Raw genomic sequence first — 123,832 nt, forward strand, 5'->3', positions numbered from 1 at the left:
AGAGAGAGAAAGAGAGAGAGAGAGAAACAGGGAGAGAGAGAGGAGAGAGAGAGAGAGAGAGACAGAGAGAGAGAGAGGAGAGAGAGAGAGAGAAGAGAATGAATGTATGAATGAATGAGTGTATAAGACTGTGCTCGTGGATGTGAGTGTAATCCTGTTTAAGGCTTGTGTGCTGCTCGGCCTCAGTGTAAACTTCACCTCGTCTCTGATGAGGTCTAATTCGGGACCCTTTACACCAGCCACATTCCTCACTGTGTCCTGCACAGCTCCTGTCCTTCACTGACTCATTCACGTTTTAGTATCAAAGGAAATATCATAAACAATAATAATGCAGCGAATAACACTATGAATTACAGTTATAATATTAATTACAGTATCTTCAGCTGCTGAGGCTAATGTTCACACTGTGATAACTCTGTAATTCCCTGTTGTTTACTGCAGCACAAACTATAAACATATAACTAGATTTCAAAGACAATGTAACAACAGATAAAGAATAAACCAGATTAACCCTCTGTAGTCTGACTGTTGCACATGGACCAACGAGGAAGGTGTGTCTTAAAGAATGGACAGTGAGTGGACACTGTTAAAAAAAAACTCCAACAGCAACTGCTGTGTCTGTTCCACTTGTACCTGCACCACCAGGATCCTGCTCTGTGGTGGTCCTTTGGGGGGTCCTGATCATTAAAGAACAGGGCATCAACGCTGTCAAAGTATGCAGAGCAACAGATGTACTACAGAAGTGATCTTATTTGGGCAGTGGGGCGCATAAAAGGCACAAGGATGTTTGGGCGAATCGGTGTAAACCTGCAATCTCGAGTTTCATTGCATCATGTCATCACTGATGGATCTCGCGCTTCCTCTGCACTTCCGCGCGCGCGCACACCGAGGATGATGAAACAAGTCACAGCGTTTTCAACACAGGTCCGCCCCGCCCCCTCCCCACCACACACCGACACACACACACACCTAATACCACACACTTCCCTCCTCAAGCACGAAACTTGGTATTGCACGCGCTCTTTCGATGTGTGCAGGTGCTGCTCGCGCCATGTGCGCGGCGCGCGACCGCGACCGATTCTACATCCCAGGGGGCTGTGCGCGCACCACAACAGCGTGCACGAGCCCAGACAGAATCAGACTACTACTACTACTTAAAGGGGGGGGGGGGGGCTCTCATTAACGACAGCACGCGACATAATAAGTCAAAAGTAGACTGCACGTGCCTCATCTTCAGAAGCTCAAACACAAACACACACCAAGCGCACCTTTTAATCACACACTCATTGAATGATGAGCTTGAAATGAGTCGATTCATATGATTCACCAGAATGTCCATCACTAACATCCATTACCACCCCCAGTGTCACCCAGCACCCCTCATTAACTCATTAACTGCTGTTAACTACTTTAATTTGTGGGTCTCGGGGGTTCAGAACAGAACGAACACAAACAGTGATGTAGCCACAGCGACCGGGTGGATGTTGAGGGAGGAGAAAGTGCCATTCCATCACTCTTCACACTCCCGTGTCCCGGGGATCAAACCAGCAACCCTTTCAGTGCCGAGGACCCGGGACCCCCTCCCTTCCTCCGGACTCCAGACCATCCCTGGTTTCCACAGCCGTGTGCAAAAGTTTGGGTACACCCCAGTGTATTAATTATGTGCACTTTCTGTTGAACAGCTGAGAGCAACACTGTATTTCACTGTGTGTGTGTGTGTGTGGGGAGGGAGGGTATGAATGTGTATTAGTGTATGTATATATTCGTGTAGGCTATATAGGCTGTGTGTGTGTGTGTGTGTGTAACTCACGGATGCAGAGGCACGCCACCAGCTTGGCTCCAGTCTCGGGCACGGGGCAGTAGGGGAAGATGGGCTTGAGGAGGTAGGTGGCGAACACGTAGGCGACGATGTACTGGGACGAGGGTCTGATGATGAGGAGCTCGATCCACAGCTTGAGGAAGGCGGGCAGGGAGCCGTACACCTGGAGGATGTAGGCGTAGTCTCCTCCAGACTTCGAGATGGTGGTCCCCAGCTCGGCGTAGCACAGCGCGCCCACCGTGGAGAAGACCCCGCACACGGTCCACACCACGAGCGACAGGCCCACCGAGCCCGCCTCCCTCACCACTCCGGTGGGAGTCACGAAGATGCCCGAGCCGATGATGGTGCCCACGATGATGGCCACGCCGTTCATTAACGTGATGGTGCGCTTCAGCTCCACCGCCCCCGTCACCGGTTCCCCAGCCTCGGCCGCCTTGCCTCCAGAGCCCCGCGGACTCCCAATCGCTCCGCCACTCTCCACGCCTTGGGAGAGCATCTTCTCCGTCACCTGCCGGTCCTCGTCCCGGTCCCCGGAGCCTCGCTTCTTCACAGACGACATGGCTCTCTCCTTCTCGTTCTCCTCTCGTTCTCTATGTCTCTCTTAATCCTCCGTCTCCTCTCTCTCTTTCTCTCCTTTCCCCTTCACGGCAGGTGAGCTTCTACTTCTCGCGCTCGGAGCTCTGCTCGGTGGATGCGGCTGGTGAGTCAGTAAAACGTGGTCTGACAGTGCGAGCTCCGGCTTCAAACGATTTAAGCATCTTTTCCTCTTTCTCTCGATACGTCACAGGCAAATCCGCGTATTTTCCATGTTCGTTTCAGACCCGAATTCCGGCAAAGCTCCGCCCTCCAGCAAAACCACTACCCAGAATATGCAAATATGTCAATCAAGTGAAATTTACCAAGTGTAACGTTGACTAACCAATCAGAACAGAGAAGACACTGAAATCAGCCAATCAACTCACAGCACTGAATGCTACAAGTCAAGCCTAAGTGCAAAGACGTATAGGCTACCAGCCAATCACAGCGTAGCACACAATACTACGCCCCAATCACAACTTAGCGTAGGCGGGCCTTGTCAGAAAACGGGTGAGAAAAAAATATCAAGTACACAATGGACAACGGTCTCATTCTTCCTCTTTTTTTGTCGCCCTCTAGAGGACTGGCCGAGTACTGCGCCTGTCCAAACAAGTCAGACACGTTTTACAGGACAGAAAACTGCCCTCTTTAAGCCAATGTCCTTGGGGGGGACTCATCCAGTCAGTCACGCTTCTGAATAGTTTCACACACTCACACACTACTGGACAATTTCACACACTCACACAGTCACTCACACCCTCTGAGTTTCACGCAGTCAATCACACACTCACTCCTGTGTTTGGACTACGGTGTATGGCAACGTGAGCACACGGAGAACACACCACACTCCTCACAGACAGTCACCCGGAGGAAACCCACACAGACACAGGGAGAACACACCACACTCCTCACAGACAGTCACCCGGAGGAAACCCACACAGACACAGAGAGAACACACCACACTCCTCACAGACAGTCACCCGGAGGAAACCCACGCAGACACAGAGAGAACACACCACACTCTTCACAGACAGTCACCCGGAGGAAACCCACGCAGACACAGGGAGAACACACCACACTCTTCACAGACAGTCACCCGGAGGAAACCCACGCAGACACAGGGAGAACACACCACACTCTTCACAGACAGTCACCCGGAGGAAACCCACGCAGACACAGGGAGAACACACTACACTCCTCACAGACAGTGACCCGAGGAGAGCCGTTAGAACATTAGTGAAGTCTGGTACTGATGACAGAGGATAAGTTCTGAGTCATAAACACCAATCCAACTCATCCATGAGCCTTTCCGGCTTTAGAAAGCCCCGTCTGGACCCTGTACCTGACAAACGGCTTCCTGCTCATTTCCTCGCGTCCAGGTAAAGAGTCTGTGGACAGCGTCCCCCCAGTTCACACAGACATTGGTCCCAAATTAAATAAAATAGCTGAGCTCCACCAGCTGCGGTTCCTCCACTGTCCAGGAAACGCTTCCCGGAGACTGCGGGGGGGAATATTTTCTACTGCCTTGTGCATGTGTTTTACATTTACTTATGAACCACCTGACCCCTCACTCCTTATATACTTCATTGCAATGTGTGAGATGAATAAAACACACACAGTTCTGCTCACTCTCTTTAAGATTTTAATGCAAAACAATACAATTCTGAGAATGTTTCCTCACCTTCTGCCAGCTCTGATTTGTTTGGACAATGTGGGTAACACTGACATATTTTTGCGGTTGCCGTGGAGAAAGTAAACTGCATTAAAGTAAACTTCCAGCAGAGTGAAATGCTACAAAACGAAACAGGAACTTCAAACAGTGAATAAACACTTACAGACAATTTACACTTCAGACACCAACAAGATACAGTCGGTTCTTACTCACACACGCCGCTCCACCTTAAAAGATACAGTCGCTTCTTACTCACACATGCCGCTCCACCTTAAAAGATACAGTCGCTTCTTTCTCGCACACGCCGCTCCACCTTAAAACATACAGTCGCTTCTTTCTCGCACGCGCCGCTCCACCTTAAAAGATACAGTTGCTTCTTGCTCGCACGCGCCGCTCCACCTTAAAAGATACAGTCGCTTCTTGCTCGCACGCGCCGCTCCACCTTAAAAGATACAGTCCGTTCTTGCTCGCACGCGCCGCTCCACCTTAAAAGATACAGTCGGTTCTTGCTCGCACGCGCCGCTCCACCTTAAAAGATACAGTCGGTTCTTACTCGCACGCGCCGCTCCACCTTAAAAGATACAGTCGCTTCTTTCTCGCACGCGCCGCTCCACCTTAAAAGATACAGTCGCTTCTTTCTCGCACACGCCGCTCCACCTTAAAACATACAGTCGCTTCTTTCTCGCACGCGCCGCTCCACCTTAAAAGATACAGTCGCTTCTTGCTCGCACGCGCCGCTCCACCTTAAAAGATACAGTCGCTTCTTGCTCGCACGCGCCGCTCCACCTTAAAAGATACAGTCCGTTCTTGCTCGCACGCGCCGCTCCACCTTAAAAGATACAGTCGGTTCTTGCTCGCACGCGCCGCTCCACCTTAAAAGATACAGTCGCTTCTTTCTCGCACGCGCCGCTCCACTTTAAAAGATACAGTCGCTTCTTTCTCGCACGCGCCGCTCCACCTTAAAACATACAGTCGCTTCTTTCTCGCACGCGCCGCTCCACCTTAAAAGATACAGTCGCTTCTTGCTCGCACGTGCCGCTCCACCTTAAAAGATACAGTCGCTTCTTGCTCGCACGCGCCGCTCCACCTTAAAAGATACAGTCGCTTCTTGCTCGCACGCGCCGCTCCACCTTAAAAGATAGTCTCTTCTTTCTCGCACGCGCCGCTCCACCTTAAAAGATACAGTCGCTTCTTTCTCGCACGCGCCGCTCCACCTTAAAAGATACAGTCGCTTCTTTCTCGCACGCGCCGCTCCACCTTAAAAGATACAGTCGCTTCTTTCTCGCACGCGCCGCTCCACCTTAAAAGATACAGTCGCTTCTTTCTCGCACGCGCCGCTCCACCTTAAAAGATACAGTCGCTTCTTTCTCGCACGCGCCGCTCCACATTAAAAGATACAGTCGCTTCTTTCTCGCACGCGCCGCTCCACCTTAAAACATACAGTCGCTTCTTTCTCGCACGCGCCGCTCCACCTTAAAACATAGTCGCTTCTTACTCGCACGCGCCGCTCCACCTTAAAAGATACAGTCGCTTCTTACTCGCACGCGCCGCTCCACCTTAAAAGATACAGTCGCTTCTTACTCGCACGCGTCGCTCCACCTTAAAAGATACAGTCGCTTCTTACTCGCACGCGCTGCTCCACCTTAAAACATAGTCGCTTCTTACTCGCACGCGCCGCTCCACCTTAAAACATACAGTCGCTTCTTACTCGCACGGGCCGCTCCACCTTAAAACATACAGTCGCTTCTTACTCGCATGCACCGCTCCACATTAAAAGACACAGTCACTTCTTACTCGCACGCGCCGCTCCACCTTAAAAGATACAGTCGCTTCTTACTCACACACACCATTCCACCTTAAAAGATGTGGGGATTCTGAATGAACACAAACATAGGGTGAGTTTGTTTTTCTGTGAGAACAGTAGTTCTCCAAAATTGTCAACGTTGCATTTAATAACCTCTTTGGAGGGAGACTGCTGATCTATAGCCACTCAAATACAGTTTGCTTGGGGGTACATTTTGGACGTTATATTCATAATTGTTACACTGCATGGTGTGTGTGTGTGTGTGTGTGTGTGTGTGTGTGTGTGTGTGTGTCTGTGACACAGGCAAAGCAGGAGATTTGTGGATGTTGTATAAAGTCTCTGCCAGTTCCTCCATATGCTAAGTCCAAATTACTGCCTGTTCACTTTCTCCTTGCTGCATAGGGCCCTTGTAAGGGTGCTTCAATAAATTTGTTTGTTGTAGAAATGGCTGTGTCTCATTCTCACCTCCAGTGACTTTAAAATACACTTCCATGGAGGCAGCATGTGGTGTCACTGAGGCACAATTACTGGGTCCTGTGGTCATGTGTACCATACTCACCTCAGGTCATGGTCAGTGAGGAGGAGTCAGAGTTGTGTGTTCTCCCTGTATCTGTGTGGGTTTGCTCTGGTTTCCTCCCACAGGCCAAACACACAGGCTGGATTGGCCATTCTAAAAGTACCCTTAGGAGTGTGTGTGTGTGTGTGTGTGTGTATATGTGTGCTGCCCTGTGATGAACTGGTGCTCTACAGTACAGTCAGCTTATAAAGATGCCTCCTGGATGCCTAATGCTGGAGGTATAACACACAGAGGCAATTAAGAGCAGGCTCCACATTAGACCCAGGGCTCACTGGAGGATTATATTTCTCAGCTGGCCTGGGAATGTCCAGGAATCCCCAAGGAAAATTACAAGGACGTTACAAGGGACAGAGAGGCCTGGGATTCTTAGGGATTCCTGTTCCCACTATGGCACTGAAAAAGCAGACTAAACAGACTGGAATGAGTAAAGAGATGATATGGTGTGAGATGATATAGGATGAGATGAGATGAGCTGAGGTGATATAAGATGAAGTGAGAAGATGGGATGATATAATATGAGATGAGAGGAAGTTATGTAGGACAAAATTATGTTAGATAGGATGAGATGAGGTGAGATGATGATGAGATGATATGAGGTGAGGTAAAATGAGAAGGATGATATGAGATAAAGATGAGAAGTGGATGAGATGAGAAAGATGAGAAGAGGGTGAGATGAAATGAGATGAGATTAGAATGAGATGAGATAAGGATGTGATGAGGTAAAATGAGATGAGGATGAGATGAGATAAAGATGAGAAGAGGATGAGATGAAATAAGGATGAAATGAGGATGTGATGAGATGAGATAAGGATGAGATTAGGTGAGGTGAAGTAAAATGAGATGAGATAAAGATGAAAAGAGGATGAGATGAAATGAGATGAGATTAGAATGAGATGAGATAATGATGAAATTAGGTGAGGTGAAGTAAAATGAGATGAGGATGAGAAGAGGATAAGATGTGATAAGGATGAGATGAGATGAGATAAATATGAAATAAGGATAAGGATGAGATAAGGTGACATAACATAAGATGAGATGAAATGACATGAAATGACAGGAAATGAGACCAGGTGAGATAAGGTGAGATGAAATGACTCCATTAATAAAAGTGTGTTATCTGTTCTGTTACCAAACCCAGAGCCTCTAGTCTTGATGAAGCTGTGCACCCCTTTAAAAAAAGAAAAGCTGAACTGGGACTGAACACCCAAAGGAAGCGCATCTGGATGGGAGATCAGAGAAGAGTTGTTCCTGTTTATATAAACTGCAGCAGCTTTTATTTTGCTTTAAAAATAACCCGAAGAAACGAAGTCCCCCGAAGAACTGAAAACGTAAAAGAGTCTGCTGTGTGATGTGTGTATTATCCACACACTCAGAGCACAGAAGTGTGTTCTGTGAAGTCTAAATATAGCGTCTCAAACCTACCAGCAATGATCAGTGGACCTCTCCATCTCAGTGATGTCCAATGGAGTAATTTTAATGGAGGTTCATTAAAATTACATCAAGGTGTTCAGCCTTCAACTCATCCCAAATGTTTTCAGTAGATCTTCACAACTCTGGCTGAGGGGCAGTCACACAGCTCCAGGGACCTGTGGGTTCGAGTCCTGCTCCAGGTGACTGTCTGTGAGGAGTGTGGTGTGTTCTCTCTGTGTCTGTGTGGGTTTCCTCCGGGTGACTGTCTGTGAGGAGTGTGGTGTGTTCTCCCTGTGTCTGCGTGGGTTTCCTCCGGGTGACTGTCTGTGAGGAGTGTGGTGTGTTCTCTCTGTGTCTGCGTAGGTTTCCTCCGGGTGACTGTCTGTGAGGAGTGTGGTGTGTTCTCTCTGTGTCTGCGTGGGTTTCCTCCGGGTGACTGTCTGTGAGGAGTGTGGTGTGTTCTCCCTATGTCTGTGTGGGTTTCCTCCAGGTGACTGTCTGTGAGGAGTGTAGTGTGTTCTCTCTGTGTCTACGTGGGTTTCCTCCGGGTGACTGTCTGTGAGGAGTGTGGTGTGTTCTCCCTGTGTCTGAGTGGGTTTCCTCCGGGTGACTGTCTGTGAGGAGTGTGGTGTGTTCTCTCTGTGTCTACGCGGGTTTCCTCCGGGTGACTGTCTGTGAGGAGTGTGGTGTGTTCTCCCTGTGTCTGTGTGGGTTTCCTCCAGGTGACGTTCTGTGAGGAGTGTGGTGTGTTCTCTCTGTGTCTGCGTGGGTTTCCTCCGGGTGACTGTCTGTGAGGAGTGTGGTGTGTTCTCTCTGTGTCTGCGTGGGTTTCCTCCGGGTGACTGTCTGTGAGGAGTGTGGTGTGTTCTCCCTATGTCTGTGTGGGTTTCCTCCAGGTGACTGTCTGTGAGGAGTGTAGTGTGTTCTCTCTGTGTCTACGTGGGTTTCCTCCGGGTGACTGTCTGTGAGGAGTGTGGTGTGTTCTCTCTGTGTCTGCGTGGGTTTCCTCCGGGTGACTGTCTGTGAGGAGTGTGGTGTGTTCTCTCTGTGTCTGCGTGGGTTTCCTCCAGGTGCTCCGGTTTCCTCCCACGCTCCAAAACCACACGTTGGTTGATGGATTGGTGCCTCAAAAGTGACCATAGGTGTGAGTGAATGTGTGAGTGTGTGTGTGTGTGTCGCCCCTCCAGGGTGTATTCCCGCCTTGTGCCCAATGATTCTGGGTAGGCTTCGGACCCACCGCGACCCTGAACTGGATAAGCGCGTACAGACAATGAATGAACTCTAACTGACGGGAGTCTGGTCTTACTCACTTCAAACTCATCCCAGATACCATCAGTGGAGCTTAATCAATCCCACTCATCCCAAAGGTTTTGAGTGGGGCTTCATTGCTCTGTGAGACATCTGTCTTCGTTTTTATGAAATTCATTCCAAAGGTCTTCAACTTGAGCTTCATCTTTCCAACTTATCCCAGAGGTGTTGAGTGGAGCTTCAGCATTTAAACTCAGCCCAAAAACTCTCGACAGAGCACCATGGGTCGAGCTCATTCAAAAAAATCCCTTAGGAAAAGCTCATTACATAAAAGCTCTTTACAAATGGGGTTATTATTATTTATTATTATTAATAAAAAAATGATTAAAGAATGTGGTTCCACTGCTCAACTCTCCAGTGCTGGGGTCTACAGTCTTCTAGCCTTGCATTCTGCACTGTGACTTCTCCAGGACTCTGTCTTAAAGAGGTGAGGTGTCTGGACACTGTACAAACTCACAGTCGTATGTTTTTTAAAGGAAGGATGGGACTGAAGACTAAATTCATGGAACTACACAATGTCACTGTCTGCTCGTCTGAAAGTTACTGTAGTTTCATCACTGTTTTCCTACAGTCCTCAGTTTGCTTATTCTGTGGGGTTCAAAGAGCACATTCTCGAACTCACACACACAATGATGGGAAGCTGTGGCCATTCTAGTAGAACAGAACCCTCCCAGTATCTAGTAAAGAGAAATCCGCCCCCCTTCGCCAAGTACAACAAACATGCAACAGAATCTTTTTGAAGCAGGTTGGGACAAAACTCAAAGCAAGTTCCCGTGTCTCCCCACACACCCATGGCTCCAACACACACACACTCACACACCTTTTTCCGCCCCTCAGGTGCCGTCTGAGCCTTTTTTTGCAACTGACCCCATTTTGTGCTCCTTTTATCACTTTGCCGTAGAAGAACAATGGAGCAAAAGCATCATTGTGCACTTTTCCCTCCTGAGCACTCCCAACACACCTTTGATAAGATTTCCTGGTCAGTTGTGTCCAGACGTTTTTGCAAAATACTGGTTTAAACTTGCAGTGGCTTGGGCTATGTAAAGACCCTAACTGCCCCTGGGCAAACAGGTGGGAGATATAGGAGATAATACCCACATAGAGAGGTGGGCAGCCACCCTTATTGCCCGGGAAGCAGTTGGGGGTTAGGGGACACTTCATTTGTGGATGTTGAAGAAGGAGAAAGCACTATTTGTTCACTCCTCCCACCACCCACATTTTCCTGCTGGAATTGGGGGAGGTCAGTGAAGTAACTGACAGGTCATGGCTGTCTTGAGCACTACTCTTTCTTCCAAACACCTCACCTCCAACTGGAAAGTCCCTGGTTTTGTGCAGCTGTGGCCTAAAGGTAAAAGGCTTGGGTTCAGAAGGTCAGTTTCATTCCAAGTTCTAGCAGAAAAAATGGGAGTGGTTTGAGCGAATAAATAATAGTACTTTCTCCTCCCTCAACAGCCACGGGAGAAGCACCTTTGATCAAGACATCACAGCTCCAGTTCCTTCTCAGGTGCTGGGATTCTTGCCTGCTGCTGCTGCGCACACTGTGTGTGTGTGTGAGTGAGAGAGAGAATCTGTTCACTGCCATGGTTGCGTTAAATGCGGTGGACAGATCTTTGTTTTACTGCTGCGCAATGATTAAAGCATATTTTGCCCCATCTGTAGTGAGAGTTAATCACAATAGTAGCAGTAAAATCAGAAATAATAGTAGTAGAAAAATCTGTAGCAGTAGTAGTAGTCACAGCATAAGTAGTAGTAGCATCAGTAGATGTAGTAGCAGTAGCATCACTACTAGTAATAGTAGTAGCAGCAGGAGCAGTAGCATATAAGTATTAATAACAGTACTAGTAACAGTAGTAGTAGCAGTAATTATAGTAGTACCAGCAGCAGTATCAGTATAAGTATTAGTAACAGTAGTAGTAGCAGCAGCATCACTAGTAGTAGTAGTAGTTATAGTAGTACCAGAAGCAGTAACAGTAAAAGAATTAGTAACAATAGTAGTAGTAGTAACAGCAGCAGCATCACTAGTAGTAGTAGTAGTATCAGCAGTAGCAGCTGTATAAGTATTAATAACAGTAGTAATAGCAGTAGTAGCAGCAGCATCACTACTAGTAGTAGTAGTTATAGTAGTACCAGCAGTAGTATCAGTATACCTATTAGTAACAGTAGTAGTAGCAGCAGCAGCATCACTAGTAATAGTAGTAATTATAGTAGTACCAGCAGTAGTATCAGTATAAGTATTAGTAACAGCAGCATCACTAGTAGTAGCAGCAGACATAGTAGTAGTAGTTATAGTAGTACCAGCAGCAGTATAAGTATTAGTAACAATAGTAGCAGCAGCAGCATCATTAGTAATAGTAGTAATTATAGTAGTACCAGCAGCAGTATCAGTATTAGTAACAGTAGTAGCAGCAGCATCACTAGTAATAGTAGTAATTATAGTAGTACCAGCAGCAGTATCAGTATTAGTAACAGTAGTAATAGTAGTACCAGCAGCAGTATAAGTATTAGTAACAGTAGTAGCAGCAGCATCACTAGTAATAGTAGTAATTATAGTAGTAGCAGCAGCAATATCAGTATAAGTATTAGTAACAGTAGTAGTAGCAGCAGCAGCATCACTAGTAATAGTAGTAATTATAGTAGTACCAGCAGTAGTATCAGTATAAGTATTAGTAACAGCAGCATCACTAGTAGTAGCAGCAGACATAGTAGTAGTAGTTATAGTAGTACCAGCAGCAGTATAAGTATTAGTAACAATAGTAGCAGCAGCAGCATCATTAGTAATAGTAGTAATTATAGTAGTACCAGCAGCAGTATCAGTATTAGTAACAGTAGTAGCAGCAGCATCACTAGTAATAGTAGTAATTATAGTAGTACCAGCAGCAGTATCAGTATTAGTAACAGTAGTAATAGTAGTACCAGCAGCAATATCAGTATAAGTATTAGTAACAGTAGTAGTAGTAATTAATTATAGTAGTACCAGCAGCAGTATCAGTATAAATATTAGAAAGAGTAGTAGCAGCAGCATCACTAGTAATAGTAGTTATTAATGTAGTACCAGCAGCAGTATCAGTATAAGTATTAGTAACAGTAGTAGTAGTAATTATAGTAGTACCAGCAGCAGTATCAGTATAAGTATTAGAAAGAGTAGTAGCAGCAGCATCACTAGTAATAGTAGTTATTAATGTAGTACCAGCAGCAGTATCAGTATAAGTATTAGTAACAGTAGTAGTAGTAATTATAGTAGTACCAGCAGCAGTATCAGTATAAGTATTAGAAAGAGTAGTAGCAGCAGCATCACTAGTAATAGTAGTTATTAATGTAGTACCAGCAGCAGTATCAGTATAAGTATTAGTAACAGTAGTAGTAGTAATTATAGTAGTACCAGCAGCAGTATCAGTATAAGTATTAGAAAGAGTAGTAGCAGCAGCATCACTAGTAATAGTAGTTATTAATGTAGTACCAGCAGCAGTATCAGTATAAGTATTAGTAACAGTAGTAGTAGTAATTATAGTAGTACCAGCAGCAGTATCAGTATAAGTATTAGTAACAGTAGTAGTAGCAGAAGCATCACTAGTAGTAGTAGTAGTAATTATAGTAGTACCAGCAGCAGTAACAGTATAAGTATTAGAAACAGTAGTAGTAGTAATTATAGTAGTACCAGCAGCAGTAACAGTATAAGTATTAGAAAGAGTAGTAGCAGCAGCATCACTAGTAATAGTAGTTATTAATGTAGTACCAGCAGCAGTATCAGTATAAGTATTAGTAACAGTAGTAGTAGCAGAAGCATCACTAGTAGTAGCAGTAGTAATTATAGTAGTACCAGCAGCAGTAACAGTATAAGTATTAGAAACAGTAGTAGCAGCAGCATCACTATTAATAGTAGTAATTATAGTAGTACCAGCAGCAGTATCAGTATAAGTATTAGTAACAGTAGTAGTAGCAGAAGCATCACTAGTAGTAGCAGTAGTAGTAGTAGCAGCAGTAAAGTAGGATTACCATTGCCACAATAGTAGTTTGAACTGAGTAATGCTGTTTTTAACTGTAACAGATTTATTCAATTTTCAGACAGTGGAAACATGAGACGGACACAGCGCTTATGTCATATCTCTTTTATTTCATTTCATCTTTTACATCAAAGAAACTTTGCAATATTCCGGTCAGCGTGAACCAGCAGTGGTAATGTAGATGTCTGGCCTGTGTTTTTATACATGACATCCCCCCTACTGACACGAGCAGAAAGAAAACACACCCGACCAGCACCTGCTACAACACTGCACACTGAGAACTGGCCTCTGAAAACCTCCGGTAAGATCCAGAACCATCCGGAACCAGCAGGTCAGGTCCCCAGGGGAGCGGGCCATGGACACCCAACAACAAAAACAAACACTTTGAATGGATACATTCACTCGGTTACATTACATTACATTTATAAAGGACAGGTTCCACACCGAAGACAATAATTGAAAATCATTGTGCGTGATTAGTCTATAATACAACAGACCGTTCTGACAGATGCGTTCAGGTTTTGTGATGTGGAAAATGACCCACAGAAATGGTATTAGATAAAACTGTATAAAAAAAAAAAAAGCTGAAAAACTAGGCAGTGTGATTCATTCATTTACCTTCAATCACAAATTACTGAAAAAAACGAAAAGTGAGGCATTGTCCCAAAGGTCACTTCTGAAGCTAACGCAAAATACACTACAACATCTACATGGATTTCTCTCCCCTCAGTCTCCGCCGTACACTGACAAAGAGCAGAGTCTACACCATCAGAGAAACAGAGGCAAAACCGCTGGCACTGATTCCAGAGTTCATTCAGATTTCTTAATTTCCCTTAAACATTTCCATATTTCTGTAACTCCATTGAACACAATGGTAAATAAATGGGTATTTTAAGTTTGAGAAGTGAAACACCGATGTCCATGCGTTCACTTTTGGTGAAGACCTGTGTTTACTGCTCTTTGTCTTTGTAAAGCAGAATGGATCACTACACAACATCAAAAACCAAAAAACCAAAAAGGCAGTCAGTTCAGGTCACGTTCCTGTCGACCGATGGAGTTTGCTTCTTTAGTTCACAGGTTAACACCCATCACCAAAGTCTATATGTGGGTTTTCCAATGTTACAGAACAACAGTAAAGAAACGAACACTACAACAGAACACAGTAGCTCCGTGTCACAGTCTAGGAAACGTAAAAGTAGTGTTCTTACTAGAGCAGTTTTCTTTAGACCAAGTAGTGAAGCTCTGGTGTGAAACTTTATTTTATGGAAATGGAGGAGCTGTTTGGACAGCTATGCCCTTCACTACTTTAGCCTTGTAGCTCCTGGGCCCGGTTCTAAGGAGCGTCAGAACCCAACGTGCCCTGGCTCATGGACATCTGGAGAAAAGGCAGGGGGAAGTAGTAAAAAAGTTGCTCTGTGAACCATTCCCTTAAGGAACCCTTGTTCCTGGTCTTCTCTCTCCGTCTCACTGGAGGTGGATCATGACCAGTCGTTTGTGGCAGGTTGGGGCGGAGCCCTCTCTCTCTCGGCCCCCCGTGTTTGTAGAGCGTTAATCCAGCTTTCCAGTCTGGTTAGTATTGCTCAGTCTCAGCAGCGGATGGGCCAGGTGGCCCTTTCACACTGGAGGCCACTGTGGGGGGGTGAGTGTGTTCAGAAACGGCCGCCCTGCCACAAAGAGGACGGCGTCCAGCCCCTGCTTCTGAAAAGATGGGCGCCAAACCCCAGGGGCCTGCGTTCACAAAGAGCTCTCGGAGCATGAGCGCTGATCTTGGGCCAGAGCCTTCAGCCCAGTTTTGTGAAGCAGAAGGAAAGGAAAACTGGCCAGAGATCAGCGCCTCGACTCGGAGGGAGACCCTTTGTTACAGACTGTGGCCTCTCGAGCAGAGAAAGCCCCTAAAATACACACTGAGCTCACATTCCAACTGTCCTCTGAAACTTATTCATGTTCGAGTTAGCGTCCTGGACGACTTCCCTCCGCACACAATTCTCACATCGCTTTCTTTAAAACTCGCTCATAGAACAATAAACCCACCTGCTACACTACAGTCACATTACAACAGCACTCTATCAGCCGAGTTAGAGCTTAAAGGAAAGGTTCAACAACAACAATAACACAAATAAAACCCAGTTTTACTCTGTTCTTCCTGCTGAGTTACTACCTCGTGCTAATCAGATATCTAATGAGAACCATCTCAAAACATCAATCTCACTTCTTCACTAATAGGTCCCTGCTTCTGAGCTCCCTCAACTCAACACAGAGCAATAATGGAGCTCTACTGTACGCAGACTACTTTCTCCTGTACTTTCTAACGTTTGATTTCGTGGTCTTCCTCTGGAAAACTACAAAGCTAATGTAGCTAGCAGCTTATAGCATCATCCACACATTTCTATTACATAAGCTTCCAGGGCAAACTTGGATGAGCCTTACACATGGGACAGGGGTAAAACAGTGTGAACCACACAATATTCAATATTCAATCAGGAAAGTCTGCTCCCTAGACTCTGAAACAGATGCTGCAGTGATCCCACAGTGTTATCATGAGCTCTAGCGCCCTCTCCTGCTGGATTTGAAGCGGAGGTCCCATATGGAGTTGTGCTAGATGAAAGCTACAGTGCCTTTGTAAAAGAAAAGAAAGAAAGAAAGAAAGAAAGAAAGAAAGAAAGAAAGAAAAAAAGAACAAACTGGAAATGTGAAAGGATGTGTGTAATACCTCAGTTGATGCATAGATGAAGGAGTCAGTGAAGACAGTGAAGGCACTGTGGTATCTCGACATTCTCCAGCAGTGACTGTGCTTAACCTGCTTTATCATGTGGCCATCAGGCGACAGATACATCTAATTAAATATGTACAGTATATAGTATTTACATAATACAGACAGAGTGGACAAAATACTGGAAACGGGGTGTGTCAGTGAGGAGGCTGTGAAGCAGTAATCCTCCATGGAATGATATTTAATGTGTTCTGTGTTACTGCAGTGTATTGGGAAGCTAACAGAGCAGTTTAGACTGAACCTGAAGCTGCATCCAAAACCTTAAACCACAATACACTGCGCACTGTACAGTGTTACTCCGCCATATAATTTCACATGCTGTTTATATACTGCATATTAAACACTGGGTTAAAACACTGCTTTGGTCTGAGAGTTTAAATTTGTGCTCTACTCTCTCAAGTGTTTTAAGATGTGAAGCATGCCATGAACTGGCTTGTAACTCACTCGCACACATACTCACTCGCTATAAGGTACTGCAGCACGAAGCCTTCTATTGTCTCAGGGGCTGTTCCACAAGGGGGCGCTATTGTGCATCATTGACAGCTCGCTTCCTACTCTGATGGACACAGGGCAATCAGTTACCAACCAATGTATTAAAAATATCCAGTCACCCGGAGGAAACCCACGCAGACACAGGGAGAACACACCACACTCCTCACAGACAGTCACCCGGAGGAAACCCACGCAGACACGGGGAGAACACACCACACTCCTCACAGACAGTCACCCGGAGGAAGCCCACGCAGACACAGGGAGGACACACCACAGTCCTCACAGACAGTCACCCGGAGCGGAAATCGAAGCCACAACCTCCAGGTCCCTGGAGCTGTGTGACTGTGACACCTACCTGCCGCCTGTGCCGCCGTCTTAAAAATATCTCATTAAAATTTGGACCTTAAAAATGAGTCTGTGTTTAAAAAACATTGAACAGTTGTGTGGCTCAGTTCATCATGTGCCGTTTCCAGTAATTTGTCTCTCATCTGTATTATGTTTGATGAACCTCTATCACCAGCTCCACTGGGCCCTTCATTGTTAATGTGATAGTCTTTATAACATTCAATCTAAAAAGGACCTGACTGGTCAAAACGTTTTTGAAAATCTCGATTATTAAAAGTATCTGTGCAGTCTAAGGTTAAAATGAGCTCTTTTAGGCAGTAAACATTAGGCACGGTGTGCCATTCATCACCAGGAACAAGCAAGTTCCCATTCTGGGAACCCATCCAGGTCTGCAGCAGCACTGCAACAACACTGCAGACCGTAAGGCGAACCTACTGTGGCTTTCAGGACAAAACCTAAATATATGCATTGTCCTATACTTTCTACAGTATTTACAGCATATATAACAGACTACTGAAACCAGACGACACAAGCAATGCTTACAACAAATAAAACTGGACCCCAGAAACTACAGATCCCAAAAGAAAGTGGCGTAAAGTTTGTGGCTTCCTTTCTGTGACCTTCTTCTATCTCCGTGTTCCCTTTATTCCAAACCTGTCGTGCAGTAAAGGGTCTGAAGAGGTGGGCTGAGGGGTTCTGAAGCATTGGGCCAGGCCTTAGATGAGGCAGGGTAAGACGAATGTGAAATCAGAACCCTAGTTCAGTAGATAATGCTGAAACTGAGCCTGTGGGTGGGGATGGGGGTGCAGGACGGAGGGGGGGGTCACTGTGGCCCGTCGCCTGGTGGGTTCTCATGGAGGAAGGGGGCGAATGAGGAGCGGACTGTGCGCCCCTTTAGGGGCTGCTGGACTCTGAAGTTGTTCACCATGCTCTTCTGATCCTGCTCTTCGGCCGAGGTGAACAACAAGCTCCGGAACACAGCCAACTGGAGAAAGATAGAGGGTTGGATAAATAAGAGAATGAATGAATGAAGGGACGCTACAGTGAGTGGTTAAACTGGTTAAATTAAACCTTCATATCACACTTTATTTGAATAATTCAGTTCAGCTTTTCTGAGGGTTTAACGAGGGTTAAAGTGTAGAATCACTAGTGGAAATGAGGGTCAGAGTGGGGGTGGGGTAATTGCTGACAGTGGAATTCTGCTCTTGGCTGACAGCAGTGGAACAACACACACACACACACACACACACACACACACACACACACACACACACACACACACACACACACACACACACACACACACACACACACACACACACACACACACACACACACACACACACACACACACACACACACACACACACACACACACACACACACACACACACACACACACACACACACACACACACACACACACACACTGCTGTGAAGAATTCATGAAAGTTACTCTGTACTTCACAACTGTTTCTGAGCTTGATTAGATTCTATGATTCTTAATAAATAAATAAATAAATAAAGCTTTTTAGCAACACAATAAAAATCCATCTCTCTTTTCCTGTTTTGTGAAACCAAGCCTCTGTTCTAACCTGATCATGGCTGACTTCAATGGGCTGCTTCATGATGATCCACGTCACAGACTCGGTCAGAGGGGGCGTGGTCAGGGAGCCTGGGTATGTCCAGTAGTCATCTGTGTTCTCTGGCAGGAGGGAACCGACGTCAAACTGAGTGAACTCTACCACACTCTCCTGAGAGAGAGAGAGAGAGAGAGAGAGAGAGAGAGAGAGAGAGAGAGAGAGCACGCAAGATAGAGAGAGATAAAGACAGAGTAAGAGAGAACGACAGAAAGAGAGAAAGATAAAAAGAAAGAGAGAGAGAGAGAGAGAGAGAGAGAGAGAGAGAGAGAGAGAGAGAGAGAGAGAGAGAGAGAGAGATGAGCCCTGCATTTCTCAGGTTACCCTGCATTGCCTTTTCTACTTGTTCAGCGTAATGTCTGACCAAGGCATCCACAAGCCTGCGATTTCTAATTCCATCTCATTCAGCTCTAAAGCCAGTACTAGTCCTGTTCATTTTAATTAGAAATGTACTGCAATTTAGTGATTACAATCTCCATCGTGTGGAGTGTTTATGGTCTGAGAGTAATAACTGGGGAGTGTTTATAATCCGGTATGAACCTGCAGTGTATCGTTTTTACACTCTGACACTCTAGTCACGAGAGAGAGAGAGAGAGAGAGAGAGAGAGAGAGAGAGAGAGAGTCACTCCTCAGTAACAGCGCCCTTAGTCCTCACCTTGTGTCTGACCGTAGGCAAAGCGTCCACCAATTTCTGCAGACCCTCGTGCCACTTCCCAACCTGGCAAGGGTTAAAAAACACCATCTCAGATCAAGGCTGTATTGAATAAGAGTAGAGTATCATTTAAAAACTAAGGGTTAGGGTCAGGGTTCAGGGGGCAGTGTATTTTAGTTTATGGAACAGTGCAATATTCCTATGCAGCAGATGTAGACCTAGGGGAAGACTGTTGTAAGAGCAGGAGCACAGTGGCAGTACCTTCAAGAAGACTCCAATAACAGCCAGGCCATTTTCCTCCATGACCGCCTCCTCGAACAAACTGTACTTATCAGAGTTCCAGTGCACCAAGTGGAGCTGGGTACGGAGACAGAGGAAAGTCAAGTAAAATACACACACACACACACTTCTTCATCACGGTGAGTGAGCAGGATTCCCATTGGCTGATTGGTGTAATTCATAATGCATGCTGGGTATTGTAGTGAGCCTGATGCTGGTGGTCTTTATGGGATTACACCGTTACCCTGCTACACCATTTTAAATACGTATTAGTTACGTTAGCCTTGTTCTTCTAACGCAAAAGTACAGAAGAAACGCTCACAGTGACATGAATCTCATTAACTCCGCTTCTCTTGCCTTGCACAAACACAACTATTCAGTCTTTCCTGGGGCCTATTGTCTGACGTCAAACCTGAAAACGTACACCTCAGAGAGTCTACAGACAGCGCTACACAAGAGAACACAACTGAAAACTGAGCCTCTCTCACACACTCACACACACACGGGCAAAGCCGCAGACTAAAAGCACTGGACAGATTTAACAGACAGATAAACAGTTCCTGGTGGTGTAACAGCCCTGTAACAGCTGTTCAGGGAGGTACTCAAATAAAAGTGCTTTTAACTGACTGTAATTATACCTCAGATACGAAGAGAAGGAGACTGGTGTGACTTCATTCCTCTTTTCTAGCCCCTGCTCTTTTTTACTCTAATGTTCCAGTCCAAAAGGAAATGGAGTACAATCAACAGTTGACACCAATGACAGTCTGGAGTCCTCCAAACACACACGATGCCACCAGCCTGGGAGTGTGAGGAGAACGTGTTTCCCAGAGACATGAAAACACAGCCACTGCCTCTTTTCAAACTGCTGCTGATATAACACTATTGGACTGTTCAACAGCTGGAGGAGATCTGCCCAGATCTGCCACATCAGCTAACATGAAGCCTGCACTGTGCTAGAGTTATGAGGGAGAGGCTGTGTGTGTGTGTGTGTGTGTTTGAAAAAAGTGTGAGGAAAGCAATTCACCAGGAACATTCCAGATCATAAATGGAGGAGTTTCCTGAACGCCCAGCTTTGGAGCTTTGCGCAATATTGCCCTGGCACCACAACAAGAGTCTATCACAGAGTAGCAGCAGTCACAGGTCAGGGGTAAACAACGCTTTATGGCACAGCTTTTCAGCACAGTTAAGTTTAAGGGGTTACTGTGTCCACTGTGTCCGAGTGGGTTTCCTCCGGGTGACTGTCTGTGAGGAGTGTGGTGTGTTCTCTGTTCACTGTCTGTGAGTGTGTGAGTGAATGTGTGTGTGTGTCTATGTTACCCTGTGCGACCCACTGCGACCCTGAGCTGGATAAGCGCTTACAGACAATGAATGAATTAAACATTTATTTAAGAAACAATTAAACCAACATGTGCCCCTTGATGATGTAACAAAGCCAACTATAACACAGACTGTTGTTTGTTCTTTCTACAGGGAAAAGGTTATTTTCTGTCATATCTTTTCATGAGACAAGCAGTAAAACAAATGGCCTTGGCACAATAAAACAGGGCTTTTACAACTGCAGGGTGTGTTTGAGAACATAAAAGAACCACTATCTGTTGTATAAGGTGCATCCCTTCCACAATAACAGCGCTCATTACACTTTAGAGTCAAGTGAAATCTCACTTTACTCATCGTTAGCAGAAACCGTGAGGGTGTAATACTTGTTGTTTAAGTGATTATGTGTTAAATAAACTCAGTGCTGTATGTTTACAGAGTAGAAACTTCGCTGTTACTATAAACACTGTAGTTACCTCGGCGGGGTAGAGGCGGTGGTCCACTGTGTGTTCGGAGCCCCAGTTATTATTCTCCCCCCAGTGGAAATGGAACTGGCACAGTCTGAACTGATCCTCCAAAGGACCACCGCTCACAGCTAACACAGACAAACAAACACAGAAACACAATCAATCAGGCCTCACACACAGCTATCGCCAAGTTTCAGGGTCTCCTAGGACAGCATGCTTCACGTCTTCGGGAAAGCATCTCAGATACAAATAAGGAGCACCACAACAGAGGAGGTGGAAGGATATTAAAGGCCAATGAAGATGAGGTAAAGACAAGAAAGAGAAAGCTGAGTGGAATCTAGCTGTGGACCGATGGACAGAAATAAAGACAGAGATTATAAATATACTGTTCAATTCAGTATTTGTTTTTTATCCCTGTGATAAACCTCCCAAAGTCCTCCATTCTCATTAAACTGGGTGCCGTATGAGTGTGGTGTGGATTCAGAGTGACTGTGATGGTACAGATATGACCACAGTCACACACCGCAGTCTACAGCAGCTTAGATTTCTGGATTATGGGTTTTTCTGAATAAGCTGACCTCGTTTACAAAATTCAGTCTTAAAGGCACAGTAACAAAACCTGTGGCCTGTTTGATTCTGAGGGAAAAAAGGAGGGAAGGCTGTTGTGCAGAAATGAATCATGTCCGTTCTTGGCTCTTAAAAGTACACGTCACAGGGAGATGTAATAAAAGCCAGGCGTATAGAGAACTAACGGGGTTTAAAACCTTATCCAAAGCCATTGTGTTTGTTAAATCAGATTAAATCAGTTAAAAAAGATAAACTGGTATCTCTTACTGGATTTGTCTGTGGTGTCATCGTACTCAACGAGGAAAGAGTAGCCGTTGTTCCAGATCTGCTGACAGGTCTTGGGGTCATACTTCATTACGAGGGGCTTGAGTCGGGGGTCGAACATGCTTTTCCGCTCAGAGATATCAATGGGTGACTGGCGATCTCCTCCTGGAATGGCCAGAGGCTCCTGCCACATCGGATGCACTGAAAAGCAAATCCAGATCGTTAGAGGCACAGGGAAAAGATCCAGCAGCGCAGCCTTAACAGTTTTTAAACATGAAAAAAAAAACTAAAATCGACCTACATTTCATAATCCATTCTGCCGCTTCACAGGCGTTGTTACACATTGTTACGGCGTAATAAAACAGAGAGAGAGCTTCGTCGTCCAGCTGCCACAAAGTGAGTAATAAAACCCAGTCACGGTGTCCCTCTCCACCAATGAGATCCGAGGAAGAAGAAACGCTTCCTTCAGAGACTCAGAGGAATCCGCCACATAGCAGAAAGGCAGAGGAAACTGCCATTCGGAATGTGGAGGGGGGAAAAGCTGCGGTTTTCCCAGCAGGAACTCAATCCACAGAGCTTTAATCCCAATAATGAATCTCTCTCTCTCTCTCTCTCTCTGGAAAGAGGGAGATCCCTGAGACAAAGGCAGCTATGAGCTGAAGAAATCAATGCCTCTACATTTCAAGGAGAAACTCCTTTCTGAAATCTGTGATTAGAACATCATGTGTTATGCCTCTCAGCATGTGGGTCTCCAAAAGAAGTACATGCAAGCAGTCAGGAATGTGACCAGAAGTGATTTTAAAAAGTGGGGGGGTGGTGCTGGTCAAGAGTTAATGCTGCTGTTGCTTTAAGCCAATTCAAAGGCCTTTAGCAGAAGTCATGACCTTAATGAACTGTGTTTGTACCAAAGCTGTACGTTCAATGTTTTTATTCCCTCTGGTTTTAAAAGGAACATCAGTATTGGTCAGAGGCTAAAACAAGGATGCTGCCTCTTTGCAGGGTTGCAGTGTGCCCTGAAGGATATGAACACACTGGACAGAGAGCCAGTCCACTGCAGGGCATCCCACACGTACAGACCCATGTGCTACAAAGCCCCAAAGCCCATAAAGGCATACAGCTGAATACATGCTTTGAAATACACAATATATATTGTTCTTTTTTGTGTCTCTGTCTTTGTTTGAGTCTGACTTCACACACTCTCCCAGTCGCTAATATCTACAGACATTTACACACAGTCAATCCGTCAACATGTGCTTCAGACTGGAGAGGGTACACAGGTCTATTCTGCTTTAGCTGAATGTTACATTGCCACACACATTAGAGGCAGTTGGCCACTATCCGTTATCAATTTTTAACAAATCACACTGAAAGGCAGATATCGGGGATTGAATAATCAGATAAAGTCGGTGGAATTTGCTTTAATCTTGAGACACAATGCATTATCTGCAACTGCAATGTTGACATTACAACAGCTTGGCAGCACACTACGTCATTTTGGATGTATTAGGTAATGTAGTGTAGGGTATTAGGACAAATCGGACATCGGACTCGTGCGCACAGCAAAATCCAGAGTCTAAACTGACCACTGAAATCCAGTAGCATGCTGTACGTGTTAGATCTACGCTGTAGGGTTTTCTGTGGATACCATAAACATAATTAATAGGTCTTCCAGAACAAGGTGGGAAAAGTTTCCAAAATAGAAAAATCAGAGTAAATGCAGGCAGTTTAAAGTGAACCATAATGATTTCACAACTATTACACGAACAAATCAATGTCCATATCTGACATTTTAAAATGTTCCTTGGTCTGTAGGTTCTACGAGCGGGTCCGAGCAGAACTGTGATTTGAAACAAATATTTTTACTGGTCATTTGAGACTCTGAGACAAAATAAACCTTGTCCCTATCAGATTGATTTTGCATTTCTCCTTTTCAATGCAAATTTAGTGAGGTTTGTAATTACATCAGTGAGGCCTTTGTACTTCCACCTCAAATGGACGTATCCTTTGCCAGGAGGAGAGGTCATCAGGGGATACACAAACTTCTCAGAGTGTTTCAAGCCTTAACTACAGCACTCTCGAGTTGGCAGGTTAGCAACGGTGGCTAAATTGCTTCCCCTCTACGCCTGGCATCCAGCTACTGTCCTCCCACTTGTGCCAGAGCCAACAGGAGGCTGTTCCAGAAACTTCTACCAGCTTTTGCTCAGCTGTGAATCTATTGTTAGATTCACTGTCATTACCCTGATGTTACAAAGCGATTTCTTCCTCCAGTACTAATGTATAAAGTAAATAAAATATAATGAAAATACAACTATTTCATAAATGAATAATAAAACATTTTCTCTGAGAACAATCTGGGTATATCACAAAAGAAAGTGGAATTTTGGGAAAAAAATGAACCCTAAAATTAAAATAATACCTTAAAAAACACACTAAACTTAAAAATAACAATTCCCATTTTCTCTACTGTGTTCCAATCCTTCTCCAGTGAGCAAACAATAATCACTTATTCATCAATTTTATTTATTATATACCTATAACGACTTATTTTACCAACGGCTACCAGCGCTAGCTTAGCATAACCGCCCTGACACGGGCAACGTCTCAAACAGCGCCATGCTCCCTACATAGTCAACTACAGCTATCACATAACTACTGCTTTTCCACAAAAAAAGAGGGCTGACAATTAGACAGAGAATGGTACACTGGCTTATGCCTTTGTATAAATTGAGATAAACTATGTTAAATAAGCGTAGTAACAGTTATTTCACACTCTAAGTAGTGCCCTACAGAGGGAGTGGAGACCCAATTGGGTTCAAGCCACTCAAACTCTGTACAGTGTAAATAAATATTTGAATAAGAGACTTGGTGTACCGGTAATGTTTCAGGCTAATAATATAATTAATACATATATATATATATATATATATACACAAATTACTCAAAACAAAGTTCTAAACTCTGCCCTATGGAGGCCTGCTGGAGACATCCCTCTAAAATAACTGGAGTGTGAACAACTTAATAAAGTGTGGGAACATGATATTTAATCCATGGGAATGATTTAGTAAAGGCAGGGAAAGCTATTCTTGCATCCTTTAAGCCATTTCCCACGTTTTATAATGAATTCAGAATCCAGAAGGGATCAACTCTGTGAGGTTTAGTGGAGATTATTTTTGTATTAATAGTAAATGACCTTTTATAAATGCGGTAATAAAAAGCATTTCCTCTCAGTTACTGGTTTGACTGGTTTTAAAGATAACATTTGCACAATCTCTTATTGTTCAGTGTCTGATCCAAACATTCACGTGACCTTGTTTCTGCACATTTTGTCCATTGACTGTGTAAGTTCTCAGTGTAGTTCAATTACAGATAGTAATAAATATTTTGCTCTGCATACTTTGTATGCCCCCTTTTGCTTTTTAAACCTCAGGAACCTCTTAATACAGCCACAGAGGAGGTAGGACATTATCTGGGCTGTGGATTATTCTCAGCACAGCAGTGACACTGAGATGGTGTTGGTGTTAGTGGGCAGTGGTGTGTCCGCTTACTGCCCACTCTATTAGACACACCTACCCAGCTGGTCCATGTTGTAGACAAGTCAAGACAGAAGCTCATCTGTTGCTGCACAGGCTGGTCACAGGGCAGTAAAGGGTTTAACAACTCCAGCAGCACTGCTGTGTCTGATCCACTCTACACCACCACCACGTCAGTGTCACTGCAGCGCTGAGAATGATCCACTACCCAAACAGGAACTTACCTCTCACTCCTTGGTGGGGGTCCTGTGTGGGTCTGGGGCAGTGAAAAACATGGTGAAAGAGGGCTAACACAGTATACAGAGCAATGGATGGACTACAGTCTGTCATTTTAGAACAACAAAGTGCACCTGCATGTTAAGAGACATGTGTGTAGCGTGTAACTTACTCTGAGACAAGATAAACCTGCTGGAGCAGGCGGTGAGACCGCATTTCCTAGTTGCCTGGAGGTGTAGTTGAACCCGCAGCTGCGGACTGGCTGCTCGGATCTGTCCCGCGATGCGCCGCGGTAGCTGCCGACACAGAGGAGATATAACTGCGGAGAGGAGCACCATCGTTGCGGGGACACGGTTGAGTTCGGTAAAGGAAAGAGGGGGTTTGTAAATAACTGTCAGCTCGAGTGCTGTCTTTCTATGCTCTCTCACAACAACACGCCCAGTTGTTTAGCCAGACACAATACACGTGATAAATAACGTAGTTAGCACCCCGTCCGTTGATTGGTCGTGAGACAGAAGATAAGGCGGGCTTAAAATCATTCCAGCCAATAGACAAACACAATGCTTGGACGGGTGGCCGTTGCTACAAGGGTGCGTTCTAAATAAGATTGTGTCCTAAGTAGGAAGCCTAGCAAGTGCGCATATTTCTGAGGTTGTAACCTGAGGTCTGTGTATGGGTTGGAAAAAGAAAGGAGAGACTGAAAAACAGATTATATAGTCTTACAGACTCCAGAACTTTAAAAACACATCCCCGTTGGGTTTGAAGTCGGAATTTAGCAGTTTCACACTGATTAGAGGCGTTAGAACAGTGGCGGGGGATTGGGGGAAGGAGGCGAGCGCCGTCATCCAATCAGCTCTCTCCTATGTGGGGCGTTGCTATGGTGGTCTGCTTACGTAGTGATCCGTGTTTTCAAGCCTGCTCCTAAACACTGAGGGGGAGCTGAGGGGGCCAGAAAAGATCATTTAAAGCCACAGTTGAGGTGTTTTTAGATATTAATGGCAGCTTTTTTTCTGTTGAAAAGACTTGACTTTGGGCCTCATTTATAAACCAGAAAAATCTTTGGAATTCCCTTCTGGATTAAACTTAAACCCGGAAGTGAGGACTGTCCTCAAACTATATACATTTTCGTATATTGCAAGTCCTGTAGATATTTCCAGTATCAACATATTTCTTAGTCACCCATCCCTAAATATTACCAAATTAAAATTTATTGCTACAAAGATACTCTATATTGTTATTACTGTGCACACAAATCACAAATAAATTATAAACAGAAGCTTGTGGCTTTTAATAACAATGATGTTATAATAAAACACAAAATTACAGCTTTGAAAAAGACCCTTACCCCACCCCCAAATCATCTTCTGTCCTAAATAAGGACGTCAAAACATCCGTACGGACCAAAGGAATGACAACAACCATTGTGTCTGAGATAACGCGCTGTGGACGTGCCAACTAGGCGACAGGTATCAGCGAACAAAGCACCTGGATGAACTCGTACGCTACTGGCATGCTGACAGTATGGACTCTTGACCTCACACAATGTAAACATTAGCCCATGCTTAGAAAAAAACAGGGTGTTTTCATTCATCAAGAAGATGTTCCACACGTCTCGAGCACCTGTAATAAACACCACATGGAATCACAATATCACCCCTGTGCAAGGTCAAGGCAGAAACCGAACACGGTGTCCTTTGTTTGGACAATTCATCTGTATTAAGTGGATGTGTATCAACTGGATGTGGAGGGCTTAAAAGCAGCATAACTCCAGCTTAAGAATCCTGCTTTAGGAAAACAAAGCACAAAACATAGTGGAATAAATAACAGCCTTCGAAATATATTTAAGAAAATATAGCACATGGTTACATCTTGTATTTCATGGTATAAACTGAGCAAATGGAATAGAGATAAATGCTTTTTACTGGGAAATGACTGCCTGCCTCTCTCCGGTTTATGGAAGTTTACAAAAACACAATAAATATGAATGCTTTCAAACAATGATGACAAATCACACGGACAGCAGTTCTTTCAGTCAAAAATCCATGACGTGCACATTGTAAAAAGAATACAAAGTTCAGAAAACCTTTCCTCCACCTGGACACACCTCCAGAAGCTGCTTAATTCGGTTCAGAGGGGAAAAAAAAACGAAACAAAAAAGGACAAGGAAAAATAATGAAGATATGTCCCTCCAGCTCTCTGCAGTTTTGTTTTTGTACAGATGTATTTACATAGGGTTGATACTGGTAACTGGAACACAGAGGAGAGAAAGAGAGAGAGAAAAAGAGAGAGAGAGAGAGAGAGAGAGAGAGAAAGAGAATTTAAGTTGCTAGTCGAGGGCAATGATGTCGTCATCGTCGTCAGTCGGTTGCTGGACAAGGCGTTTGCGTTTGGAAGCAGCTTCTTCAACGTCTGTGTCTTGGAGCTTCCTCTTAAGGCTGCAGGTCTCCATGGAAACGTCTGTTGTGCTGGAGGACGGTTCTTCATCAGAGTCCACAATGAGCACGTCGTCATCTTCTGCCACAGCTGCACAGAGAGCAAGAACAACCAGTTCTTAGGACTTTCCCTGCTTTACACACCTGTCAATATTCTAATAACACAAACTGCTACCTTTCGATGAGGTAGAGGGCTGGGCCGAGTCTTTGTTGCCATTAGTGATGCTCTTCTCTTCTTCTGGGGCACTTGAAGGCGGCGCTTTTTCAGGCGCATCACCAATCACCTCAAACTCCACGTCCTTTGGCATCTCTTCACTGTCACACACAAACACGGAGGAATTATTAAAATGTAGAACGTCACTAAGTCTCTCACAACTGTAAACACATGCACATGCTTACCAGTGCAGGACATTGACCAGGAGGGTGTAATCCTGGAGGAAATCGTCAGATTGAAGACGGCTGCCGTTCCGAATCCCAAAGTCAGACAAGAGTTTACTGTTGTTTGCTACAAAAAAAAAGAAACCAAACTGTCACACTACAGCTCTACAATCGTTTTAAGAAACTTTGTTTGAGTACAAATATAATCAAACGTAATACTGAAGAGATAAAAGAGTATGCACCAATAGGAGAGAGCCCTAAAATGACAAGAATTGACTCTAGGGCTGAAACTAATTGTGTTTTCAACTGGGGGTGTGTTATGGCTTGGTTCTGTTACGAGTCCCAACACAGATCTCTCCACACACTGTTTGAGGAGGAGTACATTTCCCATAACAATACAGATTTCTGAAAACAAGCAGAGTGTCTGGAAGCTGCATTGTGGTCATGTGATTTCTCTCAGAACGATGTTTAATGTGTACAACACAAAACTGCAGCAACAATGACAGTCTGGACTTAGAGTTTTTAGACTTCCAGAGGGGAGGCAGAGCATGCCATCCCCTTAGCCCAGAGGGTCACCACTCCTTGGGCATGTCACTCCGCATCACTGTGGGGGGGGGTCTTTGGAAGTTAGACTTCCAGGGAGGTTAGGCGTACACTCCCATTTTTCAAGCCCAGAGGGTCACCACTCCTCGGGCATATCATATTTTCATTTGCTGTTCACCAAACTTATGCCTTTTTCTACCCCTCCCTAAAATCCCAACGGCACCACGCTGGAAAGGTCCATACCCTTTCATTCATCCAGACAAGGGGCTCCCCAAACCTGTGTCCGAAAATGGTGCACCGCTTCGGATTCACTACAAGGCATGAGAGGGTGGATGAAATTCTCCGGGGTCTATGGAAGTCTGGAGCCAGGTCTACCAGTGCTCCCATTTAAACTTAGAATTGTCCACTTCCAGAGGGGAGGCCGAGCATACCATCCCCTTAGCCCAGAGGGTCATCACTCCTCGGGCTTATCAGTTCGCATCACTCATTCGAACTCATTCTTTACTCCGATTCTGGGTTTTCAGGAAGAGACGGAACGCTGGATTCTCGCTGAGAATCACTTGGAAGTGGAAGGAGGGACAAAACGCCTGATCACAGGTTCGAAACCACACAGAGCCTTACAGCACTGGCCAGTGTTAACTTCATTAAAAGGAGTCCAAAGTCACAGAGAACTTCAGCCTCACCTTCCGTCTCTCCTTCCTCAGAGGAGATGAGGATCGTACCCTTGCCATCTTCTATCTGCACATCTGGAGCCACCATGCCAAACTTCTCCTTCAAGATCTGATCAGACACAAACGAGGGTTAAAGAAACCAGCTATGGATTGTAACAGAATATTGATAAAGCCCTAGAGATCGGCTGCATGGTAAAGGAGCAGCGTCTGCAGGTTTACACAAATCTACCGGTATAAAGACTTACACAGAGTCACTAACAGCTTACTTTATCTTGAAGAGCCTGTACGGTGGTCTTGTGCACGTCGAGCTTGACTGTTACTTCAGGTTTGCTTGCGCAGACATAGCAGTTGGGATTAGGCCGGTCCAGGGCACACGGAACCAGCAGCTTTTTCCTGGGGTTCGGCTGCTTGTTCAAGAAGATCTGAGAGGACCGTTTCACACAAGGACCACATTATTTATGAAACACATAAAACTCTCCAGCATTAAGACAAATATCTCTAAGCCATAAGAGTTTGGGAAGAGGGTCAGTGAGGAAGGAAACTATAGGACGTGTAGTTTCAGTGACGTTTCTCCTCACCGTACGGCACTGCTGGATGTCAGCGTTGAGAATCTTCAGTGCCTCTAGAACGATGAGGCCAGCGATGACAGCGTTAGTTGTGGCGATAGCTGGGATTATGTTTCCAGCCATGGCTGGCAGGAGAGAAAGAAACACACACACACACGATAAAACTGCAGTCAGAGAGAGAGGCTGTCGCAAAACCATTTCTAAAAGTATAGGCAAGTGGATATAAATAAATAAGACATATACACTTACGCATGTCCTAGTTATATATAACAACACTGGTGTGTTTCTACGCTACAGCATTGTGTGTATAATATATTTACAGTGTATTTTAATGTATATAAATGCAAGTTAAGCTGTGTACATTTTTTAATCTGTACTGCTTGTTTTTTCACTACTGTGAGGGACTATGAACCCAAGATGTGACAATAAACCTGATTTGATCAGATTCAGACCAGGATCTGACAGTAATTTGCTTTGATTTTTGCTTTAAATACTTTCTTAGTGTCACAACTGATCAAGGTCATTTTACTAGTGTCTTAACGTTTGGCTCGAGCTGTAAACACTGATTTTGTTAAATATTCCATTGGCCAAATGAACCATTTAAAACAAGTAAATATTAACTCACTGTTAAATATTATCAAAAGAGAGAAAGGCAACACACACACACACTCACACACACACACTTACATTTGACGTCAAAGCGGCTTTTCATGTTCATGCTGAAGATGTGCATGCGCAGGTTAGCGGCTGCAGTCACAAAGTCCATCGCTGGGGGATCGTCCTGCGGCGAAAACACACACCACATTTGTCAGGTTTCCATGTTAAAATGACGTATGATTAAATAATCACAAACATTCAGATTTACTCAGCAGTGACAAGCAACACTTCAGTTTTACACACTGTGTACGCTTTATTTCAAACGATATTTAAACTAAACAGGTTTGACTTTTGTGGTGGTTGCGCAAGACATTCAGCGCCACCCAGTGGACAGTTTATAACTCAGTCTCTAAAATGATCTAAATTATGATACTCATGTCCTTTCTTAATAAGAATGATATTAAGTGTGAGGCTGAATATTTATGTATTTTACCCCTGTTCTTTTATAAGAACCTCAGATGAGATGGCATCCTTTTTCATGGGGTACTTGTTAGTGACATACAGCCACTATACCACTGTTTACAAGTCTGTCTCACCTTGTCCCACACCAACTCTGCTCCGTCTCCTTTATTGGCCAGCTGTGCTCTGAGCGTCTCCACACTGCGCTGAAACAGCTGGGAGTATCCACCCACACTCAGCACCTGTTGATCCTTCAGTCCAGTCACGCACCCTTCATCCTGGGAGCTAACTGATCACACACACACACACACACACACCTCAAAATGACAGGTAGTTCTGGAGCTGGCAGATGAATCTGTCTGAGTCTACTATTACTGAGTAATAGTACTAAGTCCTAACCTGGAAATAAGTTTAAAATGCATTCATTAAATGAAAATAAAAGGATTAAATCCTATTTACATATGTTTTAAAGAGTTTCAAAAGGCCGAATCTTGGTGATGGAGTGTGATGCAGCTTCACAGAACGTTTCAGTGCTTCCTCACCATAAGCACAATGGTAAAATTCCAAAAGGCCTGAAAACGAGCCTCTGGATTGGTCAGATTTGTGAAGAGTTTTTGGCTCTTACACGTAGTTAGAGCAAGAATCCCTCTTTCCATTAAGGAACAAAAGGTATATAAACCTCACCAAGCTGCTGCATGTCGGACCAGTCCAGCGGCACCGGGGCTTTCCTCTTCTTCCACAGCTTGTCCATCGTCAACAGATACATGATGTCGTCTTTAAAAAGCTGCAGAAACACAAAGTCGAGAGATCATTGGCTGGCAGCAAAAAGTCTGCTTAACCCTTCGAAGCTGAACGTATCAAAAACGAGACATGATCTTTAGAGGTGGCTGTTTCATCATCGAATGAAGAGAAAATAAAGAAACAGACTTCCATCCTTTTGGGGCAGTGTTCTGAGTTCTCTACTGAACTGTGAATGAAGGGGAAGCTTTTACCAAACCATTACAAACATGTTGCTATCATCATAAATAACACAGGGGGTCTCGAGGCTACTTTTTTGTAAAACTGAAGCAACTCCAGTGTAAATGTGTCGCTCAGCTGTGGACGTAGATGTTGTGAGACAGATTCAGAGGAAGATGATGATGATGATGATGCAGGTGACTGTTGGAGGTCAGACCTCGGGCCAAGGTTCAGACAGAAATAGAAACAACTGTAGTTTCTCTAAATGTGGAAACACAGCGCTGCAGATCAACACTAAAAGAGCGTTTGTGGTTTCTGTGTTTTTATTAGCACCAGGAAATGAAACGTACACAGGTCAGAGAGAAGAACAGAGTGCTCATGGGTAAAGGACCTTTAGAGCAGTGTCTCTCATCGGCTCAATGTTACATTTTCCTGAAAAGTCTCTGTTCTTCAGAAATCATTTGATGTTGAATGTTTAATTGAAATGAATCAAAATTAAGAAAAAAATGCCAAAAAAAGTCTGAAGAACTGTTTTAACGGATGCCATGAACTAAATGAAAGACCAATTAAAGAAATAAAATATTGGTAAATGCATAAATATGATCCCAAATGTATAAATGAACAACACTTAGATTTTTAAAGGGCCACATAATGTGTGATTTCCAAAAATAAATAAGTTTTTACAGTATTATTATTTCATGTGTCAGGCTTTATAGGGTTAAAAGGTGCTCACATGCTCCTCTGTCCAGGGCTATTCTTCTCACCAGTGTTAGTGTATGTAGAGTTTCTAGAAAGGTGCTATATAAGTGTAACGTTAAATAAAAATAGCACATGTGGTACTGGATTAATCTCTGCTTTATGTAATAAACACCCTCTGGTCTGGAGCCAATCGCCCGTAAGAGCCTAAGGAGCCATGTTTAGAGTCTAACACCCATCCCACCTTGTTAAAGAGTTTGACGGCGTCGTAGCCCGTGGAGCGCGCCCACTCTTTGGTAGAAACCCGTTTGATGTCTCCGTCCTGATCCGAGGCTGTAGCTCGAGCTGCTGTTTCTTCTGGGTTCCCTACAGCACAAGAGAAAAGGTGTCATTCCATTTTAAAAATCGACTGATCTGATGCTACAAAGCTCAAGATAAGAGCTAGATAAGAACTATCTAAATTGTTATCGCAATTTAAGGGACTACAAACAGATCAGTTTTAAATCTTTATGCAGCTGCAGAGAGTAATTTTAAATCTGAAAACTCAAAACTGTAGAGTGATTGAATCCATTATGAATCCACAGTACTGAGATGATCAAGTCTGAAGTTAATGACGGTGGAGTGGATAGTTTTGTTTTGATAGAACCTGAGGCTCTCGCAGAATTAGGTGACTTCACTCTGGAAAATTAATCCAGCTCAAATACTGCTTTCAGGGGCGGCACGGTGGTGCAGCAGGGAGTGTCGCAGTCACACAGCTCCAGGGACCTGGAGGTTGTGGGCTCGATTCCCGCTCCGGGTGACTGTCTGTGAGGAGTGTGGTGTGTTCTTTCTGTGTCTGCGTGGGTTTCCTCCGGGTGACTGTCTGTGAGGAGTGTGGTGTGTTCTCTCTGTGTCTGCATGGGTTTCCTCCGGGTGCTCCGGTTTCCTCCCACAGTCCAAAAAAAAAAAAAACACGTTGGTAGGTGGATTGGCGACTCAAAAGTGTCTGTAGGTGTGTGTGTGTGTTGCCCTGTGAAGGACTGGCACTTCCCTCCAGGGTGTATTCCCGCCTTGCGCCCAATGATTCTAGGTAGGCTCTGGACCCACCGCGACCCTGAACTGGATAAGGGTTACAGATAATGAATGAAATGCTGCTTTCATTCACATACATTTTAATTAATAAAGGGCCCTTGACTGAGCACATCCTAATACCGAGGATTAAAAAAAAAAGGTGTAGGCTAACGTTTGAAAGGCAGACACATGATTGACTGCTGGTAGTAGATATAGGAATGGGTGTGTCACTCACATGCAGCCTCGGGGTCAGCTGTGTCTGGGGACACCTCCTGATCTGCATCCTCTTCTCCAAAGAGCTGACTAAAAAACAAAGCATCGCATTTACTCAGCGCCAACAGATTCATCACTCAGAGCTCAGGCCAAGTCAGAAATCAAGCTTTTGAAGCACCTAGACACACCTCGCTCTGAACACCTGTGTAAACCGAATGCCTTTGACCTGTACATCTTTTAACACTCTGCATGAAAAGCGTGCTGAATATTTAAATACAATTCTTATTCACTTACTTTATATTTTACCAGGAAACAACCGAGATGAGAGTAAATACTCATAAAAACAATCGCTATCCCACTACTCGCTTTCCACACACTAACAGTTCAAAGCCTAGAGTACATCTGAAGATGTGGGGAAGGACATGAAGAAAATATGAACAGTGTAAATACAACTAACACCGAAAAACGTACTTGAAGAGGTATTTGGCCCAGACGATGCAGTGGATGGGTTCAGAGGGGGTGTTGCGGATGGTGCATCCAGGAAACGTCTTCTGAGTTGGTTTGGGTTGGCACTCGTAGCATTCTGTTACACCCTGAGAAAAGGAAGATTATACTTCTTCAGTTCTTTATTTAGGTCAAAAACCTAACATAAACAAAACAAACTCAGATATAAAGTAGCAATCAGGTTAAGACAACATTTTTGCACATTTCTTTTTCACTCAGCATGGCATTAACCCAATAACATTTCACAAATATTACTTGTTGCTGACTGGAACATACAGTAAAACAGCTGTGGTAATTTAGAACTGGATTATAATATTTAAATATACTAAATAAATAAATAATATATAAAATAAAACCCCATAACAGCTCCAGAAAATACAGACCAGAGGAAGACAGAAAAGAGCGAAACACAGTCAATAAAATACTGACTTTCATTTTTAAGAAACGAACACAATAAAAAATGTCCATATTTGGGATTAAATCGGTTAGAGACGTGTTTGTTGTGACAGGTTTTGAACGCAAGGGTGTTCCTCACCTTCTTGATGACGGTGACCTGGCCGAGGTAGCCGGCTGTACCGCTCTCGATTAGAGGAATATCTGCAGCCAAACACATCCTGTTCACATGGTTCCTGGCCGCTGAAGAAGAAAACAAGGAGAAATCAGTTTCATCTGATGACGAGACAAGCACCTATGACATTCTCTGTGAACATGATGGTGCTGAAAGTAGTAAAGTCACAAACCTCTGTTATCCAGAGCATTCATGACCAGCTGGAACTTCCTAAAGAATTCCACATTGTAGTCTGGGCTGAGGGCAGAAGTGAGCACAAGACACATAAATCAACAACTTTTCACTCTATAATGATATATAAATACCCCACTATCAGTGCTTTTCCACTGCACGGTACCCACTCTACTTAACTAGGCTCTACTCTGCTTAATCTGGCTCTTCCATTCTGTAAATCTAGTATATACCGTGTATACTGTGAAATGCAGACATCCCGCACAAACTAGGCAATCATAAAATCGCCAAGCTACAGCAGAACACAACTTTGTTTTCAACACAACATCACAACGGCAGCTCATAGAACTGTGCTGTGTTCTTTTGAAAAGATTCCAAATGCTCCCTGGCCAATAGAACAACTCAGCAAGAGCTGGATGGTTCAACAAATAATAAAAGAGAACTGCAATGATCTGAGAACCCACCAGGTAACTAGAGCCACATAGAGTAGGTACAGTGCAGTGCATCTTTCCAAAAATAAATAAAGAAACCGCATACAGCCCAGCGGTCAAGCAGAAGCACAGGAGACTCACTTCATTATGCTGTCGTGATAAGCTGTGATGTTAGCAGAAGGACAGAAGCGCAGCACACTATCTTTGGCAACCTGAAACATAAGGATATGCAGAACTCACTGTAATAAACATATACATAAAATAAAGTACACAACAAACACTGAGGCAGGCGACTCATCAGCCCAAAGGAGACATACCTGTGCTTTGGACTTGCCGACATGTTTCTTCTGGAAGAGGAACTGTCTGTTAAGGTTGCTGACATCAATAGTGTCCAGGTCGATCTACATCGGGAGATGCAGGAGAGAGAGAGAAACACAGACAGATGTATTTGTGCTCAAGAACCTGTCTCTAAGACATAAGGGTCTAATACGGTCCAGAGGAGGAGGGTTGCCCTTTTGAGACACTAGCACCTATCGCACATCTCTGTTCAGCTGTTTGGGGACTATCTGTTGAAAAGGTGATAAGATTCATTTAAATGTAGATAATGAACTAAGATGTGGGCACTACGTCACTTCCTAGAATCTGTGCAGAATGTCATCACATCTTTTTTTCAAACACTAAAATGACCGGCAAAAAAAAGATGGATGTGTAAACACAGTGTGCGTAAACAACACCATAAATAGTATAAATCAGTACATTTAAAACACGTATAACCTTTATTTTATAGTTAATATCTAATAAACTATATCTACAGTCAGTAAGCTTGACCTGCCCCTCGTCTGTTAAAAAAACACCACTCTGAACACTTAAAAAAAAAGTCTAACTTTATATATTCTTTACCAATTAAGATTATAAAGCCACGATTTGTTTTCTTTTTTACTTTAAATGCTGTAAAAATTGTTAGTTATTTTACTAACACATACTAGTTTATATTCGTTAATTCAACACAAAGCATGGCGCCAGAAAAAAACTGAGGCTGACGGTAGCTTCCTAAGCTAACTGTTCGTTCCACCTTAAAAAACAGGAGTCGTTACACTCTGGCTTCCTATTCTAAGTGTCCATTCCACCTTATAATTGTTGCAGGAGTTACATTCCACACAAATACACATCTGCAAACACATACAAAACATAAATACATTTCCATTTAAGGTGGAACGAAAAGTTGACAAAGGAGATAAGGCGCCAGAACGTAACTGCTGCACCATTTAAGGTGAAACGCAGAAAGCGGCTCATTCAACACAATAGGACCTTAAATGAATCAGAACCACCACTTCATTTTTCAAGAATTCGTTCCACCTTAAGAAGCAGCTGTTTTTAAACATTTTAAACTATTTTTCGCTCAAGAAACCAAAAAGGCTCTTAAAATATATATTAAGATCCAAATTCATTAGGTTTCTGATCATTTCGAGGTATTAAGTCAGAGTTCTTACTTTATGAAAATAAGGCGCCAGAATGCCAGTGCTGCATCATTTAAGGTGGAATGCAAAATTCGAACGAGAAGCCTCAACTCCAGCTATGCCACAGCGGTACATCTAACACAATAGGGCCCCATTTGAAATAGTAACATCACCAGCGGAATACTCAGACTGTGTTTAAGTAGCAATAACACAGAAGGGGGCTGTAAACAGTAAAAAAATGTGCTTTAAACTTCAACTCGGATTGAATGAGTGAGTAATTGAGGCCCAAAGCACAAAGGAGAAGCTCTGCTTCTTACCACTTCAATGTTTTTGAAGCCGGTTAGGACGAGATTTTTCAGCAGCTCGCAGCCGATTCCCCCAGCTCCGACCACCAGTGTCCGGCAGGACGACACCGAGTCGGAGAGCTCTTTACGGAGAGGTCCTACGAGCTGCACCATGCTTTAGTTTGAGCGGGTTTTAGCCGGTAGATTCACACAGACACACACACACTCCACCGCTTCTGTTCGAGAGGAACGGACCCGATTCTCTGAAGGATTCATGTAAATGAATCAGTCAGAGTCGATTCAGTAACGGAAAACTATTTCCATGCATTCCTCGATAAAATACTATTTTTACATTTATAATAACATTGTATGTATGTTTATAAAGAGTAACAGCTGACGTAAAGTATATGTTAGAGGAACAAAAAAAGTCACATTCCAAATAGACTTCTTTGACTACTTATGTCTCCAGTTTATCATCTCTTCATTAAGTCATTCATTTTCTGTGAACAAATCATGTGCCAGTCCATCACAGTCACTCACACACACAGTTGTGGACAATTTCACACCCTCCCCCAGTCATTCACACACTCACACCCGTGGACAAATCCACCTACAAACATGGGAGGAAACAAGCCTCCAAAGGAAACCCACACAGATACGGAGTGAACCCGTTACCCCACGATTCAATTTATTTTTCAGTTTACGAGTGATGAGTGTCGACTCCATGAATCATTGATTTGGATTTTTTATTAATTGAAACTGACACTTCTGATGAGTCGGTTCACTGCTCTAGTTACAAACAACCGAAAGGCGGCGCTCATGCAACGTCACAGAACACCACCGAACACGTTCAGTTTTGTTAGTGTACGTTATGTACAACAACAACAAAACACTGCTGCAAATACAGTAATTTATAATAATGAAATTTATATGAACAGTTTGTTCCTATAAAAACAATTTATTGTTTTATTGTGTGTGTGTTTTTTTTATATTAGAATATTCTGGCATGAAGCCACAGCCTTGAATCAGAATGATGTCTATCTGGACTGTGTTGGCTATTACCCTGCCAAACTATTTAATTAGTGCCTCTGTAAGGACATTAATTCCTTCTTAAAAAACTTTAATTATAGATCTTTTCTATTAAAGCTACAGTTTAGTGTGAATATTCATTAATTCATATATTGTCTGTAGCCCTTATACAGTTCAGTGCTGCAGTGGGTCTGGAGCCTACCCTGAATCATTGGGTCACACCCTGGAGGGGGCGACATACACTCACATATTCACACACACATATTCTCACACACACACACACACACACACACACACACACACTTCTGAGTCCCCAATCCACCTACCAACGTGTGTTTTTGAGCACCCGGAGTAAACCCACGCAGACACAGGGAGAACACACCACACTCCTCACAGACAGTCACCCGGAGTAAACCCACGCAGACACAGGGAGAACACACCACACTCCTCACAGACAGTCACCCGGAGGAAACCCACACAGACACAGAGAGAACACACCACACTCCTCACAGACAGTCACCCGGAGGAAACCCATGCAGACACAGAGAGAACACACCACACTCCTCACAGACAGTCACCCGGAGGAAACCCACACAGACACATGGAGAACACACCACACTCCTCATAGACAGTCACCCGGAGGAAACCCACGCAGACACAGAGAGAACACACCACACTCCTCACAGACAGTCACCCGGAGGAAACCCACGCAGACACAGGGAGAACACACCACACTCCTCACAGACAGTCACCCAGAGGAAACCCACGCAGACACAGGGAGAACACACCACACTCCTCACAGACAGTCACCCCGAGGAAACCCACACAGACACAGGGAGAACACACCACACTCCTCACAGACAGTCACCTGGAGCGGGGCTTGAACCCACAGCCTCCAGGTCCTTGGACCTGTGACAGAGACACTACCTGCTGAACCACAGTGCAGCCGAAGTGTGGGTATGAACTAAAAGATGGACCACACAGGCACTGGTCAGACACTGAATAAAAAAAATATATATATGTTTTATTTTTTATTCTTATCTTGCTGCTGTCAAACAAATATTGTCTGAAGCAGACATCCTGCAAACCACTGAGACTATACACAGTTAAACACATTCATCCAGCTTCAAAATTCAAGTCTGCCGGACTGCTTCAGTGTGCCTTATTAGGCAGGATATATATTAAATTTCTCTCAGAGTTATGTTTGAATGTGGTCCATTCACACATTCATAGTCCCCTCTGTCCAAAGAAAAACATGTCTCTCCATTTTTATTGGTTTTATTTACTACATAATTTGAACTGACCAATAAAAATGCTCCAAAATGACTGGGAATAAGATCTTTTTACACTGACTTCCACTGAATTTAAGATGTTTTTTTAAGAATGTTGTCTTCTCCTATAAAGTTACTATTTTGGAAATACTTACAATTAATTTATTTATCCTAATTATTATTTATCATTCTGCTGTGTGAGTATGAGACTGTTTTTATTGTGAAGACTCATCTGCAGTAGTTCATCAAAACAACATAAAGAAAAATTTAAATGGCTTTACTTAGCAATCGGGGCTTTGCTTTTCTTGCTGTTAGCTTTGTGGCTCCTGTTGTGGTTTTTAAGACTGAAGTGACAGGTCATCAAGCTAAACGCTCCATGTCTCAGCTGTTTCTAGCAGTTTCATTCATGTGGTGTGTATCATAACCACAGTAGCCCTTCTAGAGTAGCCAACCCACAGTGCAGCAGGGTTAAAAAGTCGCTCGACTAAAACCTTCCCTGAGCTTAATTATGTATCAAACACCAAAAGTCCTTTACAGCACTTTCCCGGGCTGCTACAGCTAGCCTAAAACACCTCAGCAGGACTCAGCTACTTTTCATTCGCATGGAATCATTCTGTTATGTACAGTTTGTCTCAACAAATTCAGAAAAGAATTGAAGAGCAGAGTTCAACAGCAACTGACCTGAAACCTGTACTGTGTAAAATATATCGAAAGCCTAAGGTTGCTTTATTTACTGTGTCATTCAATGCTCTCTGTTTGAGAGACAAACACTTTTAGCAACACATTAAACAGAGTCCCGTCTTGTGTGGACTGGGCCTGCAGCAGCCAAACCACATTCGGCCTGCGCAGCAAAAAAAGGTGAAACTTGAAAGTCAGTGTCTAATTTTTTCACAGTGCTATCGCTGAACTTGGAGTACAGTTTTTTCTTTTTACAATCGCTAACATCACTTTTTCCAGTCTGTAGTCACATTTTCAAAACTCTAAACACAATCAGCACAACATCCGTCAGCTGTGAACTACACCATTTACACAGTTCATGTTGTTTTCACAAAAACGTGTTTCTCAAATGATTACATTTTCTGAACACACAAGCTTTCCCAAAACAAAACTATGAACCTTTCTTGACTCATTCATGTTCAAAACCTTAAATACAGTATAAAACATCTACTGCTGGAACATCGGCAGGTGAAAGCTCTGTTGAAACAACTGATAAGCGTTTCTGAACAAACAGATCAACCACACATTGAGAAATATCTGATCTAGACGAATCACACCTAAACTCACTCTGAAGAAAACGCTTGTGTCGATGTGCTATCAGTGACATAGACTCATCCAAAGGGGCTTTCTGGACTGAAAAGTCAGTGTGAGTCTACAACACCATACAGAAGCAAAGAGAGCGTGAGGGAGAGAAAGAAAATAATGTCTGGACAAGGGAGAGCTTGAAAAATGACTGTGTATTTATGTATTTTATATTTACACAATTAGGACCATGGGCTGTGGTTGTTGGATTTTGTTTTGTTGATCACTGGTAGAAATTTCATGGCCCTACACTCTCAGAAAAACTGTCACTGTGGTGATACCCTCAGTGGTACATACCCCATATGTTTAGTTCAGGAACATAATTGTATCACAGTCTTTTTTGTAGATTTTAAAGTTGTGTTGATGTCATTCGCCCAGTTTCAACTCTAGGACTTCTCTTATATTTTACACAGTTCTGTAATGAACTTTTACAAATATTCACCTCTGATTCTGGAGAAGAGAGTGTAATGTACTTGTAGGAAACACAACTGAACTCTAAACCTCTGTTGTACTTTTAAAGGTACATTTACACTCTTTATACCTTTAGTGATAAAGATGTCCCTGTAAAGTACCTTTCTTTCTGAGAGTGTACCGTTTACTGCACCAAGTCTGTGAAGAACTCTTTGTTGTCTATCATACATTAAATATGAGTCTTTCAGCTGTAGAAAGTTTGTTACCAAAAAGGCACACATTTGACACAAAAGCTAAGAAAATGTAGTGGTTTCCAGGGAAAAGACAGTGGAGATCTATTCTTTACTGTTAGAACTGACACACGTTTCTGTGATGCCATCAACTGTTAGACGTTTGAGAGTTGTATTATATGTTCCTCTTGGACAGAAACTATGTTTTGAAAGAAGGACTCAGTATTGAGGCATGTTTGCTGTGTTTTGATAGAGTTAGTGAATGTAAAGAATGTTTCATTAGAGTACTGCAGTGAAAATGAATTACCCTGCGCCTTGTGTGATGTAGTTGTGTTGCTGTGTTACGAGTTTAGAAAGAGTAAACGCTTGTTCAACTGTAAAAAAAACTGTAAGAGGAACTCAGAAGTGTTCCTATTAATACACGCTTGGTGCAGTCATGTTCAGTGCAAACTTTCAGAAGTCCACAAAGAAACCACTTGAGTTGTAATGTTTTTAAGTCTGAAATAAGTATATTATGTTCTACAGAGTACCATAGAATTAACACCACCTACTTGTTGCTACACTCACTGTCCATTTTATCAGCCCCTCTGTTGACACAGGAGCACTTTGTAGTTTTACAATTACAGAATGTGGCCCATCTGTTGCTATGCATACTTTATTAGCCCCACTTTTCCCCTGCACTTCAGCGCTCAGGACCCCCACAGAGCAGGTGTGATGTGGTGGTGGATCATTCTCAGCGCTGCAGTGACACTGACGTGGTGGTGGTGTGTTAGTGTGTGTTGTGCTGGTGTAGAGTGGATCAGACACAGCAGTGCTGCTGGAGTTTATAAACACCTCAGTGTCACTGCTGGACTGAGTGCACTGATGAAGGACTAGAGGACGAGCGACACACACTGTGCAGCGACAGATGAGCTACTGTCTCTGACTCTACATCTACAAGGTGGACCAACGAGGGAGGAGTGTCTCACAGAGTGGACAGAGAGTGGACACAGGGTTTAAAAACTCCAGCAGCACTGCTGTGTCTGATCCACTCTACACCAGAACAACACACACTAACACACCACCACCACATCAGTGTTACTGCAGCGCTGAGAATGGTCCACCACCACATTAGCAAAGCGCACAAAGGGGTAAACTAAGTATGCAGAGCAACAGATAAGAGAAAAACTCATTGGCATGGTCAGTGAAGCTGATAAAGGGACAGTGAATGTAGATGCGAGATGGTGTTAATGTTATAGTTCATTGGTGGAAAAAACATACATAAGAAAATATATATGAATATGAAGTAAATATACTTATCAACATACATCCTGTTTCACAGAAACCACCGCCTTTACCACACTGCTACTGAGTTATCTGATCTATTCACAGCACAAGATGTTGTTCTTCATGTTCTTGAGACATTTATAGATGACTGCAAAATAGAAATGACCAGATAATTTATTTTTCAGCTTGACTTCACTTCTTTAAATTAAGGCTTGAAGACACTGTCCATTGACCATCACTAGTAATGGACAAGAGATAAACAGTGAATCACAAGTGAGATCCCCACAAGACTCACTGTAACAGGATGATGACAATAAACCAATGACACAGCATAATCCGAAGATACCTCACTGTGCTCTAAATCATTCAAAGGGCATGTGGTTTATTTAATGGGTATTAATGATATAATATATAAAATATAAAATATAAAATATATATATAGTGTGTATTTGCATGTGTGAGTAACTGGATGAGTGTGTGAGTGACTGGGTGAGTGTGTGAGTGACTGGGTGAGTGTGTGATACTGTCCACAGGTGTAAGTGTAAGAATGAATGGGTGAGTGTATGAAATTGTCCATAGGTGTGAGTGTGAGTGAGTGAGTGAGTGAGTGAGTGTGTGATGTGTAAAAGTCACATGATAAAAGTGATAAAAACAACTCTTGCAAATAGTTATTTCAGTGTTATTTACGACACTGCACTAGAGACCACTCTGACTGTGAGAAAGAGGCGGTTTTGCCCCCTACGTCTGTTGATTTATCAGATTGTTAGATTATCCGATTATCTCTGTAAACACTAAACCTAGATGTGAACATTAGAGACTTGTTTCTTATTAAATGCATTTCTAAACATTTAAAAATATTGCAATTCATTATAATTGTAAACTGTCTGATAGAAATGTTGTATGATCCACCTATGGAAATGTTCTGAATACAGAAATAAAATATAGGACTTCTGTAAGAACCAAATAAAATACCTGTTTAATGACCCTTTGAGTGAAAATCAACTGTTTAGCTGTGTTAGGATGTGTGTGTGTGTGGTGTTTAGTCTTGTGTGTGTGTTGGGGGGGTTAGGCTTGTTAGTGTGTGTGTGTGTGTGTGTGTGTGTTGTTGGATAACCTTCTTTGTGTGTGTGCATGTGTGTATGTATTTCCATGTAGGCTCCAGACCCACTGCGACCCTGAACTGGATAAATGAATGAATGAATGAATGAATGAATGAGTAAGTGAATAAATGAATAATAGATGACCTGAGAACTTTAACCCTAAAAAGCCAAAAGTATCAAATATGATATACATGATCTATATGAGGTGTCTCTTTCATCATCTAATGAAGAGAAAAACCGAAACAAACTTCCATCCTTTTGGGGCAGTGTTCTGAGTTCTCTACTGAACTGTGAATGAAGGGGAAGCTTTTACATACATTTACCAAACCATTACAAACTTGCTGCTATCATCATAAAAAACACAGGAGAAAATCTCGAGGCTACTTTTTTGTAAAACTGAAGTAACTCCAGGTGTGATCTGAGGGATGTTATTGGAGTAAAACTAAGCATCTTTGTTCCATTTCATAGCTGCAGTGTATGGTACCTGTCAAAGGCTCATTAATTATAATAAATATCCAGAAAGCTCACTCTGTTCTTTACAGCAGCAAAACACATTCAGACAAAGTCTTTTAATGAAACAAAAATGTATTTGTAGTTTTCCAAAAGCCTTTGTGTGTAAATGTGTCGCTCAGTTTTCGACATAGATGTTGTGAGACAGAGTCAGAGGAAGTTGATGATGATAAAATGACTGTAGGAGGTCTGTTGAATGAACTCAGACATCAGGCCAAGGTTCAGACCTTTGGAGAACTGTTTCAACTGATGCAAGTGAACTAAGTTACTATCTGGGTGGTAAATGCCTACATTTGATGCTTTCAGAAATTATATGATCCACAATGTAACAACAGCATTTAGATATTTAGTTAAAGGGCCACATAATGTGTGATTATCAAAAAAAATCAGTTTTATTGTATTATTATTTCATGTGTCAGGCTTTAAAGGGTTAAAACTGCCTGGAGGCAGTTTGAACGCCTGCTTATGCAACATTTCTTTTCAAATTAAGGGTTTATTAAGAACATTTCTGCTTCTTCACTGCAGTAAAAGCTTCTACTGTTCTCTGATTCACATTAGATATCTGATCATCAATCAATCATTAATTCAATGCCTGCTCTCTTCCAAATGAATTAGAGTAGATAAGGTGATGAGATGGTTGAAAGAGATGGTTTGTGTCTTATGTCTATTGATTTCACGTGGGCACAAGACATACAGGGAACTCACCACAGTTCTTTATGTGGTTAGATTACTGGAAGTAATTTTCACACCTTTTCTTCGCACAGACTCCTCTGCACTGCTTCGTCACCGAAGGCTTTGTGCAGGAGACTTTCCAACTTGTCAAGTCATCCAGTCTTTAACTTGACTGTCAAATGAACTCGCACAAAACACATTACTGTGTATGTCCTGCGCTTGGTTCTGTGGTTAAATGGAAACTGCTTTCTCAGTGCAGCTTCCTTTCACACTAGTGTGCAGTTTATCGAAATATTGTTTATCATTAGCACCTCTGAGATCTTATCAGTCCAGCTGCATGTGGGGCATGGCCCACTGCTCGGAGACATGAGCAATGAGAAATAAACCCACTTCCCCTACTGCTCTGTGGCTTAAAGTGTTGACGCTCATATGCATGAAAAAATTAAAACATTGCATCTAGAAAAGTCCAATGTGGGTGAATGCAGAAACTTATTTACAAGATCATTTTAGTTTTGTGTTGTGGGGGTTTTTTATATGCTTGTAAATGTAAATGCATGGAAATGCAACCAGGTCCTGTGTCCAGTGAGAGAAAAGAGATGAGGGTCTGATAGAAGTGAGATAAGGGGCTGGTCATTTCTGCAACGAAGGGCAATAACTCAATAGACTGACTGTTTAAAGTGTCCTTTAACACATAATCCACTGTACATTTAACTAATCTACAATAATAAAAATAATCCTAGAGTACTGTTTAGTGTGTTTTCCAGAACCACAAAAAATCAGGCTGGTACTGAACCACAAGTTCCAGCAACTCTCACAAATAAAGTATTTATGGACTTTTTTCATAATAAAATCAATAATATTAGACAACAAAGTGAACCCACAGTATTAAAGTATTAAATCCGACCTGGCTGTAATCTGATGTGTTTGATATAAAATATATCAAATTGTAAAAGAAAGACTTGAAACTTTTTACCAATTCTCACAGTTAGAACTAGAGAATATGATCACCTTTACAAACTGTACAATGTGCACACTTCATACAATTTCCACAAAATTACTCAAAGGAGTACTACCAGCTATTATCAATCCTCTTTTAACTATAGTAAACTCATCCCTTAGCTTGGGCCATGTACCCAAAGCTCTTAAACTAGCAGTTATTAAACCTCTGATCAAGAAACCAAATCTTGATGCTAGTACACTGTCTAATTACAGGCCTATTTCTAATCTGCCATTTCTGTCCAAGATCTTTGAAAAAGCTGTGGCCCAATAATTTCATCATAGCACTAGCTCTAGTCAAGATAACAAACATATCATTGTTGGTGCTTCTTGACCTCATCATGGTCTATACGATAGACCACAATATTCTCCTAGAAAGGTTAAAAAACATGGTTGGAATTATAGGGACATCCCTATCGTGGTTCAAATTTTACTCAACGGAACGTTATCAATTTGTAAAGGTAAACAATATATCTTCCAATTATTCTAAAGTAAAATCTGGAAATCCACAAGGCTCTATTTTAGGACCATTATTATTTACATTATACATGTTACCGCTAGGCACAGTTATAAGAAACCATGACATTAACCTTCACTGTTGTGCAGACGACACGCAAATGCACATATCAGTCAAGTCCGATGACAAACACAGATTAAAGAAAATAGAGGACTGTGTAAAAGACATGAAAGGCTGGATGTTGCATAACTTCCTCCTTCTAAACAGCAACAAAACAGAGGTCCTGCTTTTGGGTCCAAAGGTGGCAAGAAATAAATTATCAGATTTATCAGATCTCGCTGACTTTCCAGTAAAACCTGGTTCAGCAGCAACAAATCTTGCCATCATAATTGACCCGGATTTATCATTCGAGCAGCACATAGGCAGTAATCACTAGGACAGCTTTTTTACATCTTCACAACATTGCCAAGATAAGAAATGCCTTATCCCTGCATGACGCAGAAACATTTCTGCATGCATTTCTTCAAGGCTTGACTATTGTAACGCACTACTGTCAGGATGCACCAGCAGAAATTTAAGTAAACTTCAATCAACTAGTTCAAAATGCTGCAGCCAGGGTCCTCACTAAAACTAGAAAATTTGAACATATCAGCCCAGTTTTATCATCACTTCATTGGCTGCCTGTTAAATTCAGTATAGATTACAAAATCTTATTAACTATAACTTATTATAGTTATTAACATATAAGCTCTACATGGGCTCGCTCCTGAATACCTTCAAGATACTATTTCCTATTATGATCCTCCATGATTCCTCAGATCACAGAATACTGGCTTTTTAATAGTTCCCAGAATTCAGAAGGCCTCAGCTGGGGGAAGAGCTTTTTCTTATAAAGCCCCCAACCCTGGAATGATCTTCCAGAAAATGTTCGGGACTCAGACACAGTCGCAATCTTCAAATTTAGGCTAAAAACCCATTAGTTTAGTTTATCTTTTGGTAGCTAATGCTCCCCCATAGATAAAGGCGGCAGATCCGGGGGGTCCATGGACACAGGGAATTATAGTAAACTGAGACGCTGGTGTCGATCACTCAGGTTTGTTGACGGTGGAGCGGAGGGATGCCAGTGTTTCAGGATGCTCCCGTGTCTGTGTGTCCTCCTGGTTCTCTCCTTTTAGTTAAAGCTGTCATAGTCAGATCTGCCGGAGTCATTAGCCACACTCTGGAAATGTTCACATTTTCTGCTTTACAAACACCCAAACAGATTAAAAGTAATTCCATCTCTTTACCTTTTTCTGAGTAAATGACTGCCCACCTGTCCGTCTGGACACTGATGGATGACTGTCAAACTCCTGCTGCCAATGCTCCAGCCAACACTACTTGCCTTGGAGCTGCCTGCTCTACACTCTCACTCCTAACTATTACTACCAGTAGATTGACCAGAGGGGGATAGGTCCCCCGTGTGAGCCTTGAACCCTCTCAAGTTTTCTTCCTCAGCTCTGAGGGAGTTTCTCTGTGCCACTGTCGCCCCTGGCTTGCTCCCCTGGGGGATTTTCATATTCTTAACATTTTTACATTTCATGTCAAAACTTTGTCTTTACTGAAATTCTGTGAAGCTGCTTTGTGACATCATCAGTTGTCAAAATAAATTTGATTTGAATTGATTGATCTAAGCTATAAAATACTGCAGGTCTGTAGCCTAAACTTTTAATACGGCTTGTAATTTGCATGCTAAAATATTGCCAGGCAACATACAGTCATTTTAAATTTACAAGCTCCTAAACTCACTTCACTAACAACATGCAACTTGAAAAACAAGGTCTTGTAATGAGTGAGATCATCTGATAAGCTACTAATCTGCTAATCAGTAGCTGCGTGAGGGGGCAAAACAGGCCTCGATCATGTCCTGAGACAGAGTGATGGCTGCTCTTCTTTCTGACTGTGCTTAAATGACTTTTACCTAAAGCTTGTGGAGAACTTGTGGCTTCACACAGTAATAAACTCAGCACGCTGTAAATGCTACATCCTCAGCCGACTTAAAAATGATATTTGCATGGATCTAATTTACAGTTAGTTTGAAGTAATGTCCTTAAACCATACTTTTTGAAACATGCAAAAGAGGTTGCTGCAAATGCATGAAGAGTGTAACAATCGGAAGTAGCAGAATAAACGTTGTTCACACACTGCAAAAGATGAGACAAAATCTGTCAACAAAAACTCTGGCTTTATTACATGATGCAAAATGCAAAACAGCTCTCCACTAATCAAAAGCATGAAAGAAACATTCTCAACAGCAGAGAATAGGGTAAGAGTCTGTTATATCCACTGACAACGAGGCAAGGCTGTTAAACCAGGACCCTAAGAAGAATGGTAAGATTAGCTGATATGTGTTTTACTGACTTTGATCACATCTTGAACACTTTAACGTGTGCCACTCTAGGATTGACCAAGAAACACAATTTATTAACTTCCTGTGTGTTTCCTTCTTGGTTTCATGAGGAAGATTGTACAGTTTTAATTCTGACCACTTCCGTCTGGTTTAAGACTGCTCTTCTGTCTGTGCTACTCTCTGTTAAACGACACGTGGAGTAACTTCACACGCAGCAATAAATTCAGCACTTCTTGTATTTGCTGTACACACTGCTCATTCAGCTGATGTTTGTTTGCATGAATCAAACACACAGTTAGCTATAGTTCTAAGAAAGACATTTTTAAAACACAGAAGACATTTTTTAAAATCACACCACAGTGTGTTCCACCTACGCTATGTGTATTAAACACATTTCAGCACTTGTGTTTTTACTGTGCAGTGTCTGTGTGGTGAGTTACATTATGACTAATGAATCTGACCGGAGCGTAATGATGTGATGATTAGTGGGAACGTCTTGCAAAGCGTAAAGGAACATTAAAGTCTTAGCCCAGTGCTTGGAAACAAAACTGTCTTCACTTCTTCTTATTCTTTTTCTCCTCTCAGCTGCTCCCGTCAGGGGTTGCCACAGCAGATCAACCACGATCCGCACTATCAATCTGTCACAGTTTTTAGGGCGGATGCCCTTCCTGACACAACATACTGTCTTCACTGAAAATTTAAATAATATAAAATCAATATTAAAAGGAGGTGATATTATTTTATCCAATCGATCATTCACAGAAGGATTTGTGACCAAGAGTCACATTTAAAAGAAATTCTACTTATATCCATCTCACATTACCATTTTGTTAATTAACATAATTAACCGGTCCTTCACAGGGCATAATACAAATAATATTATTTTTAAATAAAAAAATAAAACAAATAATTATAATAAATATAATAAAATCTGGTTTGAAATGTATATATTACCAGTTTCCAAACATATTTTGTTTGTAATTGACCCCCACAGAGCAGGAGTGATGTGGTGGAGGATCATTCTCAGCGCTGCAGTGACACTGACGTGGTGGTGGGTTGTCAGCGTGGGTTGTGCTGGTGTAGAGTGAATCAGACACAGCAGTAATGCTGGAATTTTTAAACACCTCATTGTTACTACTAGACTGTGAACAGCACCCTGTGACCACATGTGCATCAACAGATTCCTCTGATTTTTCATCTGCAAGGTGGACCAATGAGGTAGTAGTGTCTCACAGAGTGGACAGTGTGTGGACACAGCAGCACTGCTGTGTCTGATCCACTCGCACCAGCACTAACACACACTAAACAGTGTCCAAAAAACAGAACCAAAAATGACAGTGTAGTATCTAGATGAAATGTTTAAAATATGATAAAATTAAGACAGATTTAGGTAAACAATATAGACACCAATTTGTTGGAAGATTTATAATTAATATCACAAACAGTAACTAATTTTCCTCATGGATCTTATTATCAAAACACAACCCATTTTCAGATTAAATCTAATTATATGAAATGTAAACCAGTTTTAAAATCTTGGCATGAAATTTAGAATGAAATTTGAAATTTGCTCATGAGAATTAGCTTTTAAACCTCACAGTTAACTTTTATTGTGGTAAAAGAAACCAGAGAAACCGATTAATCATACTGCTGTAACGTGGAAATTTGTTTCTTCCCCACTAACCTGAGATAAGCGCCGTTTCTCAGTAACAGTTTACCACAAAGCTAGTGATGGCAGTCAAGTCACATTTCTACTGCAGAATGTCAGAGAGTTGTACTGTGCTGCTCTAAGGACTGTGGGCTTTAGCATATGTTTTTATGATTCTCTAATTGAATGAGATTCAGAGCTTGAAGTTCTTGTTAACACCTCTGACCCCATTCTTTCTTCTGTATTGTTCCAGTGGTTCTACATTATTGTCAATTTTATTCCCACATTTTTCCAGCTTAACATGTGCTGCAGTTTTTGTTAGCTGTCCCTGTGCAGTTGTTTAGAAAGCTGTAAGGACTGTGATTTAGAACGGCGTACAGTAATCCCTCGCTACTTCGCGGTTCATCTTTCGAGATTCAGGATTTTTCAAGGGGGTTTATGGCCGCTATATCGCCTAAAAACGAGGGATTACTGTATCAAAGAGGAGAGAGGCCTTTTGTTTGAAACAGAGAACATTGATTGAAATAGAGAAGATGAACTGACTAAATTGCGATTGCAATTAGCGATTGCCTTTGTTCATCACAGCTCACGTTCCCTGTGAAGACTCGGCTGAATGAGATATAAACTATTTTCGTCTGATTCATGAATATTTCACAGAAAGTGGAAACAAGTGGTGATATGAGTGTGTGAAATTGTCTAATTTACATGTCATTTACATAAAACATTCCCCAATGTATATTCAATGAACTAATAAAAATAGTTTTGAGGCTTGTAAGCCAATAGCTGTATTAGAATCAACAAAAGTTATTACCACAACTTACTATACAACACCAGTCAAAAGTTTGGACACATCTCCTCATCAGTGATTGGTGGAGTAGAGCTAGTTGCTGTATAGAGCTGTGTACCAGCTCCTACATCTGCACAAACCCCAGTTACAGTCTCAGACACATTCAGAAATTAACTCTCGACGAGGCCACAGCCGTTCACTGAAAACCGCTCCAGGTGACGACCTCATGAAGCCGACTGAGAGAACGGAGAGAGTGTGTGAAGCTGTCGTCAAAGCAACAGGGGGCTACTGTGAAGAGTCTAAAGTATAAAATATATTCTGGTTTCTTTAACACTTTGTTGTTTACTACATACTTCCATATGTGTTCCTTTATATGTTTAATGTGTTCCACATTCATTTACAACGTAGAAAATAATAATAAATAAAACAACAAAACACAATTGAATGAGAAGGTGTCCAAACTTTTGACTGTTGGTGTGCGTTCGCAACATGTGGAAGATGGCCAAAAACAAAGGAAACCCTCCCTGAGTGGGTGTGTCCAAACTTTTGACTGGAACTTTATAACTTATATATACTTAAAACATACACGTATCTTAGAAAAACCCATTTCTCCAAAACAGTAGCTTTACAGAAGGAAAACACCTTAACATTCAATGGTGGTTAATGCAAAAACATTTTATTCCGAACATTTTTAATGGTCCATTCATCATGAAATGTTCAATATAATTGTGACAGCTGCTGTGTTCAGATGTAGCAAACAAAAATCCACAAAAATGGAAATACATGTTTTTTTAAACTGTAAAAATATACTGTAATGTATTATAACTTCTCCTGGTACAAATTTCATTCATTCATTCATTCATTATCTGTAACCCTTATCCAGTTCAGGGTTGTGGTGGGTCCAGAGCCTACCTGGAATCATTGGAGGGGGTGCCTGTCCTTCACAGGGCAACACAGACACACACATTCACGGACAATTTTTAGTCACCAATCCACCGACCAACGTATGTTTTTGGACTGTGGGAGGAAACCGGAGCACCCGGAGAAAACCCACACAGACACGGGGAGAACACACCAACTCCTCACAGACAGTCACCCAGAGGAAACCCACACAGACACAGGGAGAACACACCAACTCCTCACAGACAGTCACCCAGAGGAAACCCACACAGACACAGGGAGAACACACCAACTCCTCACAGACAGTCACCCGGAGCGGGAATCGAACCCACAACCTCCAGGCCCCTGGAGCTGTGTGACTGCGACACCTACCTGCTGCTCCACCGTGCCACCCTTACAAATTTCATTATAATTATAAAAATAGTTAGAATTAGTTTTAAGAGGTTAGAGATTTTAGAGTATTTAAGTGTTAATAGATTATAAATTTAGTTTATGCTAGTTACTGTACTGCAGATTTAAACAGCATATTTCCACTTGCACTTCATCCAATTCATTAAAATGAGGAGTGTGTGAACAAAATATTTGATCCGTTTCAGTGCACCGCAGACACTCAAGCACCGTGTGACCATGCAATGTAGTGAAATAGAATCAGTGTTTTTATTCTCAAACTCCCCACTGGAACGAGCTCAACTTAAACATATTGTTTATGAGAGAAACATCCACACGGCCAGCAGAGCCATGTAACCTGGTCAAATGCAGTAAGAAACAAAATCCTTTTAAATGCAACGTCCACGTTTGTGTGGAACTGCTGTTTTCTCTGGTTTGTTTACATTCTGAAGCTCAGCATCTGGTGGAATGACGTGTTTGAGAAAAAAATAAACAACTGTTGAAGATTAAATTGTCTGTAAGATTTTATTCACTGTTTGAATTACCACAGAAAATCATTTGTAACTTTTGTTTTGTTTTTAGCACTTTCAGACTGTGTTTACTTTCATGCAGTGAGCGCTCTCCCAAATTTTTTATTTTTAAATAATCAAAAATCTCCACCTTTGAAGCAGGAATAGAGCAACATCCGCATCTCTTTTCATGATTTTTAAACAATTGGAGGTTGCTCTGCCATCTCAGCACCTCTAGATAATGTTTCTCTGCTGTGAGCAGAGAGAGAGAATGCTGAGCATACCGGACTGGACCTTGTGTCTTTTTAGCCCTTTACTGACAAGAAGGGTTCATAAGCACATTAGACTGTTTTCCAGTGCACACAAGTAAGTCACTGTTATCTCTAATCATTCTCTATTTATCATGTGCTGTTTGATGTAGTGAAGGATGCAATCGAAATGAAAACTGTTTGTTTAAATGAGTTTTATCCTCATCCCCTCTGACCCCTGTGTCCTGATCTGTGCTGTTTCTGTCTTTTTCTGTTAACCTCCATGCTAACCTTGCTCTCTATCAGTCTTTCAGCGTTATAACACCTACGACTTGAGTTCCGCACAAAGATAAGACATCAGTGGTGCAGCTTTCAGACATTGCAGACGTGACGCCAAGGACACCTCAAAGCTTTACACAACCCTTTAGTCATCATGTTATATTTAGCTTTTAGTGGTTTGTGCATTTATATGTTATCAGTGCTTGCGTAATGTTGAGGACAAAAAACAATGCCTGATTAAAAACTGCAATTGAATGTGGGGCAGCCACCCAGATAATTTTCACCCTGTTAACATTAGCTAACCTGGCTGTATAAAACATTTACTCATTCATTCTTTTATTGTCTGTAACTTCTTATCCAGTTCAGGGTCGCAGTGGGTCCGGTGGCTACCAGTGCTTGGTTTTCCTCCTTCAAAATGTAGTGCAGTTTCTGCAGCCCAGAGAAGCAATGACACAGGCCCTAGTGTTCCTATTACAGCTCAGTGAAGCAACACAATCCTTTTGAAGCTGTAGCTGTTAACAAAAAATGTTATGTTGTGCTGATTTAATGACGGAGAAAGACACATGGTAAGCAGTCAATGTCACAGATCCACCACCATATTTCACACTGTGGTTGAGCTCCCAAACTACATGTGGAAACTATTGGTGACATCTGAGTGTAGTCTGGGTTACAGTTGGAGACGTTTTTATTATGAGGCTTAACTCATGTCCCAGCTGTGATCCTTGGAGATACATTTTCCTGACAGATTCGTATAATATTTATTCATTAATTTTCTCTAACTTCTTCATTCTAATCAGGACCACTGTGGGTCCAGGGCTTACCTGGAATTAATAGGCACATGACAGGAACACACAATGGAGAGGGATCAGTCTTTCACACACTCAGCCAGTCACTCACACACTCATGACTGTGGATAGTTTCTCACATTCACCCATTTACTCACACACTCATACCCGTGGATGATTTCACACACTCACCAAGTCACTCAAACATTCACCCAGTCACACACACACTCACCCAGTCACACACACACTCACCCAGTCACTCACACCTGTGAACAGTTTATCACATTCACTCAGTCACTCACAGATTCACACCTTTGGACAGTTTTACACACTCACCCAGTCACTCACAGATTCACTCCTTTGGACAGTTTCACACATTCAGTCAGACTCACATCTGTAGACACACACACTCACCCTGTCACTCAAAACACAAACCAAAACCAGAAGCTCTTAAGGTTATTAATTATTAATTTACCTGTATCCTCTGGGAGGCTCTAAAATGTATGTCAGGAAATTTCTTTGAGAATTCAATTGCATTCCTCCACATAAACATCAGTTTCAAGAGCTCATTTACTGATGATGGAGGATTAGTTCTGTACACTAACAGCATTCTGACTTATCCCATGTGTATTGAACAATGCTCCATCCAAAGTCCAGTGCTGGGGGGCTTTATTCACTTGGCCTAATGAATAGTGATCTAAAGCTTGTGAGTGGCTGCTGTGGTTACTGTAGAAAGACAGTTCAAGGGGCTGATATTGTTTTTAGATTTACAACTACACAGTTAATTCACAACCATGTTTGCACACAGGTTTCTGCAACTCCACAGGGCCACAGGGCTTCTCTCTGTGAAGACTGTATGAATCAGAGGCGATTGCTCTAAGACTGCAAGTGAAGCTCAGCTTCCCCTAAAATGTCAAAAAATAAGTGATCAAATATATACTGTTGTGTACATGTCATTGAATAAATATTCACTACAACGCGCTCAACCTTTGTTCAGAATCAGCTTCTTATCACTGGTAAAGACGCGGCTTTCCTCTCAGTCATTCCCGCAGCTTCACAGTGCTTTAAACAGTGAGAACGCTGAGCGTCCACAGAGTTCAATAGTGAAGCAGCGAAGTGCAGCGAAATGAGACGAGTCATTGGATAAATGCTGGGCTTTGTCCCGCCCATCGGACGCTCAGCGTCTCTGGGGGTCTATGGGGCAGTGGGCTGGCCTCGGCTGGCCCGGACGCTCAGCTTCTGCATGATGATTGGATGATCTGTCTGAAGCTGAATCCCTTTTTGACTGACAGCGAAGTGAGCGAATCAGCGATCCTTTGGTCTAAAGATCCATGGGAGCATTACATTTTCATTCTGCTCTGAGTTGAACCAGACTTTCTTAAGCGGCATTTTCTTTGTTAAAAACGACTAGCGACAAATCGAGCTTCTTTTTCTGCTGGTTTTTTTGTAGCTGCTTGTGTTTGGAGACACACTTTACCTAGGCCAAGGCCGTTTAAGCAGCCTAGCTCTGCTGGCCATTGAGAGGACACTAGTCAAGTCCCTGGAAAAGACGCCTTGTTGGTACAACAGGGTCACAGATCATTTTCTTGAAAAGGAACGGAGGGTAGAATTTACGTATAAATACACCGACACATTTTATGATGTAGGCCGAAATTGAGCTTCCCCTCCTTGAAAGACCACTGGTTTGAATGTGTGCCTGCTTTTAAGTTTGTTGGCAGTGAGCATGCTACTTCAAAGCAATCTCTACAAATGATGGGCACTGTAAGTTTTAGATAAGCTTTAGTTTCCTGAATTTATACGTACATTTATTAACCGGTGACTGCATACAGCAGTGATTAAACAGATTGCGTCAGAAGATTTCAGTAACTTGCGTTTATCTGGTACACATCTGATACGCTATAGGGGTCATGACACTGTCCCAGATCTGCGCTGGGAGGAAAATGTGGTGAACAGTGGGTGCAATGGGGGCAGAGCAACTTATCTTAAAAAGCAACAGTTAATGAGTGTGTGTGTGAGAGAGAGACTCAGTGGTATAAACACAAGACATACACACTGAGAGAAAGATTTTCAGACCCCTGCAGAGATGATGAAGATGAGGTGTGTGTGTTTGGCCCTGGGGCTGGTCCTGCTCATAGCTGTCTCAGATGCAACACGTGAGTTTATACTTTAACACTTTCACACAGCTGATCCAGGATAAAGTATGATAGTGAGTGGTGGATTGTTCTTGAGTGAATGTACTTACTTATGGATTATCTTAGAAGAGCTGTCTCACTAACATTGAAAGTTTGTATTATATTGCTCTGCTTATTTATATACACCAATTCATATGTGTGAATTGAAATTGCCCGCACTATGCTCATAATTTTTTTTCTTCATATCACAGCACTGCCTATTTACCACAGGAATACAATTGTGGTGAAGTCAGGGAGTGTGTATTTTTCATATTTAAACATTATAACAACTATTTAACTTTATATAATTTAAGTATACATAGTAACAATATATAAATAATAATAATGCATTGCAATTACAGAGCATTTTAAGTACTCAGATGCTTAAAGGTTACAGTTAGTATGGACAATAAAACCGCCGTACAGCCAGACAGACAACAAGTATAAACAGACATATGTGGTACTGAGAGGTGCTTGTGGTCAACTATATAGGAGCTAAATCAATGAAGTGCAGTGTCAACAATGCCCAGCTTGAAAGGAGGTTAGAATGGTTTACTGTATCAAAGGTGACACTTGATCCAACAGAACAGGAATACTAAAGCCAGCACTATCTGCTGTTGCAAGCAGGTCACTGACAAATGTAACCAAAGCAGTGTGAGTGTTATTGTGTGGGTGATACCAAGACTGGAGTGGACTGAAGAGATGTTTGATTCCAAATATGTTTTGAGCTTGTTGGCAACCACTATTTCCAGGACTTTAGATAGGAATTGGAGGTTAGAGATAGAGAGATCATTTGATTAGAGACAGGGAGATTGTTTGTCTGGTTGAGACTAGGACTGAATTTTTGAGAATTGGGGTTATTTTAAACAGCAGGCATGACTACGATGCAATGACTAGTAGATGATACATGTCAGGTGGGGGACCGTGGTAGGCATACAGACTTTGACTAAGAGCATAGGAAAGACATAGAGGCAGCAGGTTGTAGTTTTTATTTGTACAAATAATTTCAAGGTGGGGAGAATCGCTCACACGATTGATGGGAAAAAAGACAATAGGGCAGTTGTGGCTAGAGATTCAAACAGGAAAGAGGGTTGGTTTGTGTTGAGAAAAGAGAAAGAGAGTCATTGATTTGAGATATGTTACATTCAAATTAGTGGAGAAAAGAGTTACTGAGTGCTAGGAGGGGGCTTGGAGAGAGTTGAACATAGCTCACAAAAGTGAGTATTACATCGATTAACAAGTAGAGAGTGGTAACTAGAATTGGCAGCAGGCAATGTATCTTTGTAAGCACAGATATGTTGCATCAGCATGGACAGGAAGTTTCTTATACCTTATACCTCTCAAGCAAACAACCAACCTGTTTCAAAGTGTGCAGCTCAGCATTGTACCTGGGTGCAGTACTTTTGTGAATTTAGGGAGATAGAAAGATCCATGTTAGTCATGTTAGCTTCACTTTCATGTTCATCAAACCAGTCTTTCACCAGTCTCGCTGTGTGTATTGGTGCATTGTCGTCCTGATACACAGCACCGCCTTCAGGACACAATGTTTGAACCATTGGCTGCACATGGTCTTACTGGTGCAATGTGCAATTAATGAAGATTGGCCACCAGGCTGCTCCAATTTAGCCATGAAACCTCCCACACTACAATGACAGGGGTTTCAGTTTCATTGTCCAACCCCTGTACATTCATAATATTAATAATTATATAACTGTATATAATACATTTTATTAGATTTTAAATATTACCTACATGTATACACCAGTCAAACATAACAATACTACCACAATAGTTCTACAATTACACAGATACAATCCACCTGTTGCTCTGCATGCTTTCTTTGCTCAGTGACGCTGACGTGGTGGTGGTGTGTTAGTGTGTGTTGTGCTGGTGTAGAGTGGATCAGACACAGCAGTGCTGCTGGAGTTTTTAAACCCTGTGTCCACTCTCTGTCCACTCTGTGAGACACTCCTCCCTCATTGGTCCACCTTGTAGATGTAGAGTCAGAGACAGTAGCTCATCTGTCGCTGAACAGTGTGTGTCGCTCGTCCTCTAGTCCTTCATCAGTGACACAGGACGCTGTCGGCTGGATGTTTTTGGTCGGTGGACTGTTCTCGGTCCAGACACTGAGGGGTTTAAAAACTCCAGCAGCACTGCTGTGTCTGATCCACTCTACACCAGCACAACACACACTAACACACCACCACCACGTCAGTGTCACTGCAGCGCTGAGAATGATCCACCACCACATCACACCTGCTCTGTGTGGAAACCGTGGGAAAATGGGCAAAAATTATGCAGAGCAACAGCTGGTCAATGTATACAATAAAACAAAATGTATCAGCTGCTACATTAAATCTGAATTTTGTAATGTTCTCAAAAGTATGGAAAAAAGGATTTAATTGCTGTTTGTCTTAAATTACCATTTCCTACTGCCCCAAAACGTTTTAATTCAGTTTGTGCCAATATTACTAGTAGTAGTAGTTTTAATACGTCTAAATGAAGATATTTAACAATGTTTTCCTCTCATTTCTTCAGCTCATGGCCTTATCCATCCATATCCGTGCTGTTTCACCTTCATCACTTTTAAAATTCCACCCAGCGAAATTAAAGAAATTATAAAACTACATTCCAGCTGCCCAAAAGAAGGTTACGTGTGAGTATCTACCTTCAGAGGATGTTTATATCTAAATAAATATATGTGTCTCTGATTAAATCTGATTTACTGCTGAATATCAGCAGATGAGACTCTAGACTGAAAGTAAATTGAGGCCAGTTCTAACCACAGTCGTGTCTTTCAGGGCTGTTACACCGAAGGGCAGGCTCTGCGTTAGGGAGAAAGATGCTCCAACACTTCTGTCCTATAATCCTGCATAAAGATGAAAGATTACTCTCACAAACGTGGCAAAGAACCACCTCCCGTCTCTCTACAGTCTACTTCCTCCCCTCAGCCGGACGAGCAGCGTTCTGACTCGACAGTCTATTAGTCGTGTTTCATCATCATTCACCTGTGTGTCGTCAGCAGATGTTTTCATTGTGTTCACCCAGTCTTTCACTCGGCTTCTAGGAAACTCTTGGCTGCGCTGCTTCTGCTTACTCTGAGCCTTTAGAGTTTGTTGTACAAGAGTTTGTTTATAGATGTCACTCCTGTTGGACCCAGATGCAGCCAAAGTTTACTGTCAAGATTAATGCAACTTATAAATCTTTGTATTATTTCTTCTCGGTTAATGTATTATTGCTTATTAGTACTATCAGTGTCATTATCCATGCTTAAAGCCAACATAAAATGTCAATATACAAAAAATGCAAAACGTTTCTGTCACCCGTCACACAATAACTTTGTAAATACAAAATATTTTATTACAGAACTAAAAATGATTAATACATAATACAATATCCATGTGGAAAACATTGTGTAGGACAGGCATCTCTGTTTTTAAAAGATTACAGAACACTATTAAAAAAAGTGATTTAACAAACTCTGTAGTAAGACATTTGAAGGAAAATGATCATCCCATGTCTTCTTTTTCCTTTTGTATATTGAACATTTCCAACACAAACTAAGAGGAGGTAATATTGATTATATAAAGAAAAACAAAGAAATTATATTTATATAATAATATAATTATTATGTGTCCTGGAGGTATGAATGAGGATTTTACTATAAAGGATACTTTTAAGGACTATTTCTTCTGTTTAATATGTAAGCTGATGTTTTACTTAAATACAGTGAATTCATACAGTATGTAACAGTGAAACCTTATTGTCTGTAAAGTAAAGGAAAAATGATAATGTCATGAGTAATGGCTTTGTCAATCATTTATATATACATTTCTTATTTTTAAAAAGTTATTTGCATTCGTGGGTGACACAGTGGTGCAGCAGGTAGTGTTGCAGGCACACAGCTCGAGGGACCTGGAGGATGTGGGTTCAACTGTGGTGACTGTCCGTAAAGAAGTGTGCAAGCGTTGAGTCTTAGTGCGCAGCCAGAGTTTTATTGTGATTAATGAGATCCTAATGCAAAGTAATATTGTCTGTTTGTGAGATAAGACCATAACCAATTAAGGGCTAGGCCAGTAATACCAACAGATGCTAGTCTGGAAATGAGGATGTCATGATTAACAGTGTCAAAGGCTGATGAAAGATCTAGAAGAACCAGGAAGTTGAGAAATCCAGCATCTGTTGATAGCAGCAGATCATTACAGACTTTTACAAGGGCGGTCTCAGTGCTGTACATGGCACAAAACCAGATTGAAAGGGCTCATATAGATTGTTGCTTGATAGAAATTCATGTAACTGAGTGGCTACAACTCTTTCCATCACTTTGGCCAGGAAGGAGAGGTTAGAGATCGGTCTGTAATTGGCCAGAGAGGATGGATATAATCCAGGTCTCTTTAATATAGGCATGACAGTAGCTACCTTAAGGGAAGATGGAAAAATACCTAGAGAGAAATACAGATTGATTAAATGTGAAACAGGTACAGAAACTAAGGAAACAGCAGATTTAAGAATAGAGGTAGGAGCAGGATCCAGCTGAGATGAGCAGGACGATGATCTAGACATGATCTGACAGACTGTGGAAGGATTAACAAAGGTGAAGGCAGAAAGACAGTTATCAGATGTTTCAGAAACAGCAGCCTGTGAGAGAAAGGATTGAGTTCTCAAGGGAAAAGCTTGTAAATGGTATTAATTTATTCCTGAAAATAATTCAGAAAGATTTGACACTGCAAAGAGGAATTAGAGATGATGGGAGAGAGAGGTTGAAGAAGTTTAGTTATGGTGTTGAAGAGAGTGTTGGGCCTATGTCTGCCAGTAATGATAAGATTTGAATAGAAAATAGAACGAGCAGTGTTAAGAGCCTGCTTATAATTGGAAACCTGCTCAGTAAAGAGAGAAATGAACAGTGAGGCCAGTTTTCTTGTATAGGTGCTCTAACCGCCTGACTTTAGCTTTCATGACTCTAAGCTCTGAGGTGAACCAAGGTGAAGAATGAGTAGCAGGGGCTAATTTAGTCCTAAGAGGAGCAGTTTTATCAAGTATAGCAGAGATAGTATTACTGTAGGTGAAAACAGCTTGGAAATATCAGATTCAAAAGAAGACTGAAGAGAGCAAGAAAAGGTGTGGGCAGAAATGGAGCTGAGATTACGAAAAGAAAAGCCAGTTTCTCCAAAGATTTGAGAGAAGCAGGCATACAAACATAACACTCAATGAGCTTATGACCAGAAAAACCAAAAGCGATGCCAGAAACAGAGACATCGTTGAGACCAGATGTACAAAACCAGTCAAGAGTATGACCATGAGTATGAGTAGAGAAATCGACATGCTGAATGAATACACAACATTCAAAGAAATTCAGGGGCTCAGTAGAAAGTGAACAGCTGGAGTCAACATGAACATTAAAGTCACCCAGCAACATGATAGAGGAACTAGATGAGGCTACTTTGAGTAATTCATTTAGCTCAGACAGCAAATTAGGAGATGATATGGGAGGGCAATAAATTAGCAGAAGCAACAATGGAGTAGGGGAGAGCATCCTCAGATCTACGTATTCGAAGGTAGTAACATCAAGTTAGTCCAACTCTTTGACCTTCAGGGTATTATGAAATACTGCAGCTAGTCCTCCTTCTTTACCTGTGGTGCGTGGCTTAGATATATAAGTAAAGCCTGCAGGTGTTAGGAGATGTCCCCTGCTTGTTGCCATGTTTCAGTTAAAAGAAGCATGTCCATTTTTTTGTCAATGATCAAGTCATTTATAAGTGTTGCCTTATTATGATGGAGTGAGAGTTCAGAAGGCCTATCTTCAGAGTCGAGACGGGGATGAGTGTTCAAACTTTTTAGTTCAGTTGCAGAGTAGGTGATCATTGTTAGTAAAAAGCAAAGAAAAACAATACAAAAAGTAGTAATCCACATCCAAGAACAGACAGTCAAACCCAATCCAAGGCTAAACATCATGGCTTTTTATTAACCATCCAGCAAGGCCTGAGAATAAGCCACAACAGGTACACTACAGCTACGAGCATGTACAATGTTTGCCAAACCTTCAACCCAAAACCCAGCAACTGATTGAAGGTGTGCGCTGTGTGTTGGGATATAATAAAATCTACAATCTCTTGCTGGTTCTCTTTTCATTTTCACTGGTTCCATTTTTTTTTTACCAAGCATCTTGTTTTAAATTGAGGTGGTGCCAGATGTTTTTATCCTGAAACATGATTCTGTGTATTATAGTCTTAGTTTTAGAGATGGACACTGGTTGTTTTCTCCTTTTGTTTTTTGTATAGTTTTCTGCTTGTGTTTAATCATCTTTGTATTTGCATGCACCTCTTTGCCTCCTCACACCACACATGGCACCAAACACTTGAATGGACAAAAATGACACAATGCCGAAACAATAACATTCACAGACTGAAGTCAGTATTTTCCCATCAGAAATGATGAAAAAGTACCTCCAATCTAGTAAGTTTAGTTAGTTTCTCTAGCAAATAATGGACCCAAACTCGTTGGAAGCCTGTAATTCAGCTTTTTAAGGGCAAGGGATGACTTTGCAAATTAGAGCCATAACACGTACCAACCATGGAAAATAGATCTCATTGTGATCTAGTTGTTTATTCTTGTTTTGCACCATAAAAGAGCTTGGAGAGACAGAATTAGGGCTGATCCATAAGTGGATAATATTATGGGATAAATTTGAAGTGTCAGTGTTCTAGTTGTTACTAAATAACAATTCAGTAGCTGCTGCTGGAGTGAAGTGTGAAATATTCAGGTCATTACCTCAAACACAGGGCATTAGTTCTGAGATGATGTAAATTCAGTGTAAAACCTTCCCTCACTCATTTCGGACCTGTTCTGTCACTAAATGGTCAGCTGAGGTAAATCACCACTGAAACAGTTCATTTCATGGTCATGCATTAATGTACTGAATTTTTTAATTATTGTGTTACTCTAGAAACATCAAGTGGTTCAGGGCCCTCAGCCTTGTGTTTATCAGATAGACCAGACGTTATCTTTGGTGATCTTCACGTTAGAGTCTGAGAGGAAGATGTGGTGAACTCAGGAGGAGGAGGAGGAGGAGGCACAGACCCAAACACCTTTAAATAAGTGAGAGCTAGTGAAAAGTTTAGACCTCTGCAGAGAAGATGAAGATGAAGATGAGCTGTGTGTGTCTTGCCCTGGGGCTGGTCCTGCTCATAGCTGTCTCCTCAGATGCTTCAGGTGAGTTTACAATATCTTCTGCCTTTATTGATATTGTTGTATAATAATGTGAGTAGTTAATATTAGGGTATAAGCACTTTTATGAACAGAGCAGTGTGTTTCTATGCAGATTGCAGTTACACCTGTTTCTTAATGGATAAGCACATGATTTCATGAGATGATTTAAAATTCACTTAATCCTAAACGATTTCTGTTGAACGCCTCACGCTGTTTAATCAGGATCAGACTTTTGTTACAAAGATGAAAACATACAGGTTTTTACAGTAAATAGAACATAAAGTAAAAGTGTTTTCTGCTCTTCTTCCACACCAGATACTGCTGCACATCCTGATCTCTGCTGTTTCAAATTTGAATCTATGAAAATTCCACCCAACAAAATAATTAAAGTTGAAAAATTAGATGGGAGATGCCCAAACCCCGGCTATGTGTAAGTGTTCACCTCGCACACACACACACACACACACACACACACACACACACACACTACTCTAATACTAGACTATTTCTATTGGTCCCTTCATAATAATATTTTAATTCAGTATAAAAAAAAGAGAAATCATTGACCTACATGGACACACAAGGTTTTGCTCTGACAGTTCGACTACTCAGACCCTGATCCTCGGGGTCCTTATATACCCCATGTTTGGCACTGAGTCTGGTAAACTTGGGCTCATGTGGATAATCAAATGCACTTCATTCTATTGATTAATGCTTTTCTGTGGAGATGATACAAACTGTATTTGCCTGTGTCTGCAGTGAGTGTCTGAATTCACAAACAGGAAGAGAGTCTGTAAACTGGACTCACAGTGTTTATGATTAGCTACTGTACATCAGCAGATGAAATGAGGTCCGCTCTAATCCTCACTGTGTTCTCTGTGTCTTTCAGGGTCACAACGGTGGCTGGGAAAAAGATCTGCTTTGAAAACTACCCCACTTAATTTTTTTTTTAAATTTAATTTGTGCAGCAGACTCCATGTAACCCAAATACAGCTGACCATGCCTTAAAAGCTTTAACTGATCACTGCGAATTAATGTCCTGCTTCATTTGTGTATTCTTTCTGTGATTGTTTAATGCTTTAATGATTTTTTAATGATCTTTCCCTCACCACATGATTGTTATTAATACATCGCTTTGGTTCAGTTGAATCAACACTTGTTTAATGCTGAAGATTCAAATAAAGTGGTGCATGGAATAAAACTGTACAAGTGAGTTATTTACATTTAAACTGTATTGAAATACACAGATACAACAGAGCAGAGTTACTGATGATGATTAAGGAGCAGTTTACATATCCAGTATCACAACAGCAGTGTGTAGAGATGAGGATGATGAATCACACTGCAGTAACCATCACATATTTAATAGTTAGGTAGACAGAAATGTCCTAATGAAAAATATTTATGAAATGAACAGAATGTTTAGAAGTGGTAAGATGAAGGTGTGGAAACAGGCAGAAAATGGATCTGGGCGACTCCTGAGTGGCTTGACTCCCTTAATGTTGGCCCAACCAAGGAGAGAAGATGAATTCAGTCCCTGGTGATAACTCAGTCATCCAAGGCCAGACCTGAAGAGGATGTTTTGTGTATTCCAGACTTAGTTTTAGGGTTTTAGAGTATAGATTTCTGCTTGATTTTAGTCTTTTGCTAGTTTTGTTCTGTGCTTGTTTCTGTACATTAAATAATCATCTTTGCATTTCCGTCCACCTCCTTGCCCCCTTACACCACACATGGCACCAAACACTTGCATGGGCCAAAATTACACAGTGCCAAAACAACTGTGGAAATACAGCTATTCACAGACTGAAGTCAGTATTTCCTCATCAGAAATGATGAAAAGGCACCTCTCATATGGTCAGTTTAGCTAATTTCTCTAACAAAACAGTGGCCCCAAAGTCTATGGGAGTCTGCAATTCAGCTGTGTTAAGGAAAAGAGATGACTTTGGAAGTTAGAGCTGTGACACCAACCCATGGAAAATAGATCTCATTGTGATCTAGTTGTTTAGTCTTGTCCTACCCCCCTTCTGTTTTGCACCTTAAAAGAGCTTGGAGAGTGAAGTACAGCTGATTGGTAATAAGTGGATAATATTACACTGACATGTCAGTGTTCTAGTTGTTACTAAATAATAGTTTAGTAGCTGCTGCTGTAGTGAAGTGTGAAATATTCAGGTCATTACCTCAAACACAGAGCATTAGTTCTGCTGAGATTATGTGAATTCAGTGTAAAACCTTCCCTCACTTGTTCCTGCTTTGTTTCGGACCTGTTCTGTCATTAAATGGTCAGCTACAGTAAATCAGGACTGAAACAGTTACATCAGAGTCAGACATTAATGTACTGAACCTAGTGTCTGTTTAATTATTGGGTTACTCTAGAAACATCAAGTGGTTCAGGGCCCTCAGCCTTGTGTTTATCAGATAGATCAGACATATTATCTTTGGTGATCTTCATGTTAGAGTCTGTGCTCTGCTCCGAGAGGAAGGTGTGGTGAACTCAGGAGGTGGAGGCACAGACCCAAACACCTTTAAATAAGTGAGAGTCAGTGAAAAGTTTAGACCTCTGCAGAGAAGATGAAGATGAACGTGTGCTGTGTGTGTTGGGCCTTGGGGCTGGTTCTGCTCATCACCATCTCCTCTGAGGCACAGGGTGAGTTTCACTATCTTCTGCGTTTTTTGATGTTGTTGTATAATAATGTTAAGGTGTTCATGGACAGAGCAGTGTGTTTCTACCCAGAATGCAGTTACAGCTGTTTCATAATGGATATACACATGATTTCATGAGATGTTTTAAGATAATTTTATCCTAAACAATTTCTGTTCAACACCTCATGTTTTTAATCAGGATTCAACTTTTGCTACAAGGATGAATACATACAGGTTTTTACAGAAAATTACCTAAAAATGTTTTCTGCTTAATTTCCACAGCAGACGTTATTGCTCATCCTGAACACTGCTGTTTCAACTTTGTCTCTATGAAAATTCCAGCCAACAAAATAATTAAAGTTGACAAATTAGATGGGAGATGTCCAAAACAAGGCTTCGTGTGAGTGTTTACATCACACACACACACACACACACACTATTACAAAACTAGACAATTTCTATTCACAATGATATTTTAACAATTATGTTTTGAAATCATTGACCTACATGGACATACAAGGATTTGCTCTGACAGTTCCACTACTCAGACCCTTATACCAGGAGTCTTTATATACCTCATGCTTGGCATAGACGCTGGTAAACTTGGGCTCATGTGGTTAATCAAAAGCACCCCATTCTGTTGATCAATGCTTCTCTGTGGAGATGATACAAACTGTATTTGCCTGAGTCTGCAGTGAGTGTCTGAATTCACCAACAGGAAGAGAGTCTGTAAACTGGACTCACAGTGTTTATGATTAACTACTGTACATCAGCAGATGAAATGAGGTCTGCTCTAATCCTCACTGTGTTCTCTGTGTCTTTCAGGGTCACAACGGAGGCTGGGAAAAAGATCTGCTTTGAGAAATTCCCCAGTTCATTTGGGAAAAGATAGATTCCAGTGCAGCAGACTCCATGTAACCCAAATACAGCTGACTGTGCCTTAAATGCTTTAACGGATCAATGGCAATTAAAGTCCCGCTTCATTTCTGTATTGTGTCAGTGATTGTTCAATGCTTTATTGATTTTTCTGATCTTTCACTCATTACATGATTGTTATTAATACATCGCTTTGCTTCAGTTGAATCAACACATGTTTAATGCTGAAGATTCAAATAAAACAACACATGGTATAAAACTAGGGCGGCACGGTGGCGCAGCAGGTAGTGTCGCAGTCACACAGCTCCAGGGGCCTGGAGGTTGTGGGTTCGATTCCCGCTCCGGGTGACTGTCTGTGAGGAGTTGGTGTGTTCTCCCCGTGTCCGCGTGGGTTTCCTCCGGGTACTCCGGTTTCCTCCCACAGTCCAAAAAAAAACAAAAAAAAAACACACGTTGCAGGTGGATTGGTGACTCGAAAGTGGCCGTAGGTGTGAATGTGTGTGTGTCTGTGTTGCCCTGTGAAGGACTGGCGTCCCCTCAAGGGTGTATTCCCGCCTTGCGCCCGATGATTCCAGGTAGGCTCTGGACCCCCCGCGACCCTAAATTGGATAAGCGGTTACAGATAATGGATGGATGGATGGATGGTATAAAACTGTGCAAGTGAATTATTTACATTTCCACTGTATTGAAATACACAGATACAACAGAGCAGAGTTACAGATTATGATTATGGAGCAGTTTACACATCCAGTATCACAACAGCAGTGTGTAGAGGTGAGGATTATGAATCACACTGCAGTAACCACCTGTTTTTAATAGTTTTTAATAGAAATGTTTTAAAGAAAATATTTTATGAAGTGAACAGAATGTTTGGAAGTAGTGAGATTAAGGTGTGGAAATTAGTAGATAAAAATCTGGGCGACTCCTAAGTGGCTCGACTCCCTTAGTGTTGGCCCAACCAATGAGAAAAGATGAATTCAGTCCCTGGTGATACCTCAGTCGTCCAAGGCCAAGCGTGAATAGGACACAACTGACCTCACTCTCTCTGAGAGCGTCTCTCCCATTACTCAGCACAGTGGTGGTATGGGCTTGATGATACATCTGACTGGAGTGATGGTGATAAATGTTGAGCTGTGGTGGATGAACAGCATGTGTGTGTGTAAAGAGACAAGGTGAATATGAAGTTTAACATGAACTGTGTTTGATAATTAGATAATTAGATTTAAAAATAATACTTCTTCTGAACCCAGATGCCAAACTAATGTCACCTGATGTCAGGGGTGGAAGTAGTGTGGGGCTGGATGCAAGGAAATAATGGTTTATTTAATAAAAATGATTGAATATAAATTGGAAAATAAACAGACTGTGAGGAACAATGGAACAGGAAATACAGGATACAGAAACACTAGAACTAGAAAGTCAAGGTAACACATGATACCCAGACATTTAATGACTAATAAGACTGTAAGGAATATGGCATATAAGCCTACTACCTAACAAAACACACCTGTGAGCTTCAGCCACATGATGAGAGAGGCTCAAATGTGTGGGGGAGTGGCTGAAGAACACAGAACGAATAAACAAGCACATGGCAACACAAACACAGCACACATGACAGGGACAAACTATAGCACAGGAGAACACATGACACCTGAATGTTTTACCCAGCTTCTAAAACATATTATTTCCTGTAACTTAGAGGAAAATGAGAATGTGAGAATGAGTTCCACTGATTCCACTGATTCCAGAGGATTCTTTGTTTTTTGAAGAACTCTGATCTGAAACCAGTTGTTGTAGGAACAAGAGGTGACTTCAGAACAGTGCTGCAACAATAACAGACCCAAAGAAAACAAATTATCTGTAGTTTTCCTAAATGTAATAGTCCAATATGACTGTTACATTAATAATCAGAAAATAAACTAGTTGAATTCTGGCTTCTCATTCTTACTCCCTCTTCAGCTGTGTTCTTTAAAAGGGCTTGGTGAAGCTGAAAAAGTGTAGTTTGGTAATACGTTTAAAATATTTAGGTGTTAAGCCTAAATCTGAGGGCCTAGGGTCAGAGTCTGTTCGGTGGCCAGAGCTTCTTCATGCATGCATCCGTCCATACATCCATCCATCCATCTATTCATCCATCCAGCTGTCTCTCCATCAATCTGGCATTATGGACTATTTTCTTCTTTATTTGGTTCAGTTTTCCCTAGTCTGATCTCTAAGTCATAACTAGGATACACTATACTCCACAACTGCTGTGTATGTGTATATATGCCTGTACATTATGTGATGGCTTGTATAATACATTGGTTTCTTTGCACGTTTCTGTCTGCAGTGTTTTGGTCTTAGAACGCCTCATGCTTCTTGGTTGACTTCCCTAAACCATATGGTGTTACACAGCGCAGGGAATCCTGAACCTCAGAAATATTTTTTTAACTACTCTACTAGACAACACCGGGAGGGACGGTTACAAGGCTGAAGTGTCAGTGTCTACTTGTTATTAAATAATAATTCAGAAGCTGCTGCTTTAGTGAAGTGTGTAATATACAGTGGCTCTAATGAGATGATGTAGTTTTAGTTTAAAACTCTCGTTTCTGCTTTGTTTCTGATCTGATCTGCCTTTAAATGGTGACCTACAGTAAATTGATACTCAAACAGTTACATCAGAGTCAGACATTAATGTGCTGAATTTACTGTATTATTAATTAATGTTTTAATGTAGAATAAATCATAAGATAGATATAAGATAGATCAGATATGGTTATCTTTCGTGATCTCCACTTTAGAGTTTGTGCCCTGTGCTCTGCTCTTAGAGGAAGAAGTGGTGAACACAGGAGGAGGAGGCACAGAGCCATTCATCTTTAAATAAATAAGAGACAGTGAGAAGTTTAGACCCCTGCAGAGAAGATGAAGATGTACTGTGGCCGGGTGGCTGGTCCAGCTCATAGCCAAACTGTTATATCACATTCAGGTATTAATGTACTGAACTGAGTGTCTGGTTCATTATTGTGTTACTTTATATTTATCGCAGTCACACAGCTCCAGGGTCCTGGAGGTTGTGGGTTTGAGTCCTGCTCCGTGTGACTGTCTGTGAGGAGTGTGGTGTGTTCTCCCTGGATAAATGGTTACAGACAATGAATGTAACGTGGAGGTGAGTGACTCCATTTGTGTGTAAGTGGCCTATGAATCTCTTCAACATGTGACTGCCTCTTATTGGTGGATTCTCTACCTTGTTTCCAATTGCATAAAAACATATGTTTTCTGTTCTCTTTGTTCCAGCATTAAATGAGGATGGTGTGAATTATTTTTATAAGTGTTGGGATATAATAAAACCTATAATCTGTTGCAGGTTCTCTTTTCATTTTCACTGGTTCTGTTTTTTAACAAGCATCTTGTTGTAATTTGAGGTGGTACATGAGGTGTAATTTGAGGTGAGCAGGAATAGAGCAATATCCTCATCTCATTTCATGCTTTTCAACATTTAGAGGCCTCTTTGCTGTCTAAATAATTTCCCTGCCATGATCAGAGAAAGAGAACTCCGAGCATACCAGACAGAGGCCTTGTTTTTGGTTTTACACATTTACAGACACTGGGCAGAAATCACATTAAAGCTATTGAGAGGAAACACCTGAATTTTATTAAAAGTGGTGTTTTTTTATTACAATTGTGAACATCGCCTTTAATTGAATCATTCTTAGGAAAATGTCTGACTCCACTCACAGATCCTTGCCCTTGTTTGAAGAACTGTGATTGGACAAAGAACCAGGGCAATTTCTCGAGATTCAGAAATTATAGAAATAGCTTGAATTCTCTTAAAATATTCTTAGAACAATGTCACAGTGTAAAATTGTGGCTATATTAACAAGATTGAAGGTGATTTCACTGGTTAGGTTTTTTACATTTTTTTACAGTACAATGGTAATCATGATTTGAATAGAATAATTATTAAATATTATAAATGTAGTGTGAAACTAATAGTGACAGAGAGAGATAGTGACATATTAGAGCCTGATAAAAATGTTCATGCTCAGGCAGAACCACCAGGCATCAGATATCATCATCATCATCATCATCATCATCATTGTCTTCTTTGCTGCTTAATCCGCTTGAGGGTTGCTGTGGCAACAGGGCGAGCAAAGAAGCCCAGGCATTTCTGTCCCTTGCAACTTCCATCAGCTCCTCTGGGGGAGATGGTGATTTTATTTATTTCCATTTAATATTCATGGAAGGGTAATGGCATGGGTTAATTTTGGGACGTCACTGTAGTCCTATAAAAAGGGGGGGGTACGAAGGCTTAGTGACTCATTTGCCCTGCTTGGCTCTGCCCTTCCAGTGAACTTGACCTTCCTGTTGTTGGCTTGGCCTGTGGGTTTGCGTGTGGTTTGCCGGATTCAGTTACAACTGCAATGATTTGTGTGTTTTAATTATTTTAGGTAGGACCATGGATGTCGGTATATTTTCTATTCGTGTGTGGGTTTATAATATGTGGAGTAGCTGGGTGATTTGTGTATTTATTTAGTAGTGATTGTTGTGTTAGTGTTGTGCCGTGGTGTGAGGCCTTCGTTCATTCTCTGCTTCGCATCTTCGCTGCTCTGTGCTTTGCACCTTCACTTTGCACTTTCACTTCACACCTCTTTTGCTGCTTCACAACTTAATTCCAGGTAGGCATGTTGTTCCCTTTCTACTAAGAATATCTTTCAAGTTGTCTTTGTATTTACATTCTATATTTCGCTAGAACCGTTATGCTGCCCGCTGCTCATTCTCCTCTATTGGTTGTCACACCTCATAGTGCCGACACAAATAAATTAAGCTGCTACTCCTCCTGTGGTTCTCCACGTCTTGGTTAAGTCGTGCTGCTGTTTTCTCCACGTTTTGGTCAAGTTAAGCTGCTGCTTTGTCATTAGACTAGTAGTACTGAAGTACAATGTTTAATTGTTTTTTTTGTTTGTTTTTTTTTTCATTTTGAGTTTGGTTATTTCTTTGTTTGGTTCGTTTCGTTTTTAAGACGCAGTTAATTTATTTTTCAATATTTGCAAAATTAGATTATATTTGTGTTAATTTTTTGGGTTTAGTTAGTCGGTTATTTTCCAATTTTGTGCTTATTTTCTTTTCTAATTATTTCTCTCTGGTTTCTTTAAGTGTATACTGGTCTTATTGGTTTCCATTTTGGATTATTTGTTTATTTTGGTTTTGTTGTTGTTATAATTGGTTATGTTTTTTTGAGTTTATTTGTTCCAGATTTTTATTTTTAAAATTTGTTTTAATATTTGTTTTTGTTGAAGTATCTTTCTTTTATTGTTGTAGCAGCTAGCTTATTGCATCCTGTTTGTTATTTAATATACAGTAATTTGGATGGATCTTTTTAATGAATGTTGATTTATTAATGCCTTGTGCCTGTCACATCTTGACACTTTCTGGTTTGTTTTCTCCTTTCTTTTGGGCTGTCTCTTCGCTGTTTTCCTGTCTCTGCACATGGCTTTGTTTTCCTCTTCCATGTGGCTCTGTCTGTTTGTTGTCATTCCTAGCCCCGCCCTCGTTTCACTTTAACCTCCGCCTCTTTTGTCATTGTCCCTCGTTATCTGTGTCAGGTGTGTCTAGTTATTTCATGTATTTAAGCCCTCTTCCCTCACTTCCTGGTATCGGTCATTTTGAGTTTGAGTTTGAGTTTGTTTGTTCATTTGTTTTCGTCGTTGTTGTTTGTTTCATGGTTTCATTGTGTTTGTCAATCAATCAATCAATCAAATTTTATTTATATAGCGCTTTTCACAACAAAAAGTCGTCACAAAGCAGCTTTACAGAGATCCGGGTCCAAGCCTCCTATGAGCAAGCCAGGGGCAACAGTGGCAAGGAAAAACTCCCTCAGCACACGAGGAAGAAACCTTGGAAGGAACCAAGACTCATACGGGGAACCCATCCTCCTCGGGTCGACACCGGAGACACAATAGAGAACAGAAGTAAAAGTGAAGGGGTTATAGTAATATAAATGTAGTATATTAGTGATGATGGAGAAGTAGAAATGAAAATGGTGAGGATGATGATATTAGTGATGTATGAGTCTTAGCAAGGCCAGGATCTTGTACAGGACACGGGCTGGATCAGGGCAAAACCTGGAGAGCAGCAGGACATCTCAAAGCATGAGAGAGAGACAGGAGAAAGAAAGCCAGACAAAGGGAACAAATAAAAATACAAAAGGTTAGTAGGGTCATGGTAAAGAACGGGGAAATTTGTCCTGCGAAAAAAGCTTCCACTGATCAGGCAAGAGAACCCAGCGACAGACAGCGTTGTTGGCAGTTACTACAAAGCTAACTAAGAATGCTGTAGCTATGGTGATATGACAGGATTAATACAGAACAGTGATAATATGAAAACCAGCCCGAACACCAATATAGAAGGAGTAACCTGAAGGTGAGTGATTAACCAAAAGCTTGTTTGAAAAGGTAGGTTTTTAATCTAGATTTAAAGATTGAGAGTGTGTCTGAGCCCCGAACAGTAACCGGAAGGCTATTCCAGAGTTGAGGAGCTTTGTGAGAAAAGGCTCTTCCTCCTGCTGTGTTTTTCTTAATGCGAGGAACAAAGAGTAGATGGGCATCCTGTGAACGAAGTGTACGTGACGGGCGATAAGGTATGAGAAGTTCAGTAAGATACTGCGGGCCTAAACTGTTTAGAGATTTATAAGCTAAGAGGAGTATTTTATAGTCAATGCGAAATTTTACAGGTAGCCAGTGTAGGGACGAGAGAACTGGGGTGATATGTTCAAATTTTCTAGCTCTAGTGAGCACCCTGGCTGCTGCATTTTGAACTAACTGAAGCTTGTGTAACGCTTTGCACGTGCTCCCTGCCAGGAGCGCATTGCAGTAGTCTAGACGTGAAGTTATAAAAGCATGCACTAGTTTCTCTGCATCTTTTAATGATAAAATATGCCGAATTTTGGCAATATTGCGTAGGTGGAAGAAGGCGGTTTTGACTGTATTGGATATGTGGGTATCAAATGTGAGAGTCGAATCAAAGGCTACACCTAAGTTTTTAATGATGGCATTGTGATTTACTGTTGAATTATCAAGATTAATAGCAGCATTTCTGAGTGAATGTATCTGAGTATCTGTACCTAGTAACAAGACCTCGTTTTATCAGAATTTAACATGAGAAAGTTTTGCATCATCCAGTCTTTAATTTCAGTTAGACATTCTGTTATTTTACGTAGACAAGCAACATCATTGGGTTTGGCTGATATATACAGTTGTGTGTCATCAGCATAACAGTGGAATTGAATCCCATGCTTACGGATTAGTCTACCCAGTGGCAGCATGTAGAGTGTGAACAATACAGGGCCAAGCACTGATCCTTGTGGGACACCATATTTAACTAAAGTATGATTAGAGGATTTATTATTCAGATAAACAAATTGGTAACGATCAGATAAATAAGATCTGAACCAAGAGAGGGCAGATCCTTTTATTCCTACCAGATTTTCCAGCCTATCAAGAAGCATCACATGATCTATGGTATCAAATGCTGCACTAAGGTCAAGCAGCACCAGAATAGAGATATAGCCCTTATCATGTGAAAGGAGTAAGTCATTAGCTACTCTTGTTAGAGCCGTTTCTGTGCTGTGATTTGGTCTAAATCCAGATTGAAAAATGTCATGAATGTCATTGTTTTGTAGGTAAGAGCACAACTGCTGTGACACGACTTTTTCTAGAATCTTAGCAATAAAAGGGAGGTTTGATATTGGCCTGTAGTTTGCGAGTACAAGAGGGTCAAGATTGGGTTTTTTAATAATTGGTTTGATTACCGCTAGTTTCAGAGGTTTTGGTACATATCCAATGTTGAGGGATGAGTTTATTATTGTGAGCAATGGTCTAATGACTTTAGGTAAAATTTGTTTAAATAATTGTGTTGGTACAGGATCCAGTAAGCATGTAGTTGATTTAGATGAGCTAATTAAACTAAGCAAGTCATTTTCATCGACAGAATTCAAGTAGTCTAAGTGCACCTCAGAGCTGGCAGGGGGTTCATCTACGAGAGCCGATGTGACTTTGGACTGATTTTGGATTTTGAGGCGAATGCAAGCAATTTTATCATTAAAAAACCTCATAAAGTCATTGCTACAGAAATCAGAGGGAACAATGGGGTTGATTTCCTTATTGTTTCCAATTAGATTTGATACAGTGCTAAAAAGGAATCTAGGGTTGTCTTTGTTGTTTTCTATAAGGGAAGAGATGTACTGTGATTTGGCTTTAGATAAGGCATGTTTGTAGTCGGTGAGGCTGTGCTGCCATGCAATTCGGAAACATTCTAGTTTTGTGTGTCTCCATTTACGTTCATGGTTACGAGCAGCCAGTTTTAATGCACGCGTGCTGTCACTGTACCATGGAGCAAGCCTTTTCTCTCTAAATTGTTTGGTCTTGACTGGTGCAACACTATCTAGGTTTGTACACAATAAGTGGTGTAGGTTGTTTGTAATGAGCTCCAGGTCATTTGGGTGAGTTGGAAAAGAAATGGTGGTAAGGTCTGGAAGGTTGTTGATAAAATCACTAACTGTTGAGGATGTTATAGTGCGCTTTCTAATATAGCGTGGTTGTGGACAAATATCAAAGTTTAACGCAATTTCATATGTGATTAGATGGTGATCAGAGATGGTCTCATGTAGCGAGAGATTGGATAGATTCTTTATCTCAATGCCCCGTGTTAACACTAGGTCCAATGTGTGTTTGCATTGATGAGTGGGCCCAGTAACATTCTGAGTGAACCCTAGCGCATCCAAAATTGATTCAAATGCAATTTTAAGTGGATCATGGTCCTTCTCAAAGTGAATATTGAAATCACCAACAATTAAGGCCTTTTCTGATACGATAACTACACTTGAGAGGAAATCAGCAAATTCACAAAGAAATCCTGTATAAGGGCCAGGAGGACGATAGATTGTGATGAGCATAAACGAGTGCTGCCTTTTTGATGCAGTGACTTTAAGAGTAAGTACTTCAAAGGATTTAGTATCATAACTAGATTTTTGTGTTGTGTCAATGGTAGGGTCATAAATTGTGGCTACACCACCACCACGACCAGATGTTCGTGGGCAACTGTAATAGCTGAAGCCAGGGGGAGTGGACTCATTTAGGGCAATGTATTCATTGGCTTTAGCCCATGTTTCGCAGAGACATAATGCATAGAGTTTGTTATCAGTAATAATATCACAGACAGTGAGTGCTTTGGATGTTAGAGATCGTATATTTAAAAGCCCTAATTTAATGCTGGAAGTGCTGAAATATTGCGTTCGCTGCAGTGCCTTGGTGTTAATTCTAATTAGGTTGTTAAAACTGATTTTTGGGCGTTTGTGATAACAAGCTTTGCGGGGAACCGACACAGTCTCAATGCTGAAAAATTTATTAGCGTTAATCAGAGTGGGTGACATGGACATGCTACTCATCATACTAGCAGTAGAGAGATGGTCAGGAGGAACATTAGGAATTTTAATATTACTTACCTGCTCGCTATCCATTCCACCTACCTGACTGATGTGACTGGGAATGACCAGTCAGTTCCGGCGCAGAACCACCTCAATGTTCTCAGAGAGAACTGCGGATCCTAGACGGCTCGGATGAAGCCCATCCCAACGATACAGGGCCGGACGCTCACGAAAGCACTCCCAGTTGTCGATGTAGTCCACGCCGACAGTGCCGCACCAATCCAGGAGCCAGGAGTGGAGCCCGAAGAGCCTGCTAAACGCCTCGCATCCTCGACGGTAGGTGGGCAGGGGGCCAGAGACGATGATCCTAGCATCCGTCTTCTTCCGAGCGGTATCCAGAAGCGAACGGTAGTGCTCCTTCAGGACCTCGCTGCGGCGGGCGGAGATGTCGTTCGTTCCCACGTGGAGAACGACGGTGCCGAAGTCCTCACGCTGCCGAAGCGCCGACGGAAGACGCCTGGCAACGTCCAGGACACGTGCGCCTGGGAGACAAGACACGGTTGCATTACTCTTTATCCCCGGCACTTTTAAATGTCTAACTATTGAATCACCCATAATAAGAACACCGTCCTGTTTAGTCTTCGGCGCTGGAGCAGGTGAAGGCCAGGAGCTGAGCACCTCAAACTGGTTGGCAGAAGTGAAGACTGGCTGCGGTGGAGGGGGGGACGGCCTCGGCTTCCCACGCCCACGCTGGCGCTCCCATCCCGGTGCAGGCGTGTAGATGGGTACCCCCGCAAACCGCCGCGGCAGAGGAGCCGGAGAGGCGACGGCCACGTAGGAGGCGTCGCGGGCTGCCTCGAGTCTCGTCTTCTCCCGCTGGAGCTCCGTCTGCTTCTCCAAGAGACGCTGAATCCGGCGACCGAGCTGCTCGAGCTCCGCGCCGAGCTCAGAAAGAGCTCGTTCCTCGGCAGGCGCCATGAAGAGAGAAAAATAAACAATGAGAAATAATATGTACGAAAAAAATGAAGTTAAGAAGCACGGTGGGTTAGGAATGATGAAGACAGCACACTAGGATAAGCAATGCCAAAGAATATGCAATAGAGATTGTAAATAAACGTCTAGAGGACTAAAACAGCGACAAACGGCAAACAATTTCAAATCAAGCACGCGAGTAGTCAGCCGGAAGTGACGTACCTGTGACGCTCCTCACTCTCGTTTGTTTTATGCTCATGGTTCTTCGTAGCGTTTCTCGTTTTCGGTTTCTCGTTGTCTCCTGCTTGTTTAATTCCCCAGTCTAGTAATGTTATCTCGTAAAGTTTGTTTTGTCATCTCTTTATTAAATTCCGTGTTGTAGCGAGTGTGTCCGCATCCTTTGAATCTACTCATCACACCACCCTGACAGAATGACCGATCCAAAAATGGACACAGCTAGCACGGACTACCCGTTTAAGAGAGGTGTAATTCGCCGTACTCCGTTCCGCAAAGATCCCGTGGAGGAGGCGTTGAAAGCAGCTTCGGAGTGGAGTCAACGGCTTCAGCGCATGTCCGGTGTGGTTCCTTTCCCCCGAACAGAAGACTCGATTCAGGAATCGAGTGATTCCTCCAGCGGGAATCGACGGAGCCGGAGGAGAAAGCAGGCTGAAAACCCAGCTCCAGAGAATTACCCCCTCAGGTCCGGAGAGATTTTTGGGGGGGCGTTATGTACAAGGGCTGTTAGCCTCAGATCACAGGACATGAGAGATGAGGCTAACAGGGACGCATCTCCGGGGGAACTACGTTCAAAGAAGTCCCTCGAGAGTGCGTCCGAACCCGCTAAATCCTCAACTCGTGCTCGGCGAGCAGCACGAGCACCTGCCCCGCTGGGCGTTTTAACTCCTGCTCCCGTAAAAGCGGCACCTCCGGCCGCGCCTCTCTTCATGCCCACGGCGCCTCCGGCCGCGCCTGTCTCCATGGACGACGTCGTAGATTCTTCTGCCTCCGTGGACGTCGTCGCTAGGACCCCAGTTCCTAAACACCGCTCTGTGCTCACTCCTGACCTCCAGGAGAAGCTTACAGGCCTCATGGCACGCCTGGAGCTCTCCTTGAAGGCGGCGTCCGCTTCTCCTGTCTTCGAAGGAGCGACGCCCGCCTCTTCTGTTTCCGTGGACGACGTAGCAGATTCATCTGCCTCCTTGGACGTCGTCGCACGTTCTCCAGTCTTCGTGGACGACGGCGCAGATTCCTCTGCCTCCGTGGACGTCGTCGCACGTTCTCCAGTCTTCGTGGACGACGGCGCAGATTCCTCTGCCTCCGTGGACGTCGTCGCACGTTCTCCAGTCTTCGTGGACGACGGCGCAGATTCCTCTGCCTTCGTGGACGTCGTCGCACATCCTCCTGACTCCTTGGATGACGTCGCCGCACATCCTTCTCCCTCCGTGGATGACGTCGTCGCAGTTCCGTCTGCCTCCGTGGATGACGTCGTCGCAGTTCCGTCTGCCTCCGTGGATGACGTCGTCGCAGTTCCGTCTGCCTCCGTGGATGACGTCGTCGCAGTTCCGTCTGCCTCCGTGGACGTCGTCGCAGTTCCGTCTGCCTCCGTGGACGTCGTCGCAGTTCCGTCTGCCTCCGTGGACGTCGTCGCAGTTCCGTCTGCCTCCGTGGACGTCGTCGCAGTTCCGCCTGCCTCCTTGGACGTCACTGCAGGTTCCCCTGTCTCCGTGGACATCGTCGCAGGGTCTCCAGTCTCTGTGAGTACGGCTCCCTCAGCTGCTCCTATCTCCGAGACTGTGGCTACGGCCGTTTCTGCTCCTGAGACTGTGGCTAAGGCCGTTTCTGCTCCTGAGACTGTGGCATCGGCCGTTTCTACTCCAGTGACTTTGGCTACGGCCGTTTCTGCCCCTATGAAGGTGGCTCCGGCCGTTTCTGCCCATGAGACTGTGGCTCCGGCCGTTTCTAAGCCAGTGACTGTGGCTCCGGCCGTTTCTAAGCCAGTGACTGTGGCTCCGGCCGTTTCTAAGCCAGTGACTGTGGCTCCGGCCGTTTCTAAGCCAGTGACTGTGGCTCCGGCCGTTTCTAAGCCAGTGACTGTGGCTCCGGCCGTTTCTAAGCCAGTGACTGTGGCTCCGGCCGTTTCTAAGTCAGTGACTGTGGCTCCGGCCCCAAGGACTTCGAGGCCAACCCCCAGAACTGTACCCAGGCTGGCACCTTGGACAGTCCCACAGACACATGCCAGTCCTGGGTACCAACCAGTTGTTTTTGTCCCTGTCTCTGTCCCAGTTCTGGTTCCTGTCTCTGTCCTTGTCCCTGTGCCTTTGTCTGCCTTCCTTTCAATTCCAGTCCCTGTCACTATACTCGTGTCAATCCCTGTTAATGTCTTGGTTCCTGTTCCCCTGCCTAGTCCAGTCCAGTACCCTGTTAAACCCTTTGTCCAGTCTCATGTCCAATTCCCTGTTAGTCCTCTCCAGTCACAAATTAAACCCTCTGTCCAGACCCATGTCCAGTTCCCAGTCCCATCACCTGTCTTGTCACGTGTATCTGCTCCTGTTCTGTCTCAGTCCCCGTTCAATTTCCAATCTAAGTTCCAGCACCCTGTCTTATCACGAGTCCCGTCTCCTCTTTCTACTTCTGTCCGATGTCCGTTTAAAGTCTAGTTCCTTGTTCCCTTTTTCCATTCTGAGTCTTTTCTAGTTTGTCTTGTTTCTTCTGGCCCCCTCCTGCGCCAGCTCCTGGAGAGTCTCGTTTTTCGCGCTCCGGGAGTTGCGCGTCTTGGGGGGGGCGTCTGTCACATCTTGACACTTTCTGGTTTGTTTTCTCCTTTCTTTTGGGCTGTCTCTTCGCTGTTTTCCTGTCTCTGCACATGGCTTTGTTTTCCTCTTCCATGTGGCTCTGTCTGTTTGTTGTCATTCCTAGCCCCGCCCTCGTTTCACTTTAACCTCCGCCTCTTTTGTCATTGTCCCTCGTTATCTGTGTCAGGTGTGTCTAGTTATTTCATGTATTTAAGCCCTCTTCCCTCACTTCCTGGTATCGGTCATTTTGAGTTTGAGTTTGTTTGTTCATTTGTTTTCGTCGTTGTTGTTTGTTTCATGGTTTCATTGTGTTTGTTTTATGCTCATGGTTCTTCGTAGTGTTTCTCGTTTTCGGTTTCTCGTTGTCTCCTGCTTGTTTAATTCCCCAGTCTAGTAATGTTATCTCGTAAAGTTTGTTTTCTCATCTCTTTATTAAATTCCGTGTTGTAGCGAGTGTGTCCGCATCCTTTGAATCTACTCATCACACCACCCTGACAGTGCCCAATGATTCCAGGTAGGCTCTGGACCCACCACAACCCTGAACTGGATAAGCGGTTACAGACAATGAATGAATGAATGATTTATTAATGTAATAGCTGCAGCTAAGTATTTTAGTGTTTTAGGCCAATGTTTGAATGTGTAAATCATTGAAATAAAATCAAGTCATATTGAAAATAAAATTGATTGTAGAAAACAGGTCTCTGTCTCCAACAAATGAACCTTTACTAGTCTCATTTCCTGAGGTGAAATTCCTGGGTGGTGTAGTCGAACTATAATTACAGGGTATTTCTTTAACCCCATTCTTTTAGTGGGTATCATCCCTCTTATGACCATTGGGGCTTGGTGATGAAATGGGCATGAGGCACACCATGTCACACAGGCGTTCCCAGGCTAGCCAGGAGATATAATCCCCCCAGCGTGTCCTAGGTCTATGCTGAGGCCTCCTTTCTGTTGGATGTGTCTGGTGTACCTCCAGTGGGAGGCATACTTATCAGATGCCCAAACCACCTCAACTGACTCCTTTCAACGCAAAGAAGCAGCGACTCTACTCCCTAATCACTGAGCTCCTCACACGATCACGGAGAGCTCGTCCAGCAACTAGTCTGAGAAACTCATTTCAGCTGCTTGTATCCATGATTCTGTGTATTATAGCCTTAGTTTTAGAGTTGGTCATTGGTAGTTTTCTCCTTTTGTCTTTTGTATAGTTTTCTGCTTGTGTTTAGTCTTTTGCTGGTTTTGTTTCTGTACATTAAATAATCATCTTTGCATTTGCATGCGCCTCTTTGCCTCCTCACACCACACATGGCACCAAACACTTGCATGGGCAAAAAAGACACAGTGCCAAAACAACTGTGGAAATACAACTATTCACAGACTGAAGTCGGTATTTTCCCATCAGAAATGATCAAAAATGACCTCCAATCTAGTTAGTTTAGTTAGTTTCTCAACAGTGGCCCCACACTCTTTGAAAGCCTGTAACTCAGCTTTTTAAGGGCAAGAGATGACTTTGCAAATTAGAGCCATAACACGTACCAACCATGGATAATAGATCTCATTGTGATCTAGTTGTTTATTCTTGTTTTGCATCATAAAAGAGCTTGGAGAGACAGAACTAGGGCTAATCCATAAATTGATAATATTATGGGATAAATTTGAAGTGTCAGTGTTCTAGTTGTTACTAAATAACAATTCAGTAGCTGCTGCTGGAGTGAAGTGTGAAATATTCAGGTCATTACCTCAAACACAGGGAATTAGTTCTGCTGAGATTATGTGAATTCAGTGTAAAACCTTCCCTCATTTGTTCCTGCTTTGTTTCGGACCTGTTCTGTCATTAAATGGTCAGCTACAGTAAATCAGTACTGAAACAGTTACATCAGAGTCAGACATTAATGTACTGAACCTAGTGTCTGTTTAATTATTGTGTTACTCTAGAAACATCAAGTGGTTCAGGGCCCTCAGCCTTGTGTTTATCAGATAGATCAGACATGTTATCTTTCGTGATCTTCATGTTAGAGTCTGTGCTCTGCTCCGAGAGGAAGGTGTGGTGAACTCAGGAGGTGGAGGCACAGACCCAAACACCTTTAAATAAGTGAGAGTCAGTGAGAAGTTTAGACCTCTGCAGAGAAGATGAAGATGAACATGTGCTGTGTGTGTTGGGCCTTGGGGCTGGTTCTGCTCATCACCATCTCCTCTGAGGCACAGGGTGAGTTTCACTATCTTCTGCATTTTTGATGTTGTTGTATAATAATGGCAGTAGTTAATATTAAGGTGTTTATGGACAGAGCAGTGTGTTACAGCTGTTGCATAATGGATATACACATGATTTCATGAGATGTTTTAAGTTAATTTTATCCTAAACAATTTCTGTTCAACACCTCATGTTTTTAATCAGGATTCAACTTTTGCTACAAGGATGAATACATACAGGTTTTTACAGAAAATAAGACATTACCTAAAAATGTTTTTTTTTTCCACGGCAGATACTGTTGCTCATCCTGAGCTCTGCTGTTTCAACTTTGTCTCTATGAAAATTCCAGCCAAAAAAATGATTAAAGTTGAAAAATTAGATGGGAGATGCCCAAAGCCAGGCTTCGTGTGAGTGTTTACATCACACACACACACACACACACACACACACACACACACACACACACACATAGACACACACACCAACACACACTATTACAATACTACGCAGTAAATTCAACAGTGTTAAATGAAACACTATTAGTGTAATAATTTAACACTCTCAGTGTTAAGTTAACTATAATAGTGTTGATTTAACACTGGTGAATTCACTCTGTAGACCATATCCATTCACAATGATTTTTTAACAATGATATTTTGAAATAATTGACCTTCATGAACATACAAGGTTTTGCTCTGAATGTTCCACTACTCAGACCCTTATACCAGGAGTCTTTATATACCTCTTCCTTGGCACTGAGGCTGGTAAACTTGGGCTCAAATGTGACTAATCAAATGTACTCCATTCTATTGATTAATGCTTCTCTGTGGAAATGATACAAACTTTATTTGCCTGTGTCTGCAGTGAGTGTCTGATTTCACCAACTGGAAGAGAGTCTGTAAACTGAACAATTATGATTAACTACTGTACATCAGCAGATGAAATGAGGTCCGCTCTAATCCTCACTGTGTTCTCTGTGTCTTTCAGGGTCACAACGGCGGCTGGGAAAAAGATCTGCTTTGAAAACTTCCCCAGTGAATTTGGGAAAAGATAGATTCCAGTGCAGCAGACTCCATGTAACCCAAATACAGCTGACTGTGCCTTAAATATTTTAACAGATCAATGGCAATTAAAGTCATGCTTCATTTCTGTATTCTTTCAGTGATTGGTTAATGCTTTATTGATTTTTCAGATCTTTGACTCACCACATGATTGTTATTAATCCATTGTTTTGGTTCAGTTGAATCAACACTTGTTTAATGCTGAAGATTTAAATAAAGCGGTGTATAGAATAAAACTGTGCAAGTGAATTATTTACATTTCCACTGTATTGAAATACACAGATACAACAGAGCAGAGATACTAATGATGATAATGGAGCAGTTTACACATCCAGTATCAAAACAGCAGTGTGTAGAGATGAGGGTGATTTGTCACAGTGCAGCCCCGCTCTGGGCGACTGTCTGTGAGGACATTCATAAAAGAGTTCTTCAGTCTTAACTGGACTTGACTGGCTGCTCTTCGGCTGAACTCTGCTAATTAAATTCATACACCTCATTCAAGTTTCAGAAATATTTAAAGAACCACAGGCTGATTTCTGGTAATATGAGAACAGTGTTAGACATTTTAATCACTTCCTCTTGAAAACAACTTGACCGTGGACTTCATGCAGTCTTTAATCGATATTCATTATTTTATATTACATTTAATAAACCCTGTTGTGTTGATAAAACCAGTCCTTGGTTATTAATTTGTGCTTGCACTATTCTTGTATGGAATTTGGAGTATCACTGTGCTCTGCTCAGAGAGGAAGAAGTGATGAACACTGGAGGTGGAGGCACAGAGCCACATGTCTTTGAATAAATAAGAGCCAATGAGAAGTTTAGACCCCAGAAGAGAAGGTGAAGATAAAGATGAGCTGTGTGTGTTGGGCTCTGTGGCTGGTCCTACTCATAGCTGTCTCCTCAGATGCACCACATGAGTTTACAATGTCTTCTGCTTTTCTTTCTTTTCTTTTTTTTTAATGTGAGTAGTTAATATTATGGTTTAGGCTTTTTATGGACAGAGCAGTGTGTTTCTATGAAGACTTCAGTTACAGCTGTTTCATGATGGATAAAGACATGATTTCATGAGATGATGTAAAATTGACTTAATCCTAAAGTATTTCTGTTCAATGCCTCATATTTTTTACTCAGGATTAGGCTTTTGTTACAGGGATGAAAACATACAGTTTTTCAACAGTAAATAAAACATAATCTAAAAGTGTTTTCTGCTCCTCTTCCACAGCACATGCTTCTGCGCATCCTGAACACTGCTGTTTCAACTTTGTCTCAATGAAAATTCCACAGAACAAAATAATTAAAGTTGAAAAATTAAATGTGAGATGCCCAAAGCTACATGTGAGTGTGCACCTCCCCCCCCCACACACACACTCTCTCTCTCTCTCTCTCTCTCTCACACACACACACACACACACACACACACACACACACACACTATTACAATATTTGACTGTTTCTGTTGGTCCCTTCTATTTTAACTCAATTTAAATAAGAGTTTGCATTTTGAAATCAGTGACCTACCTGAACTCACAAGGTTTGCTCTGACAGGTGCCCTACTCAGACCCAGATAACTTGGGTCTTTATACCACTTCCTTGGGACTGAGGCTGGTAAACTTGGACTTATATTTGGCTAATCAAAGATGAATGCTTCTCTCTGGAGATGATACAAACTGTATTTGCCTGTGTCTGCAGTGAGAGTCTGAATTCACAAACAGGAAAAGAGTCTGTAAACTGGACTCACAATTATTCCAATACTAGACTAAGTGCTAATTAAACTCATACGCCTCATTCAGGTGCAAAATAGGGCTGAAACAAAAACAGACCCATAGAACCTGACCTGCTCTGTCTTTAAATGGTACGCTACAGTAAATCAGTGCTGAAACAGTTACATCAGAGTCAGACATTAATGTACTGAACTGAGTGTCTGACTCATTATTGTATTACTCTTCACCATCAAGTGATTAGGGGCGATAACCCCTGTATTTATCAGATAGATCAGACATGTTATCTTTGGTAATCTTCACTTTAAAGTTTGCACTCTCTGCTTTGCTCAGAGAGGAAGAGGTGGTGAACTCAGGAGGAGGAGGCACAGACCCAAACACCTTTAAATAAATAAGAGCCAGTGAGAAGTTCAGACCCCTGTAGAGAAGATGAAGATGAAGTTGAGCTCTGTGTGTTGGGCCCTGGGGCTGGTCCTGCTCATAGTCGATGATTTTTGTTCAAGGCCTCATGTTTTTTAATCAGGATTAGGCTTTTGTTACAAGGATGAAAACATAAAGGTTTTTACAGGAAATAAAACGTAAACTAAATGTGTTTCCTGCTTCTTTTACACAGTAAATGCTCTTTTTCATCCTGATTTCTGCTCTTTCAAATTTGCCAACAAAATATCTAGAGTTGAAAAAATAGATGAGAAATGTCTAAAGCCTGGCTACGTGTAAGTGTCTACCTTAAACCCACACACACACACACACACACACACACAGACATTATTTTAATCCTAGATCATTTCTAGTCATCCATTCAGTGTGACATTTTAACACATTGTCAAAAGGCACTTGCAAGTTTCATTCATGGACATAAATATTCACACAAGTTTTAGTTCTGACAGTGCACTACCCACAGCCTGATCCCGGGTGTCTTTATGTACCACATACTTAGCATTAATGCAGATGAATTTATGTTTACACACAGCTACTCTCATTGGTCGAGATGATACAACCTGCCTTTGAATATCTGTGTCTGCAGTGAGTGTCTGAATTCACCAACTGGAAGAGAGTCTGTAAACTGGACCGTGTTTATGATTGGCTACTGTACATCAGCAGATGAAATAAGCTCTAATCCTCTCTGTGCTCTCTGTGTCTTTCAGAGTCACAACGAAAGCTGGGAAACAGATTTGCTGTAAGGAATACCCCATGAAAAACTAGATTTCAGTGCAGCAGACTCCATGTAATCCAAATACAGCTCACTGTGCTTTTTCTCTTTCACTGATCAACACCAATCAATATCCCTCTTGATTTCTGTATTGTGTCAGTGATTGTTTAAAGTTTTATTTATTTTTCTGATCCTTCACTCACCACATGATTGTTATTGTTAATCCATTGTTTTGGTTCAGTTTTCTCAACACTTGTTTAATGCTGAAGATTCAAATAAAGCGGTGCATGGAATAAAACTGTACAAGTGAGTTATTTATATTTCCACTGTATTTAAATACACAGATACAACAGAGCAGAGTTACTGATGATGATTGTGGAACAATTTTTGTTCAAGGCCTCATGTTTTTTAATCAGGATCAGGCTTTTGTTAGAAGGATGAAAACATACAGGTTTTTACAGGAAATAAAACATAAACTAAATGTGTTTTCTGCTTCTTTTACACAGCAAATGCTCTTTTTCATCCTGATCTCTGCAGTTTCAAATTGTCTCCATGAAAATTCCAGCCAACATAATATCTAAAGTTGAAAAAATAGATGAGAAATGTCCAAAGCCTGACCTCGTGTAAGTGTCTACCTTAACACTATTCTAGTATTAGACCTTTTCTATTCGTCCCTTCATCTTGATATTTTAACTCAGTTTAAATAAGAGTTTGCATTTTGAAATCAATGACCTACATGGACATACAAGGTCTTGCTCTGACAGTTCCACTACTCACAGCCTGATACTGGGGGTCTTTATATACCACTGTACATCAGCAGATGAAATGAGGTCCTCTGTGTCTTTCAGGGTCTCAACAGAGGCTGGGAAAAAGGTCTGCTATGAAAAGATCCCCAGCTCATTCGGGACAACTCCTAAAACCTAAAACACGACACTGACACACTTTAAATGATCAACGCCAATCAACATCCCACTTCATTTCTGCATTGTGTCTGTGATTGTTTAATTATTTATTGACTTTTCTGATTTTTCACTTGCCACATGATTGACTTAAATACATTGCTTTTGTTCAGTTTAATTAAAACTTTTTTAATGCTGAAGATTCAAATAAAGCAGTGCATGGAATAAAACTGTGCCAGTGCATTATTTACATTTCCACAGTACTGAAATACACAGGAGGCAGAAATCAGAAGAAGCAGGACCATGTGCTGTGGAAGAGGAGCAGAAAACACTTTTAGTTTACATTTGATTGACTGTAAAAACCTGTATGTTTTCATCCTTGTAACAAAAGCCTAATTCTGATTAAAAAGCATTACGTGTTGAACAGAAATTGTCTAGAAATAAATCAATCTGAAATCTTCTTAGGAAGCCATGAGTTTATTCATTTTGAAACACTGTAACTGCTTCCTGGGTAGAACCACACTGCTCTGTCCATAAAAAAGCCTATACCTTAATATTAATACATAATTATTATTACATTATAATAAAACTACAGACATTTTTAAATATCACCAAAAATGAGGAAGTTACTGTAAACTCATGCTCAGCATCTGAGGAGACGGCTATGAGTAGGACCCACACAGCTCATGTTCATCTTCTCTGCAGGGGTCTAAAGTTCTTACAGACTCTCACTCATTTAGAGGTGGCTGGGTCTGTGCCTCCTTCTTTGTTCAACATTTCTTCCTCTCCAAGCAGAGCACAGAGCACAAACCTTAAAGTGAATCTTACCAAATATAACCTGTAATATATCTGATAAGCAGAGGGCCCCTAATGACTTGACATTGAAGAGTAGCACAATAATAAATCATACACTCCGCTCAGCACCTTAATAACTGACACTGATGTAACTGTTTCAGTAGTAATTTACTGTAGCTGACCATTTAAAGACAGAACAGAATAGAAACAAAGCAGGAAAACGTGAAAAAGTATTTTTAACTGAATCCAACATAATTCTAGTAGAACCACTGTATATTACACACTTCAATAAAGCAGCAGCTACTGAATTATTATTGAATAACAAGTAGACACTTCAACTTAACTTTATACCATAATATTTTAAACTCATTACCAATCTAAATTACTTCAGCTTCGCCAAACTCTTTTAAAGAGGGAACAAGAATAAGAAGCCAAAATGCAACTAGTTTATTTTGTGATTATCAATGTAACAAACATATTGCGTGAGGCACAGTGGCGCAGCAGGCAGTGTCGCTATAACAAAGCTCCAGGGTCCTGGTAGTTTTGGGTTTGAGCCCTGCTCTGGGTGATTGTCTGTGAGGAGTTTGCTGTTTATAATAATTCAGTAGCTGCTGCTGTAGTGAAGTGTGTAATATCCAGTGGTTCTCTGGAGATGATGTGGTTTCAGTTTGAAACACTCTTTAACTTTCATGTTCCTGCTTTGTTTCTGACCTGTTCTGTTTTTCAATGGTCATTAAATCACTACTGAAACAGTTACATAAAAGTCAGGTATTAATGTGCTGAATTTATTGTATGATTTATTAATGTGTTACTGTACAATAACTTGAGTTTCAAAAGCCCTTAACCCTGTGTTTATTAGATATATCAGACCTGTTATCTTTAATGATCTTCACTTTACAGTTTATGCTCTGCTCTGGGAGGAAGAAGTGGTGAACACTGGAGGAAGAGGCACAAGAACCACTTGCCTTTAAATAAATAAGAGCCAGTGAGAAGTTCAGACTCCTGCAGAGAAGGTGAAGATGAAGATGAACTGTGTGTGTTTGGCCCTGGGGCTGGTTCTGCTCATAATCGTCTCCTCAGATGCTCAACGTGAGTTTACAATATCTTCTACCTTTCTTTTTGTTTTTTAAATATATGAGTAGTTAATATAACATTATGGGTATTTTTATAGACAGAGCAGTGTGTTTCTACCCAAAATGCAGTTACAGCTGTTTCATAATGGATAAATAGATGATTTCAGAAGATAATTTAGGATTTATAATGTATAAATATATATATGTATGTATAATTTCTGTTCAAAGCCTCATGCTTTTCAGTCAGGATTAGGCTTTTGTTACATGGATGAAAATGTATAGGTTTTTACAGTAAATTAATTTTCTGAAAAAGTTTCTCCTCAGATGCTTCACGTGAGTTTACAATATCTTCTGCTTTTTTTGTCATGTATAAAAATGGAAATAGTTAATATTATGGTATAATGTTTTGTATGGACAGAACAGTGTATTTCTACATAGAATCCAGTTACAGCTGTTAATAGATATTGTATAATGGATAAACACATGATTAAGATTTAATCCTAAAAACTTACTGTTGAACGCCTCATGCTTTTTAATCAGGATCAGGCTTTGGTTACAAGGATGAAAACTAAAAGTAAACTAAAAGTGTTTTCTGCTCCTCTTCCACAGCACTTGCTCTTCCTCATCCTGAACTCTGCTGTTTCAACTTTGTCTCTATGAAAATTCCACCCAACAAAATAATTAAAGTTGAAAAATTAGATGGGAGATGCCCAAAGCCCGGCTATGTGTGAGTGTCTACCTTTAACACACACACACACACCCACACACACACACAATTCCAATACTACACTATTTCTATTTGTCCCGTCATCATTAAACACGTTAAAAAAAGACTTTGCATTTTGAAATCATTGACCTACATGGACACATAAAGTTTTGCTCTGATAGTTCCACTACTCAGACCCTGACTCCCGAGGTCTTTATGTACCTCATGCTTGGCACTGAAGCTGGTACATTTGGACTCATGTTTGGCTTATCAAATACACCACATTCTGTTGATTAATGCTTTTCTGTGGAGATGATACAAACTGTATTTGCCTGTGTCTGCAGTGAGTGTCTGAATTCACCAACTGGTAGAGAGTCTGTAAACTGGACTCACAGTGTTTATGATTAGCTCCTGTACATCAGAGGTCAGTTCTAATCCTCACTGTGTTCTCTGTGTCTTTCAGGGTCACAACGGAGGCTGAGAAAAGAATCTGCTTTGAAAACTACCCTAACTCCTCACCCTAAAACAGGACGCTGACACGAGATAACTGATCAACACCAATTATTATCATGCCTCATTTCTGTACCGACAATGTTTAATGCCTTTTTCTGTTGTTGATCTTTCACTCACCACATTATTTTTATTAATCTATTGTTTTGGTTCAGTTAAATCAACACTTTTTTAATGCTGCAGATTGAAATAAAGCAGTGTATTGAATAAAACTGTACAAGTGAATCATTTATATTTCCACTGTATTGAAATACACAGATATATCAGAGCAGAGTTAGTGATAATGATTATGGAGCAGTTTCCACATCCAGTATCACAACAGCAGTGTGTAGAGATAAAGATGATTTGTCACAATGCAGTAACCATCACAAATTTTATAGTTAGTCAGACAGAATAGAATATTAGAAAACAAGTTTTATGAAGGGAACAGCATGTTTAGAAGTGGTAAGATAAAGGTGTGGAAATGGGTAGAAATAGATCTGGGTGACTCCTGAGTGGCTTGACTCCCTTAGTTTTGGCCCGACCAATGAGAGAAGATGAATTCAATCCCTAATGATACCTCAGTCGTCCAAGGCCAGGACACAACTGACCTCACTCTCTCTGAGTGTGTCTCCCCTGTTACTCAGCACAGTGCTGGTTTGAACTTGATGAGGCGTTTGGCTGGAGTGATGGTGATAAATGTTGAACTGTGGTGGATGAACAGCAGGTGTTTTTCTGTTCAGGTGTGAGAGGGCAGTGTGCATCATCAGAGCAAGAGCATCATCTGTGGATCTGTGCTGTTAATAATTTGAATGTACAATCCAAGCAGACTTTACAACCGCATCCCCAGTGTAACCTTGTTTACCAGCAAGATCTGATACTGGGAATAAAAGATTTCTTCAGTCTTAACTGCACTCGACTGGCTGTTCTTCTGCTGAACTTTGCTGATTAAACTCATACACCTCATTCAGGTTTCAGACATATTTATAGAATCATTGACTGCTTTTCAGAAAATATGAGAACAGTGCTGGACGTTTTAGTCACTTCCATCTGAAAAACTTGACCATGGACTTCAGGCTGTCTGTAGACCTGTTGCCTGTTGATCACTTCAGGAAGAGTTTTGAGATGCCTGTTGAAGAATGAGACTTTCAGTGGCATCTCAGATGTGTGACTCACCTCAAGATCATTGTTGATGCTTTGCTCGAGCAGAAAGGTTTGACTTTGATTCAAGACACTTTAGAGTACATTTACACATGTTGTGTATTCTCTTCTGGAGTGGAGTGTTGAAGGTGAAGAAGCCTTTCTGCAAACACGCCTTGAGTTGCAAATAAAGTTTTTATTTATTACACAAAGAACAGTGTCTTTACATGCTCAGAAGAACCTGCAGAGAGAGTGCCAATCCATCTCTCTCTTCTTTAGCTCAAACTTCCAACTTATATAAGCTGCTCCCAGTCCAAACAAGGCCAAACATATGTCTCTTGTTTAAAATAACTTATCTGTAGGTAATGGGGTGACCTGGGGGATCTTTGATTTCTAGAAAGATATATTGTACTCCACATTCCATTTCCAAGGACTCAGGATCTATATGCAGAAACCTAAAACAGTAAGGCATTCTTACGTGCTGCATACCCCCAGTAAAAGATGTACACTCTGACACATTTTTATGGACAATGCACTTCATATTTTTCCCCCTTTGAGACTATATAAAGTATAGTAAATATCCCCTACTCATAATTTTTTACACATTTTTGTATAATACTTTAACAATTTTGTGGGGTGTGAGAGCGAAAACCTGTCAGGCAGCTATCAGTCCTTTAAAGGTCTTTAAACAGTCTAGACAGGAAAAATTGTCCTTGTTTGAGTGCGTGAATCCCTTCCACATGTTAGGGTCCTTGAACAATTAACCACCCTCACATTGGTCTTCCCCAATGCCTTCTTTTTTAAAACAACAATTAGATTTTTAACAACAACATTAATTTTTTCACAAATCCCTTGACTTTGCGGACCATATACTGCACCCAGTCGGTATTTAATTCCTAATTAATCTTTTACCTTCAACTGGTTTTATCATGTCAACAAAGTCCATAATTAACTCATGAATAGGACCCTTTGGTGTTGGAATGTAACCAGGAGGAACATTATTTTTAGGCAAATTATGCACCTGCCAATAACATAATCAACCTGTTCAAGTAAATATAGTACCCAAAATCCATACTCTTAAGTAATTATCCTTTTAACCTCCCACCTTGCAACGTGAGCTAAGCCATGTGTCTACTGAATCATCAGTCCCAACACATCTGAAAGTGCTACTATCAGCCCCTCATGGTTTCTTCAGAGACCAGTAGAATCTCTGGTGGCACCTCGATCTAGCCACAACTGTTTATCTATTTCAGGAACAGCTTCTTGCATTAAATTCACATCCCTAAGTGTTATTTTATCTTCCAAGTCCACTTCATGAGTTACTGGAAACACTTTTCCTAATTTGTCCACACTGATCCAAATAAATGGCACACACTATGGGCATAAGCATAATTAATATATATATTCACATGCTTACCTTCAGCTAACAAACCTGCTTTAGTTAACCCTACAAGTTCAGCAAGCTGTGCAGATGCGGGCTGTGGTATTACTTCAGCTTTTTTGACTACAAATTCAGTCCCTTGAGTTTTTACTACTGGATAGCCAGCACTCAATTTATCTCCCACTCAGTAACAGGAACCATCTGTCCAATACTCTATGTCTGCTTCAGTCGATGGGAGGGCTTGCAAATCTGACATAAGCTTTGAGTACCTCTCTGCTTCATGTACACTGTCCTCTGGACTTGGTGGGTTAGTATTGTCACTGGATAACTCATTGTGACTGATGATGCTTTATCATACATCAAGTACACTCCCACCATTACTTGGTAACACAGTGGTAAGCCCCTTTCCACTTCTGAATAATAAGCAATTGGTTGAGGATTCATTCCACTGCCTGTTGGCTGACAAAGAACTGCACATGCATCTTTACCTCCACTAGACGCTGACACATATAATAAGAAATTATTTGAGTAGTCAGGAAGTGCTAATGCTGGAGCCTCTTATAACCTCTGCTTTATAGTCTCAAATGCCAAAAGGCCATTGTCAGGATTCTCAAGGCGGACTGACGGAGGCGGACGCACTTGCTAAAACTCTGTTACTTTTATTTACAACAACACGACTTGAACAGGAAACAAAATGACATGACTTGGAAAGATCATGACACGACACAACTTGGACTTGGAACAAAGCAAAACAACGCGACATGACTTAGGGAGTGAACCAAGAGTGAGAACGACACAAAACGACATGATTTGGAAACAAACAATACAAATGACCGATCACAGGAAGTAATACAAGGGGACTTACATACTAAACACAGACAAGACGCACCTGAGACAGTTAATGAGAGGGCAGGGTAACAAATGAGACACAGACGAGGAGGCGGAACAAAGGCGGGACTAGGGCGGAGACAAGGACAATAACAGACAAAGCCATGTGCAGATAAAGCACATGGCAGGGAAAACAGACCTGACAGGACAAGGGCGTGACAGATGCCCCCTCCTGAACACTGAAACACTGAAAAATGCACCACATAGATCTAATACATGCTGCCACTGGGTCGACTAATCCGTAAGCATGGGATTCAATTCCACTGTTATGCTGATGACACACAACTGTATATATCAGCCAAACCCAATGATGTTGCTTGTCTACGTAAAATAACAGAATGTCTAACTGAAATTAAAGACTGGATGATGCAAAATTTTCTCATGTTAAATTCTGATAAAACTGAGGTCTTGTTACTAGGTACAGATTCTCAGATACATTCACTCAGAAATGCTGCTATTAACCTTGATAATTCAACAGTAAAACACAATGCCATCATTAAAAACTTAGGGGTAGCCTTTGATTCGACTCTCACATTTGATACCCACATATCCACTACAGTCAAAACCGCCTTCTTCCACCTACGCAATATTGCCAAAATTCGGCATATTTTATCCTTAAAAGATGCAGAGAAACTAGTGCATGCTTTTATAACTTCACGTCTAGACTACTGCGATGCGCTCCTGACAGGGAGCTCGTGCAAAGTGTTACACAAGCTTCAGTTCGTTCAAAATGCAGCAGCCAGGGTGCTCACTAGAGCTAGAAAATTCAAACATATCACCCCAGTTCTCTCGTCCCTACACTGGCTACCTGTAAAATTTCGCATTGACTATAAAATACTCCTCTTAGCTTATAAACCTCTAAATGGTTTAGGCCCACAGTATCTTACTGAACTTCTCATACCTTATCGCCCGTCACGTACACTTCGTTCACAGGATGCCCATCTACTCTTTGTTCCTCGCTTTAAGAAAAACACAGCAGGAGGAAGAGCCTTTTCTCACAAAGCTCCTCAACTCTGGAATAGCCTCCGGTTACTGTTCGGGGCTCAGACACACTCTCAATCTTTAAATCTAGATTAAAAACCTACCTGTTCAAACAAGCTTTTGGTTAATCACTCACTTTCAGGTTACTCCTTCTCTATTGGTGTTCGGGCTGGTTTTCATATTATCACTGTTCTGTGTTAACCCTGTCATATCACCATAACTACAGCATTCTTAGTTAGCTTTGTAGTAACCGCCAACACGCTGTCTGTCGCTGGGTTCTCTTGCCTGACCAGTGGAAGCTTTTTTTGCAGGACAAATTTGCCCGTTCTTTACCATGACCCTACTAACCTCTGTATTTTTATTTGTTCCCTTTGTCTGGCTTTCTTTCTCCTGTCTTTCTCTCATGCTTTGAGATGTCCTGCTGCTCTCCAGGTGTTGCCCTGATCCAGCCCGTGTCCTGTACAATATCCTAGCCTTGTCTCATCTACACTATCATGCTTGGCCATGCTGTTTTATCTCAGATTAACTCTGCACCTAATTTTAACTCACAAAGAATCCCTGATAACATCCTCCTTCATCAGACTCATACAGCACTAATATCATCATCCTCATCATTTTCTTTTCTGCTTCTCCATCATCACTAATATACTACATTTACGTTACTATAACCCCTTCATCGGTCATTTCACTTTTACTTCTGTTCTCTGTTGTGTCTCCGGTGTGGACCCGAGGAGGATGGGTTCCCCGTATGAGTCTTGGTTCCTTCCAAGGTTTCTTCCTCGTGTGCTGAGGGAGTTTTTCCTTGCCACTGTTGCCCCTGGCTTGCTCAGAGGAGGCTTGGACCCGGATCTCTGTAAAGCTGCTTTGTGACGACTTTTTGTTGTGAAAAGCGCTATATAAATAAAATTTGATTGATTGATTGATTGATAATACTGTGAAATGTGTCGCATCTGGAGGAATCTGTGCTAACAAAACATGTGGATCTGGCACTTCTGCTGGAAAGTCTGCTACTATTTCATTTACTGCTCTTAAATCATGTACCAAACGATAAGAGTTGTATTACTCTGAGGATTTTGTGTTATTTTTAAGACATATACTTTCAAAAGACCTTCAAGGAGTCTTCCATGGAGGTTTTACTCCTGGTTGGTGTTTAACTGTCACTGGTTGAGCTGACTTCAAAAGACCTATATCAGTACTATGCTGAGACCATAGACATTCTGGAACATGTTGTAGCAATTCTTCTTTCAAAAAATCTGAATCCATCTTCGCACTGCAAAGTGACTCACGTGTCATCCATATGGCTTGTGGCTGTCCTTGTCCTTGAGCTGTGATCATAACCTTAATAAATTTCTGATCTTCATTTCTTCAAATGGTAAGTTTCTCTTTCAGTGGTACAAAGATAGCTTCTTCTGCTTCCACCATTATTTGTCCTATATGCTTCTGCTCACAGTTCTCAGGCACCAACAACGTCAAATGTGGTACACTGTTTTCAATATCAAAATCTTTATATAAATAATGATCTCTGTCTATCTTCATAGCAGCTCCTTGTGGTTCTAAAATTATGCAGCATGAACACAGCTGAATTTGCTTTGGTTGATGGTTCAACCATTCCTCTGCATTTGATTGTTCAGCATTTCTGAAGTACTTGAGTGTGCAGTGAAATGGATACTTTGCTATAATAAACTTCTCCCACAACTTGACTGGCTCCAACAATTCTGCACTAAGATTTCCAATTAAAAATACTAAATAAGCTACCATGTCTGGTTTTATCAATAATTGATGAACCATATCATTTGACACTTCCACCAGACAGCCATCTGGTGTACACTTTATTTTACAATTTAGTCTGCATAAAGCATCTCTTCCCAAAATAGCAATATGTGTATGTTCTGATACCAGTATTGGTATGTTAATCTTCAGATGCCTATAACAGAGCTCAATTGGTTCTGTGAGAGGAATCAGCTGTTTCACTCCCTCAAACCCAATTGTCCGAATCATCTGACCAGACCTGGGAAGGTGTGTAGCATCTTCAGACCTAATACAGGTGAAGGCAGCTCCACTATCCGCCATCATTTTCAATGGTTGATTATTTATTTTCACCTCTATTGTTGGATCTCTCTCCAGCCCTGATGCTACCAGCTGACACCTCCCTCACGGGTCCTCTGGGCATCCCTAGAATCCTGGTTCCGGGCCCCTTTAAGGGTTCACCAGTCCCCTGAATGGCCTTGGTTGTCCCCTAAATCCTCCTCTGAAATTGCCTCTTAGGTTTTGTCCTAGTCTGTTGCACTCACGAGCAAAGTGGCCAAGCTGTCCACAATTAAAGCACTCTTCTGAAGATTGTTGAACGTTTGGATGGAATCTTCCTCCTTTTCCTCTTCCTGAATTTCCTCGACCCCTTCCTCTCCAAGTCTGCACCTGTCCAAAAACTGACTCTGGCCAGGAAATGACTGGAACATCAGATGTTGGCTGGGTCACTTGAGGCAGAGCCTGGTTTGCCTGTGGTTGTGGTACAGACTGAATTAATGGCTGACTCTGTATAACCAGTGCTTGCTTCTTTTCCTTCTTCTTTTTATCCACCAGTCACTTCAATCACCCCAGTTTCTTAATATCCCCTATAGCAGGCTGCATTCCCACCAGAAGCTCTTCCAACTTTGAAATCCATGGATGTGTTCCATCTTGCAGAGTAGGTAACTTCTCAAGGATATCAGACATATCTGTATTTTGCCAAGGCTTGTATTCCAAACTCTGGACACATTGTCTCAGATGTCTTCCCTTTCCTTGGCCGCAATACATATTTCCTGTCTGGTTTTTGAAAGCCTTCATTTCTTAATTTTCTTTTCTGTATCTGCAACTCATTTAATTGTGTCTCCAGCACTTTTTGGCTTTCATGGCCCTCTTCTTTAGCTCAAACTTCCAACTTATTTTAGCTACACAGAATGAATAAACAAGCACATGGCAACACAAACACAGCACACATGACAGGAGGCACAGAAGACATGACACCTGAATGTTTTACTCAAACTGCCAAACTGTTGTATTATTTCTTCTCACTTATTTGTCAATATTTTCAGTGTCATTATCAGTACTTAATGCTGTACACGTACAATATTATTCTAAAAGAAATCCTTTAGAAACAAAAGATGACTTCAGAATAGGGCTGCAACCAAATAGAACCATAGAAATTAAATATATTGTTGTTTTCCTAAAAGTAATAGTACAATATGACAGTTATATTATAAAAATCAGAAAATAAACTGGTTGAATTCTGCTTTCTTATTCTTTTTCCCTCTTCTATGGTGCTCTTTAAAACAACTTGAAGTAAAAGGGCATTATGTTGAAGTGTCAGTGTCTATTTGTTATTAAATACTAATTCAGTAGCTGCTGCTGTCGTGAAGTGTGTAATATACAGTGGTTCTATGGAGATGATGTGGTTTCAGTTTAAAACTCTTTCACTTGTTCCTGCTTTGTTTCTGATCTGTTCTGTTTTTAAATGGTCAGCTACAGTAAATTACTACTGAAACAGTTACATTAGAATGAGGTGTTAAGGTGCTGAACTAAGTGTATGATTCATAATTGTGTTATTGTAGAAAGGCCCTTAGCCCTGTTTTTATCAGATAGATCAGATAGATCTGTACTCTGTTCTGAGAGGAAGAAGTGGTGAACACAGGAGGAGGAGGCACAGAGCCCCTCGCCTTTAAATAAATGAGAGCCAGTGAGCAGTTTAGACCCCAGTAAAGAAGATGAAGATGAACTGTGTGTGTTTGGCTATTGGTCTGGTTCTGCTCATAGCTGCTTCATCAGATGCTGAGCGTGAGTTTACAATATCTACTGCATTTTTGTTGTTATTTAAAAACGTCAGTTAATATTATCATATGGGCATTTTCATGGACAGAGCAGTGTGTTTCTACCCAGAATGCAGTTAAAGCTTTTTAATAATTGACAAACGCATGATTTCATTCAACGGTTTAAGACAATTCCTGTTCGACACCTCATGTTTTGTTACTACATGAATAAAAACATGTGTTTTCTGCTCCTCTTCCACAGCACTTGATCCTGTTCATCCTGAACTCTGCTGTTTTGACTTTGTCTCAATGAATATTCCACCCAACGAAATAATTAAAGTTGAAAAATTACATGCGAGATGCCCAAAGCCTGGCTACGTGTGAGTGTCTACCTTATGCACACACACACACACACACACACACACACACACACACACACACACACACACACACATATATCCTGTTCAAATACTAGATCATTTCTATTGGTCTCTTCACAATGATATTTTGACTCTATATTAATGCTTTTCTGTGGAGATGATACAAACTGTATTTGCCTGTGTCTGCAGTCAGTGTCTGAATTCACAAACAGGAAGAGAGTCTTAAAACTGGACTCACAATGTTTATGATTAGCTCCTGTACATCAGCAGATGAAATGAGATCCACTCTAATCCTCACTGTGTTCTCTGTGTCTTTCAGGGTCACAACGGAGGCTGGGAAAAAGATCTGCTTTGAAAACTACCCTAACTCCTAACCCTAAAACAGGACGCTGACGCGCTTTAACTGATCAACACCAATTATTATCATGCCTCGTTTCTGTACCGTCAATGTTTAATACTTCAATGCCTTTTTCTGTTGTTGATCTTTCACTCAACCCATGATTGTTATTAATCTATTGTTTTTGGTTCAGTTAAATCAACACTTGTTTAAAGCTGAAGATTGAAGTAAAGCAGAGCATTGAATAAATCTGTACAAGTGAATCATTTATATTTCCACTGTATTGAAATACACAGAAGGTGGCACGGTGGCACAGCAGGTAGGTGTCGCAGTCACACAGCTCCAGGGGCCTGGAAGTTGAGGGTTCGATTCCCGCTCCGGGTGACTGTCTGTGAGGAGTTGGTGTGTTCTCCCCGTGTCCATGTGGGTTTGTTCCGGTTTCCTCCCACAGTTCAAAAACACACATTGCAGGTGGATTGGCGACTCAAAACAAGGGTGTATTCCTGCCTTGCGCCCAATGATTCCAGGTAGGCTCTGGACCCACCGCAACCCTGAATTGGATAAGCGGTTACAGATAATGAATGAATGAATGAATGAAATACACAGATACAACAGAGCAGAGTTAGTGATTATGATTATGGAGCAGTTTACACATTCAGTATCACAACAGCAGTGTGTAGAGATGAGGATGATTTGTCACAGTGCAGTGATCATCATGCTGTTTATAATTTGAATGTACAATCCATGCAGACTTTACAACCTCATCCCCCGTGTAACCTTGATTACCAACAAGATCTGACACCAGCGATAAAAGAGCTCTTCAGTCTTAACTGCACTCCACTGGCTGTTCTTCTGCTGGACTCTGCTGAATAAACTCATACACCTCATTCAGGTTTCAGAAATATTTACAGAATCACAGGCTGTTTCTCAGGAAATATGAGAACAGTGCTGGACATGTTAGTCACTTCCTTCTGAAAAACTTTCGTGGACCTCAGGCTGTCTGTAGACCTGTTGCCTGTTGATCGGTTCAGGAAGTGTTTGAGATGCCTGTTGAAGAATGAGACTTTCAGTGGCATCTCAGGGGTGTGTCTTGCCTCAAAATCATTGCTGATGCTTTGTTCGAGCAGAAAGGTTTGACTTTGATTCAAGACACTTTGGAGTACATTTGCACACTACTGAGGTTACAAGGCTGTGATGTGAAGTGTAGCTATTTACATTTCACTGACTGACTTTTATGGACAAAATTTAATTGAGTCCTTATAGTAAAAAAGATACTAAAGTTACAGATCGGTGTTCTGCGTGGAAGTGGTTGACAGGCAGAGGAAATAGGTGCAGAGCCTCCTGTTCTTAAAAACACTGAAGAGTCGTCTGTAAAGAGACTGAAGATGAAGATGAAGATGAAGGTTAAGATGAACTGTATGTTTGATCATTAGATTTAAAGATTGTACTTCTCCTGAACCCAGATGTCAAACAAATGCCACCTGATGTCAGGAATGGAAGTAATGTGGAGCTGGGCGCAAGGGCAAAATGGTTTATTTAATGATAATGTACCAAATATAAACTGGAAATAAACAGACTCTAAGCAACAATGGAACAGGAACTACAGGATACAGAAACACTAGAACTAGAAAACAAATGGAATCTTAGAAAAACACATTAAGACATAAGGTTGACTGTTCACATAGAGACATGTAATGACCAACAAGGCTAGACAAGGGAAAATGGCCTATAAGCCTAGTGCCTGATAAAACACACCTGTGAGCTTCAGCCACATGAGGAGAAAGTCTCACAGGTGCCAAAAAGTATGGCTGAAGAACACAGAACGAATAACCAAGCACATGGCAACACAAACACAGCACACATGACAGGAACAAACTGTAGCACAGGAGAAGACATGACACCGGAATGTTTTACTCAAACTCCCAAAATGTTGTATTATTTCTTCTCACTTATTTGTCAGTATTTACAGTGTCATTATCAGTACTTAAGGCTGTACACTTACAGTATTATTTAAAATAACAATATCTTAAATTTAGTCCATATACATAATATTCAGTGGTTCAGAGTTCCACTGAACCATTCCATTTTCACTTTTGAAGAATTTTGGTCTGAAATCAGTTGTTGTAGGAGCAAGAGATGCCTTCAAAATAGTGCTTCAACAAAAGCAGACCCATAGAAAAAAAAAAGTTCTATTGTTTGCCTAAATGTAATAGTACAATATGACTGTTACATTAATACTCAGAAATTTAACTAATTGCATTCTGGCTTCTTATTCTTGTTCCCTCTTCAGCTGTGTTCTTTAAAAGGGCTTAAAGTAAAAGGGCATTAAGGAGATGTGTCTATGCTTTACTTGTTATTCAGTAATAATTCAGTAGCTGCTGCTGTAGTGAAGAGTGTAATATACAGTGGTTCTACTGAAATGATGGTGGATTCAGTTTAAAACACCTCTTCACTTGTTACTGCTTTGTTTCTGATCTGTTCTGTCTTTAAATGGTCAGTTACAGTAAATTACTACTGAAACAGTTACATCAGAGTGAGTGGGTTAAGGAGCTGAACTGAGTGTATGATTCATAGTTGTGGTACTGTAGAAACATCAAGTGATTTGGGGCACTCAGTCCTATGTTAATCAGATCGATCAGACATGATATCTTTGGTGATATTTACTTTAGAGTTTGTGCTCTGTGCTGTGCTCAAAAAGATGTGGTAAACAAAGGAGGAGGAGGCACAGAGCTGCTACTCTTCTTAATTAATAAGAGCCAGTGAGAAGTTCAGACCCCTGCAGAGAAGATGAAGATGAAGTCGAACTGTGTGTGTTTGGCCCTTGGGCTGGTTCTGCTCATAGCCCTCTCCTCAGATGCTTCACGTGAGTTTAGAGTATCTTCTGCTCTTCTTGTTGTTGTTTAAAAATGTGAGTAGTTAACATTATGGTACTGGCACTTTTTATGGACAGAGAAGTGTATTTCTATGTAGAATGCAGTTACAGCTGTTTCTTAATGGATAAACACATGATTTCATGAGATGATTTAAAATTGACTAAATCCTTAACTTTTTCTGTTCAACGCCTCATGCTTTTTAATCAGGATCAGACTTTTGTTACGGGGATAAAACATGCAGGTTTTTACAGCAAATAAAACATAAACTAAAAGAGTTTTCTGCTCCTCTTCCAAAGCATATGGTATTGCTCATCCTGAGCAGTGCTGTTTCAACTTTGTCTCAATGAAAGTTCCACCCAACAATATCATTAAAGTTGAAAGATTAGATGGGAGATGCCCAAACCCAGGTTATGTGTGAGTACACACACACACACACACACACACACACACACACACATACTATTACAATACTAGACTATTTCTACATGGACATACAAGGTCTTGCTCTGACAGTTCCATTACTTAGACCCTGACCCCAGAGGTCCTTATATACTCCCTGCTTGGCACTGAGGCTGGTTAACTTAGGCTCATATGTGACTAATCAAATGCACCCCATTCTGTTGATTAATGCTTCTCTGTGGAGATGATACAAATTGTATTTGCCTGTGTCTGCAGTGAGTGTCTGAATTCATCAACTGGTAGAGAGTCTGTAAACTGGACTCACAGTGTTTATGATTAGCTCCTGTACATCAGCAGATGAAATGAGGTCCGCTCTAATCCTCAGTGTGTTCTCTGTGTCTTTCAGGGTCACAACGGAGGCTGAGAAAAAGATCTGCTTTGAAAACTACCCTAACTCCTCACCATAAAACAGGACGCTGACACGCTTTAACTGATCAACACCAATTATTATCGCGCCTCGTTTCTGTACCGTCAATGTTTAATGCTTTAATGCCTTTTTCAGTTGTTGCTCTTTCACTCACCACATGATTGTTATTAATCTATCGTTTTGCTTCAGCTTAATCAATGATGAAGATTGAAATAAAGCAGTGCATTGAATAAAACTGTACAAGTGAATCATTTATATTTCCACAGTATTGAAATACACAGATACAACAGAGCAGAGTTACTGATGATGATTATGGAGCAGTTTACACATCCAGTATCACAACAGCAGTGTGTAGAGATGAGGATGATTTGTCACAGTGCAGTAATCATCATGATGTTTATAATTTGAATGTACAATCCATGCAGATTTTACAACCTCATCCCCAGTGTAACCTTGTTTACCAACAAGATCTGACACCAGCAATAAAAGAGCTCTTCAGTCTTAACTGCACTCAACTGGCTGTTCTTCTGCTGGACTCTGCTGAATAAACTCATACACCTCATTCAGGTTTCAGAAATATTTACAGAATCACAGGCTGTTTCTCAGGAAATATGAGAACAGTGCTGGACATGTTAGTCACTTCCTTCTGAAAAACTTTCGTGGACCTCAGGCTGTCTGTAGACCTGTTGCCTGTTGATCGGTTCAGGAAGTGTTTGAGATGCCTGTTGAAGAATGAGACTTTCAGTGGCATCTCAGGGGTGTGTCTTGCCTCAAAATCATTGCTGATGCTTTGTTCGAGCAGAAAGGTTTGACTTTGATTCAAGACACTTTGGAGTACATTTGCACACTACTGAGGTTACAAGGCTGTGATGTGAAGTGTAGCTATTTACATTTCACTGACTGACTTTTATGGACAAAATTTAATTGAGTCCTTATAGTAAAAAAGATACTAAAGTTACAGATCGGTGTTCTGCGTGGAAGTGGTGGACAGGGGAAGGAAATAGGTGCAGAGCCTCCTGTTCTTAAAAACACTGAAGAGTCGTCTGTAAAGAGACTGAAGATGAAGATGAAGATGAAGGTTAAGATGAACTGTATGTTTGATCATTAGATTTAAAGACTGTACTTCTCCTGAACCCAGATGCCAAACAAATGTCTCCTGATGTCAGGAATGGAAGTAATGTGGAGCTGGGCGCAAGGGCAAAATGGTTTATTTAATAATAAAGAACCAAATATAAACTGGTTTAAAGCACCTCTTCACTTGTTACTGCTTTGTTTCTGATCTGTTCTGTCTTTAAATGGTCAGTTATAGTAAATTACTACTGAAACAGTTACATCAGAGTGAGTGGGTTAAGGAGCTGAACTGAGTGTATGATTCATAGTTGTGGTACTGTAGAAACATCAAGTGATTTGGGGCACTCAGTCCTATGTTAATCAGATCGATCAGACATGATATCTTTGGTGATCTTTACTTTAGAGTTTGTGCTCTGTGCTGTGCTCAAAAAGATGTGGTAAACAAAGGAGGAGGAGGCACAGAGCTGCTACTCTTCTTAATTAATAAGAGCCAGTGAGAAGTTCAGACCCCTGCAGAGAAGATGAAGATGAAGTTGAACTGTGTGTGTTTGGCCCTGGGGCTGGTTCTGCTCATAGCCCTCTCCTCAGATGCTTCACGTGAGTTTACAGTATCTTCTGCTCTTCTTGTTGTTGTTTAAAAATGTGAGTAGTTCATATTACGGTACTGGCACTTTTTATGGACAGAGAAGTGTGTTTCTATGTAGAATGCAGTTACAGCTGTTTCTTAATGGATAAAGACATTATTTCATGAGATGATGTAAAATTGACTAAATCCTAAACTTTTTCTGTTCAACGCCTCATGCTTTTTAATCAGGATCAGACTTTTGTTACAGGGATAAAACATGCAGGATTTTACAGCAAATAAAACATAAACTAAAAGAGTTTTCTGCTCCTCTTCCAAAGCATATGGTATTGCTCATCCTGAACAGTGCTGTTTCAACTTTGTCTCAATAAAAGTTCCACCCAACAATATCATTAAAGTTGAAAGATTAGATGGGAGATGCCCAAAGCCAGGTTATGTGTGAGTACACACACACACACACACACACACACACACACATATACTATTACAATACTAGACTATTTCTACATGGACATACAAGGTCTTGCTCTGACAGTTCCACTACTTAGACCCTGACCCCAGAGGTCCTTATATACTCCCTGCTTGGCACTGAGGCTGGTTAACTTAGGCTCATATGTGACTAATCAAATGCACCCCATTCTGTTGATTAATGCTTCTCTGTGGAGATGATACAAATTGTATTTGCCTGTGTCTGCAGTGAGTGTCTGAATTCATCAACTGGTAGAGAGTCTGTAAACTGGACTCACAGTGTTTATGATTAGCTCCTGTACATCAGCAGATGAAATGAGGTCCGCTCTAATCCTCACTGTGTTCTCTGTGTCTTTCAGGGTCACAACAGACGCTGGGAAAAAGATCTGCTTTGAAAACTACCCTAACTCCTCACCGTAAAACAGGACGCTGACACGCTTTAACTGATCAACACCAATTATTATCATGCCTCGTTTCTGTACCGTCAATGTTTAATGCTTTAATGCCTTTTTCAGTTGTTGCTCTTTCACTCACCACATGATTGTTATTAATCTATCATTTTGCTTCAGCTTAATCGACACTTGTTTAATGATGAAGATTGAAATAAAGCAGTGCATTGAATAAAACTGTACAAGTGAATCATTTATATTTCCACAGTATTGAAATACACAGATATATCAGAGCAGAGTTACTGATGATGATTATGGAGCAGTTTACACATCCAGTATCACAACAGCAGTGTGTAGAGATGAGGATGATTTGTCACAGTGCAATAATCATCATGCTGTTTATAATTTGAATGTACAATCCATGCAGACTTTACAACCTCATCCCCAGTGTAACCTTGTTTACCAACAAGATCTGACACCAGCGATAAAAGAGCTCTTCAGTCTTAACTGCACTCAACTGGCTGTTCTTCTGCTGGACTCTGCTGATTAAACTCATACACCTCATTCAGGTTTCAGAAATATTTACAGAATCACAGGATGCTTTTCAGGAAATATGAGAACAGTGCTGGACATGTTAGTCACTTCCTTCTGAAAAACTTTCGTGGACCTCAGGCTGTCTGTAGACCTGTTGCCTGTTGAAGAATGAGACTTTCAGTGGCATCTCTGGTGTGTGACTTGCCTCAAAATCATTGCTGATGCTTTGCTTGAGCAGAAAGGTTTGACTTTGATTCAAGACACTTTGGAGTACATTTACACACTACTGAGGTTACAAGGCTGTGATGTGAAGTGTAGCTATTTACATTTCACTGACTGACAAAATATTATTGAGTCCTTATAGTAAAAAATATACTAAAGTTACAGATCGGTGTTTTGAGTGGAAGTGGTTGATGGGGGGAGGCAAAAGGTGCAGAGCCTCCTGTTCTTAAAAACACCGAAGAGTCGTCTGTAAAGAGACTGAAGATGAAGATGAGGATGAAGATGAAGTTTAAGATGAACTTTATGTTTGATCATTAGAATTAAAGATTGTACTTCTCCTGAACCCAGAAGCCAAACAAATGTCTCCTGATGTCAGGAATGAAAGTAGTGTGGGGCTGGACACAAGGGCAAAATGGTTTATTTAATAATAAAGTACCAAATATAAATTGGAAATCAACAGACTCTAAGGAACAACGGAGCAGAATAAAGAAACACTAGAACTAGAAAACAAATGGAATCTTAGAAAAACACATTAAGATATGAGGTTGACTGTTCACATAGAGACATGTAATGACCAACAAGGCTAGACAAGGGAAAATGGCCTATAAGCCTAGTGCCTGATAAAACACACCTGTGAGCTTCAGCCACATGAGGAGAAAGTCTCACAGGTGTCAAAAAGTATGGCTGAAGAACACAGAACGAATAACCAAGCACATGGCAACACAAACGCAGCACACATGACAGGAACAAACTATAGCACAGGAGAAGACATGACACCGGAAAGTTTTACTCAAACTCCCAAAATGTTGTATTATTTCTTCTCACTTATTTGTCAGTATTTACAGTGTCATTATCAGTACTTAAGGCTGTACACTTACAATATTATTTAAAATAACAATATCTTAAATTTAGTCCATATACATAATATTCAGTGGTTCAGAGTTCCACTGAACCATTCCATTTTCACTTTTGGTCTGAAATCAGTTGTTGTAGGAGCAAGAGGTGCCTTCAAAATAGTGCTTCAACAAAAGCAGACCCACAGAACACAAATGTTCTATTGTTTGCCTAAATGTAATAGTACAATATGACTGTTACAATAATACTCAGAAATTTAACTAGATGCATTCTGGCTTCTTATTCTTGTTCCCTCTTCAGCTGTGTTCTTTAAAAGGGCTTAAAGTAAAAGGGCATTAAGGAGATGTGTCTATGCTTTACTTGTTATTCAGTAATAATTCAGTAGCTGCTGCTGTAGTGAAGAGTGTAATATACAGTGGTTCTACTGAAATGATGGTGGATTCAGTTTAAAACACCTCTTCACTTGTTACTGCTTTGTTTCTGATCTGTTCTGTCTTTAAATGGTCAGTTACAGTAAATTACTACTGAAACAGTTACATCAGAGTGAGTGGGTTAAGGAGCTGAACTGAGTGTATGATTCATACTTGTGGTACTGTAGAAACATCAAGTGATTTGGGGCACTCAGTCGTATGTTAATCAGATAGATCAGACATGATATCTTTGGTGATATTTACTTTAGAGTTTGTGCTCTGTGCTGAGCTCAAAGAGGAAGATGTGGTAAACAAAGGAGGAGGAGGCACAGAGCTGCTACACTTCTTAATTAATAAGAGCCAGTGAGAAGTTCAGACCCCTGCAGAGAAGATGAAGATGAAGTTGAACTGTGTGTGTGTGTGGCCCTGGGTAATAATATGATATGAAATAATATGAAATAATATGAAATAATATGAGTGTTACATTAATAATGAGATAATAATCTAGCTGTATTCTGGCTTCTTATATATCTTCCCCCTTCAGTTGTGCTGCCTAAAAGGTCTTGGAGACACTGAAGTAGGGCAATTGGCAATAATTGGATCATTTTATAACAATACATTGTCAGTATCCTAGTTGTTATTAAATAATAATTTAGTAGCTGCAACTTTAGTGAAGTGCGTAATATTTGGGTAATTACCCCAAACATTCATTCATTGTAGATAAACCGAGATGTTCAAAGTACTGTGCTTTTCAAATATATCAGACTGGATATCTTTGATGATCTTTACTTTAGAGTTTGTGCCCTGTTCAGAGAGGAAGATGTGGTGAACACAGGAGGAGGAGGCTCAGGGTCGCACACATTTAAATAAGCAAGTCAGTGAGAAGTTTAGACAACTGCAGAGAAGATAAAGATGAAAATGAGCTGTGTGTGTTTGGCCCTGGGGCTGATGCTGCTCATAGCTGTGTCCTCAGCTACTCAGGGTGAGTTTACAATATCGTCCACCTTTATTGATGCTGTTATTTAAAACAGCAGTAGTTAATATTAAGGTATAATGAACTGTTTATGAACAAAATGATTCTGCTCAGAAAGAAGTTACAGCTTTTTCAAAGACAAATGATTTTTTAAGATAAATTAAGATTGTTTTAGTACTAGACAAATTCTGTTTTAGACCTCGTGCTTTTAAATCAGGAATAGTTTTTTGTTTCAGTGAAGAAAACATACTGGGTTTTACAGTAAATAAAACATCAAATAAAAATGCGTTCTGCTCCTCTTCCACAGCGCTGGATGCTCATCCTGAGAACTGCTGTTTTGCATTTGAGAACTTTAAAATTCCAGCCAAGAAAATAATAAAAGTTGAAAAATTAAATAACAGATGCCCACAGGAAGGCTATGTGTGAGTATCTACGTTACACATTACATCTACACGTTACATAGCTTATGGATGTGAATGGACATACAGTAATACCTTGACTTACAAGTTTAATTTGTTCTGTGACCAAGTTTGTAACTCAATTTGCTTGGATCTCCAATTAATGCTTTTCTGTGGAGATGATACAAATTGTATTTGCCTGTGTCTGCAGTGAGTGTCTGAATTCATCAACTGGAAGAGAGTCTTTAAACTGGACTCACAGTGTTTATGATTAGCTCCTGTACATCAGCAGATGAAATGAGGTCCGCTCTAATCCTCACTGTGTTCTCTGTGTCTTTCAGGGTCACAACGGAGGCTGGGAAAAAGATCTGCTTTAAAAACTACCCTAACTCCTCACCTTAAAACAGGACGCTGACACGCTTTAACTGATCAACACCAACTATTATCATGCCTCATTTCTGTACCGTCAATGTTTAATGCTTTAATGCCTTTTTCTGTTGTTGATCTTTCACTCACCACATGATTGTTATTAATCTATCGTTTTGCTTCAGCTTAATCAACACTTGTTTAATGATGAAGATTCAAATAAAGCAGTGCATTGAATAAAACTGTACAAGTGAATCATTTATATTTCCACAGTATTGAAATACACAGATATATCAGAGCAGAGTTACAGATGATGATTATGGAGCAGCTTATGCTTCCAGTATCACAACAGCAGTGTGTAGGGATGAGGATGATTTGTCACAGTGCAATAATCATCATGCTGTTTATAATTTGAATGTACAATCCATGCAGACTTTACAACCTCATCCCCAGTGTAACCTTGTTTACCAGCAAGATCGCAGTAGCTGCTGCTGTAATGAAGTGTGTTGATGTATACAGTGTATATACAATATACACTGGTTCTACTGAAATGATGGTGGATTCAGTTTAAAACACCTCTTCACTTGTTACTGCTTTGTTTCTGATCTGTTCTGTCTTTAAATGGTCAGTTACAGTAAATTACTACTGAAACAGTTACATCAGAGTGAGTGGGTTAAGGAGCTGAACTGAGTGTATGATTCATACTTGTGGTACTGTAGAAACATCACGTGATTTGGGGCACTCAGCCCTATGTTAATCAGATAGATCAGACATGATATCTTTGGTGATATTTACTTTAGAGTTTGTGCTCTGTGCTGTGCTCAAAGAGGAAGATGTGGTAAACAAAGGAGGAGGAGGCACAGAGCTGCTACTCTTTTAATTAATAAGAGCCAGTGAGAAGTTCAGAAGCCGACAGAGAAGAAAAGATGAAGTTGAACTGTGTGTGTTTGGCCCTGGGGCTGGTTCTGCTCATAGCCCTCTCCTCAGATGCTTCACGTGAGTTTAGAGTATCTTCTGCTCTTCTTGTTGTTGTTTAAAAATGTGAGTAGTTAACATTATGGTACTGGCACTTCATATGGACAGAGAAGTGTGTTTCTATGTAGAATGCAGTTACAGCTGTTTTATAATGGATAAACACATGATTTCATGAGATGATTTAAAATTGACTAAATCCTAAACTTTTTTCTGTTCAGCGCCTCATGCTTTTTAATCAGAATCAAACTTTTGTTACAGGGATAAAACATGCAGGTTTTTACAGTAAATAAAAAATAAACTAAAAGTGTTTTCTGCTCCTCTTCCACAGCATATGGACTTGCTCATCCTGAACAGTGCTGTTTCAACTTTGTCTCAATGAAAGTTCCACCCAACAAAATAATTAAAGTTGAAAGATTAGATGGGAGATGCCCAAAGCCAGGTTTTGTGTGAGTACACACACACACACACACACACACACACACACACACACACACACAGACACACACACACACACAAATATACTATTCCAATACTAGACCATTTCTACATGGACATACAAGGTCTTGCTCTGACAGTTCCACTACTCAGACCCTGAACCCGGAGGTCCTTATTTACCCCTTGCTTGGCACAGAGGCTGGTAAACCTGGGCTAATGTGGCTAATCAAATGCACCCCATTCTATTGATTAATACATTTCTGTGGAGGTGATTCAAACTGTATTTGCCTGTGTCTGATTTCACCAACCGGAAGAGAGTCTGTAAACTGGACTCACAGTGTTTATGAATAGCTACTGTACATCAGCAGATGAAATGAGGTCCGCTCTAATCCTCACTGTGTTCTCTGTGTGTTTCAGGGTCTCAACGGTGGCTGGGAAAAAGATCTGCTTAGAAAACTACCCCAGTTAATTTTGAGCAAACGACCTTTCAGTGTCACCAACTCCTAACCCAAATACATCCCACTGACACACTTTAACTGATCAACGCTAATCAATAACCCTCTTGATTTCTGTATTGTATCAGTGATTGTTAAATGCTTTAATGAAGTTTATGATCCTTCACTCACCAAATGATTGTTATTAATCCATTGCTTTGGTTCAGTTGAATCAACACTTGTTTAATGCTGAAGATTGAAATAAAGCAGTGCATGGAATAAAACTGTACAAGTGAATTATTTTATTTCCACAGTATTGAAATACACAGATATAACAGAGCAGAGTTACTGATGATGATTATGGAGCAGTTTACACATCCAGTATCACAACAGCAGTGTGTAGAGATGAAGATGATGTGTCACACTGCAGTAACCATCACATATTTAATAGTTAGGTTGACAGAAAAGTCATAAAGGAAAGGTTTTATGAAGGGAACAGCAGGATTAGAAGCAGTAAGATAAAGGTGTGGAAATGGGTAGAAAAAGATCTGGGCGACTCTGGATTGGCTTGACTCTGTTAGTGTTGGCCCGACCAGTGAGAGAAGATGAATTCAATCCCTAGGGATACCTCAGTCATCCAAGGCCGGGCGTGAATAGGACACGGCTGACCTCACTCTCTCTGAGTGGGTCTCCTCCTTTACTCAGCACTGTGCTGGTATGATCTTGATGATGAGTTTGGCTGGAGTGATGGTGATAAATGTTGAGCTGTGGTGGATGAACAGCAGGTGTTTTTTTGTCCAGGTGTGACAGACAACATCTGTGGATCTGTTTGTGCTGTTTATAAATTTAATGTACAATCCATGCAGACTTTACCACTTCATCCCCAGTGTATCCTTCTTTAACAACAAGATCTGACACTGGAGATAAAAGAGTTCTTTTAAACTTGACTTGACTGGGTAATTGCTAATTAAACTCATACGCCACATTCAGGTGCAAAATAGGGCTGCAACAAAAACAGACCCATAGAACCTGACCTGTTCTGTCTTTAAATGGTCAGCTACAGTAAATTAGTACTGAAACAGTTTCATCAGTGTATGACATTAATGTACTGAACTGAGTGTCTGACTCATTACTGTGTTACTCTTCAACATCAAGTGATTAGGGGCGGTCAGCCCTGCATGTTATTTTTGGTAATCTTCACTTTAAAGTTTGTACTCTCTGCTTTGCTCAGAGCGGAAGAAGTTGTGCACTCAGTGGGAGTTTAAATAAGTGACAGTCTGTGAGATCTTCAGACTCATGCAGAGAAGATGAACATGAAGATGTGCTGTGTGTGTTGGGTTCTGGGTCTGATCCTGTTCATAGCCATCTCCTCAGATGCTTCAAGTGAGTTTACAATATCTTCTGCATTTCTTGATGTTGTTGTATAACAATGACAGTAGTTAGTATTAAAGTATAAGCTTTTATATGGACAGAGCAGAGTGTTTCTACCCAGAAGGCAGTTACAGTTGTTCCATAAGGTATAAACACATGATTTCATATGATTTAAGACTGATGTTATCCAATAAAAATTGTTTTCAATGCCTCATGCATTTTAATCAGGATTAATCTTTGGTTACAAGGATGAAACCGTAAAGGATTTACAGTAAATAAAACAAACTAAAATTGTTTTCTGCTCCTCTTCAATAGCACCTCATATTGCTCATCCTAAGCTCTGCTGTTTCAACTTTGTCTCCATGAAGATTCCAGCTAATAAAATAATTAAAGTTGAAAAATTAGAAGGGAGATGCCCAAAGCCAGGCTACATGTGAGTGTCTACCTTAAACACACACACACACACAATACTAGAGCATTTCTATCGGTCCCTTCATTGTGATATTTTAACTTGTTATAAAAAAAGAGTTTGCAACCTACATGGACATATAAGGTTTTGTTCTGACAGTTCCACTACTCAGAGCCTGATGCTGGGAGTCTTTATATACACTACACTTAGCACTGATGCTGCTAAACCATAGCTCATATTTTGCTAATCAAATGCACCCCAATCTGTTGATTAATGCTTTTCTGTGGAGATGATACAAACTGTATTTGCCTGTATCTGCAGTGAGTGTCTGAATTCACCAACTGGAAGAGAGTCTGTAAACTGGACTCACAGTGTTTATGATTAGCTCCTGTACATCAGCAGATGAAATGAGGTCTGCTCTAATCCTCACTGTGTTCTCTGTGTCTTTCAGAGTCACAACAGTGGCTGGGAAAAAGATCTGCTTTGAAAACTACCCCAGTTAATTTTTTTTAATTTAATTTGTACAGCAGACTCCATGTAACGCAAATACAGCTCACTGTGCCTTATACACTTGAACTGATCAACACCAATCAATATCCCGCTTCATTTCTGTATTGTATTTGTGACTGTTTAATGCTTTAATGATTTTTATGATGCTTCACTCAAGACATGATGGTTATTAATCCATCATTTTGCTTCTGTTTTATCATCATTTGTCTAATGCTGCATATTCAAATAAAGCAGTGCATGTAACAAAACTGTCCAAGTGATTTATTTATATTTCCACAGCACTGAAATACACAGAGGGACCTGGATGTAGTGGGTTCGAGTCCCGGTCCGGGTGACTGTCTGTGAGGAGTTTGTTGTGTTCTCCCTGTGTCCGTGTGGGTTCCCTAGTTTCCTCCCATGCTCCAAAAAGACATGTTGGTTGGTGGATTGGCATACACAGGAATGGAATACACAGATATAACAGAGCAACATTACAAGTGATGCATATGGAGCAGTTTCCACATCCAGTATCACAACAGTAGCGTGCAGAGATGATCATGATGCATCACACTGTAGTAATCATTCATTAATTCATTCATTGTCTGTAACCCTTATCCAGTTCAGGGTCGCGGTGGGTCTGGAGCCTATCTGGACTCACTGGGCACAAGGCACCCTAAGAGTGCAACATACACTCACACATTCACTCACACCTTCTAAAACTTTTGATTCACCAATCCACCTACCGATGTTTTTTTTTGGAGAGTGGGAGGAAACCCCAGCACCCAGAGGAAACCCCAGCACCCAGAGGAAACCCACACTGACACGAAGAGGACAGAGCCCTCCTTACAGTCAGTCACTGTGTGATTGCAACACCTACCTGCTGCGCCACCGTGCCGCATCTGTTATATTGATAATTAGAAAATAAACTACTTGCAGTCTGGCTTCTTTTTTTTTTTTTTGTTCCCTCTTTAGTGGTGTTCTTTAAAAGGGCACGGCAAAGCTGAAGTAGTGTAAGGTAGTGTCAGTGTTATATCTGTTATTAAATCTATCTATCTATTGTTACACTTATATATCACCTTTCTAGATGTTATTAAGTAATAATTATGTAGCTGCTGCTGTAGTGAAGTGTGTAATATTCAGGTTATTACCCAAAACACAGGGCTTTGGATTCTACTGAGTTATGGTGGTTTCAGTTTAAAACACTCCTTTATTTGTTTCTGCTTTCTTTCTGACCTGTTCAACAGTTACAGTTACTGTCACTACAGCTACATCAGAGTCAGACATTAATGTACTCAACTGAGTGCCTGATCCATTATTGTGTTACTTATTGTGTTATTGTGTTACTGTGTCTTCAACATCAAGTGATTAGGGGCGGTCAGCCCTGTGTTTATCAGATAGATCAGACATGTTATCTTTGGTAATCTTCACTTTAAGGTTTGTACTCTCTGCTCTGCTCAAAGAGGAAGAAGTGGTAAAGACTGGAGGAGGAGGCACGGAGTCAAATACTTATAAATAGGTGAGAGTCTGTGACAACTTTAGACCCCTGCAGAGAAGATGAAGATGAAGTTGAGCTGTGTGTGTTGGGCCTTGTGGCTGGTTCTGCTCATAGCTGCCTCCTCAGCTACCCACCGTGAGTTTACAATATCTTCTGCTTTTTGTGACATATGTAATAATGGAAATAGTTAATATTATGGTATAAGCTTTTGTATAGACAGAGCACTGTGTTTCTCCACAGAAGTAGAAGTTACAGGTTTCATGAGATGATTTAAGATTGATCTTATTCTATAAACATTTTTTTCAACACTTCATGCAGTTCAATCAGGATCAGGCTTTTGTTCCAAGGATGAAAACATACAGGTTTTTACAGTAATAAATAAGTAAATAAAACATAAACTAAAAGTGTTTTCTGCTTTTCTTCCATAGCACCTCATATTGGTAATCCTAAGAACTGCTGTTTCAACTTTGTCTCATTGAAAATTCCATCCAACAAAATAATTAAAGTTGAAAAGATAGATGGGAGATGCCCAAATCCTGGCTATGTGTAAGTGTCTACCTTAAATACACACACACACACACACACACACACACACACACACTATTTCAATAGTAGACCATTTCTATTGGTCCCTTTATTGTGATATTTTAACTCGTTTTGCTCTGACATTTTCACTACCCAGACCCTGAATCTGGGTTTTTTTTACATACACTACGCTTAGCACCGAGGCTGGTAATCCTGGGCTCATGTGGCTAATCAAATGCACCCATTCTATCGATCAGTGCTTTTCTGTGGAGATGATACAAACTGTATTTGCCTTTGTCTGCAGTGAGTGTCTGAATTCACCAACTGGAAAAGTTCATCAGCAGATGAAATGAGGTCCACTCTAATCCTCAAAGTGTTCTCTGTGTCTTTCAGGGTCTCAACCGAGGCTGGGAAAAAGATCTGCTTTGAGAACTTCCCCAGTTCATTTGGGACAACTCCTTAACCTAAAACACACTTTAAATAATCAACATTCCAATTAATTTCTGTTTAATGCTTTAATGATTTTTCTGATCTTTGCTACATGATGGTTATTAATCCATCGTTTTGGTTCAGTTTAATTCAAACTTGTTTAATGCTGAATATTCAAATAAAGGAGTGCATGGCATAAAACTGTACAAGTGCATTATTTACATTTCCACAGTACTGAAATACACAGAAGGCAGAGATCAGAAGAAGCAGGACCATGTGCTGTGGAAGAGGAGCAGAAAATACTTTTAGTTTATGTTTTATTTACTGTAAAATCCTGTATGTTTTCATCCATGTAACAAAAGCCTAATTCTGATTATAAAGCGTGAGGCATGTACAGAAATTGTTTAGAAATAAATCAGTCTTAAATCTTCTTAGGAAACCATGAGTTTATACCTTAAGAAACAGTTGTAAATGCTTCCTGGGTCTGTGCCTCCTCCTTTGTTCACCACTTCTTCCTCTCGGAGCAGAGCACAGAGCACAAACCTTAAACCATAAAGAGCTACTAAATATAACCTGTAATATATCTGATAAGGGCGGCACGGTGGCGCAGTCACACAGCTCCAGGGGCCTGGAGGTTGTGGGTTCGATTCCCGCTCCGGGTGACTGTCTGTGAGGAGTTGGTGTGTTCTCCCCGTGTCCGCGTGGGTTTCCTCCGGGTGCTCCGGTTTCCTCCCACAGTCCAAAAAAAACCCACACGTTGCAGGTGGATTGGCGACTCGAAAGTGTCCGTGAGTGTGTGAGTGAATGTGTGTGTGTCTGTGTTGCCCTGTGAAGGACTGGCGTCCCCTCCAGGGTGTATTCCGCGCCCGATGATTCCAGGTAGGCTCTGGACCCCCCGCGACCCTAAATTGGATAAGCGGTTACAGATAATGGATGGATGGAATATATCTGATAAACAGAAGGCCCCTAATCACTTGACATTTAAGAGTAGCACAATGATAAATCATACACTCAGTTCAGCACCTTAATAACTGACACTGATGTAACTGTATTAGTAGTGATTTACTGTAGCTGACCATTTAAAGAGAGAACAGATCAGTAACGAAGCCAAACCCTTTTAAAGAGGGAACAAGAATAAGAAGCCAAAATGCAACTAGTTTATTTTGTGATTATTAATGTAACATATTGTGGGTGGCACAGTGGTGCAGCAGGCAGTGTCGCTATCACAAATCTTCAGGCTCTTGGTGGTTGTGGGTTGGGGCCCCGCTCTGGGTGATTGTCTGTGAGGAGTTTGCTGTGTTCTCCCCGTGAATTTATTTTAAGTTTAAAATATTATGGCCTTAAGTTGAAGTGTCAGTGTCTAGTTATTATTAAAAAATAATTCAGTAGCTGCTGCTGTAGTGAAGTGTGTAATATCCAGTGGTTCTCTGGAGATGATGTGGTTTCAATTTAAAACACTCTTTCACTTTCATGTTCCTGCTTTGTTTCTGACCTGTTCTGTTTTTCAATGGTCAGTAAATCACTACTGAAACAGTTACATACAAGTCAGGTATTAATGTGCTGAATTTATTGTATGATTTATTAATGTGTTACTGTAGAATAACTTGAGTTTCAAAAGCCCTTAGCCCTGTGTTTATTAGATATATCAGACCTGTTATCTTTAATGATCTTCACTTTACAGTTTATGCTCTGCTCTGGGAGGAAGAAGTGGTGAACACTGGAGGAAGAGGCACAAGAACCACTTGCCTTTAAATAAATAAGAGCCAGTGAGAAGTTCAGACTCCTGCAGAGAAGGTGAAGATGAAGATGAACTGTGTGTGTTTTGCCCTGGGGCTGGTTCTGCTCATAGTTGTCTCCTCAGATGCTCAACGTGAGTTTACAATATCTTCTACCTTTCTTTTTGTTTTTTTTTAAATATATGAGTAGTTAATATAACTGTATGGGCATTTTTATAGACAGGGCAGTGTGTTTCTATCCAGAATGTTTTATAATGGATAAACACATGATTTCAGAAGATGATTTAAGATTGATTTAATCCTAAATAGTTTCTGTTCAACGCATCTTTTTAATCAGGATTAGGCTTTTGTTACAAGGATGAAAATGTATAGGTTTTTACAGGAATAAATCACAAACTAAATGGGTTTTCTGCTCTTCTTCCGCAGCACATGCTCCTGTTCCTCCTGAAAAGTGCTGTTTCAACTTTGTCTCTATGAACATTCCAGCCAGTAAAATAATAAAATATGAAAAATTAGATGGGAGGTGCCCAAAGCGAGGTTATGTGTGAGTACACACACACACACACACACAGACATTATTATAATCCTAGATTATTTCTAGTCATCCATTCAGTGTGATGTTTTAAAACATTGTCAAGAGGCGCAAGTTTCATTCATGGACATAAATATTCACACAAGTTTTAGTTCTGACAGTGCACTACCCACAGCCTGATCCCAGGTGTCTTTATGTACCACATACTTAGCATTAATGCAGATGAATTTATGTTTACACACAGCTACTCTCATTGGTCGAGATGATACAACCTGCCTTTGAATATCTGTGTCTGCAGTGAGTGTCTGAATTCACCAACTGGAAGAGAGTCTGTAACTGGACTCACAGTGTTTATGATGGCTACTGTACATCAGCAGATGAAATAAGCTCTAATCCTCCCTGTGCTCTCTGTGTCTTTCAGAGTCACAACGAAAGCTGGGAAACAGATCTGCTCTAAGGAATAACCCATGAAAAACTAGATTTCAGTGCAGCAGACTCCACGTAAACCAAATACAGCTCACTGTGCTTTTTCTCTTTCACTGATCAACACCAATCAATATCCCTCTTGATTTCTGTATTGTGTCAGTGATTGTTTAAAGTTTTATTTATTTTTCTGATCCTTCACTCACCACATGATTGTTATTAATCTATTGTTTTGGTTCAGTTTTCTCAACACTTGTTTAATGCTGAAGATTCAAATAAAGCGGTGCATGGAATAAAACTGTACAAGTGAATTATTTATATTTCCACTGTATTAAAATACACAGATACAACAGAGCAGAGTTACTGATGATGATTATGGAGCAGTTTACACATCCAGTATCACAACAGCAGTGTGTAGAGATGAGGATGAGAGATGAATCACACTGCAGATATCATCATATATTTAATAGTTAGTTAAACAGACTATTTTTGAAGTTTTATAAAGGAAACAGCATGATTAGAAGTGATAAGTTAAAGTTGTAGAAATGGGTAGAAACAGATCTGGGCGATTCTTGAGTGGCTCAACTCCTTTAGTGTTGGCCTGACCAATGAGAGAAGATGGATTCAGTAAGGCCAGGATTCAAGAGAACACAACTGACCTCACTCTCTGTGAGTTTGTCTCTCCCATTTCTCGGCACAGTGCTGGTATTATCTTGATGAGGGGTTTGGCTGGAGTGATGGTGATAAATGTTGAGCTGTGGTGGATGAACAGCAGGTGTTTTTCTGTCCAGGTGTGAGAGGGCAGTGTGCATCATCAGAGCAAGAGCATCATCTGTGGATCTGTTTGTGCTGTTTATAAATTTAATGTACAATCCATGCAGACTTTACAACCTCATCCCCAGTGTAACCTTCTTTAACAACAAGATCTGACACTGGAGATAAAAGAGTACTTTTAAACTTGACTTGACTGGGTAATTGCTAATTAAACTCATACGCCTCATTCAGGGTGAAAATAGAGCTGCAACAAAAACAGACCCATAGAACCTGACCTGTTCTGTCTTTAAATGATCAGCTACAGTAAATTAGTACTGAAACAGTTTCATCAGTGTATGACATTAATGTACTGAACTGAGTGTCTGACTCATTACTGTGTTACTCTTCACCATCAAGTGATTAGGGGCGGTCAGCCCTGCATTTATCAGAAAGATCAGACATATTATATTTGGTAATCTTCACTTTAAAGTTTGTACTATCTGCTTTGCTCAGAGAGGAAGATGTGGTGAACTCAGGAGGAGGAGGCACAGAGCCACTCTTCTTTAAGCAAGTGAGAGTCTATGAGAACGTTAGATCCCTGCAGAGAAGATGAAGATGAAGATGAACTGTGTGTGTTGGGCTCTGGGGCTGGTTCTGTTCATAGCCGTCTCCTCAGATGCTTCACGTGAGTTTACAATATCTTCTGCTTCTTTTGACATGTATAAAAATGGAAATAGTTAATATTATGGTGTAAGCTTTTGTATGGACAGAACAGTGGGTTTCTACACAGAATGCAGTTACAGCTGTTAATGGATATTGTATAATGGATAAACACATGATTAAGATTGATTTAAAACTTTCTGTTGAACGCCTCATGCTTTTAATCAGGATTTGGCTTTGGTTACAGGGATGAAAACACACAGGTTTTTACAGTAAATAAAACATAAACTAAAACTGTTTTCTGCTCCTCTTCCACAGCACTTGCTCTTGTTCATCCTGAGAACTGCTGTTTCAAATTTGAATCTATGAAAATTCCACCCAACAAAATAATTAAAGTTGAAAAATTAGATGGGAGATGCCCAAAGCCCGGCTATGTGTGAGTGTCTACCTTTAGCACACACACACACCCACACACACACACACACACACAATTCATATACTACACTATTTCTATTTGTCCCTTCATCATTAAACTCGTTAAAAAAAGAGTTTGCATTTTGAAATCATTGACCTACATGGACACAAAGTTTTGCTCTGATAGTTCCACTACTCAGACCCTGACCCCCGAGGTCTTTATATATCCCTTGCTTGGCACTGAAGCTGGTACATTTGGACTCATATTTGGCTAATCAAATGCACCCCATTCTGTTGATCAATGCTTTTCTGTGGAGATGATACAAACTGTATTTGCCTGAGTCTGCAGTGAGTGTCTGAATTCACCAACTGGTAGAGAGTCTGTAAACTGGACTCACAGTGTTTATGATTAGCTCCTGTACATCAGCAGATGAAATGAGGTCCGCTCTAATCCTCAGTGTGTTCTCTGTGTCTTTCAGGGTCACAACGGAGGCTGGGAAAAAGATCTGCTTTGAAAACTACCCTAACTCCTCACCGTAAAACAGGACACTGACACACTCTAAGTGATCAGCTCAAATCAATTTCCCACTTCATTTCTGTATGGTGTCTGTGATTGTTTAATGCTTTATTAATTTTTCTGATGTTTCACTCACCACATGATTGTTATTAATACATCGCTTTGGTTCAGTTGAATCAACACTTGTTTAATGCTGAAGATTGAAATAAAGCAGTGCATGCAATAAAACTGTGCAAGTGAATTATTTACATTTGAACTGTATTGAAATACAAAGATATAACAGAGCAGAGTTACTGATGATGATTATGGAGCAGTTTACACATCCAGTATCACAACAGCAGTGTGTAGAGATGAGGATGATGTGTCACACTGCAGTAACCATCACATATTTAATAGTTAGGTAGACAGAAATGTCCTAAAGAAAAAGTTTTATGGAGGTAATAGCATGATTAGAAGTGGTAAGATAAAGGTGTGGAAATGGGTAGAAAAAGATCTGGGCGACTCCTGACTTTCTCGACTCCCTAAGTGTTGGCGCGACCAGTGAGAGAAGATGAATTCAATCCCTAGGGATACCTCGGTCATCCAAGGCCAGGACACAACTGACCTCACTCTCTGTGAGTGGGTCTCCCCCGTTACTCGGCACAGTGCTGGTATGATCTTGATGATGAGTTTGGATGGAGTGATGGAGATAAATATTGAGCTGTGGTGGATGAACAGCAGGTGTTTTTCTGTCCAGGTGTGAGAGGGCAGTGAGCATCATCAGAGCAAGAGCATCATCTGTGGATCTGTTGGTGCTGTTTATAAATTTAATGTACAATCCATGCAGACTTTACAACCTCATCCCCAGTGTAACCTTCTTTAACAACAAGATCTGGCACTGGAGATAAAAGAGTTCTTTTAAACTTGACTTGACTGGGTAATTGCTAATTAAACTCATACGCCTCATTCAGGTGCAAAATAGGGCTGCAACAAAAACAGACCTATAGAACCTGACCTGTTCTGTCGTTAAATGGTCAGCTACAGTAAATTAGTACTGAAACAGTTTCATCAGTGTATGACATTAATGTACTGAACTGAGTGTCTGACTCATTACTGTGTTACTCTTCACCATCAAGTGATTAGGGGCGGTCAGCCCTGCATTTATCAGATAGATTAGACATATTATCTTTGGTAATCTTCACTTTAAAGTTTGTACTATCTGCTTTGCTCAGAGAGGAAGAGGTGGTGAACTCAGGAGGAGGAGGCATAGAGCCACTGTTTTTTAAGCAAGTGAGAGTCTGTGAGAACTTTAGACCCCTGCAGAGAAGATGAAGATGAAGATGAACTGTGTGTGTTGGGCTCTGGGGCTGGTTCTGTTCATAGCCGTCTCCTCAGATGCTTCACGTGAGTTTACAATATCTTCTGCTTCTTTTGTCATATATAATAATGGAAATAGTTAATATTATGGTGTAAGCTTTTGTATGGACAGAGCAGTGTGTTTCTACACAGAATGCAGTTACAGCTGTTAATGGATATTGTATAATGGATAAACACATGATTAAGATTGATTTAATCCTAAACTTTCTGTTGAACGCCTCATGCTTTTTAATCAGGATTTGGCTTTGGTTACAGGTATGAAACCATACATGTTTTTACAGTAAATAAAACATAAACTAAAAGTGTTTTCTGCTCCTCTTCCACAGCACTTGCTCTTGCTCATCCTGATTTCTGCTGTTTCGAATTTAAATCTATGAAAATTCCACCCAAGAATATAATTAAAGTTGAAAAATTAGATGGGAGATGCCCAAACCCCGGCTATGTGTGAGTGTCTACCTTTAACACACACACACACACAATTCAAATACTACACTATTTCTATTTGTCCCTTCATCATTAAACTCGTTAAAAAAAGAGTTTGCATTTTGAAATCATTGACCTACATGGACACAAAGTTTTGCTCTGATAGTTCCACTACTCAGACCCTGACACCCAAGGTCTTTATATATCCCATGCTTGGCACTGAAGCTGGTACATTTGTACTCATATTTCGCTAATCAAATGCACCCCATTCTGTTGATCAATGCTTCTCTGTGGAGATGATACAAACTGTATTTGCCTGTGTCTGCAGTGAGAGTCTGAATTCACAAACCATAAGGGAGTCTGTAAACTGGACTCACAGTGTTTATGATTAGCTCCTGTACATCATCAGATGAAATGAGGTCCGCTCTAATCCTCAGTGTGTTCTCTGTGTCTTTCAGGGTCTCAACGGAGACTGGGAAAATGATCTGCTTTGAAAACTATCCTAACTCCTAACCATAAAACAGGACGCTGACACACACTAAGTGATCAATATCCCACTTCATTTCTGTATTGTGTCTGTGATTGTTTAATGCTTTATTGATTTTTCTGATCT

General features: G+C 41.3%; 8 protein-coding genes and 4 long non-coding RNA genes across 14 annotated transcripts in view; 9 read left to right on the forward strand and 3 right to left on the reverse strand.

Annotated features, from left to right (window-relative positions):
• The window catches only part of slc7a5 (solute carrier family 7 member 5), a 28,708-nt gene extending 26,130 nt beyond the window's left edge, over window positions 1-2,578 (reverse strand). The window contains exon 1 of the mRNA XM_066649071.1: window positions 1,811-2,578. Coding sequence (XP_066505168.1) covers window positions 1,811-2,378 — 568 coding nt within the window. The 5' untranslated portion in view covers window positions 2,379-2,578. The remainder of the gene's footprint in view (window positions 1-1,810) is intronic.
• Window positions 2,579-13,267: 10,689 nt separating this feature from the next.
• ca5a (carbonic anhydrase Va) lies at window positions 13,268-26,262 on the reverse strand. Of its 2 annotated transcripts, none has more exons than XM_066648568.1 (7): window positions 25,876-26,262; window positions 21,961-22,158; window positions 21,136-21,254; window positions 19,328-19,423; window positions 19,070-19,132; window positions 18,370-18,528; window positions 13,268-17,759 (listed from the first exon to the last, which is right to left on the reverse strand). In XM_066648568.1, exons 1-7 carry the CDS (start codon window positions 26,039-26,041, stop codon window positions 17,598-17,600), a joined length of 963 nt encoding a protein of 320 aa, XP_066504665.1. In that variant the 5' UTR covers window positions 26,042-26,262; the 3' UTR covers window positions 13,268-17,597. The 2 variants fall into 2 exon arrangements, with proteins under 2 accessions (XP_066504665.1, XP_066504666.1); XM_066648569.1 differs by lacking the exon at window positions 25,876-26,262 and adding an exon at window positions 22,259-24,241.
• Window positions 26,263-26,989: 727 nt separating this feature from the next.
• Window positions 26,990-37,919, reverse strand: uba2 (ubiquitin-like modifier activating enzyme 2). Its single transcript, XM_066649081.1, has 17 exons — window positions 37,714-37,919; window positions 36,257-36,340; window positions 36,081-36,151; window positions 35,510-35,574; window positions 35,305-35,405; window positions 34,737-34,858; window positions 34,288-34,355; window positions 33,247-33,368; window positions 32,034-32,133; window positions 31,487-31,638; window positions 30,981-31,074; window positions 30,306-30,418; window positions 29,994-30,149; window positions 29,740-29,836; window positions 28,535-28,640; window positions 28,311-28,450; window positions 26,990-28,226 (listed from the first exon to the last, which is right to left on the reverse strand). Exons 1-17 carry the CDS (start codon window positions 37,852-37,854, stop codon window positions 28,030-28,032), a joined length of 1,929 nt encoding a protein of 642 aa, XP_066505178.1. The 5' UTR covers window positions 37,855-37,919; the 3' UTR covers window positions 26,990-28,029.
• An 18,943-nt stretch (window positions 37,920-56,862) lies between these two features.
• On the forward strand, window positions 56,863-60,804 carry LOC136674162 (C-C motif chemokine 14-like). The gene is made up of 3 exons (XM_066650048.1): window positions 56,863-57,003; window positions 59,560-59,677; window positions 59,823-60,804. Exons 1-3 carry the CDS (start codon window positions 56,934-56,936, stop codon window positions 59,896-59,898), a joined length of 264 nt encoding a protein of 87 aa, XP_066506145.1. The 5' UTR covers window positions 56,863-56,933; the 3' UTR covers window positions 59,899-60,804.
• A 3,312-nt stretch (window positions 60,805-64,116) lies between these two features.
• On the forward strand, window positions 64,117-65,490 carry LOC136674017 (C-C motif chemokine 14-like). Its single transcript, XM_066649852.1, has 3 exons — window positions 64,117-64,230; window positions 64,543-64,657; window positions 65,117-65,490. Exons 1-3 carry the CDS (start codon window positions 64,155-64,157, stop codon window positions 65,166-65,168), a joined length of 243 nt encoding a protein of 80 aa, XP_066505949.1. The 5' UTR covers window positions 64,117-64,154; the 3' UTR covers window positions 65,169-65,490.
• A 1,243-nt stretch (window positions 65,491-66,733) lies between these two features.
• On the forward strand, window positions 66,734-67,990 carry LOC136674016 (C-C motif chemokine 14-like). 2 transcript variants are annotated; one of them, XM_066649851.1, is made up of 3 exons: window positions 66,734-66,871; window positions 67,153-67,267; window positions 67,693-67,990. In XM_066649851.1, the coding sequence occupies exons 1-3, from the start codon at window positions 66,796-66,798 to the stop codon at window positions 67,757-67,759; spliced, it is 258 nt and encodes an 85-aa protein (XP_066505948.1). In that variant the 5' UTR covers window positions 66,734-66,795; the 3' UTR covers window positions 67,760-67,990. The 2 variants fall into 2 exon arrangements, with proteins under 2 accessions (XP_066505948.1, XP_066505947.1); XM_066649850.1 differs by having other exon boundaries at window positions 66,745-66,871; window positions 67,150-67,267.
• Window positions 67,991-82,963: 14,973 nt separating this feature from the next.
• Window positions 82,964-84,372, forward strand: LOC136673133 (C-C motif chemokine 14-like). The gene is made up of 3 exons (XM_066648433.1): window positions 82,964-83,107; window positions 83,385-83,499; window positions 84,080-84,372. The coding sequence occupies exons 1-3, from the start codon at window positions 83,032-83,034 to the stop codon at window positions 84,144-84,146; spliced, it is 258 nt and encodes an 85-aa protein (XP_066504530.1). The 5' UTR covers window positions 82,964-83,031; the 3' UTR covers window positions 84,147-84,372.
• A 14,714-nt stretch (window positions 84,373-99,086) lies between these two features.
• LOC136673182 (C-C motif chemokine 4 homolog) lies at window positions 99,087-100,036 on the forward strand. Its single transcript, XM_066648506.1, has 3 exons — window positions 99,087-99,186; window positions 99,421-99,538; window positions 99,858-100,036. Exons 1-3 carry the CDS (start codon window positions 99,117-99,119, stop codon window positions 99,910-99,912), a joined length of 243 nt encoding a protein of 80 aa, XP_066504603.1. The 5' UTR covers window positions 99,087-99,116; the 3' UTR covers window positions 99,913-100,036.
• A 5,102-nt stretch (window positions 100,037-105,138) lies between these two features.
• LOC136673135 (uncharacterized) lies at window positions 105,139-106,301 on the forward strand. The gene is made up of 3 exons (XR_010795886.1): window positions 105,139-105,242; window positions 105,549-105,666; window positions 106,056-106,301. It is a non-coding gene; the product is annotated as an uncharacterized lncRNA (long non-coding RNA).
• Window positions 106,302-108,963: 2,662 nt separating this feature from the next.
• Window positions 108,964-110,069, forward strand: LOC136674166 (uncharacterized). The gene is made up of 3 exons (XR_010796004.1): window positions 108,964-109,088; window positions 109,387-109,501; window positions 109,819-110,069. It is a non-coding gene; the product is annotated as an uncharacterized lncRNA (long non-coding RNA).
• Window positions 110,070-112,924: 2,855 nt separating this feature from the next.
• LOC136673190 (uncharacterized) lies at window positions 112,925-114,075 on the forward strand. Its single transcript, XR_010795897.1, has 3 exons — window positions 112,925-113,070; window positions 113,374-113,491; window positions 113,919-114,075. It is a non-coding gene; the product is annotated as an uncharacterized lncRNA (long non-coding RNA).
• Window positions 114,076-115,494: 1,419 nt separating this feature from the next.
• Window positions 115,495-116,603, forward strand: LOC136674167 (uncharacterized). The gene is made up of 3 exons (XR_010796005.1): window positions 115,495-115,586; window positions 115,880-115,997; window positions 116,370-116,603. It is a non-coding gene; the product is annotated as an uncharacterized lncRNA (long non-coding RNA).
• The last annotated feature ends 7,229 nt before the right edge of the window (window positions 116,604-123,832 follow it).

The sequence above is a fragment of the Hoplias malabaricus genome, chromosome 17 (genome assembly GCF_029633855.1).
Source record: "Hoplias malabaricus isolate fHopMal1 chromosome 17, fHopMal1.hap1, whole genome shotgun sequence".
Taxonomy (NCBI): Eukaryota; Metazoa; Chordata; class Actinopteri; order Characiformes; family Erythrinidae; genus Hoplias; species Hoplias malabaricus.

Coding starts and splice junctions, on each gene's coding strand:
- ca5a (XM_066648568.1), bottom strand. CDS start 26,041: ATGGTGCTCCTCTCCGCAGTTATATCTCCTCTGTGTCGGCAGCTACCG. Junction 19,424..21,135: donor ACCGCCTCTACCCCGCCGAG/GTAACTACAGTG, acceptor CTCCGTACCCAG/CTCCACTTGGTGCACTGGAA. Junction 17,760..18,369: donor TTGAAGTCAGCCATGATCAG/GTTAGAACAGAG, acceptor ATCTTTCTCCAG/TTGGCTGTGTTCCGGAGCTT.
- uba2 (XM_066649081.1), bottom strand. CDS start 37,854: ATGGTGCAGCTCGTAGGACCTCTCCGTAAAGAGCTCTCCGACTCGGTG. Junction 36,152..36,256: donor TCGGCAAGTCCAAAGCACAG/GTATGTCTCCTT, acceptor CTTATGTTTCAG/GTTGCCAAAGATAGTGTGCT. Junction 30,419..30,980: donor AAGCCGCTTTGACGTCAAAT/GTAAGTGTGTGT, acceptor CTCTCCTGCCAG/CCATGGCTGGAAACATAATC.
- LOC136674162 (XM_066650048.1), top strand. CDS start 56,934: ATGATGAAGATGAGGTGTGTGTGTTTGGCCCTGGGGCTGGTCCTGCTC. Junction 57,004..59,559: donor AGCTGTCTCAGATGCAACAC/GTGAGTTTATAC, acceptor TCATTTCTTCAG/CTCATGGCCTTATCCATCCA. Junction 59,678..59,822: donor TGCCCAAAAGAAGGTTACGT/GTGAGTATCTAC, acceptor CGTGTCTTTCAG/GGCTGTTACACCGAAGGGCA.
- LOC136674017 (XM_066649852.1), top strand. CDS start 64,155: ATGAAGATGAAGATGAGCTGTGTGTGTCTTGCCCTGGGGCTGGTCCTG. Junction 64,231..64,542: donor TGTCTCCTCAGATGCTTCAG/GTGAGTTTACAA, acceptor CTTCCACACCAG/ATACTGCTGCACATCCTGAT. Junction 64,658..65,116: donor TGCCCAAACCCCGGCTATGT/GTAAGTGTTCAC, acceptor TGTGTCTTTCAG/GGTCACAACGGTGGCTGGGA.
- LOC136674016 (XM_066649850.1), top strand. CDS start 66,796: ATGAAGATGAACGTGTGCTGTGTGTGTTGGGCCTTGGGGCTGGTTCTG. Junction 66,872..67,149: donor CATCTCCTCTGAGGCACAGG/GTGAGTTTCACT, acceptor TAATTTCCACAG/CAGACGTTATTGCTCATCCT. Junction 67,268..67,692: donor TGTCCAAAACAAGGCTTCGT/GTGAGTGTTTAC, acceptor TGTGTCTTTCAG/GGTCACAACGGAGGCTGGGA.
- LOC136673133 (XM_066648433.1), top strand. CDS start 83,032: ATGAAGATGAACATGTGCTGTGTGTGTTGGGCCTTGGGGCTGGTTCTG. Junction 83,108..83,384: donor CATCTCCTCTGAGGCACAGG/GTGAGTTTCACT, acceptor TTTCCACGGCAG/ATACTGTTGCTCATCCTGAG. Junction 83,500..84,079: donor TGCCCAAAGCCAGGCTTCGT/GTGAGTGTTTAC, acceptor TGTGTCTTTCAG/GGTCACAACGGCGGCTGGGA.
- LOC136673182 (XM_066648506.1), top strand. CDS start 99,117: ATGAAGATGAACTGTGTGTGTTTGGCTATTGGTCTGGTTCTGCTCATA. Junction 99,187..99,420: donor TGCTTCATCAGATGCTGAGC/GTGAGTTTACAA, acceptor CCTCTTCCACAG/CACTTGATCCTGTTCATCCT. Junction 99,539..99,857: donor TGCCCAAAGCCTGGCTACGT/GTGAGTGTCTAC, acceptor TGTGTCTTTCAG/GGTCACAACGGAGGCTGGGA.